Raw genomic sequence first — 144,179 nt, 5'->3', positions numbered from 1 at the left:
GCTCTGTACACACCGCAGAATAATTAACCTCCCTCTCTAGAAGTGAAGATGTTTCAAAGGAGCCCAGCTCTTTGCAGTCATGTGGCTACTGAAAGTTCAGGTGGAACAGCAGTCCTCAGGTCTGCAGGCTGCAGAAATTTTGCAGTATGAATGCAAGCACTCAGTGACTGAACACTGAACCCAATCCAATTCATGGCCCTGGAGCCCTTCTCAATCGCACCATGTTACTGAGCTTAGATAGAGATGTAGACATTTGGGAAATTTTGTTCAAATAACTGGTTGGCATGGAGGTTGACATGAGGCTTCGAAATACTGACGATTTTGTGTTCTGGTGTTTTTGTGTTCTGACGGTTTGTGTTCTGGTGAGGTTTCAAACTTAGTCCTGTCACTACCTAAGCTGAGTATTTGTTACTACACCTCCTCAAGCTAATATCCTTGTTGCCCCATTGTTGAAGTGAATAAAAAGCAAAATTTTAAAATACTATTTAAAATTATGATTATGAATAATTATGAAGTAAGGTTGTTAAATCACATTTGGGAACTGATGTGTGAACTTGATTTACAGTGCAGGCTGGTCATCTCTTGGCTCTGGCATTATCTGACATTGTGTGCCCACACTGTTGGCACCTTTGACATAAGAAAAGATGATAGAAAGTCCCAGAGAGACCCTGAAATTTATCTTCTTTCATGCTTTAAGCTGGAAGGAGGGAAGAGAAGAAGAAGGACAGCTCCTTGTGTTGAGGTCAGCCTCCCAACCTGTGAGAACTCAAGCCTGAGGTTGTTCCCAGTGTAGCAGCGAGGCTACCACCAACAAACAGGGTAGCTCTGAACATGTCACTGCAGGGCACCAAGGCAGATGGGTGCTTCCAGGCCTGCCACTGTGTCCTGTTATATTAATGGATTTGTAAAAAGAATAAGGCATACAGGTGCTGTGTAATCCCCAAGGCCCAGGAGGAGGAGTGGGGAAGAACGGTCTGGCTTTCTGATGGTAGCAAGCTTCAGGGACTGATGGCATCTTCCTTGGTTCTTGTGATAAAGGAATTCTCCCCAAAAGCCAAATCCATGCCTTTTTAAATACACATTACTTTAAATATGGCCACTTTACCTAGCCTGCAGGTTCTGGGCCTGGAGCTGAAACACAGCACTGAAGACTTTCACTCCCTGACACATTCCTCTCTCAGGTTATTTAGTGTCTAAAAGGTGACAGTACAGGTCTATTGGTGAACAAGCATTGTTAAATATGCTGTTCAAAAGCATGCATCTGGAACAAGGCATTTCAGCATCTCTCTCCCCTGGAGGGTCGAGCAGAAGCCAGAGTTGTGCATATGTGTGTGAAAAACAAAGGCACATAGCAGCAGCATGAGACGAGAAAGGGATCTTCCACAGTTACACTTGCCAACAAGAATGACACTGGCATTTGGCACTTCTCTGATGCCTTTCAGCTCAGTATATTAAAGAACTGTGCAAGGATAAAATCTCTTGGTGAGGGTTATACTGAGAGAAGGAAATTGGCTGGCAGGTTAACATCATGCAGACACATGCTCTTCCTAAGCATTCCTGGTTGGGGGTGAGGGGTGGGTGTCTGCATTGTAAGCTTGGGGTCTTTCTCTTTATGTATTTACTTAAGGATTTTTTCAAATTTAAAGTAGCCTGTTTTTTTTTTCTTTTTTGTTTTTTCTCACTGACCAGAAAATATCAGCCTAGAAACACTGATTAGAGTTAGATAAAAAATTCCAAATAATTTAGCCTGTAGGTGTCTCTTTATGCGGACTATGGATGAATAAAAAACTGTCCCTCTCCTTGTTTCTCAGTTACTTCTGTCTTTTCCTTTTCTTTTTTCCTTCCTTCCCAAGGCACATGCATGTATAGTCACAGTGGGTAAAACTGCAAAAGGTACAAGTGCTGTTGAAGTACAAACCTCAGTGATTTTTGCTTTTGAGATCTTTCTGTACGTCAAGATCTTTCTGCTTCAGAGATAAATAAGGATCTTCTGGGAGAAAGTAGGTAGCATCAGAGAGCTGGACCAAGTAAACTCCAACTCTCCTTTGCTGACATGCCCCATTGCAGTACGCCTCTCCTGGCTAAAAACAGAGCGGACCATATACATAGGCACCTAGCTGTACAATTTCAGTTTTACAAAACCACTTTGCACTGATTTTTCATCTCCTATGCCTAACAGTTGCAAGTACAAGCTGCAAACCAGTGAGCAATGATAGCTGGTAGCATGTACTTCAGCATCGTGCAAGTAGGGCTGGCACAGGATACCTTCTCAGGGGACTGAAGGGGCTGCCACAAACTGGCATTCACTCCACCTGCTATGAGACAAATATCCATTTGAATTTGTAAAAATGAGTTTCTTTGTGTTCTTGTGCCAATATAGTTTCAATGTGGTGAAATATGTTGAAGGACATTAAGTGACCTTTTGAACTTGCATTTATAGAAACTCGGTTTATTCATAAGAAAATGAATAACATAATTTCACATACAAAAATATTTCCTGCAAACAAATATAAAGCACTTTTATTACCTGAAAGATCTGAAGTCACTTCTCCCCATCCCTCCCCCTGCAAAGACTACCGATGCCTGTGAGCAGGATTGCAGCTAGCAGTGCTGGGTGTGAGGAGGCTACACAAGCACACAGAGCAGGCAGTGTGTCCTTAAGGCACAGATCACTCAGGTAGCCTCTCTGCAAGCTGGCCCAGTCACTTCACATCATACCTGTGCTGAGGCCACTGCTATTCAGGCTTTGCTTGTCCCTGGTGGGCACTGGGGAGTGATGCTAGAGTTTGGTGCAGTGCTAGTACCTGAGTGGGCTACCCGGGGCCATTTATTGAGTCAGAAGATAGAGAGTAGATAGAAAACAGTGGTCCTGATCTAGTCACCAGCACTACCTTTTTTACTCACGATAGCTGCCACGGATTTCTCCTTCAGTGCCACCTACATGGTGTTTTGAAGAAATTGAAACAGCCTTTCATAGACATTTTACAGCCTTTTCAGAGAACTCTGTTTACTACCTGTGTAACTAGATGTTGAGAAACTACATTTTAGTTGCCACATCTCCTAGTGTTTCTGCTTATTTTCTGCCACTCTTCCTGATAGCAAAAATTTTATTTATACCACTGTTTAGAAGAAAATTCTCCATATCAGTATTTTTGCTGCCTTCTCCAGGATGCTCCCTTTTGGGCAATACTATTCTTGTAGTGACATTCTGGCCACTATGTCACTGGATCTCTCTCTTTCCCAGATCCAGCTTTGTTCTGTTTCAGCAGGGCAAATGCCTATATTTTTAATTTCCTGCTCCAAGTGCTGCTATATGCTCCTAGACTTCCCTGGTGACATTGTTGCTTGACATTTCTAAAAGTTGGCTTAATGTGTTGCTGCTCTCTAATGAATCGAGTTCCAAGAACATTCATAAGTATATTCTAAATGTACATCTGAACTTTGAGATTATTTTCCCCATTGCCCAACAATTCACATTTTAAGTACCCAGCTGAAGACTTCAGTTCTTACTTTACTTTTTTGGGCATCAGCACTGTGCATGAGTGGCAGTGAGGTGAAATCTATATCGATACAGAGGGATTGCACAAAGGCAGTGTCAGAAGACTGAACCCCCTGAGCTTTCACAGGACCACAGTTTCATCTAGGGGAGTTAAAGGTGCTAGGGCAATGAGACTCTCAGACCTGGCATGAATTTTATCTACGGTGGTTAGGGAAAACATATCATTTGGGCTATTTTGGCACATTAGGCACTGTTTAAAGCTAAATGAATCTCTTATCCTCATATAGCTCCACTCTGTCTGTGAATCTGCTCTGACCAGCTGCTTGTACTTATTGCCATGCAGTCTGCCCTATTTATGCTTCAGTGTGCTCTGTTCTATGTAGATTATTTCTCTTCCACGTTACAGACTTTTTTGCTTCAGAGATCTCATTAATATATTGGCTCTTGACACACACACACACACAAACCCCAGCAAAGTATGCAAACCTAATTCCTCCAGTGACAAAGCCCAAAATTAAAATGAAAGCAGCTTTATATTTATTGTAAAATGTACAGGGATGTAATGTAACAGATTAGGTGATGACATGTGAAACAAATGGGCTAATTAATATCTCATAATTCAGGGGACTATGCCAGCAGATATAGTTCTTTTCTGTGGCATTTATTAATGAATTTGCTGGTGGCATCTACAAAATGTCTTGAACAATGAACATTTTACTTTTTAATTGAATTGCCATATGGGACTTAAAGGCAGGTATCAAAGGGACCTAACTATACTAACACAGAAGAAATGCTGTAGATTTTAGAGGAGTCCAATGCAACTCTGAAAATCAGGCTGTCTCCTTATGGACCACAATATGATTTTTTTTTCTCTTAATTTTCATTAATTCTGGGTTAGGCACCTGGCCTTCCTTGGAAAAGAATAAGACTTCATTTCTTCAATAGCATTATTTATTTATTTATTTATTTTTAAATGAAGGGCTTAGGGGCATTCCTTTGGCACCCATATCTGTTGTCCTCTTTCATTCTGTGTCTCATTCTGATCATTGCTTCATATGCTGTCCAGTGTAAGAAGAACAGCCTGCATGTGGGTCTCACCTTCTCCTTCACCTCACACTAGTTTCCCGCACAAGCATTGTATTGGTCCTCCAAAAATTCCCTGCAATTCCCCACACGAGGAACTGTGGTCATGCCCAAGAGTTCTTTAGCCCTACGGGGATTCTGGGACATGTTCTTTCTATTCAGTTTGTGATATTTCTCTTCCTGCCTCTGGCTGTGGAGAGCAAATTGTGGCTTAGCACTGTCCAGCCAGGGTGAAAGACAGTCTCTTGTGAATGCATAGGGTGCTTAATGAAGTTTTTTATAATGTTAACAGGCTATTACTGGGATATCCAGTAAGGGTTATACTGAGCCCCCATTATATTTTAAGGGTGTGTACTGAATTCTATTTATCCTCCTTTAAAAACAAAGCCTAAACCAATGAGGTCAGAATACATCCCAACACAAATAATTCCTGTTCCTAACCCTTATAAGGACAAGGAAGTTGCAAAGGAAGGAGGAGAGAGAGAATTTGTTCAGTTTTCTGGAGCCTAAAGCTGCAGATTCAATTTCTCATTTGAAATTAAAGGTGATTAGGTGCATCAGCATTTTTAGAAATCTTTCTGGGATCAGATTCTCAAGACCACACTGGTATGTAATTCCAGCTAAAGTCAATGAGAATGGAACATCAGTTTGAAGAACCTTAGGGGGATTTTCAAAATTGCCCAAGGTACCAATTTCCTGTTAACACAGAATATTGTCTGGATGAGCTCTGCAGAACAGGATCCATTCTTTGCTACCCATTGCCACAAAACACAGCGGGCAAGTCTTTTGACACAGGCTGAATACATCCTTTAAACTTGCACTCTCATGATGTTTCTTTAACTGGTTATCCATGTGCCTAACTTAGTGCTCCCAAGTGCTCCCAATGAAGTTACTGAGTATATTTGTAACAGTGCATGAAAGTCTTCATGGAAGCAGGAGGGATCTCTCAGAAGTTTCTTCAGACTTCACTGTTCCAAAGTCATGAGGTTATCCAGGATCTGGTCCAGGATCTCTTTTTTTTTTTTTTTTTTTTAAGTTAAAGGACTGTAGTCAGCAGTGAACTCAGAAAACCTATTTCTGACATGAATACCAGCACAGAGAGATGAAAACTAGCTCAACACCAGCTTTAAAAAAAAGGAACATGACTTAACAGGAACACATTCTTATTAGCAACCAGTTGTCTGTCCTACAGAAAGCAGAACATGCTAATATATGTAACTATAAAGACAGACTCCAAAATATTTAAGTTCTTGAACAGAGGTGTTGACAGTTAAATTGAACTTCTGGCAGGCATTTCCAGCTTGTGGGGGAGCAAACAGCAACTCTACAGCTTTCAAAACATTTACCAAAGATAATAATTACAAAGCCACATAGTTTCAGAATGACTTTCATTTGTCAGGACAGCTAACAGCAGTGAGAACCAAAGCCAAGAGAAAAGCCAAATGCTAACAGGAAAATACTGACAAATCACTTGATATAAAGTTGGGCTGTGTAGTATTATAGGAAAGCATGGGACCTGCCACCTAGTCACAGCAGACCCACACTGAATCTGGTATGGTGGCCCAGTCTGAGAAGGAACCAGGCTGTGTTGGGTTTGTAACAAGGAGTATGGTGCAGTCCTGACGAAGGATTTCCAGTCTGGTAATACCCGTTTCCCCCTTCATCCAAGTCTGAGCAGATATGGATGGGACTGTGTCTTTGTCAACAGACTCAGAACATGTGGGCCACAATGCCAGGGAAAAAAGGCAAGAGGAAGAAGGTATCTAATAGTAGGACAACAAGGATAACCACCCTGTGGGATGGGAATTTTCTGGGATATTATCTTTTTCTGCTTGATGGGGGCAGTAAGTGTACTGATCAGTGTTTTGATTTATGTTAAATAACCCCTTGCAATCCAAACTGGTTTCAGATACAGCTTATTCAGGTGTTCAGGTTCAGGTATTTTGCCTGATGAGTTTTGTTTTTATTTTTATGTTTATTATTTATTTTTTATTATTTATTATTATTATTTAGTTAGTTAGTTATTATTATTTTTTAATTATTTATTTATTGCTTTTTATCTCTGCTATATGCAGAGCACTGTTGGTGCTCTTCTGCTTTCTGTCTTGGAACAGGTCCACAAATAGCAAAATGCTGTAGAAGAGGCTGTTCGCAGAGGAGGTTTGGGAGTACAGAAGCAGGAGAGAGGGAAATTTTATGAGTAAATCTGTTCATATTTATTTGCTGTCCTGATTATGCAGATTAAGAATGTTTCGGTAAGTCTGTATTATTTGCTGTGCAGAAAGAAGAAAGCTGGGATGCAGACCCCCTTGAGCTCTGCCTATCCATACACTTAACAACACAGGCTACCCCCAAGATGTTACTCTTGGGAGTAACTCACAGCTACAGCAGCTGCCACCAACTACAGTAGCTGGAAGCAGAGATTTCTGAGCATTGGCTAAGTGTAGCAGTTTGTGCAACATATCACAGCCTGGCCGAGATTTGGCTGTAATAGCAGAAGGATGTTGAGGTGTTAGCATAGTACTTTCTCTTTCATACTTCAGGAAATTCAAAGGAACGTTAAACCATCTGATTTCCTATTCCTTTACAATAGTTCTGGATGTGAATATTACAGTTTCCAGTGTTGTGCTGCTGTGAGGTTGAAACTGTTCTGGTAAGAGCCGTTCCTCCCAAAAAATAAAAAATAAAAATGTTTCAGCTTGCAGATAATACACAGCTTCAATACAAGTGTAAATGAAGTTGGAAACTTGGTTCATTGAACAGATGTTAAGGAACATAAGGCAATTACAGTTCTGCTAACTCAGCCTTTTTGAGTTGAAAACATTGTGCCATCTACAGAATTATTTATCATGGTGTTCTGTGGGTGCAATTCAGTCTGTACTTCTGTTACCATTGAGAGTCTCTTATGCCATCATAAGTACACGCTGGCAGATAGATAAACATATCAGACATGGTCAGATCAAATCCCCTAGTGTAGTTCCTAAATTCAAGACATTTTGTAAGATCTTTCTATTCACAAGTGCTGTGTTTCTAAATAAGGTTTCATAGATCTCATTTTATCTGTACAGCACCAGAATTACAGTCAGACCCATCATGGATTTGGGAAAGGAGAAGAAGGAAAAAAATAAATAAATAAATCTATTTTTTCCCCCAGTCATGGATTTATGGGTATTTATAGAGGCCCTTGATGATTCTGGTACTCATCAAATGTGATGATGACAAAGTTGACATTTTTCTGGAAAAGCAAACTTTCATTTGTGATGGGGACTTGAGATTTACCTGTCTTATTATACAAATACGTGCTTTCAGACGTCAAATTGTGTATGGCAGCAGAGTAGGCAACAGTCATCAGCAACATCGGCAAAATTAATACTTTTCTGTAGCATAGTACTAGCTAGATGAATTTGCAATGACCAAAGTCCAAAGAGGTTGACTCAAAGGCTGAAGCACTTTTTGAGTTTACCACATTTAAACATTATTTATGTTTTACATTGTGCAGAGCTTTTGCAAAAGGAGTGGAGCATATCACCACAAAGACATGTGGACACAAGCTCTGTACACTAAAATCGTACCCTTGGCACAGCATGGAAATATACATTTTAGATACTGTACTCAGTCTCATCTTCCATGTACTTGTATTGTTTCCATCTGCTCCCACAGTGACCACTCCCCTCCTTAAATAACCTCACCAAGCTCTTGCCTTTGGTACTAATCTCACTGTCTTCACTCACCCAGATAGTAATAACCCATCAGTGAATGATCAACCACCTCCCAGGCTCATTCACAGAGACCCTGTGGCTTTCTCTCCCGCACTGGGAAATAATGGGTTTTAGGGCAGACATGAACAATGTGGGCTTTGCTACCTCTTGCCAACCAAGTGATCATCCAGACAACTTGCATTCAGGCAACGTCCAAGGAGTGAAATGTCCCTCTGTACATGTGCTGATAGGTCCGATGTCAGATATGCTCCACAGGGCACATTCTAGCTGCATCTGAACTCCCTTTCACGGGTTTGCTGTCTGCATGACTGATCAGTTTGGTACCAAGGCAGCTTTGGAGCTGCCCCTAGCACACAGTGGGGATCCAACCCCTGGGCATGGTGATCCTTCTCTTTCAATTATCTCTAGAGAATTACAGAGATTAAATGTACAGATGTGATTAGATTTTTAGGTTTAAGGGGTACTTACATGTTGCATGGTGCGCTGCAAACTTCAGCTGTGGAAAACTCTTTAAAATTCTCTTTAAAATATATGTTGCAAGAATGGATCCTTTCCCTGTAGGAATCTAAAACCACCCCTATTACTATCACCTAGTTGTGTAAATCCTCTGCATATTGGTTCAGAGGACTGTGTACAAGGAAGGCTCTCAGGACTGGGGTTAACATGGACAAAGCCATATGGTGACCATAATATATGACCTATGAATTCTATTTGTTGTCCCACATCACTGTAATTAAAAGTGTTTTGTCCCTTTCTCTCTTTCCCTTTCTCCTTTAATTCTCACATTATCCTTGCATCTCCATACATGCAGGCTCTTCTTTTAAATTCATATCATGATGATATCGGGATTGGGACTCCACATGCTCACAAGGAAATAATTGATGCCATTTGCATTTCACATTTTAACAGCTTCATAACAAGATCTCTATAGACTTATACTGAAATTGTTTTCCCACTGAAGTCTTACAACACAGCAGCAATATAATGACATTTTAATGGGATCCCTATAGACTTGCCATGAAATTGTCAAGGGAAAATAGTGGTGATGTTAATTGAATTGGGAGCTAACATTGTTAAAATAAAATGTGAATAGTAATTTCTCTGCAAGAAGAAACACAAAAATTCAGGTGCTGATCCTGTGAAGACACATGCATGTGAGTAATTTTGCTCATAGAAGCAATCCCCTTGAAATCTACTTCTCTGGGGAACAAAGTTAGGACCTAGAAAAATCAAATTAATTTTATCTTCTGCATTCATTTACAAAATAGCTAACTAAAATGAAACAATCAAAGATTGTGCTTCAACTGTGACATTTCCTATACACATCTGTGCAGATGTTAAACAGAAATTACCCGAAGAGCTTGGCACTTGACATCATACATCCTTTAACTCTACATAAATACAGTAACAGTTGCGCAGTTGGTAGAGCCCTTGGGTAAAAACATATTCATAATGAAGTTGCTGAGAATTCTGTCTCTGGCTTTAGCCAGAGCTAGCATGCCATTCCCAGTATCCCTTCATAGGGATACCAGGCACAAAGCTCAAACACACACCTGTTTTGGAGGCTAAATCTACAGAGAAGAAGCCTGTTCTTTTTAATCTTTGTGTTTTCTGAGACATAAGAACGTATTTGAATGAAGGTTTTCTCTTTTATTTCTAGGGTGATGAGAGAGAGAAAATGAACCTTGCAATTCTAATGCCATCATGAGAGTCTCAGGCTTTCAAGTTCAGTTATTTCAGATTTCAAGAGACTGCTGGAGTAGGCAATACAAGCTGACTGTGGAAAATGGGGTGAATGTTCTGACCTTACTGCTTTGCCTATAAGACTGTATAAAAGAATTACACCAACATCTACTGACAATTTTTAAGTTGGTCAGAAAACAGTCAAAACACAGCCAAGGACCAAAAATTATAATGTGCAACATACATCTGTCTGGAAATAGCTTTTTTAAATTATTATTATTATTATTATTTTTTAATCAGGAGTATTTCGGAGACTATTTCTTCATAAGCAAAGCTGCTTGTCAGGAGGAGGTAAGAAGATCGATACAGAAAACAAACCATTAGCAATGATAAATTATTCCTTTTCTCTCAAGAGAAGCCTAGAGTCATTGATCTGGCATGGAATCCATGCAGACCTACTCCTCAAATGAACAAAAGGCTGAACAGTAGTGTCCTGATAGGTGGCCTGATAACACAGAAGATTAGTACAGGGCTGCTGGATGACCTCTGTACCAATGGTTCAATCCTGCCTTCATGAAAATCAGATCAGAACTTTCACCATCAATCTCAGCAGAAACATGAGACATTTTTATGTCAAGTAAAACCCAAACTAGGAACTGGAGCTATTAGGAAAAAGAACATAGAGAGAAAAAAACCAGAAAATATCATTGTGTCTGGGTTTGAATTCATGATTCACCTGTGTCTCAAATATTGCATGCATTTCTTACACTTTTTCATACAAAAAACAAACAAACAAACAAAACAAATCAAAAGAATATAGTTTAACGGAAAAAAAAAAAAGCACAGAGAAAAAAGATGGTAAAAAGGGAAAGAGAAAGAAGGCTGATGGGAAGGAGGAAACGTCTTTTTTCTAAGGAGAAGCTGAAAGGACTCTTTAGTTTGCATTAGGAACTATAAAATGATGGAGAGCGTGGTGAAGATGAAAAATATGTATGTATTCATTACTTCTAACATAACAGGGACATGAAGACACACAATGAAAATAGTTGCCAAATATAAAACCAAGTGAAGGAAGTCCTGTTTTTTCTCACAACGTATTTCTCACAACCTCATTGCTGCAAGATATAGTAGATGGCAAAACCACAAAGCGAGTCTAAAAAAGATTATATGCCCTCATGGAGGATAAGTCCACTGGAAGGTTTTAAAAATGCTGATCTAGATGCAACATTGAGCTCACGAATTCTCTTGTCCAGAGGTCAGTAAGTGTACAATGGCAAAGAACAATATATACCTACCTTAACCCCTACACTCTTAAGCATTCATTGGAGTTCACTGCCGGGGTCTTAACTAGATGCATTTGGCTGTCGTGAACTGAATGCAGCTGATCTCAAGTCTTAGGAACTGTTGAGTGAAATGAGTCAGCAGTCACTCAGCAGCGGACAAGTTGTCTCCTTTTCAAACATCCACTCCTGCACCTGTCAATTCTATCTGAATAGTGATGACTTCAGAAACTGGAAAGACTGATTGACATATGGACTCTTTAGAATGGTCTGAGTGCACCCCAGTGTGGTAGGGAGATGCTCCCAATGATGTTTCCTCTGGGACCAAACTGAGAATTTCAAGCAGAAGGTTTATTCAGCCTATTGCTCTTTCCCAGTGACTATGTTCCTAACAGACCAGACATTCAAATGCACAGTGCCAGCACTTACCTAACGGATTCTGAATTGCCATTTTACTTTTCCAAAATCGTATAATGCTATTTAGGAAAACTATTTTCCTTTTGGCTTTGCTTTACAGCTAGGAACAAAACCAGACAATGAAGCCAGCCATGGCTCCCCTCAGACTGCTCCTGAAATGCCTGAAGATGAGCACATCTGACTAACTCAGCTGTGCTGGAACTCCTGGCCAAGGAGATCTATTTATTATGGGGTGTGATTGTCAAGTTACTCATTTCGGTGGCTCCACTGCTGCAGTGCAGAAACCCTGGGTGGTCCATGAGACCATCGTGAGTGCTCTGCACCTGGGGCTGCAGAAAATATTAAGAAGTAAAATGTACACATGGCTGGCTTGGTGGACTGTGACCAGTTGGTCCAAAGTTGCGCAAACCACCAAGCTAGCTGTAATCCTTAAGGGGCCAGAGTCCATTCTCATGTATTCAGAGGGAGACCCATAATTATTTCAGCTGAAACCAGATCAGGCATCAGAGCTGGACAAGGGACAAAACATTAGGTTGTTTCATTTCATTCTGACCTCTTTTTATGGCAATAACTGCTAAAAGGAAAACAAATGTTCGTAGGGATCTGCTTTGTTCTGCCTTTACATGTGGAGCACACAAGGGGCCTTTTCATGCAGAAAAATGCATAAATCACTCCTCTAGTTTTACTTATGGGAATGTAGCATTTTCATATTAGAGAAATACAGCCAGTAACGAGATGCACAGACATTCAACTCAGAAGAGTAGGGATTTCAGGAAAAAAAAAAAAAAAAAAAGAAAAAAGAGAGAGAGAGAGAGAGAGAGAGATTATTTAGATACTAGCCAAAATGAAGCAGGAACCTCATGAGGAAATGTGATTATAGGAATTATGCAGGGAAGGCATTTCACTTATATATAATGGGCCAGATTCTCAGCAGCTATAAATAGTTGGAACTTTACTCACTCACTTTCAGGGAGATATACTACAAGAAGTGAGTTCTGTGATCATCTTGGGATCATTTAATTGTAGGCTTCTTCTTTGCTGTTCTTTCTTTCCTTTTTTTTTTTTTTTAATCTTATTAGTTTTACTGATCATGAAGATATATTAAACAGAAGAATAATTGTTTTGTTGTTGTTGTTTGTCTGTTTGTTTGTTTGTTTTAGGGCGATTTTCAGTTGGATCAGTGAGCCATCAGATGCACTAGATGATGTAAAACCACTAATGCTGATGCAGGGAGGTGGGTGGAACACCTACAAAGTGAGAGAAGGTAGAAGCAGCCAGCTAAGCTGATAATATAGTGACCTTTCAGTATTCACCACCTGAAGGCACAGCGTTGTAGATATATCTGTTTGAAAAAGAAAACTGGAACAGTGAAAGATCAAACCACATGATATAAAGTACAAAGGAACTTGATAATCTCACATTATTTTTGCATCATCCCAACTGAGAGAACTATGTGCTTGTTTCTGATCTCAGATTAGCTACATCAGACATTGTAGGATTGAAGTGAATGACACTTCAAATCTTCATGTATATTATTTTTAATTCAAACATTTTGAAAACATTTATTTTTATATTTATGGTTGATCAAAACTTGTAACTTATTTTTATAGAAGTTATTTGCGGTTATTTCAAACTGGAATTAGATATTTTTCAGAATTGGTTAATGAAATGCCAGTATATGAGAAATAACAATGTTTTTAGTAAGTTTACAATTATAGTTTTATTAAAAAATAAAATGTGACTGTATAATGAGAAATTATATATGTATGAAGCTGTAGAAAAAAATGGCTTTTAAACCAGCTCTTGTTTCACTAAACAGTTGCTGCAAATGCTAGACTCATTAGAAATGGTTCTAGCTCCCCTAGTCAATGAGGCTAAACAAATGCTTATTTGTAGCAGCCTGCACTCACTGCAGTTGTTTCCCAGCACTCTCTTGTCTGCAGTTTGAAGCCTCTGACTGTTTCTTGTAAACCCTTTGGCTGCATTTGTAGCTCATCTAAACAGGATGGTCCAGATCTATGATAAGGATGTTTAGAAGCTACTGTGCTGCTAACAGTTAGCACTTGAAATGCAATCATGGGAATCTTAACAGGATTTAAATAAGTGTGTTAAAAAGTAATTTTACATCTTTTGTTCACAGAGATGTTGTTTTCCCTCATTAAGGCTCATACAGCACATTAGATTTTAAAATAAGAGAAACATAAAAAAAAAAGAAAAAATAAAAAAAAGGATGTCAGATTGGTCATGTGTAGGTAAAGTGTTTATAAGTGTGAAATTTTGATATGGATATTTTCACCACAGACACCGACTGGGAAAACTTTCCAGGAACACTTGTGCATACCCTTGCTCCAAAGCTGGACATCTAGGTCCTGCCTGTTCTACACCTTCTCACTACTTGATGTCAACTCTAAGCTGTGGTCTGCAATATTCTCAGATACTCCAGTCAAGACTCCTGAAATAACTACATCAGACAGTCATATTTTGCCTCTGCCAAAGACCCGAAGTGGTACTTTGATGACTTCCCTTAGGCAAACTTGTAACCCTTATTCCCTCACGTGGAAGAATCTATTCATTGCATCTATTCTGTAAACATTTTGACTGTTGCATCTGTTCAAGATGCAGTAAAACACCCCTGCTGAAAAACTTTTTGTAAATGGAGTGTACAGATATCCTCTGGAGAAGAGTACAGAGGGAGTTATCCAGACTTCACCAGAAGGTCCTGATAGAAACATAGGAAGGGTGTAGAGCTGCATTGACTCCCTTCTACACTATAGTTTATTTTGTTGTGTTGTGAAAAAGGCCAGTATAAAAAAACAGAGATGACATCCTTGCCCATGCCATTGGGCTTCTCAATCAGCTGCTTAGATACAGGCGCTATATATGCTCTATACGTCAGGTATGTAGTCCCATAAATATTCTGAATTAAATAGTGTTTCTGAGACCTAACTTCATGTCCATACAAGTGCTATATGGAGCATGTGCTCAGGTGCCTCCAAATCCTATCTGTCCCCTAGACAGCGGGCTGTCTTTGGGGAATGCTGACTTTCTTTGTCTGTTCATTTTCTATCACATAATATTTCCAAAAGGCCTTGGAGGTAACTAGACCAATGTCCCTTGAGTATGTAGAGCAAACCCATGCTGTAAACTAAGCTATGCTTACTTATTTCTTAGAGGAGAATGGGACGTTACTTTCAGGAGTAAGGATATTAGTTTCACTTGAGAATATCAGCTAGTTGCTCATAAACCCTATCTTCTCCTGAAAATAAACCATGTAGATGGGCTATTTATCTGATCAGAAGCCCTGCCAGAAAACCACTTGTGAGATGGTGTAAACATACTCAGGGAGGCTATTGTGTAAGGAGAGGAAAGTGAGGAAAAGGTTCATGGTTTGGCCTTAATTTTGTTGGGAGTGGGACATATATGACTGCAATGAATTGACTAGAAAATATTGTTGTGTGAGCGAGCCCTAAAGTAAAACAAACACATTCCACATGCACAGGGGAGGAGAGGAAAGCATTGCTATACAAAGGATGGTTTGCATTCAGATTCAATCACTATTCTAACCAGGATGTGGCATCCCACCTCATAATGGCAGTCCTGAAGATTTAGAATAAGTTTAGCATCAAATAATACATCAAAGCTTTAATGCAAACCTGTATTTGATTCAAATTACTCATGCTGTGGTAGTTTAAACATGCATCCTTTTTTATATGGGCTTGATCAAAACTGGCAGGCAAAATACAAAGAGCAATGTCAATTAAACTCTATGGGTGGAGAGGAATGTATGAAATATAAACGAGAAGTAGCAGGATGTCAGAGATTCTATTGTCAGAGAGTCATCTATTGTTTGTAGTGGTTGATGTCTAGTTCATATGGACACTTTGTCAATGAAGTGATTCTATAATCAGATTCACACAGGAAATGCATCATTTTTCAGGTATCGTGTATCTGCTCTCCCTCAGGATAAAGCACTTTGGGAAAGCATAGTTTGAATATTGATATATGTCACTTGCTGAAGCTAAATCTTAATATTTGAAGCCTTCTCCATTCCTAGGAAAGGAAAACCACTGCAAGTGCCACAGGCACATGCCACAGTGAGGCAAATACTGTGATTTTAATGCTATCTACAGGAATGTTGGCTCACCACAGTATTTCCAGGGCTCAGTTTGCCAAGAAGCTGTGATTTTTATTTTTATTTTTTAAATTTTTTTCATCTACCTGGTGGGATGTAAGAAAGTTGTCATCTGGAAAGCTGTTCATATGTGTTTTTAAATTATCTTTGAGCAAGTAATTAGGAAGCCACACACCCAGTGGGTTTGGAGCCAAGAACCTAGAGCCACAGTTGTAGCAGAGTTAAACTGTTGTTCTCCAACAGAGGTTGGGGGCCTCTGGCTTCTCTAGTGACACCTGCTCAGGCCTCCTATGCAATTAAAAATAGCATCCACCTCTCTTCCTGAATAAGGGAGAATGTGCTGCAGACTTTGATATATAGCAAATCTCTTTGCACAAATATATAGATTTATATGCATAGATATATGCATACACATGTGGTTTTCTACGAGGAAAGCAACCAACTGCTTTAATAAACTGCTTTCATTCTGAGATCATAATCACTCTTGCATGCATATGTGCACACACACAAAGAGATGGAGACAGCTAGATCTCTAAATAGAGACGTACACATTCTGGCTGTTTTTGGCTTTGCTTTTCTCTCCAAGGCTCCCAGGCAAATGGCAGCACGACTCTTGACTCTTTCCAAGTGAACCTCCAGAGGCTTGTTTTTTCCGAGTTCAGGCCTCTCTCAGGGAGCACACTGAGCTGAGCTACCTAAAAATCTGCCCTGCATCCTTTCTGGCGGCAGTGTTGGGTATGTGAACAAGATTGTGTTACCTTTTTGAGGCTGGCTGAAGAGTTATGTCACGTATTTAAGGGATATCAATAGTGCATGTGAAGTGTGCACACTCCTGAAAGCAAAAGGATTGCATTGTGACATGAAAAGTGATAGGAAGCACCAGCCTCAGGTTTCCCCAGCCCCAGTGAGCAGTTTAACAAGGCTTCATGATGCATGTCACCTCTCCTGCCATGCCCATAGGACATACTGCATGTCTTTATTCCTTGTGCATACTATACCGCCTCATCTGTAATTATAAATATATATTTAGTGTCACTTCAAAGCCTTCTCTTGGCAGGGGTGTTCCCTTTTCAGGGATTTTGAATCTCTGACATTCCTTCTTCAGAAACTCTGGAGGAGGGTGTGATAGCCTCCTGCTGACAGTTACCTTTGTTCAAAGGGACTGCCGGAGAAAACCCATAGCAATGTAGGGGGAAAATTGACTTTTGTGTCTCCCATTGGACATGCATTGGCTTCTATAACAGGAGACCATTTTCTATGCTTGGCTGTTTTTACCTGGAAGATATTTAATGATGGGTACAGATCATGGATTTGGAAGACATGAAAAGGTTAGCAGTAGTTTAGACTTTTCACCACATAAGTCTGCTGAACTAAACGCCTTCTGGCTGTGGTTGTTCATTGTATATATTTCATACAGGTCAGCTACAGAAGCTGGAACTTTGTTAACCAAGTAATTCTTTTTTAAAATTATTTTATTTTAGTGTGTATGTGAGTGTGTGTGTGTGTGTGTGTGTATGGCATTTTCCTGCAAACTGGCCAGTTTTTTATAAGTATCCATCTGTCGGTTTATTTTATTATTACATTACAGTACCATCTAGAGGTCCCAAATGGGATCAGGGTTCTGCACAGCAGGTGTAGTATATAGTTGTCTTCTGGGAGACAAAGCACATAACCTGAGTAGATGAGACAAAAGAAGGATTATTGTCCCTATTTTATATATTTCATAAATGTTCTCGATTTATAAATTTTGCATACCGTACAATGTATATTCAGACAAGAAATCTGTCATTTTGGATGGGACTATGCTACTTTTAAAGATAGCCTGCTGTTCTATATGTATTCCACTAGGAATCCACCAGATTTCTGGACGTCCAGCAACCATCAAGAATTCTCAGACAAAAGGACTGTTGTGCAGATCAGCACATCGCAGACACATCCACTTACTTCCTTTGGACTGACTGAGAGGTATGGAAATAAAAGACAGAGCTGAGAAGTGAACAAGGTCTGCTGAGTGTTAATCACAAGGCTATCCTGCCTCTTTACTGTTCATTGGTCATAGTCACCCAAAAATGAGAAAAACATTGTCTGGCAAACTTTCATCTTCTTTGTAAGAGGCTCATATTTCTGAAAGACTTTTCATCATGTAGGATTTATGAAGATATTTCTGAGAGGGCAAGTTTCCAGACCTTTAGCCCTTGACCTAAGGAAAGCATTTTCATAGACTTCCTATGAAAATATCACAGTGTAATGTCACTGAAGACAGCAGTACTACAAACTTGAATTCATGGCAAATTTGGGCCATGATTGAGAATTACTATAGGGAGCTAGAATCCATAAGCAATTTGAAACATCTTTACTCAGACTGGTTATGCATTATCCTCCAGGAAAAAGGCAAGGCAGTAGTTGATCCTAATGGAGGTAAACTAATAAAATAAGTTTTTACAAATGACCAGATCCTAGTTGCCTAATTTAGGCAGAACAGCACTTAACTACAGGCCACTTCTTCTCCAGCAGGATGACCCAGTGCATCTAAATGATTCAAATAGACCAAATGTACAGTTAATAGGAGTCTCTGAATGACAATTCAGAAAGCTAGTGTGGTCATAGTGTGGGTGGTCATTTCCAAGAGCCAAACTTTGAAACATGCTAAATGCATGGGGGAAAATATCTTCCTGCTTCACGACATCAGATGCATTCATTTACTTGGGAAGCAGAATGTTTCGCTGAGGTTATAGGTAAAGATGGATGTCAGCACCAATAATAATAATAATAATAATAATAATAATAATAATAATAATAATAATAAAATAGATAAAAGGCTAGATCTTAACTTTAAGGTATGTGCAAAACATCCCAAGGATATTACCAAGTTGAGGAGGTGTGAGTCTACATCCCAGAATCTACCTCCAGTTTACCAAGCATCCATACCAATGACATATTCCCCCCTCCTGTTGAAGCTGGCTTGCTGCATAACTGGGGCTGCAAAAGTCACAAGGCAAGGAAGGACAGCAAGAGCAAGAGTGGTCCTGCACTAAAGGCAGAACACTCACCTAGGAAGTACTCAGCCTTTGCTTGCCCTTTGCTCCTGTGTGTTCCTGTCCTTCTTGCCCTTTTTCTACTCTGCTGGCATACTCAGAGACTGACAGGGTGCTTTGATGCACAGCACAGAGGTGCTCTGAGGGTCTAGTGGTGCTGAAAAGTTGGCAACCTGGACTTTTTCTGGGACTTAAATACATCCATGACCTAGATTGTCAGGATCTAGTTCAAAGAATCTAGACTTGCATTTTTGAAGTAGTCAGAATAGCAGAAACATTTATACTGCAGTAGGATTTAGCTGTCCCAGGGTTAAATGTCTTAGGTTTCCTGAATCCCCTCTCAGCTCCATGTCACTGTCAGTAATGTTGTCACCTGATATCTCCATCCTGGATTTAGGTTGGCATTGAATTACAAAGCTCACCCCATTTCCTAGTGAAATGCTTCAATAACTAATGCATGATGTAACATAGGCATCAGCTCTACAGAGACTCATCCTCCCAGCTTTAATGAAGATACAAAACTGTTGTCCACACAATGAAGGAACAACATGAACTACTGAAAGGGAGACAGTAAATATTTATCTCAGGCTGTACCCCTCTTCAGGCTGCAAAGGTGTGCAGGAGAAAACACCTCTTGGAGACATCAGCTTCACATGGTCTTTTGGTCTGGTGGCAAGAGATGTTCAAGAATTTGCAGTCCAGCATCCTGCACATTCATCAGCTGAGACTACAAAATTTCTGAGATTTCACATTGGGACACTTTCTCTTACCTGCCTTTATTCTGCTGCCAGATCCAAGGTCTTACATACCCACCCTGCTGAACTGTGTCTTGACCAATAGACTGTATTCTTGTTGTTCGTTTTTGTTGTTTTGTTTTGTTTTGTTTTGTTTTGTTTTGTTTTGGTTTGGTTTGGTTTGGTTTGGTTTGGTTTGGTTTGGTTTGGTTTGGTTTGGTTTGGTTGTGTGTGTGTGTGTGACCTGCTATAGTTTCAATGATTAATCTCTTTTCTACATATCTACCAAGAATGTCCAAGAGCTCTTACATGTATTTCATTAGCCCTTGTTGTCTCTGGATATTTCATCAGCCTTTGTTGTCTAGGATACTAAGTCAAATTTTGAGCATGAAGAGGAAATCTGTTCTTCCTGTTATTGTGTATCATGGAATTTGGCACCATTTGCTAACACTGACTACACTGGCATATATGTAAGGAATGTAGTATAGCTACATGACCACTCTTCCCTGTGGGCTAAAAGTATGTGGTGTGAGGAGGGTAGGGGGTGCCAGTGTGCAAAGCAAGAAAGAACAACAGATCCTCCATGCTGGACCTAATCCTGATCTCATAAAAATCTACATGAAGCTTGGACTAATTTTTTTGTTTAAACGTTGTTTTTTCTGTAAAAGGGACAGGGAACTCACCCCTGAGGTGAAATCTCAAAAGATGCTGACAGCTGCAATTTAAGCTTTGAGAAAGGAGTTACAAAGAAAATGACATGTTACAACCGATTTTTATAGGAAATGAGACTGATCCTGAAGAAAGCAATTGCTTAAAATTCCTACTGCCCAACACCATGGGTATACATTTGGAGGTGTTTGTCTTTAATGAAAGAAGGATGGTGCTGGACACTTGTCACCATTGTAACTCCTGAGCTAAGGTCCCAAGACTTCTGGATAGCTGGGCTGCAGGGCACATAGCTCTGTTCAAATGGCTTGTAAGAGCAAACTCCAGTGGCTGGCTTCATGCCATCGTACCTGTCCCAGTGGAGGCTAAATACTGTGTTATAAGACTGACCTACATATCACTACAGAAGAGAAATGTTCCTGCTCAGTTTCTGCCAAGTGCTATAGAGCTCTGATTGGGCAGATGAATGATGGCAAATGCACTCCTAATAAAGCCAATGTCATTAAGTTAGAAAATGAGGCTGCTGTCATGTACAAGTGGTGGCAGAAGCATTTCTAGCTTAACAAGGTCTGACAAGACCCCCTCAACATGCTCAAGTGAAATCAATGTCAACACCTAATCAGTTAAGCAGGTAATGGATTATTTTTTAAAAAATCAAACCATAGCTGCATTAGTTCATTTGGAAAGAAGGAACATGTGTCTTCTACAGATATCTGAAATATTTTAATGTTGTCACATTTACCAGGTTCAGGCAGAAGCCGCTCTGACCTGAACAGCTGAGATGTGTGCTCCAGCATAGTGGCAGAATGTAGGGCACACCATGAATCCATGGACAAAGGAATTTGCAAGCATTATCAGTCACTGCCTGGGTTTACATAACAGGTCAGCTCAACTAAATATATATGAATAGCATCTGTTTCTGCTTTTAAGACCACAGTGTGCAATGTGAACCATCACTCACTGGATGGAAACTGGATGGTAGGATGAGAATCTGGCACTTCAATGAGCAAGAGAGAAAGTATTTGTGATCATGACTGGGAAGCTAGTGAAACAGGCTGAGAAGAGTGTGGACAAATGGCCAACCTTTAGGTTTCTTAGCCTCTTAAAAGTAATCTAGAGAAGCTAGAACCATAGCTATCAATCGGAGGTAGGGATTAGACAGTGATATAACTCTTCTCCATAGACGTGGTTACATTATTGGACTAGATTAAATCCCTTGCCAGTCAGTGTCTAATACAGGATACTGGGCTGGGTGGATGATATGTCTGATAAAGTGGGCCTATTCCTGTGTTCCTAAGAAAAAACTTGCCTGATAAAACAGCTCTGCGTGTCACTACCTAGCTAGCCTGGAGGTGCTGACTGTGTGGCAGTGATCTGCCTTGTGCTGCCACAAATTTCTCATTCTTCCATGTGCCAAGGCTGCCCCTATGTCTGTGGATTATTCCCCAGCACTCCCTGTCCCATCTATTTCGATGGGTTTAGGACTCACTTGCGGGACAGTTCTGGGCACCACAGTACAAAAAGGACATTAAACTGTTGGAGAGTGTCCAGAGGAGGGCGACGAAGATGGTGAAGGGCCTAGAGGGGAAGACATATGAAGAGTGGCTGAGGTCACTGGGCCTGTTCAGCCTGGAGGAGACTGAGGGGGGACCTCATCGCAGTCTACAACTTCCTCGCGACGGGGAGTGGAGAGGCAGGTGACCTATTCTTCGTAAACACCAGTGATAGGACCCACGGGAACGGTGTTAAGCTGAGGCAGGGGAAGTTTAGGCTGGGCATCAGGAAGAGGTTCTTCACCGAGAGGGTGGTTGCACACTGGAACAGGCTCCCCAGGGAAGTAGTCACTGCACCAAGCCTGTGTGAATTTAAGAAGCGATTGGTCTGTGCGCTTAGTCACATGGTCTAAACTTTTGGGTAGACCTGTGCGGTGCCAGGAGTTGGACTTGATGATCCTTATGGGTCCCTTCCAGCTCAGGATATTCTGTGATTCTATGACTCTATGATTCTGTGACAGAGAAGCTGCATTTAAAATAATCTGGTTTACACGAGGAGTCACTCCACTGAAGTTCAGATGGCCAACAACCACAGAAAAGGAGGAGGTGAAATGGGAGCCAGGGCCCTTTCGTCTTGTGTTTGCTTCCTAGTGCTGCTCCCGAGAGGCAGGGGCACGCAGTGTGAGAGTGGGTTGCTGCGGGAGGCCCCCCTGCAGCTCCCGCTCCACTGTGACGCAGGGACACAGTGCTGTGCCCCACTGTCACCGCGTATTGCTGTGCCATAAGCGGTGGCCTTCACTAACAGACAAGGACAAGGGGAAGTTTTTCTCCTTTAGGACTAGTGATCAGCTCCCAGCCAGCTGCACCATTAGCTTATTAGGGCCTTTTTCCACAGTGCGGCCTCCCAGCGCCTGCCGTGTAACGCCGCCAGCAGGTGGCGCCGCGGGCCCAGGCTGAGGTGGCGGCGGCCCCGCAGGTGCCTGCCCGAAGCCCGCCCGCCTGGCGGGGCCGAGCCCGCTGTCGGTACCGGGGCCCCGCTCTCCGCCCGCCGCGTGAGGGCGAAGCCACGGTGCGGGTGTCCTAGGGCACCCCCGTGGCCGACTTCCCGAGCCGGGGCCGCCTCGGAGGAGGCTGAGGGAGAGGCCGTACCGGGAGAGGCGGCTGGAGGCGGGGGGGACACGCTGGATGCAGGGGCTGGAGCCAGCTGGGAAAACGGGGAGTGTGGAGGAATGGATTTAACCGTGACGTGTGGGGAACGGGAGGATTAGGGGAGGGTTTGCTTCGTGGGAGCAGGTGGGCGAAGTGACAAATATTTGCATTATGCCTTTTTTTATGAATGCTCCTCACGCTGTTTTGTTTCACGTGTCTTGGAAGCAGTTGTAAGGGGAACAAAACAGGAAAAGGAGCACAGTGACACGGACAGGTGTCCTGCAGGAGACAATGCGAAAGCCGCCGAGCGATCAACGTGCTCCAGTCAGAATGAGGAAGCTAAGAATAGAATGAGTCACAGCTCACTGTTCCCAGACCTGTGACCAGAAGCTATGGACAGCAGCAAGCACCTGGGACCCCCGCCTTGAAAAGGCTAGCGTGAATCACCTGGGGCTGCCCTGCAAGAAAAGAGACTGGGGAGCACCTCCACAGCTGCAAGATTCAATCCTAAAATGGATTTAGACACTCATCCATATCACCCCTGTTGGCATGCTTGGAGAAGTGGAGAATGGGGTCCAAAGTCCAGTGTTAGGTGGCGTGGGTCCCCTCACAGCAGGGTGTGGAAGTTAGGCCAGCTACACAAACTGTGAACAGAAGAGACACTGAAAGGGGGACACTGACCAGTCTGGCCTGTAACCATGGCAAGGGGATTGCTATTTTTCATAGAAGCTGAAGAAGTGAAATTGTGTTTGGGTAGACTGGTAGCAAGAGAGTGAAGAAAGAACTGGTGTTAATAGAGAGCAGACTAGTTCTTGGTGCAAGTGAATTTTGTTGTAATATGTTGATCAGAGTTGAAGTCTCCTCTGCAATACCATTTGAACCCCCCAAAATGATTTGGTTTATTTTGCTCTGCATGCCTAGATTTCATAACCCCGGAGCTCCATCCAGATTCTGCCATCAACACTTCTCCCTTTTTTCTAGCCTGTGATTTCTGGTTACACCAGATGGAGTCAGACTTTGAAGTGAGGGGAGGGGTACTCTTCTCCTGATGAGTACTGAACTCCTCAGAATTCACACCTTATTTTTTGAGATGTCCAAAATGCCACGTTGACCACTTCATGCTTTTCAGATGGTGCTGGCTGTACTTCTGAAGTTAGTTCGTGTAGGCAGGAGAGAAACTGGTGAGTCTTGCTCTGCCCACTCCTTGCTGTCTTTATGTTGTGTGACTAACCAGGGAACACTCCATTCATATCTTACCAACCCAGAACCTTCTGTATAATTTTAGAGTGTTAAGGTGGTTTTTTTTTTTTTTTTTTTTGAGCTTCCCTTTCTCAAGAATGTTGCCCACTTCCTGCCTGCAGGATGATGACTGTAGGGTTTCTCCCAGCCTGCTCTAAATTGGATAGTAAATAAACACTTAATTTTGAGATAAGTACATTCAAGAGAGAAACCACTGATGTTGGTAGGAATGGCTGAGATACTTACCACAAAATAATAATAGTAATAATAATAAAATATATTGATCTCATTTGGGATTTGTTTCCTTACTTTCCCTGGGGAGTTGGTCTTTTGGTTAGATAATTCTTTACTTTCAGATGGAAAATGATGGTTATTGTGATTTCCTCTTATATTTGACCACAGCAGGATTGTTCCACCTGTAGCTTGTCTTGCTGGCTGTATGTAACCTGCTGTGAATGTGTATACAGCTCAGAACTTGTTCTAGAAGCTCCAAGGGTCTTCTCTCTAATATGACATCAGTCATGTGAGGGGGAAATGCTGTGGTCCTCTAGGAAAGTTACCAGGAGTGGTCCCTGGCAAATCAATTCATTTAGCCAAGAGGCTACTCATTGCCTGAATCAAAGTTGCCCCAAGGGGGAAAAAAATAGTGACTAGGTGTGCAGTAAATGAATTATCCCACACAAGAACATTCCTTCACTGCCATCATCCTTCTTGACTGCTCCTTACACCTGAGGCTATAAACAGGTTCTTATTTTGTACCACATGCGATAATAAACTCATCACTTCAGGGAAACATTGGACCTATTTTGCGTGTGCAAACTGATGGCAACAGGGCTGTCAAGAAAGAATCTTGACATGGAAAATTAATCATTCATTTTCCTATGTGATCACAAAACTAGATGATGAAAGAGAGGCACTAACCATATGTGGATTGTATTAAATTATTTCATATTGCAATCTTACCTGGAAATTAATTTTAAATTCCTGAGAGCATGCACGAAGTTGGAAAGGTGCCTCAATGTCTCTGAAAAAACAGAACACCATATTTAATGATAGGATATCAAATCAAAAGAATATTGAGAGCAGTATTTGACATCTTCATTTCCAATCAGAAAGAGGAAATATGATATATATCACCGACAATTCCAAATGAATCTGGGCTTGGAAATATTGCTGAACTGAGAATGAAGTGAAGGAATCCAGATTAAAATGTGGTTAGAAATGAACAACTTGAGATTTGTTTGAGGAAAAACATACAACGTAAGGGTATCTATGAAAAAATACTTAATGGAAGTTAAAATAGGGAAACCTAGTGAAAGCCAGGGTGTGTATGCCCCTCTGCTACATTGCTAAGCCAGTCCAAGGTGTGATAACTGGTCTATATATTCGTTTTTGTCATAGAGTAGAGGTACGACAGCTCTCATTGTGATCCTACTCCACTGCCATGTTATGTTAAATTCAGGACAGTATTATTTGAACAGTAGAGACAAACTGGAGAAATTTCAGGAAAGATCAACAGCAGCAGTATGAGATTTAACAGCAAAGAGAGAGCTATGTATATATAAAACACTGCATAAAGCGTAAGATGTATTTAAGGGGATTTATCCTTTGGCTGGAACACGTCAGGATGTGTGTCTTTTCCCTAGTAAAGACAGAAAACTGTAAAATATCATCCCATATGCATAGAACAGACACCTAAATGGCTCTCAAGACAGTGCCAGCAAGGCATGAGTGGTAGTTCTGAGCGAACAGGCTCTGCCGAGATGTTTACCATAGGCTACATTATGCCCTATCAGATTACAAAACCTGCACTATTACTGTACTACGATAGAGAATCTTGATAATAGTGAAAGGTAAAATGCAGGTTTATGGCTTTTTTGTTTGAGAAAACAAAATGGTTCAATCAATAGCAACATTCTTCAGAGATCATGAGCAATGCCAGCCTTAATGGAGGAGTTCACACTTCACAGGTAAAGGAGGTTAGACTTGGTCCAGAACAAAATAAAATACCTTTGTGATAGTTTCACTTGTCTTTTCTGGATGATCAGGAAACTTATAAAGTGCCATTGCTTGCAAGGTTTGATCTACAAATGAGTTTTAAAAAGAGTTTGCATTAATATTGGGTTATCAACAGTTCCAATAGTTTGGACATCCAAACTTGTTAGTCAGTCCCTTGCCTGGGGTTGCTCAGTTGTAAAATGCCGAAGTGGCTTTTGCTTACAGGTTACTTACTTACCAGAAGGCTGAAACATGCAAATCACACTGGGTGCTCTTCCTACTGATGTTCACCGTATGCCAGGCAGCCAAATTGGCACAGCCACCTGTTGTGTGGAGTTGGTTGTGCGATCCCTGCAATACATTACTTTCCCTCTCCCCTTTTAAAGCATTTTTGTTTAGATCCCCAGATTTGGTAAAAGAGCACTGCATTGGAAAATCCAGCATTTCAGTGCAACCACAGACAAAAAAATAAAAAAAAAAAAAATAAAAAATTGCCTTCTGCCACTTATTTTAATTGAATAAAAGTTATTAACTTGTAAATGACAGAAGAATATTGATTAGATAAATATCACTGTCAGTGATCTGCATATATGCAAAGCTGCAATTGGCTTTTTGGCCTAATGTACCCTTAGACTGGATGCCATTGCCATAGAGTCAAAAGACAAAACTAATTTCTTTATATTATAAATATCTGCTGCGCTATTTTACAGCTCTCTCCAGCTTCTGTCCTCACTGTTCCTCCTCTGGCCTCCCTCACCAAGCACTGCTGCTGTAGTTGGGGACTGCACTCTGGGACTTTGCACCTGAGCAGGGAGCACTGGGACCAGCGACCACAGGTTTCCACGTCCCTACTGCAGAAACGCACACAAACGTCGCACAAACTCTTCTGACCTACCCAAGAGTCAACATTATTCACTCCTTAGGGAGCAGGAGTTTTCAAGAAAAGAGGAAACATTAGTTATGCAAATGTGTCTTCTTGACACACATGAACAGGAGCAGATTTCGCAGATGAAATGTCAGTGAGCCCTGGTGGGAGTGGGTCTATGATGGATAGCACTCGGCCACCCATTTGCAGCTCCACGTTGCCCCATCTCAGCTCCATGCTGGGGGCTGCCCACCATAGCTCTGCCCATCCTGGTCTCCTCCGCTGCTTGCTGGGTCATGAGCTGTGCAGCAGTGCTGACTCGCTGACACAATTTCATTTCTGCATGACATAACAGAACAGGCCTCGGAGATTCCTTTATAATGCCACAGATAGACATAAACAGATGCTCCAAACAGATGTAATCAAACACAGATGTGATCTGAAGATTCCCAGGCGGGCTCTGGGGTCCAGCCAAACTGCACGTATTGCAGAGCGAAGGCAGGCTGGAAATGCTGCGGGGGACTCACCTTTTCACTCTCCTGGTCCTGGCTGAGCAGGGCAGACTAGGCACAGCAGACGCAGCCGTGGGCCAGCTGCTTGCTGGGGGCACCTGGGGGCCACCAGGCTGCAGGATGGGCCTGGCCCCCCCTGCAGTGCCCTCTGCCCCTTGCTGGCTGCGCAGCTGCAGACACTGCTGTCCTTGGAGGATCCTTCTTGTAGCAGATGACCCTGTCAGGGCCAGCTGGTTTTTGTTTTTCGTTTTTTGTTGTTGTTGTTGTTACCAGAAGAGTGGGCTGTTTGGTTAGCAAGCAGGCTGCTTTTCCTCAGGAACTGTGGCCCTTTCACTCTGGTGGGTGGTGAGTGACAAGGCGAGTTTTCTGTAGCTAGCAGAGAGGGCAGTGAAGCCACTCCTGCCTGTATAAAAACACCTCTCCTGGGGCAGGTCTGCTGGAAAGTGCGGGACCCAGTGCTAAAAATTAAAGGTGGGAGGAAAGGGACTTTGTTTCCATGTCATCCCTGTGTGTGGTGCTGCCATTGAGTTTCCACCATTTCCCAGTGTCTCCTTTTCCCAAACCTCCTGGTTCTGCTGTCCAGGTGTCTCACAGAAGAGGACACGTGCTGGAGGATTGTGGGGAAGGCAGGTCAGAAGGTAAACAGGGACAAAAAGCAGAATAGTTTTGCAAGAAAGAACACAGACATTTGTTTGCTCTTAGTGCCACCCAGAGCAAGTCCCAAACTGGAGGTGTGTGGTTGGTGGACCAGGGAGAGTTGGACTCGTTTCAAGGAATTTTTGACTATAAAGAATTTCCTCATTTAAGATCCTGAAATACGGGGGTGGAAAAATCCTCGAGATGTACTTATCTAAGCAAATGCAATGTGCATTTCTATGACAGAGAAATAATCACTTCTTAAATTGACTCATGCTATGGGCTTGATCCAAAGTCCATGGAAAAACTCTGACTGACTTCACACACAGATCCTTAGGGTGTAGGTGGGAACTTTGCCATTGTCTTCAAAAGGAACGGGTCCAGGCTTTTGCTCTTGGCAAAAAAAAAAAAAAAAAAAAGCACTTTTCAAAAGCTTTATAAATAATTTATTTGATTTTCTGTAGCTATGCTATTGCTAATAACCTTAAATACCCGTGAGCTTTAAAGCATTTTATACATAAATAGAAATTTTACACATATCTGCTTACATGATGTAAAAAAGTCACATAATAGAAAAAGTAATCATATGAAGATTGTATAGACTGAAGGCAACTTGCTAAAGCACACCTTCGAGTTCTTTATAATTAAGATCAACTGTTTTCTGGTTTGTGCACACAAACACTCTGCTTTTCGGTACAGCTCTTTTATTTAGCTTTTCTTACAGAAGTGAGCTAGGGAACTGTAGGCAGGATTTCATCAAACATAGCAGGTAGGGATTTTTTCAGTTGCTAAATAATTTGAAGACAACATGAAAAATATTGATATGCCAACATAAAATACTCATTTGCCAGAGTCTATATTGTCTGCAGAAAATACAAGTTTCAACAACGTTTCTATGTAAAAGCATTGTAAGACCTTGTAGTTTTTGAAGAGTTTTGAAGAGATCATTTGAAACAGAGAAGTCCTTTTAAATTTATATTGATATCCTCTATATATACAGTAATAGTTTTAGGAGGAGGGTGAGGATGAAAAAAATCCCATAATAGTATGAACAAAACTGTTGAATTGTTCTAAGACCAAAAGGAAAAAAAAAAGATTGAGATTCAGAACGCTGTCTGAGAATTTTTTTGACGTCCCGTTTCTTTAACTTCATTTAGATTTTCCATCTCTCTATAAATAGGTAACGCCAAACTAAACTGATTTTGACCTGAGCTGCCCTTGTCCCCCAGAGCCGTCCTCGGGAAGCACAACTTTCCACTGACTCCAGCTTCATGTATGGATGACTCGAGCATGTGGTTTGCGTTCAAGAATGCCCCGTAAATATAAACAACTATTACAGCTCGAGTACATTTAATGACAAAAATGTGCTAATGCTGTGCTGCCTGCTCTCGCTCTCCGCATTGCAGCGCATTGCATTCCTTATACGGGTGATGCCGCTCGCCGTGCCCAGCCCTGCGGGGCCCCCCCGGCCCCCAGCCTTACCCACGGCCCCGGGCCGGGGGGTGGCACACCCACAATGACCCCCGCTCCTCGCAGTTTCGGAATAGGAAGGTTTCGCCCGGAGAGGGGACAGGCGCGGGTGAGCCTGCCCCCGACGGTCTCCGAAAACGCCTGGTAAAACTAAACGCCCTGGAAAAGCAATAGCAAAAATCCACCTAAGAGGATGGCTGCTGGCAAACCAAAAAGAAAAAATCCCCAAACCATCCCAAATTCAAAAAACACCCAGCCCCGCGGCACGGACATGGAGAGGAGCCGGGCACCGCTTCTCCCTGCCGGGCCGGGAGCAGAAGGAGTCAGCGGCCCCCGAGGCCCGGGAGGGGCTGGCGGGGGCCGGGGGCACCTGCCCCGTCGAGGAAGGGCTTTTAATTAAGCGCCGTAATGACCTCGGCCGGGGAGAGCCGAGACAAGTGCTTTCGCAAACCTAGTCGAGATCTTTCCTTTACCCGAGCCGTCAAAGCCCGTGTAAAGTTACGGCCCTCGGAGGGTTAAAAAAGCATCTCGCAGCCCCGGCTGCCGAAGGAACCCCTGGCCCCTTTTCCCCCTCCCTCCATCTCTACACCCCCCCATCCTTGCCCCGCTCTTCAGAGCATCCAGGAGGGGCAGAGTCTTGGCTCTCCCGACGGCGCGTTTCGGGGGCGAGCAGCCTGTGCCGCTGCTCCGCCGCCTCGGGGGGTGCCAGGGACATGGGGACGGGAAAGGGAGGGACGGGGGAGGGGGGGGAGCCCTCCCCAAGGGGCTGGGGGACGCCTCTGGGTGCCCCCTGCCCCGCCGCCCCCAGATGACACGCGGGGCTCTGGCCCCTCGGAGGCGGCATCCTTCGAGGGCTGCAAAGCAAATAGTGCCTTGCAGTCGCTGTAATCCACGGTTTTCATTTACTATTATTCAATCAGGATTTATCTCTGTTTTTTTAGTAGGCTACTTTTCCAGAACTGTTACTCGATACTGATCCATTAAATCATTCCAGCTGAGAGATTAAATGTATGATTTGCAACCAGCTGGATTTCTCAAATGGTGTCTTCGCCTCCCTTCAGAGTATGAGCAGACCCGACGAGCAAACACTTTGCTTTGGCATCGAAACCCTTCCATTTGCCCGAAGATTACCACACGGAGTTCATTCAACGCCAACAGTATTCTCTTCCTTTCTCTTCACTGGATTAGATTTCCCCCGGCCATAAAATGACTCCAAAAGCGAGATACCATCGAAATGGCACGGCACACAGCCCGGGCGGGTCGGCAGCAGGCTCAGACCTCGCCTCGCACTAACGCCGGAGCCCCTCGCAGCCCCTCGCAGAGCCGCCCCGGCTGCCCCCCCTTCGTGTGCCTCGACGTGCGTGGGGCTCGACGGCAGGCCCCGTCCTTCCCCCCTCCCCTGCCCAGATCGGGAGGGGTGTTTAAAATTAATGGCGAGGGAAGAAGTGCCCGGGTGAATATCTTCAAGGCGGCTCTAGCTGCGATCGGCCGGCACCGGTCGATGTAATGAATGCACCCGATTTAGAGTAATTAGGGTAAAGAGACAGAAAAAAAAAAAGTTAATAATAATAAAAAATGGAAAACAAAAGCCCCTGAAGACTGGAAAGGATCCGGGGACTTTCCCTGCCCCGCCTCAGAGCTTTGGCGCGGGGGGATTTGTCGCACCTATGGAGGAGAAAGCAGCGACATTTTCGGGGCTCCCGTGGGGGGGGGCGGTGCCGGTGGCCTCCTCGGTTGTCGTTCAAACCCCGCGGGTGGTGGGGCGGCTTCCGTCCGCCCCCCGAAGTCCGGGAGCGGCGCGGGCCGGAGCCTGCCTGCGCCCTCGGGAGGTTTGAATCTGGGAGGTTTCCCAACCCTGCTGCTGCAGCAGCTGTCCCCCGCCCGCCGTGCGCGCCCCAAAAGCGGCGAGCAGCCGGCTTCCGACGGCGGGGGGTCCGGGTGCCGCGCACACACAGCCCCAGGCCGCGGGATTCACGGTGTCAGGAGAAAACGGACGGGAGGGCCCGGCTGTGGGGTCGGGCCTCTCCCGGGGGTGCCGCCGGCTCGGGCAGCTCTCCGGTGACAGCGGGGACGGTAATGAGCCGCGTTAATTAACCGCACCCCGCCGGAGCGGGCGGCTTCGGACACCCGGGCACTGCCGGCAGCGCGTAGGTGGAGATGTCCCCCCACGCGTGACTTGCCACGCACCCTCGCGGCTCCCAGAGCCTGCGTGTCCCCGGGTCTCCCCCCCCCAAGGCCAGGGGGCCGCCCCGGGCACCTGCTGTCGGGGCTCAGGCAGCCCCGGCCGAAAGCGGGGCTCTGCGGAGGGACCCAGCAAGCGGGCGCTGAACGAGGGGGGGTCTCCGCGGTGGAAAGCGGGGAGGGGGCCAAAAGGTCCCGTCCCGTCCCCCCCCCCCCGCGGTCCGTGCAGCGGGGTCCCGGAGTTTGAGGCGCTGCCGTCTTGCCTCTGCTTCTCAGGTGCACCGGGACCGAGTCCCCGCTCTCCCCGCCCCGACCCCAGTCCGGCCGCCTCTCAAAGCGTCTTTCGGAAAGGTGGGATGGGGGGGGGGGGGGGGGGGCATCTCGGAGGGGTCCCATCCCATCCAGCGGCTCTGCCCGGCCCCGAACCAAAAATCGCCCTTCCAACAGGAACCACTGGACTCCGTCCAACTCCGCAGCATACCCTGGGCTTTATAAAGTTGCACTTCTTTACTCTTCGCCCCAACAACCCTCGTGTTTTTTTTTTTTTTTTTTTTTCTTACTCGCTGTTGCCAGCCAGTCTTGCCCATGTTGACACCCAGGCGAGCTACTGACAGTCGCTTTTCAGCCTCAGATGCCCGGCTCACACGCGGTAATTTTAACGACTGCCCCGGTTTTCACGCTGCAGCCTATTTTTGGAGAGCGGAGGAGCGCAAATGAATATTCCTGATGAAGGCAGCTTTCATCGGGTTCTTTACAAAATCTATGTCCCCTTTTCTCCCTCCCGCCCCCTAAATACACACGAACCATACCGAGGTTTGCATTTTTCATGGCGGGACAAGCAAGTCTATAAAAGGCATGTTTGTTTTTCCTGGCTGTTTCAAATATGTATTTCCTGGAGGACTTCGCATCTAATGGGGTCATCAGAAGCACATGTGCGATTTTCGTCTTTCCGAGTATTTTCTCCTCTCCCCCTTCTCCCGAGCACTACTGTGTGCTGATATAACGCTTTACCTGCCTGCTCACCTTAGCTCCCACTAACTTTCCTCGTTTCCCTATGAGTCACAGGCTTTTGGTAAAGCCTGTTTGTTTCCGTGTGTCTGTCTGCTTTTTTTTTTTTTTTTTTTTTGAAGACACGTGTTGGGTGGAAGGTAGGGACGGAGACAAAAAAAAAAAAGAGTAAAATAAAATAAAATAAAATAAAATAAAATAAAATAAAATAAAATAAAATAAAATAAAATAAAATAATGAAAACCTTCACGGGGAACGACGCGAGCTGTCCCCGGCAAGGAACCGCCTCCCCGGCAGTGCCTCGGAGTCCCGCTCCCGCGGCACAGCGGGACGAACCGCTTCGCCCATCCGTGCTCGGCAGTTTAAGGACGTGTTTTTCCAAACCCCAGAGCCACTCTCCTTTAGACAAAACCCTCACCTTTTCCTTGTGTGCTGAAGCACTGAAAGTTCCCTTCAGTGTGTTTTTCTTGGCTGCCGGAGCCGCAGCGTTTTGATTCACTGAGCAGAGGAAGTTAAGGAGTTCTGCAGCACGGGGCAGTGGCCAGCGTTTTCATCGCGATCCCCCTACATTATTTGTCATGCTCAAGTGAGGGTTTGCTGAAGGCAAGAGCCTGCTCGCTCCGGGCTTCATTTGTTTCTCCTAAAGAAGGCAGGAGATTTTATTTCCGGCGCTGGTAACAGGAGCCCGAGCGCCTTCCACAAGCCCCCCTGGGCAGGCAGTGGGATTCGCTCGTCTTTTGGGGCCGAAATCCCCCCTCATCCTCACGTTGGGATGCTCTTGGGCCCGAGCTGCCTAGCCTGGGGTTGGGAGGAGAGGAGGGAAAATAGCTTTACCCGGGGCAGCCCTCCAGAAATGTGCCAAGCAGGCGATTTTTCTCCTATACGACGTGCGAATGTCTGCAAAACTGGCTCGTACCGTCGAAGGAAAACGCAGCCCCCATGGCAGCCGAGATGCGGCTGAGCTGTCCGGGGGTTGCTGCTCGCCCCAAGCTCCTGCGAGGGCTTGCAGGAGGAAGGGCTGTCACGACATGGGCAGCAAACCCCCACCTCCAGCAGCCTGTCGGGATGCTCTCCCGCGACCGGCAGGGCTGTCCCGGCAGGGCGGCAGGACAGACGGAATGGCTTTCTGTCCCGGGTCCTCTCCTCGGCCCCTCTCCAGCCCAACACTGGGACAGCTAACAGTCACGTAATGAAGCCCAGGGCTGCCCAGCAGAACAAATCTGCTCGAGCACACCGTGAATATTCAGCGCCCTGCTCTCTAAAGGAGTGACTCCAGTTACCATTCTGGGGGCCGTAAATGCTGCATTCCTTATGTAAATTGGTTAAGGTCTGGGTTTGAGGGCAAATATAATGCACACACATTTCTAATCTATCTATCTATCTATCTATCTATCTATCTGTCTATCTATCTATCCAACCATCCATCCATCCATCCATTTAACCATCTATTTATCCATCTATCTATCCCTCTACCTAGCTATCTATATGTTTGTGTATGCACTTATACGAGAGACCGAGAGCGGTTTACCTCCTCCCCCAACAAATGCCATGCCCCGGGAGGACCGTCCTGAGGGGCTGGAGGTGCCCCGTCTGCCCCGCTTGTTGTCGCAGGGTGGTGACACCCCCGTGGCCACGCTGCCAAGGGCGACCCCTGCCCTCCCACCCCCCCAATGCCCCCCACCTGCCCCCTGCCCTCCCACCCCCCCACTACCCCCCTGTGCGGTCGGGGAGCAGCCCCCGGTGAAGGGGAGCGGGGTTTCGGCGGCTTCTCAGGGGCGGCCCGATATTCCCATTGCTCTTGAGAATGGGCTCCAAAAGAAGTCACAGAATCAGGGAATCGGAGAATATCCCGAGCTGGAAGGGAGCTGCAGGGATCACCGAGTCCAGCTCCTACGCGAAGGAGGGCTTCAGCCAGTCAGGCTGCGCTACGGGGGCTCGGCGGTGGGGTTTACCGGACCCCTTCCAAATTAGCCAGGGGGAATTTCATGGCTAAAGCCTGCCAGATCCGGAGCGACTTCTTATTTATGCCCCGAAACCTGCGGGTGCACCCTGCAAACAAACAACGCGGAGATGAAATCTGTCCCGTGTAACATAACGCTAGTGAATCATAACTAATCTGTTTAAAACCGAGGATTAGTCACGTCGGTTTCGGCATATTCCTCTATCGGGAACTTTTTTTTTTTGTGCGTGGAAAATCGGGGGGATTTGGGCTAATTTACCAAACATCATTACTAAGGCAAGTACGGTCCGATAAAATGAGTCTTAACATGTACGGCTTTTCAGGTTGCATTATACACCTCCCATCAGCTTGGCTTTAAGCTGTGTGCGCCCTTAATGCTAGATTGACCTCCAGATTTCTTTCTTTTTTTTTTTTTTTTACTGCATGATTTCGGTTTCTGGCTGCCTTTAATTGACTTCAGCGAGTTGCGTTCTCTTCCTCTCTCCATTTATAAGTGATCCTCTGCAATTTACAGTTTTCATCGCTCCTAGCTTTCAAAGGGCCGTCTCACCCTGTCAGCCCTTCATTTGCTTTCCCCGATCGAATTCTGCCTCCTCTGTGCAATATGACCTTTTATTAACCACCTACACCCCATCCTGTTTTCATACTGCCTCTTTAAATGTTCCCCATCTTGGCTTTAGTCTTTCTCTAATCGTGTTTTTTTTTTTTTTTTTTTTTTTTCCTTTTTCTCCAGCGGGCAAAGCCTTAAGGCTTCATTTCGGTTTCGAGGCCATGTTTTATTAACCCAGACGTTCTGCTTTTCTTCGCAGATCCCAAACTTTACTTCTATCTCTAAAAATACTAAATAATTAACTAGCCAATTAATTCATTCTTCGTAATATTGCACCACTGCATGTGTTATCTTATAGGGAGCAGGGAACTTCTGTAGCCCTAGGAAGCAGTGATTCCTATACAAGCGAAATGTTTATTTTCAAAGGATTAAAATTCATAGCTAAAATTATTAAATGTCCCTCAACCGAAATAACAGAATCTGCCCCTTAGACTCGTGTGCATGCACGAACACACTCGTACGCTCCCGCAGCAGAGGCAGCAGGCGCATCTTCTCCGCTGCTGGAAAATGACCCCAAAGGGCCGAAATGGGAGAAGCATCACCCTGAATATACCAAGTAGCCCAGGTACCCTCTCTTCTGTAATGATGCAATATCTTGCTTACCCCAATGAACCACAGCATAACGAGGACACTGGATTTATAACCAGGGGCGAAAGGGGTCTTTTTCGAGAACGATCTTCCCCCTTACTGAACTTCACACCCTCACTGCTAGAGACTTTACCGGGGCTCTCAGAGAACAGTGCTTTTATCGGACACCCACAAAAGCAGAAGGTGCTAATCCAGCCCCCGATTATATCAAATTAGGACATTGCCCACACCAAACTCTAGCTGACTGGAACTGCAGCCAGCGTCTGAAACCTGGGCACGATCTTTGCTGATCCACGCATATTTCTATCCCGCTTGAAACCATATCGTTTTCTCGGCTTATTTTTCACAAGAAACTCATTTTAGGGGAGGAAATAAGCATAAAAAAAAATCGGAGGAAAGTTTCAATCGGATGATATATTGCATTGGGGTTCTAGCAAAGAGCTGCTGGCGAGGATGACGCACTGTGGGTGAAACGCAGCGCAGCCCCACACCGGGCGGCCAAAGGGCTCTGCCTCGCTTGGCTTCCAACCCTGCCCATCACCGTAAAGAAGCCAGTCTTAGCTCCTATCCCTTAATAAAGCAAAATTGCAAGCAACGTGCCTGCCTCTTTTGCCACCCCGTGCTTACGAAAAATAGCATAAACTACAAAATAATAAGAAAAAAAGAGAAGAGCAGAGCATTCCCGTTGTCACAAACTCCCGCACAGGCTCTGGAGGAGGCATCTTCAGGCCCTTGCCTCTCCACCACTGCCCACCCCGGTGCACCGGGGTCGGGACGGACCCACGGCCGCAGTGGACCGGCTCCCGTCCCGGTGAGGCGGCGGGCTGGAGGAGAGCCCCGAACCGGGGGGGCTCCGGGGTTGGCCACCACCCGTGGGGAACACCGAACCACCGAGCTGCCCTAGCCCCGCGGGTCTGCTGCCAGCCGGGCTGAGCCCAAACGCATCCCACAGGCGAGTGATGCAAGTGCACGCCGAGCTAGATTTCTAAATTTTATTATAAAATAAAAGCAGAAATATTTTCCAAAGAATGTATTCACATAATATAAACAATAAACAAAACTAAGGTCGGGTGACTTGCTGTTGATACTGTCGTTTAAGTCTAAACTCGAGCAGCAGATCCTCTTCTCTCAAAGCCCGCTCCTGCCCCCGGTGAATGCCGCGGGCAGCATCTGCCCCCCCCCCCCCCCCCCCCTTCTGCTGGGGCCGGGCTCGGGCCATTGCTTCCTTTCCCACACAGCAAATGGCGAAAGCACCACATGGACAAGGCCGAAGAAGCCGCCTCTCTGCATAGCATCAGCTACAAGAAAGTTACAGAGTCTGCCTAGAGCGTGTCGCTGCTATAACTTGACTACAGCTTTTGTATTCTTAGTTGAAATTGTACATCGTACACCTGCCACGGATACATAACTACAATAGGATAGCGGGAGCGATGCGAAACTTCCCAACAGGCATGTAAACAGTGGCCTTGCGCTCTCCCGTCCTCCCCACCCCCCCAAAAAAAATTACAATGTGCGTCTTCACCCACAGGCTGGGCGACAAAGCAACACCACCGGGAGATTTGGGAAATCAAGGCTGGGAAGAGCTGCCCCACCGCACCGCGTTACGGCCTGGCATGAAAGCCACAGGCCCTGTCCGACAGCCCGTCCCTGTCTGAGACCAGCTTTAAGCAACCCTCCAGGCTTTTTACACCATTATTGCCCACAGACGAGTCCAACGCCTTCCAAACCTGCAGCCAGCCTGCTGCCAAAGGGCACACAACACTTCCACTAAGGAGTTTGTCATCGCTTTCAAAAAGTCTCTGGTAAGATTAAGGAAAAAAAAATACATGAGTAAAGGAGGCGCGAAGGAGGGAGCGTGTACACGGTTTTAAGAGCCCAGATCGACCAGGTTGGATGACATGGGGTTGAGGATGGAGTCCTGCAAGCTGTGGTGGTGCATGGGGTCGGCGCTGGGCACGGGGATGGCGCTGGGGCCCTGGGGGTGGCCCAGGCCGTGCAGGGGCTGCAGCCCGGGGTTGGAGCTGAGAAGCAGCGCGGGGCTGGAGGAGTTGTGATCCGGGGTCCCTGACGGCGTCTTCTCGTCCTCTGAGCTCCCCAAAACTGTCTTATTCCCGTTCATTGACGCCGAGAGCGGGTTGTGGCTGTTGGAGTTGGAATTCTCGTTGTTTTCCCTATAGGAAACACAAAAGAGGGAGGGAAGTCACCGGAGGGATGCAGGACCGGCGGCTTCCCAAACTCTGCAAACCTCCCGGGCCTCTTCGTCTGGCACAAAGGGCCAAGGGCCGCCGAGCTTGTAAACAAGAGTCTCCCACTAGCCCGGCGGAAAGTGTCACTTTGCCAAAACGTCATTTTCTGCCTCCGTCTATCGCAAAGCGTTTACACGGCGTGGGGAGGGAGGAAGGGGGGGAGGAAGGGAAGAGGAAGGCATTAAAAAAAAAAAAAAAGGCTTTCACACTTGAAAACTGCTCCCCGTGCTGAAGAGAAGCAAGGCCAAGGCGAGGCGGCTGCACGCAAGATTGCTCCGTGCTGCGGCCCAGCACCAGCCTGCCTTTCACTTAAGTAACCAGACATTTCCACCCCCTCGCCCCAAGCTCAAAGCATAGCCCGATATGGAAGATAAGGCGAGCAAACAGAGTTAACTCGCTTATTTCCCGAGCCCTGGCTGCTCTCCCCCACTCGAGCCGCCGTTCCCGGCGCGGAGGGCGCAGCCCGGGGGGGCCCCGCTCCCTGTGGGGGGAGCCCCGAGCCCAAGCCGCCTACCTGGCTGGGCAAGGCGGCACAGTGTGCCGGGAGGCACCCCCGGGTAAACACCGAGAAATCGCTGGAGGCTTGCCAAGCCCGTTCAAAAAAGGGAATTAACAAAAAAAAAAAAATTTTTTTAATAAGAAGGGTAAGATGGAGAGGGGGCGACCATCCCGTCAAGGCTAACTCGGCTTTTAGACGTAGCAGCCTTGTAGACACAGCCCTGCCTGAAATACTGAAGGCGTTTTAAGTGGATTCAAAAGCTTCTGCGGAAGCCTTGAAAACGCTGTCTGGCAGAGGGGCCCGATTCCGCAGGATTTGCTCGAGGGAAGGGGTGGCCATTGCGCCGACATTTTTTGCTCGGTAAGGGCCGCAGGATGTGGCTTGAGCCACACTACGGCAAAAAAAAATAAAAAGAAAGTAAAAATTGAAAAGAAAGCTCTGCTTGAACAAGTTGCTTGGGTGAATGGCAATCCCAGGAACAGTCTGTTTTCCAACGCCTTGAGTGTAATATTAGTTTGAGTGTATTTTTCAATGTCAAAAATCTTATTCGTCTCTGGAGACCTTTAAAATTTGATTCCTCGGGAAAAAAAAAAAAAGAATGGAATAAGTGTAACCTTCATTTCCTTTGGATATGCGAAGGTGAGTCCCTGCTATCAGCAATAAAAAGGATCTCTAACATCTCGTAAAACCAACACTTGCGGGGATTTGAAAGAAAATTAAAGCGCTAGCACCGTTTGGGGAAATGCGTGGAGCAAATCTGTGCGGAGCCCGAACCTGCCGGGCTGCACAGCTGCGCGGCCGCGGCGCTCGCCTTTTCCAAACCTCGATAGGCAGAAAAGCAAAATGCCGTGTCCTTCGTGGCACGGAGGTGCGGGAGATTTCTAATAATCTGTTAATTAACCGCGCAGGCCATACGAGCAGATCGAGCGAGCTGGGAAGGAGGCGCAGCGCAGCTGGGACACGCTTTTCGCTTCCTCGGCCCGTCCTTTAGACACTGGGCCGGCTGACGGCAAAGTCCTCCCGAGTACGTAGGCATTAACTTCTGCCGGCAATTAACGGCCCCTTCCCTCAATTCAACGAGAAAAGCACAGTCTCGGAGCCACGGTCGGTATGAGGAGATATTATATATAAATATGCATGCGTGAGCACCGCGCTGGGTAGTGAAGCCGAGGCGAGATTTCACGAGCAAGGGCAGAGAGCTCTGCCTTCTCTCCCCGTCCGCCCGTGAGCGGGCCGAGCTGCAGGGCGCACATTCTGGGGGCGCCCTTCGCAGCGCTCCCCCCGCCTTATTCCCTCGCCCCGCCGCTCCCTTTCGACAGCGGGCAGCCCGCAAGGACGCGCCCCGACGGCACGGGCCCCGCCGCCCCCCCGGCCACCCCTCGGCTGGTCAAGGGGCTCGGCCGCCTCTCCGGGAGCTTCCTTCCCCTCTGCTGATCCCGGACACGCGTGGAGCACCCACGGCCCTGGCCCGTCTGTCTCCCGGCTCCTCCACCCCGGAGGCCCCGGGCGCGCCGTCGGGGCGGCCTCCGCGGAGCTGGGGGCGAGCAGCGGGGCCGGGGGCCCGCGGGCGCGGGCGGGAGCCGTACCTTTCCTTGGCCTCGGCCGCTCGGTCCCGCTGCCGGCGGTTCTTGAACCAGTTGCTGACCTGGGTGGTGGTGAGGCCGGTGGCCTCGGCCAGCTCCCGCTTCTCGCGGGGGGACGGGTAGGGGTTGTGGGCGTACCACTCGCGGAGGACGCTGCGGCTCTTCTCCTTGAAGCAGTAGCTGGTCTCCTCGCCGTCCCAGATGGAGCGGGGCAGCGGGAACTTGCGGCGCACCCGGTACTTGCCCACCGCCCCTAGGGGTCGCCCCCGCAGCTTCTCCGCCTCGATGTAGTGCGCCTTGAGCCAGAGCTGCTGCAGCTTGGGGTGGTTGTGCGCCGAGAACTGGTGGCTCTCCAGGATCTTGTAGAGCTCGCGGAAGTTGCCCCGGTGGAAGGCCACCACGGCCTTGGCCTTCAGGACGCTCTCGTTTTTGTGGAGGTGCTCGCACGCAGGGAGGGACCAGAGGAACCGCCCCAGCCGCTCGATGTTGCCGCCTTGCTGGAGCACCTCGCAGACGCAGGCCACTTGCTCTTGGGTGAAGCCAAAAGTCGGGAGCATCGACATGGTGAGCCCTGCCCCGCCGCGCACCCTACGGCCGCATAGAGGGGAGCGGCGCGGGGCGGCGGGCAGCGCCCGGCATGCGGGGCCGGCCCCGGGGCGGCGGCGCCCGGCGGGGCCCGGCGGGGGTCACGGCCGGGCGCGGGGGGCCGCGGCCATCGGCGGCGCCCGGCCCCGGCGAGGCAACGGCTTAAAAAAGGCGAGGAGCGAGGAGAAAGCCTCGGGAGCCCGAGCGCGGAGGGCGTTTTCCCCCGGCCGCCTCCTTTTTGTAAGTCCGAGTTGCGAGAGGAACTTTGTGCCTCTTTTGTCTCCTATCTGCAGCGCTCGCAGCGGCCGCGGCTCTCCCACCCCCACCCCCCTCGGCCGCCGGTTTGGGATCTCCCTGCTTCCCCCCCACCCCCCTCCGCCGAAAGATCCCACATAATATAGTGGTAAAGTCCCGCTCCCTCTCTCCTCTCCCTCTCGGAGTTTTTCCCCCCTTTCTTTCTCTCTCTCTCTCCCCCTTTTTTTTAATAATATTATTCTAAGCTGGCATGAAAAGTGATTATCCGCGCTGTGATTGGTCCGGTTATCTGACCCGGGGACTGCCAGGAGAAGACAATAGTTTTAGTCAAATTATTTGCCATGGTGACGCTGTCAATCAGGGGTAACCCGATCTGTTTTGAGGTGGCTCCCCGGCTGGCTTGACAGATTGCTCAGATCCACTCAGAGGCGGCCCTGCGAGCTGAGATATTAGCTAGCGAGGGAGAAATTGTCGCCGTGATTGACGCTGCGGGCACCCACCGGCAGCGGGGGAGCGGGGAGCCGCCGCCCCGTCGGGGCCCCGCCGGTCCCGTCGGGGGGAACCCCCCAGCCCCGGCCCTCGCGGCGAGTTCCCTGCTACAGGCGCTGCCTCGCCCCCTCCCCAGCGCCCAGCAGCAACTGGCGGCGAGCTTTCTGGGGAAGGGGCCTCCCACGTACAATAGGGACCCTGTTCCCACCTGGGATCCCGTTACAGGCCGGCCGTACCTGCCCGGAGCGGGGACCGGCTGCCGGTAGGGCCCGAGCCGTGCCCGCCTGGCCCCGCCGCTCGCCTCTCCCCGCCGGACCCCGGCGTCGGTTTTTGCTCCGCTTCCAGCCCCGTGCTGGGGTGCTGCGCCCCGGGGGACACGCGTAAAAGTCGGGGACACTCGGCGTGACCGCGCGGCCCCTTGTCACCCCCTGTTCTTTCCCGTCCCCTCGGTGTGGACGAAGCGAGAGCCGGCTTCCCCTGGGGAAGCGCCCTCGGGGGTCGGCTGCAGGCGCCGGGGGGAGCCCAGGTGAAAGCGCTCGGGGGTGCCCCTCGGATGCTCCCCGCCGCCGTGCGTGGCCCCAGGGCTGATTTCACGGTCCGAAATGTTCTGTTTTGGGGGAGAAATAACACAACCGCCAGCAAGCTCTTCCGACGCCATTTGCAGCCCCACCAGCACGGCTCTGCCGTCGTGCGCTCCCACCTTTCTGACAGCCCGCCAGCTGCTCTCCTGCGCCTCCGGGGCTCGGTGAGGCCTCGAAAGCCCCGGCCACGACTCCCCGCCCCGCAGCCCGGCCCTCCGGAGCCCCCGGGCCCTGCGGAGCGGCCGGGCCGGGGGCTGGCAAGGCCGAGGGGCGGCGGGCGAAGCCCCCCGGAGGAGGCAGCCGGGGCCGAAGGGGGGCAGCGGCTCCGCCGCGGCCAGAGCCCGGCCCGTCGGGGCGCCTGTGCGCACCCACCGGCTGCGTGCGGAGTTTTTCGGGTGAGCTCCGTTTCGGAAGCCCGGTGCCTGCCTACCTGTGCGAGCCTCTTTGCAGCCGTGCAGAAGCCGTGGGAAGCGGGCGGCCACCGCCTCGGCTCGCCCGGGGGCGCAGAGCAAAGCGGGGGCTTCCTCTGCAGGGCATTCGTTTCCAACGAATTTGGGAACGTCGGTGGCGGGTCCGTAAAGCCCCCGTGCTCCAGGCTCCCTCCCCTCCGAGCAGAATTAGCACTCGGCCGCTCAGCGCCTTGCCGCTGGCCGATTCCTGCGGGATTCAAAGCGTGCTTGTTTGGAAACGATCGCGTCCCACTCTCCGCGCTTCCCGCTCAGCCGCAGCGGAGGAAGGGGCGCAGCTGGGGCCGCAGCGGACGGCCGCGGGGTGGGAGAGAGGATCCGCTTTAAAAATGTTCCTCCGAACAGACACGGCGAGGGAAGCACAGATCCCGTCTCCTACCCCCGGGAAGCACGGATCCCCTCTCCCATCCCCGACCTCTGCGCTCACTCCGGGCGTCTTTCGGAAGGGAGAATCCGGCTCCGTCCCGCTCCCCTCGGCGGCCGGGGCCGTGGCAAAAGACAAAAGAGCTGCTGGGGTCTGGGCTCCCCTCCCGCCTCCGTGCTACCGCGCTCTGTCGCTGCACGTTTATCGGGGATCTACCTGACTCCGCTTCCTCTCCTTCTATCTCAGAACCACAGCGGCGGAGGCTGGATGGGAGCAGCTGTTCGCCCTAGCCGGAAAGGAGATGTCAAAACCTGTTGCGTGGACGGAGCTCTGAGAAAGTCTCTTCTTAGCTCCCTAAAATGTGAGTACGGACCCTACACGCAAGCCCCTCCGCAGACGCTTTCACTTTGGGCGGCGGTGGCCGGGCGGCGTGTGTCGCCGCTTCCCAGAGCGACTGCAAATTAGGGGCAGCTGGATCCCAATGCTCTGTAACTGCTTTTAACTTTGGGGCAAGAAAAGTCTTCCTATTAGTGCTATAAGAGGGAGCAGATAGTGGCTGCGGAGCCCCGGCACGGGGCGAGTCAAGTTGCGGGGGAATCAAACGATCAGGCGAGGAGCTTTTCTGGCATGTGCAAAAGAGCTCGTTCACTGCAGTTATGTTTCAGAGCAAGAGGCAATCGTCTGGTAACGTTTGCCCCGGGTCCGACGGGAACGTTTTGCGGGGTGTCTTCGTGCAGCCGCAGCCAAAGGCTTTTCTGGGCTGCCCCAAACTTGCGCCCGGCGCTGCTGGCGCCCGGCCCCGCCGTGCCCGGCGCAGGAGCCCCGGGTTCATCCCAGTCCCGGCCGGGGAAGCGGTGTGACTGTCCGCAGGGCACCCTCAGCAGAGGTCTGGCCCCTCCGGGAAGTCGCTGCCGAGCACCAGGCAACGTGCGGGACCGGCAGCGTCACCGCAAAAGGCTGTGAAATAGGAGGAAAATAAAAAAGTCGTTTTTTCTCTCGTAACGCTCCCGTTATTAACCAGGGCGAGGACTTGCTGAGGGAAGGGGGGGCTGAGCGTGTCGCTTCCTGGGAACTTTTCATTGCACGTTACTGCCTTGTGTCCATAAATGAGTGCCAGGACAACGCTGCGGTTATCTGAGAATCTCCCTCTCGGCGGTGCCTCCACCGTCTCCTTCGAGACAGCAGCCTGCACGGGAGGCTGCGGGCCCGCACCGCTTCCGTGACACAGCAACTGAGCCTCCCAGCCTCCTGCCTGCAGCCTTCCCCGCGTCCCCCCGACTGCGGCCCCTGTGCCCCCCTCCCATGCCCCGCAGCTTATCCCTTTTACACAGGCATAAACACCTCCGGCTGTGCTTGGGGGGCACCGGGGGAGGCAGGAGGCAGAGCGGTGGCTGTGGCGATGGCAAGCCCCCACGACACGCATGACACTCACGCTCCTGCCGTCGGCCTCAGCTCCCTGCGTGGGGACGGAGGGAGGGAGACGGAGGCTGTCGGTGAGACGCTTTTCTCGGCGCTGGTAGCGAGCAAATGACAAACCCCACAATCCCCACCTCTTGCCCACACGTGCCCACTACCGCGGCAGGGACTGTAGGGAGAGCAAGCGACAAACAAGTCCAAGTTTTCGTTTATTTCCTTTTTTCCTTTTTTCTTTTTTTTTTTTTTTTTTGGAGGGGGGGGAAAGGGAGTTGAACACAATATGCCTTCCCTTTAAAACCAGGCGACTTTGACGTGGACGAAACCCTCCAGCAGTTGACCTGCTCTTCCTGCTATCTTTTTTATAAATCGTAAAGACCCTTGCCAGGATCCCAGGCCTGAGTGTCGTGTCCGTTCCCCCTCCTCTTTCACCCCCTCCCTTCCCGGGCACCCCATCGCACACGTTTCGGGCCCCACGGCGGCAGTTTGCAGCCCCCCTCCCCACCCCCGTGCGCTTTATTCCCGCGTGTATTGAATTCAGCGTTTTGTTTCAAAACAAAACGAGCTCTGGCCCATCGCAGATGGCACGTAGAGAGCCCGAGATCCTGCCCCGACTGAAAATGAAAACATGACCGGGATCACCGCGAATAACGAAATTAAGACAAACAACAATAGCTTGTTGTTCCGTGATTTGGGGCGAGAGGAGTAACTGGAAGCTTTTTGCAGCGAGCTGCGCGCTGTTCCTCGGGGGGAGCCGCCGAGGATGCCAGCTATGTAGCGGGTAACTCGATTATGCTAAGAGAGGGGCCGGGCGGGGCGGGGGCGCCGGGGTGCCCGGGCGGGGGGTCCCGAGCAGCGGCTGCGCATTTTTCAGGGAGATGGACGGCTTCGGAGGGCTGTCCGAGGGAGTCTCGGGGGACCTTGCGGCTCCGTGCCCCCCTCTCAAGGCTCTGCAGCCTCCCGTGCTCCCCACAAACCCTACAGCCGCCCCCCCCGCCGGCCCGCTACCTTCGCATTACCCCTTTTCGATCTCGGGCGCGGGGCTCAGGGTTTAGCTTCCTTCACCCTCACCCCCAGCACCAACATTAATTTGGGGTTCTCCCCCCACCCCACAGCCAGGCTCCGGTCCCGCGGCGGTGGGACACCCGTCGGGGGGCGGCCGGAGCCCAGCCAGCCGTCGCCCCGCTGCCGGCCGCGGGCAGCGCCTCGGATGCTCCGCGGCACGGGGGGACTGAGCGGAGAGCTTTACAGACAAGACAACAACAACAACAAAAGGCACATATGGTTAAAATAAGGAGAGGGAGCTTTCCGCCTTAGGGGATTGGCAATAACTAGCCAGAAATGCAGGGCACTGCGTCCAAAGTTCTGGTGGGCTTCTGCAGGATTGACAATTTAAATCACACTACAAGCATCAATTTGACAATATTTGTAAACTTCTTGTTTCCAGGGATCTTCTTGATCAGAGATAGACCAGGTTGGTATGAGCTCGAGCCACGAAGGTCTTTTTTTTTTTTTTCCTCCTCCTTTCCCCTCTTCCGAGTTGATGAATAGCGATCAGGTTTCTTTTAATGGCTGCCCCCTATTCTCACAGCCTCCCACAACTAACCCAAGAGCCTGTTTCCTCGACCTCAGTTAATTCCACTGATTATTCCAAGATGATGAGGAAAAGCACGAAGATTGTTCGCTGCTCCTACTGATTCAAGGCATTTTTGTTACCATCTCCATCCCTGGCTCACGGGGATGTAACCGGGGAGTATTTTTAGGAACAGGCCGCCCTTCCTATCCTTCTCCCCTCCCTCCCCAAGCAGCTGACATCTTCAGGGCCTTGGCCGTGCCTGTCCCCCGCTTGGTGGCCGTGCGACCCCCGCCCTCGGGCTGGGGGACCCCTGGGGCTTGGGGAGGGTCGGGGCACTTCTGGGCGGGGGTCGGGGCGCCGGGAGGGCGTCGCCCCGAGGGAAACAGACCCCGAGCCGCCTCCTGCCATGCCAGTGGGATTTTCGGCTCCCCTATCCGAGGCAAACCGGCCCCCGAACCCGGGCGGCGTCGAGGCCGGCCCCGGAGGGCCGGAGGGGGAGATCCGCTCCGAGAAATCTCACTAGAGGGCTCTAAGGCTCAGCTCCCAGCCCTGCCGAGAGGAAGCAGGGCTTCGTCCTTGCTGTCCCGCCGGCTTCCGGACGAGCGGCTGCAGGAGCCTAAAACCGCCCCCGCGCCGTCCCCCAGGTGGCTCACGCACGTCGTGGCCACGGCCAGAAATCCTCCGTGGTCTTCTCCTCCTGCCCTGCCCCACCACGGGCCGGTGTCCCCCCCATCGAGCACAGCGGTCCCAGGAGGTCCCAGGGGGTCCCACCCTCTCCCGCACCTCTCGCACGGCAAAAGCGAGACGAGCAGTCCCCAGAGCATCCCCCACTCCCATCTTACAGTTGCCCCCCGACACAGGTATCCTCGGCAAGGATCGGGGAGCTAGCAGTATTTATGGACCTGTGGGATTTTATTTTCACCGCAGGAAGACCTTGCGTGAGTCTTCTTGCGTGCCTTCTTCCGTAGTCTACTGAGCAGTGTGCCCATAAACACACCTACCGGTCAGATACTGCAGCACTGGGACAAGCTGAAATGTAAGGTAGTGATAGCAAGTAATGCCCACAGATATATTAGTGTCAAAGAACACTAACTGACTTACCTGAAATCTGTTTTCGCTGGGGATTTCTTTCCCATTTTAAATAATTTCTATAATTTGCCGTTGTGAATAAATAAAACCAAATAAGACTCTATCAGTTAAAACCAGAATAATTATTATGTGCAAGGGAAAAACTTCATAAAATGTCATGTGTTCAATTTGTTTTAACACCCCAAAATTTTTTAAGGAGTAAGAACATGCATTATTTACAGAAATTAGGAAGTGCAATTTAGTTCGTTTTTCATGTTTTGCAGTTCTCTCAGAAGCTTTGTACACAGATCAAAACTACAAGGAAAAGCTTTGTGGGAAGTTAGATGGATTAGATAACTTAACAGCATTTTAAAGCCGATCCACTTTCCAGTGGAAAATTTGCTACTTCTGAACTTGTGAAAATGTTCTGCATTTTCCTCCTGGATTGACTAAGCCTCCTCTTTCTTGGATTAATTCTGTCTCTGCCCTTTATTGTCTTCTCCCCTTTATTTCATAGGTTCTTGAACCAGTTCAAGTGCACCGTGGACCTTTTAATTCCCAGAAATGTTATGTAATTTAAACAGACCTGGTGTCCTATTTCATTCCATCTTTTTATAGTGTGTTTTTTTTTTTTTTTTTTTTTTGTCATCAGTTTTATCTTTGTTCTAAACAGAGACTTTAAGACTAGTCTTGTATTGACTTGGTTGATTATTTAACATGCAGAAAAGACCAGTCCAGTGAATGCTGAATTGTTTTCAGGCAGTTAAGCTACTAAAGCAGGAAAGGCTAAGGCTCTGTAACTTGCTGGTTAAGAAATCATCTTCTGCTCAGCTGCTATACCCTTTTCTATTTTCTTCAACAGCCTAGTCGTTTGTGCATGGTCGGGTGTGTGATGGTACAGCCTCTCCCCTGGAAGCAGATACCAGCAGCAGTGGACACCACCACTGCATACTGCATGGAGGGGCATAAGCTTGAGTGTCACGTTTGACTGCCAGCATGCTCCCAGGCACGGCGTTGGCTGTGATCTCTCTACAGCAGTGGCTGGGGGTGCCGTGCCCATCACTGATTGTTTCCAAGCTGCTGTCTGCACTAGATTGTACCTGGTTTGGCTCCCTCTATCCCATGCTATTCCAGTCCTCCAACACTATCCCAAGAATCTCTGCAGTCCCAAGTACTCCTCCATGCCCTCAGTCCACACTCTAACAGTGCTTCATGCTATTAAAATATCACTTGAACAATTTACATTGCACCATTTATATTATCTCTAATACTCAGAACTAAAACCCCACAGGAAATAATATATATTTTTCAAACCACAGAGGCACTACTTGGAATTCAAATACCAAGTGACCTGGTCTGAGGGCCAGAGAATTGTTCCTAGCCATGTTTCACTTATCAATAGGGATACATTTTAACCATCTTTGCAAGAAGGGACTTATTGAGTCCCACTTTCTTAAGACTCCTTATTTTTTCATTCTTCTAACAGAGTTTAATTAGTGCTTAAGTCATTTCCAGTAGTTTCATTCTCTCCATAAGTTGCAGAGGAAGACCAGATATTTAATGTAGGGCTAAAGATTTCACCGAGTGACAGAGAGTTGCAAAGCATGGGATTCTTGTATAATTACCTCTTAATTTTTGTATATCTGCTACCTTCTACAGCCAGAAAACAATCAGAAAAATATTTGTTACAGTGTGTGTATATATATATATATATACATATATGTGTATGTTTATGTGTATTTATATATGTCTAACTGTTTTAATTAAGATTTGTTTAATTTTACTTCAGGGAAAAACTGAGATTGTCATTTTAAAAAATTCTAAACAGTAGAATAACCACATCATAGTAATTTAACCTGATAAACATTTCCTTAATTATGAGGTCCTGTTGGTTTCAGTCACATAAGAGATCTGGTGGAAGAAAGGAATAGAACATGAGATAAACTGGACAAATCCCAGGAAGAATTTTACAGACTAAAAGGATTTTTCTTTCCTCTTTTTTATTTTATTTATTTATTTCTTTTCTCTCTGATCAGCATTCTGAAACAAATACACTTTTGGATGAGGGTGTTATGTTCATGTTTATTTTCAAGTGGAAGAAGGTTGGCAGCAGCATTTGGCATGCATGGAAGGAGTCTGGGACCTGGGCCTTATAGTCATCGTAAAGAAGTGAACTTCAGCTTCCAAGAAGAGAAGAAAGTAAAGAGGTATAATTGGGTGAGTTACTTGAGTTATGATGTGGAAGCTAGAGTGTAATAAGCATGTTTAATGTACATAAGGGAAGGAAAAGTGCTCCGTGCCAAATTGGATGCCAGACTTCTGGCTGGCAGAGGTGAACAAGCAGTATGAATTCAATAAGGAGAGGGCTGTGCCTGAAGATGGTTCTCCTAACTCATCGAACTGCTCTTTGAGACATTTGACTAGAGAGAACAGAAATGGGACCATTAGTGTAATGGGTCAGAACAAAAAGAATAAACAGACTGCAAAACAAAAGAAGCAAACACAGTCCCAGTGACATCCCAGAGGAGGCTGTAGATACCACAAATGATCCTGGGACTGCTGGAGGCCAGCCCAGGCTGGCTGCAGTGGTCTCTGGCCTTAAATGGGATGAAGTCTTCAGCTGGGTGAGAGACTCCTGGAGGGATGGGAGAGGATGAATTCAGTCCATAAAACATCTCTTTTCTCTACAGCTGCAGAAAGTATGAGGAAGCTACATCATGGGGGAAAGTTTCAGCTAGGGAGAGTTCAAGGAGAAAGAGTGTGCCTGTGATCACCTCAAAATCCTCTGTGGCCAGGAGCTACAAACAGGGAGGGAGGAGTCAGGAGCATTTTTATTTTCACAGATTAATTTTTAAAGGCAATAGTCATGGTTTTTTTCCTCTAGCTGAAAAAGGATCTGCACATCTCTATTGGATCAATAAGCCATGGCCAACTCCAAGACAGAAGTGTGCAATATAAATGTAAAGCACTATAATTATTTTCAAGTAATTAGAGAGCTTGTACTTTGCTTCACATTCTCGGGAAATTTGTCTAGGTGTTTCAAACTCAATTGACCAAAGCCTTTATGCTGATTCAGTAATCTACCTCTCAAAGAAATCTGAGACCATCGATGGACCCCATTTCCATCCTGTTAAAGATGCTTTGTATTTACCGTCATTAATTGTGCAATTTGTATTTGCGTAAAAAGTAATAGGGGAAATATCCCAAGTGTACAAAAGTTAATGGAAAGCACCACAACAGATCTGTGAGCTCTGGACTGAGATTCTGAAGAACTTGAAAGGGTAGGTGGAAAAAGAGGTTTTGGCATGAAAGAACTAGTAGAAGGGGGCTTACAAGAGAGAAAGTTTGAAATCTTCCAGTGGTGTTGAAGAACTTCCCTTGGGCATCTTCCAATTAGGCAACTGGCACACTGACTGACCATTTAGGATGGCACAAATCTTGGCAATATTGCAAGAGTAATATTTTCACGAGGAGGAACTGTTACAGAACAATGCAAAGTCACTTTGGTCTTCAACGTCAGGCAGGCATCTTAGGAAGATGAGTCACTTTATTATTAATTATGACTCTTTAAAAATGTTTCTCTTCCTTTGGGACAAGATGATGAACATTTATCTCTCTGGCTATGTCTCTTAGAGTAATCTGAAAGCATCAAAGAAATGCAAGATCTTGTTCCTGGTGTGTATTTCCTTTGGGCTAGTCTTTCAGGACTCCAAAAGGTGTTGAGATATGGTCGATATTATGCAACCTTCAACAATAAAGCAGATGTGCATTGTTCTTCTTCTTTTGAGAAGTCTTATTTTGATCTCTGGAGACCCATAATGTCATCCTCACTCAATCATTTTGAGCAGAAAGGGAACTTTTCCAAGGCACTATAGAAGCAGCAATGTTTAGATGATCATTATATGTAGAGTTTGATGAAGCAGGCACTTTCCTGCCATATGTTAAATAAACAACTGGTTGCTGTGTACTGTGTGGTGATGCAGGTTGATACTCTGCTGCTGAATAATATGATGTCATGTTAAGACTTCAACTATTTCCTTATATAGTCCTCAAGAAATAGGATTTTTTTTTTCCCCCATCTGAAAATTCACAGGCAAATATGCAACTGATCAAATCTTGCACAGATGCTAACACCCAGATGCGTGTGTTTCTGCGTGGAAGCAATCTATAGCTAGCAGAACTCTTGGATAGAGAAATCCAGTAAAAATACAGATTAGGCACACATAAGTTAAATATGTCTAACTAGTGTGCCAAGAATTTATAGTTTTATGAAATCTGTATTATGTACAGATCTCTCAATATTTTCTTCTAAAAAGTTTTCATTAGTGTACAAAAGGGAGGATATAGATTTCTGTAATAATCAGAAGAACCATCTTATTTCATGTACAACAAACCCAAATAACCACATGACCTTGTTTCCTTGGCCTCCCCGTCTGTCCAAACTTCTATTAGAAGTTAGCACTTGAGTAATCCTATCTTTTAATAATAAACTATACAATAAAGCCAGCAATTTAACAATAATAATGAATAGTAAGTTGCATGCTGGGTGAAACTTTTTGAGTGAGACTGTCCAATATTTCCTGTGCTAAAATGCTTATATTCATAACAGATATAGGAAGAAATGCAAACACAGGTATGTGTTTTCTTTTTTAAGTGAGAAAATACATGCATGTGAGTAGACTCTTGTCTTGTTCAGCTTGATAGACCTAATATCCTCAGTAAATTAGGAGGAACTATTTTAAAATAAAGGAACAACAGAAGATATCAGAGCAAATTCAGAGCTGAAACCCAGGGTTAATACTTGCAGGAATTCAAGCCTGCATTCCTTACAAAACTTCCATTTAACTTATCAGCCAGGGGAAAGAAAAGGAAAAATTTCTTTGTGTGTGCCTATGTATGTTGTATGCATATATACATTAAATATACATATGCACAAACGCATATATATGGTCTTAATCTTTTTATAAATAAGGCCTAGTCTTTGCATCTTCTCATTAAATTAATGGGATTTTTGCTAAAGTAAGAGTTCTGAATACGGTTGCATCAGACATATTTCTTTAACAAACAATGAAACATGCAGTAGAGTTGACAAAACACATTCTGTTGTTGTGGAGCTACTGAGCAATTGGAGCCAGCAAACAGGTACTGGAGGAAGGTGTCTGTTAATACATAATATGTTCTTTATCTGTGTGTAAAGTATATATATATATATATATATTAATTGTCAACTTGTTTATTGAAAGGTTTGGTAGAAAGGTATATAAACGCAGATTGGATTTTCTACAATACCTTCACTGAGGGCTCAGATGAGTTTGGGTAATAGACCAAAGCCATACGATCATCTGAACTGATTTCTTATTAGAGAAAGGCCTTACAACCTTGCTCATGAAATCCCCCTTTGCTTGCTTCACTCCAACACGGTGTATTTTTCATGCACAGATGATCACTGACTGATCACATTACTTTCTGGGTATTTTCTGACTGTGGTTCAACCTCAGAAACAAAAAGGAGCAAAGGAAAGCTGACAAGTCCATTTGCTTTATGTGACTCCGCACTTCAGTCACACAAGAAAAAGCCTTGCCTTTTTAACCTGGGCAGCTGATGCCTGGATTTTCTCTTCATATGTATTCTCTAAAACTAAACTGTGGACTCGAGAGGAAACAAGCTTAATATACCATGTGCTTCCTATTTGTTGAAGGTATCAGTGCTAGAGCTCCCTTGGCATGCTAAAATGTGAACATTTTTACAGTGTAACAGATTATGGAAGCTGCTCTTGATAAATTCCAGTAACAGCATTTTACACTCCACGTGCTCCTTTCTGTGAATGACAGATTGCCATATTAGGTCTCTAAAGAAGTTCCTGACAAGGGTGATTCAGCACATGAAGAAAGTCGACCATGTGTCTAGCTCAGTGTCTCTATATTCCTTAATATATTTACTTGGGACTGCAATGTTGTTCTCTCCAGTGTACCAGAGTGGAGAGTTCAGCGTGAGACACTCCTTCAAACCATTAGGTCCTCTGCTGAAATAAATCTAAAAACAAGCATATGGATGTATTTACCTCTCCTCTGCCCCTGACTGATTCTAAAAATGTAAAGAAAAGATAAAGGTCACTGCATTTTTTCCTTTTGGCTGGGCAGTAGGAAAAGGGACTATGGCAGATAGCCTTGGGTAGATGATGTGCTTGGTGGGAAGAAGGTTCTAGAGATTAAGCAACCTGCCTAGTAACTACTAGAAACCTTTATGTTGCAAATAGAACAACCAGGGCAACGTATCAACTGATGCTGTATTCTGAAGGTGGTTTTAGTAAAAGTCAGTTCAAAACCTTGCCCAGTAGGATTCTGCTGGGCATGGAAATCACCGCTGGTTTTCAGCGGATATTCAGTTTATTTTTCAATGGATATTCAGTGGAACTGATGGGAACAAAGTTTGAAGACATAAATATATAATTGTTTGTGATTAACTAAATACTTAAAACATGTATCATTAGATGTTAAGTGCTCTTTAAATACAGCACATAGATTTAGTTGTAAATACTGGAAGCATTGTGCCTGATTTAGAAACATTAAGAATAACCCAAGCATTTCTCTAATGCCCATTTATAACTTTGCTCAGATCTCTGTTTTGTGGTTTATTTTTCATCATTCAAGGTGAACGCATGAGATTCCATTTCAAGTTTTAACTTAATAGCTTCACTTAAGAAACAGGAGAAAAAGAATGTTGTATGAATTAAATGTCACATATGATTTGGCAAATCACTTTCAGGAATTCCATAAGGAAGAGCAGAAAAAAAATACACAGTTGCAGAGTTAGAAGCAACAATGAATAGTGTCGTTACCGTCTAAAAGCACACACTTTTCAGTCAGACTTGGCTGGTGAAATGTAGAAGCTTAATGTGGATTACACTTTTTAAATCTTTCAACATCAAAAAATAGAAGAGATGTAGTGTGTTTTTATTTCAGGGCACTTTGCATGCAATCTCAAGATAAATGGTAGAGACTGATTGTTTTTGTACCCGTGCCAAACATTGTCGTTAGGTATTGCTGTTTTGTTTCATCAGCCAGATGAACTTACACAGGGACATCGATCAGGTACCTACATTTAAAAGAACACACTGTCAAATTAGTGGATAGAAAGAGCACATTAGGAGAGAGAAATTATCTGGTGAAAGATTTAAAGACTGACTCACTTGTGTTTTGTTTCATTAAATGTGGGGTAGTCCCCTTTCATTTTCCATTTAGCACAAACATTCGCAGACTCCATTAAAATATCAGTTTTGTAACAAACTAGCTGGCTCAGGACACACATAAGCCTCCTTGGAAAAAGCACAGCTCCCCTTACAGATTCTAGATGACTTTAAAATTTGGGGCCCTGAGCTGGGCAACCCCACTGGCTGTCTTGGAGTTCACCTGTGTACTCCTGCAGTTCACAGTGCTGCAAGGCCACCCGATGCGCTGCAGGGGGCTGGTGGCTGCTTCTCCAAATGGTTGGCATGAGGAGGGGGTGCACAGCCCTTGAAAGGACACAGAATATATTGTAGGACAACAAGCATGCATGCACAAAAGTAGGAAGACTGTCCAGCTATTGTTTTCCCCTCTTTCCTCCGAGATGCTCTTGGAACATAATCTTGATTCTCACACTTAGGGTCAAGGGAGCAGCTTGTGGTTATAATGGAGGGATGAGTAGCAGGTTGGAGAGTGGGGGCACACAGGAGTTAGGGCAGATCCAAAGGAGTAGAGAAAAGAAGAACAGGGATTAAAAAAAAAATTAGAACATATTACTGAGACCATTTCATCTTTATTTTGGTAACACTGGATAATGTTGATATTTGTGTTGGCTAAAAGCCCTTGTTCTTCAAAAGAGTTTTTCAAAGATATTTTTTTGAAAAAGGCAGACAAAACAAACAAACAAAAAATCCCTAAGCCACTTGTATTCCATGTCTTTTAAGTCTTTGTCTTAGTGGCAATTTCTTAGTGTCTTTTTATCAAACACTTTTTTGTTATATACAGTTATTTCTAGACAGAAATAATTTCACTTTATCTTTCATAACTTTATGATATCTGTATTTTTCTGTGTATGCATTTATACATATGTCCAGAACCCGGTGGATTCTGGAGCCCACCTCCATCCTACACAAAAAGACCAGGCCACTGCAGGCTCAGGCAAGAACTACACAACTCAGGCACCTCTGTGCGTTGTCATCTTGGTAGCAAGTGCTGAAAGGCTCTTCCTTATTCTTGTGAGAATCCCCCACGGCACAGTGTGTTGGAAGAAGCATTTAGCTGTAAATAGGGTCTTTCCCCACATGTGCATGCCTGTTTGCTGCTGTCTGAGTAGCAAGACATTATTGTTTTGTTGCAAAGCCATAGTTAAGGAGCACAACAAATCTTTAAGTGCTTCTGTTGCACCCCAAAGCTTGGTAGTACCCAGACAGTTGCCTCCCCAAAGCCAGACTTTACGGCTCAAACACACACGTTGTACAGAAAGTGCTCTGTATAAACTGTCAGCTTTGAAACCAAACACTTCCACACCTAGCCTACACTGTAAATCAAGCTTTGGTGCTACTTTCCAGTCAGCTCCATTACACAAGTAGTTTGATTTAATTCAAATGTTTTATGGCAGAGATGTATTTTAGTTAAAATGGTATATTTGCATGGAGTGGGGGATAAAACAGGACAATTTTATTCATGAAGTGAAAGGCTACAAGATGGTAAGAGACAGGTATAGGAGTGCAGGTGCAGTACCAAATCCCTACCTGGCTGTCTCAGTACCTTGGCTTGGTGCCTCGATTCCCTCATGTTCAGCTCTGCAGCAGCCCCACAATGTATCAGAACTTCCTTTGAAGGCTTTCACTTTTCATATAAAAAAAAACCACAATTTCCATTAATGTATGCAAAATTTTGCCCTAGGTCTTCTGAGAGTGAAAAGAGCCAGCACCCAAGCCTACTGTGCCATCCTTGTTTCCCAGAAATAATCATTCGCCATTAAAATTATTAAAAAGAGTAAATGGCTGAGATGCATAACTTCAAAATTGAAGTATTTCCTTTGATTGTTTAAAAAACTCTGGTTTAATTTGAGTCATATATATTTTTTTCCTTTTACAATTTTGAATGCTGCATCTTACCATATGTGAAATGTTTCTTAAAGGTGTCAAAGTGACTTGTCATGGGTTTGGAATGAGAACTAAATTAAATGTCTATACTGTAGCATACTTATATAAATAATGAGATATTCCAGTATAAACCATTCATTTGGCAGTCATTTCTACATCAGCAACTACTAAGTGCTATAGAATTCCTGCCTAACTTTGACACATGCAAAGAAAATCAGGAAGGAAAATGTGTGTGTATGTGTGTATTTTATAGAAAAAGACAGCCTCTTGTATTCCATTGCCACAAAAGTATTTCTAACTTTTTTGGAAATAGTGCAAGAGGTTTAAGAAAATTCTCTGGATTCACAGCAGAATGCTGGAGCATTCAACTGCCTCAAACCACACTCCAAAATTTGTTTCCATAATTTAGAAACAGAGAGGGTGGAAATGGTTAACAAAGTCATTAATGAGTGCCAACAGTGATTTATTATGGGTGATATAGTTTCTTTGCTTTTAAGAAAAATATATTAAATAAAAATTCTTCATAAAATAAGAATTCTTTCCTATTGAATATTGCACAGAATTTGCTTTATTAGTGTATTATATCACCACATTGCCAGGTCTGGCATTTCTCATACAAATGATGTTTCAAAGTGCTAGCAAAGCTTGTGAACTGCAGTGCAAACCATGTTAGGAATAAAGCTTGTACAGAAAGACAACAGTAGCAAAGATCCTTTTTGCTGGTGTTCTGGAGATAGTTAACACCGTAGGACCCTTTTATTCTTCATAAGCTGCACAAGCTTGTGTCACTCTAGACTAACAATAATCAAAACTTGATACTGGATATTTAGATCCAATCCTTCCAACAGCCTAACTGCTTTAGGCCAGTTTTTAGGTTGCAAGTCTTTCTCATGCGGAGATACATGCAAACGTAATTTGAAAGAACTGATGGTCAGTGAACCTTGTCGTCTAGGTGGATTTTGTCTCAAGAAGCATCAGGTATCTGTTAAAATAGCATCCAGATTTGTCAGCAGCAGGCCTAGGGACTGACTCTGCACCTATTGAAGGGAGTGCTCCAGGTTCCCAGTCTGCCAGAGGCCCAAAGTGACCATGGACCTTTCTTACCAGTAGGGTTTGAAGGGTTTAAGTCTGTAACATGATGGTTGGGATGTGAGAGGGAACTTCTGCTGGCATCAGATATGGAGTAGCTGTCTATCTGTCTGTCCTTATATTTGCACATGATTCATCTTCAAAAACTCTCACCAATGCCTTGAATGATCCCTGAAATCTCTCAGGATTAAGAAATAAAAAACTCCAAACTATTCCAATATTTGTATATGCTGCGGTGACTTAGAAGATTAATATCATTTGGCAAATGATGGTGTCAAAGTTCATAAATGTAGCTAATGGGTATTCAGAATGTAGCTTTTCAAAGGCTGCTCCATGTTAATACAGAAGTGTTTCTAAGTAATTTATGGGCACAATACTGTTAGCTTCAAAACTATATTTAGTTATTTGAAATCACAGACTTTCAACAGATAACTTGATCTAGCATCGATCTTCATTTAATCATGCAAAATAAGACTGTTTTACATTTTTGTTGCAACCAATAGCTGAAGCTTACAGGCAGAAAGCAAAAGTTGTGCTACACTCTTTACAACCCCATTCTCAGTTTGTCATGAAGAGAAAAAGTCTGTCTATTTGTGGTGGAGTATGAGGAAAAGCAGAGCCCCAGCAAGGGTAACGGTGTGCCTCCACCACCCACTCATGATCTGGGTTACACCTATAGCATACAGAACTACATGATGGCAATGAACTTCCTTAGCAAAATATATGTCTGTCCTGTAATTCAATATTTTTAAAGGTGTTTAGGCATCTTATTCTGTGTAATAGTATACAGGAAATTCAGGCTTCCCAAGATGAATCTAAAACATTAGTTACTGTTTCTTGCAGCCACATTGTTAGCCAGGCACCCCAGACCATTTGAGAGAGTAAGAACATGGAATTTGACTAGTTGTTAATCTGGACTCTAGAGGTATATTGGCAAAGAAAATATTCACTTCTTACATGCTCTTCAGCACCCTTCCAATAACAGCAGGATTTTTTTCCTTCCATCTGCTAGGGATAATTTACTGACAGCTTATTGCTCACTTGGCCATGGGTTGTGTAGATTTCATTAATTAAACATCTATTTCTGTAAAGATTTTAAACTTGTATGAGGCAACAAAATTGCTCTGAGCTTTTTGCTTAAAATCCTCTCTGACAAGCAGTCTCACTAAGTATTTCCTGAGCTAAACTCTGCTCATCTGGCTTAAGAATATGTATCAATAACTCAAGGGTACAAATGTGCCAAGGGGTTGCAATTATCCTCAAAACAAACACTGCAAAAAAAAAAAAAAGACTCAAGTTAAGTCATAGAAAAACATGATTAAGGCACTCCAATTTACCTTGTCCAATAGTGACTCTATTGAATAATGATATATTTATGATGAATGAATAGCAGAATTCGAAGCCTAATTTTTTAAAACTGCTTAGATTTTTTTTTTTTCCTTAACAGTGTCATGACTCAGGGTGGAATTAAAACACAGCTAGAGCTATGTTGCACAATCATGTTTTAAGCAGATTCATCTCAGAGCATGATACATCCCACAGCCTCAGAGAAAAAGCCTTCTGAGCTCCTGCTGCCTATGCCTCACTAAATAAAATGCATGAACACAGCTAGTGCGACAGCTGTGGGAAGGACTGTTTCGGGGTACTGAAGTGCTCAGAACCTCTGCTCCACCTTCACTTCTTCTGAAAATAGGCCAGATGGTTCCTGTTTCTGAGACTTTTGGGGTGAGAGATGAATGGGGAAAAGATGGATTATGTATTGGCTACTGGTTCCAGCACTGCAGAGGTGAAAGTCAATTAAAATTTGTTAGTTTATTACATAGTCATAGTATTTTTAATGTATTACACTCTGAAGACTTTTTCAAGTCCCAGAGCAATATTTTGATTTGTTCATTTGAAAAAAATGCAATCTAAGAATGTTCATGGAGATCTCATATTTTCTAGTGTTAGCATTTTTATTTTTATGCAGCCCTGCTTTCCCCCAACATTTTATTTCTCCATTATTTTTAACTAAGTTCTCACTGTATTTCAAGTACACTTAAAGTATAGAAATGGCAAAAACTGCTTGCCAAGACTGGTCAAGATGTCACAGAGATACGAAGTCCCACATCCTCCCACACTCCATGTCTAAACTATTGTATTTTCCATCCAACACATGCAGACGCACACACACATTCAAACACTCATGAAATATGTAACATGCTGACAAGTTCTTAAATTAATAAAACAGATATTTAGAATAGAATAGAATAGAATAGAATAGAATAGAATAGAATAGAATAGAATAGAATAGAATAGAATAGAATAGAATAGAATAGAATAGAATAGAATAGAATAGAATGGCGTGGCATTGCGTGGTGTCACGTGGCATGGCTTGATGTGGTGTGGCATAGCATAGACTAGTTGAGTTAGAAAGGATCTGATCTCATTGAGTCCAACTGCCTGGCAAACTTCAGGGCTAAGCAAAAGTTAAAGCATGTTATTAAGGGCATTATCCAAATCTCTCTTGAACACTGACAACACTTATTAAACAGCAACAGTTACCCTGGTTTCCCCTTGGCTCTTAATATATTTCATAGTGCCACTTAGAAAATAGTGATGGTGTCAGATTTTCAGTGCCAGAAGAACAGAAAAAGAGGCTCAGAGTAAAAAGAAATGTGGCTGGGGTTGCAGAGCTGGCTTGGACAGTGGGCAAAACTTTCTGTACTGGACACTATATGGTGATGATATCCCCTTTGGGAGATTTTTTTTTGTTTGTTTTTCATACTACAGAAGTACTCTAAGCCCTTGCCTCAGATGCTGAGAGCTTTCTGAGTCCTCTCAGGATCATCCCTCACCTCTTAGGTAGACCTTAGAGAAGTTTACCATACAGAAATGCAAACTTACATCCCCACCACTCAAAACTCCTTGAATGGGAGCCAAATGATGTGCGATCATGAGAAAGAGAAACTGATCCATAGCTATAGTCAGCGTATGCTCCAAGATCACTTCTACACACAAATATTTACTTCTAAGAGACGCGGAGATATACATTCTGCAAGACATCAAATTACTTTCCAGTACTTGTAATCACCCGATCAGTGTTGTTGATCTGATAGCTGCCTGAAGTATAGGTTACAAAGAGTTATCACACTTTTCTGGCAGCACTGAGTGGAGGGAAAAAGCAGTAAGAGAAATGATCTATAGTCCTCAATTGCACGAACTTGGAATGGTAGATAAGAGGCAGATCCATTATTTCCATCTGCAGAAGGCAGCCATCTTATATCTCCATGATCTTTACTGCAGATAAAGGTGAAGTAAATCTCTTGCCTTACAGAAAGCTCTCTGTCCCCTTGGTTCTGAGCATAAGCTCCCCTGGCAGCGTAACAGGCACTATATTGAAAAAGCAGACTTTTATTAATGCCTCCCAAAGAGAATATGCATTTAATCATATGCTTCATTTTAAGTTTGTGCCTGAACTTCAATCACTTTCTAAGTTTGAATGTTAATGAAAATGCTTTGTGGGACCAAGCCAGTAATTCATAAGCATATTTATAGCTATTATTTCCCAATTCACTCAATTTCCAACCAATTCTTATTGGCAAAGAGAGGCACAGGGTTTTCTGTCACAGCTAGATTTACACAACAACAAAGGTCTCCCTTCAGTTCCTCTCCAATAGGTTTGGATTGATTAACTATGCTACTATTTATATTTCCTTACCTGCCAAGTATATGGCAATGCAGAAATAGGAAAAATTATCTCGATGTGAACATGCGGACAGCAAAGAATGCCAGAACAAATATCATCCCTGAATATGTAATAATTCCCATTTCATTTTGTTTCAGGACACTAGAATTTAAGATGCATCTCCCAGACAAACAAAGAAAACGCCAGTTTCTAGTTCAAATTGGCTATTTCTTAAGAAAATACTTTGAACACATTTACCAGAAAATAGTTTTGCTTGAAAAGTAAATTACACCATTTTATTTTTTCCCCCAGCAGGGTCAGATTTGACCAAGGGGAAACGAACAGTGCATTTTCAGAAAGGTAAGTAAGGCCAGCTGAAGACAGGATATTTTGGGGGACCTTAGGATCTTGTTTTAGAATTAGGATTCCAAACTAAAAGTGCAAACTTTTACTTGTGTTATGAACATAACAGAGTTGAGGAACACAGGCTACTGCAACACAATGCATATTATTTTTGGCTTCTTTTCAGTTTGATACTGCATGTGGAGAAATGCTGAAGAGTGCCAGCGAAGGAGGGAAAAGAAGATGATACTCTGTGTTGGAAAGCCAATGTTCTTCTCACTTTTCCCATCCCTCACTCTAATTTTACATTCCCATCATTGATGCTCTAGATATGCACCTGGGAACTTTATGTATGAACTTGTTATCATATATGGATGTCTTTCAATTACAGTGAAACTTTGCTATGGATGTACACAAGGAATTGAGGCAAGCAATGACAGAAAATTGAAAGTTCCATAGCCATTTCCGTTGAGATTTAACGGAGATCATTTAAATAGCAAGTAAATATGTTTCTCTGCTAATTGCAATATCAGTAGCATCCTCAGAAACTGGGACTGAGATTAGAGCTGAGGTTTCAGATGTATATTGCAGAGGGAACATGATTACCTATTTGCTATATATCCCAATCTCATGCAAAAAATCTGAACATAGTTAATACTGAAAAAATTGTAGATAAGAGTTCAAACCAAATCCTAAGAGCAAACACTGGACTTTGAATGGTTTGGAGCAGAGCTTGGAGCAATATTTCATACTCACATCTTATACCCATGGAGGATGAAATCAAAAACCTGTTTCATATTTTCTTTGAATTATGAGAGTTCAAAATCCCGATCATAACTTTGCTGTTCAGTAGATATATATTCATTGGCATTAGCATTTCTGAATGGATTAACTCAGCCATTGTGAAAAACAGATTCTGCAGTTTACTTAAAGATAAGCATGAGCAGTGTCAGGTCAAACATTTTGAAAATTTTCCAACAGAAAAGGCTCGCTCATGGAAACTAAATGTTCTGTAGAAAAGCTGTGAATTTGATGAGTCTATTGAAAGGAAGCCAGCAGGCATCTGACCAAAACCTGACAATTTTTCTGTCAGTTCACCTATCTTTCTTTTCCCTCCCAGGCAATACCAGCCTCCACAGCCTCACATGGCTCTGCAGAAGGACTGAGACAAAGCAGAGAGTTTTGGACTTCTGGGGAGTCCAAAATTTTTTTCTATTGCTCCAGAAACTCACACTGATGGTACTTGACTGTCCCTCAGGTGAAGAACTGTAGAAGTCTTGCACGTGTTTTCAACAAGAAACATGAAATTCTCCTTTCAAAATATTCTCTGTTCTCCCATGAGGAGATATTCATTTGTAACAGGTATCTTTGCTTTGCCAAAGCTCTACGTCAGAGGTCACTTAGTGATGCAAAAAGTGCAGTCTGGAGGTCGCCGAGGTCTGTGAGCGTACTGCCAGGATCAGACCCACTGGAGAAGGTGAGCTCAGTGTCTACTCCAGCTTCTCACTACATGTGGGGATGGGGCAGGCAGGTCCTTGGTCTGGGGCCAGTTCCTGTCCTGCCAAAGAGGCTTTGAGGGCAGAGCCATGGGGTTTATTTGTGTACCAGAGAGAACTGCTCAGCAGAGGCTACCAACTGTTTCACAGGCCTCCCGGAAATAAGCGGCAGTATTTACTGAGCTATGCTAGGTATGACCTCGTGACCTAGCAGTGGAAGGCTTTCTATATAAACCATTTACTCAAGCAAAATTATGCCACAAGAAGGAATAGGCTGATTTTTCACCACCTCTATTTATTATAACCATTATTAACTTGTTCCTTGATAACTTGATTTATGAAGTTTGTGACAAATTGCTTGCTTAATTGAAATATGTCAGGTTTCTAAATATTGAAGTTAATTATTCCTCCTTTTCTAGTGGAAATTGACCTTTAATTGTGCAATATTAATCCACATATTGTATGAATTATGTGAAATACCATTTTCATTGTACAGAGAAGCATGTATGTGTTATTGTAGTGGAGTACAGTTACATAATTATTTTTAATTTAGGATATCAGTTTAATTAAATACTTGCAGAAACCAAGCTTTTTCAGGAAATTTGCAATTACAATCAATTTGAACGTACAGCTACATTAATATGGTGACAAGCCCAATAATAAAAACTAAGAAATTATGGGCAGGTGCTGAACAGATGTGTAAATAGAAGGTCTCTGCATGGAACTTTGTTATATATCATTTTGAAAAGAAAAGGAAAAAAAAAACAAAAAACACCCCACCCTGTTATCCATAGCCAGTCATATATGCAGTTATAATCAGTCAGAAAAAAAGTTAGTTTGAGTTTAGATAAATCATTTAAAAATGTATATGGCACTTATGCTTTCATTTTCTGTTTCTGGAGAGAAAGTCTAGTTGATTGAAGACTGCTGCTCTACTGTACTCAAAGGGTCTGCCGCACTATTGAAATATATTCTTCTTTCAACACATTTATGATGAGTGGGTTTCGAGTTTGGAGTGGTTTAACAGTCAAAACAATTCACATTCCATATTACAAGCTGAGCTTTATTTAAAGAGGGGGGGGGAAGCTAAGACTAGTTTAGAGTTGTTTGCTCAAGTTATCAGGTTGCCAAAAGCCCAATTCAATCTCCAAATAGTTGGAAAACAATGAACTTGCATTACTACTGTGAATTGCTTTTAGGTGGATTTACAGTGTGTTTTTTTTTTTTTTTTTTTTTTTAAACCAGTATATTAAAATGCACTTTTTCAGCTCTTCTGTTTTTCTGTGTGATCTCTTCTTGTGCAGTATTAGAAACAATCATATCTGTCAAGTTAAACTGAAGAAATTTCTATAACATTCATACAGAAATCTCAAGGCAAGACTGTCACCTAAGGCAAGATGCACTTGAACCATCTCCCTGGTTGGAAAGGAATCCTCTAAGCCTTTTAGGGGGATTAAACAATGGCTAAAGTAGCGATGTCTAAACTAGAAGTATGTCTAAACCAGGCTTCTACAGGAATTAGATGTTTTATTCAAGGCCACAGAGGTGTGCCTTCCTCTCTGCAAGGTTCACAGCTCTAAAAGGAATCCCAGTGACCAAGATGGGCCCTTCTCAAGCAATACAGGAGAAGAAAAGTGCTTTTTCCTATCCAGGAGCTCAGTGCTCAGGGTAGTAACTCCAGCTGTTGGCTGCAGGAGGCAGCTGGAGCTGTGCACCAGTCACTTTCTTATCCCACCATGTGCAGGGCCACTGTGTTATCTGGAAAGGGGGTACCAATTGCCACAGCTGGGGAGAGATTAATAATGAAGCAATTCTAGTGCTGCTCTAATAAAAACCGTCTTGACACATTCCACTCTGCTATTTTATTTGTAAAAGGTCAGGTTTTAAAAGTGCAAACTTGTATTCCAAATGCACTATGAAATTTTTCAGGTGGAGAAGAATTAGGGATTAGACCCTTGCATCCCGCTTACCTCTGTCACTGAATAGTCCCTCTGCGTCATGTACACGGCAGTGAATTTTGTACTGTGTGCTGGTATAGTACTCTTCTATACTACCACACGGCAACAGTCAGCCTGCAGCTAGCATTAGAGCAGAAAGGTAACACCTCTAGGTATAACAACATTGACCTTTCCTTCAGCTCCAAACCCTGAGATACTCCAAGCAGTCTGTAGGAAATGAAAAAGGGAGCAGTATTTGCTTCCCAGGAAGAATGAACATGAAATTCAAACAAGTAGGGAGGACAGAACCACCTCAGTTTTACTGCTGAAATCCTCAGGAAGCTTGTTGCCACCCTCCATCCCTGACACAGGAGCATGGCTGAAAGCAAGGACAGGCTCTTTACATGCAACATGCTTCAGCTATTGGATAGGAGAGGTTTATTTTAATGAAAGTCAACTTCAGAAAGATTCAAACACAATGATTTTGTCTTTGTCAGGGGAGCATCTAATGGTTAGTCAAACTTTAAATAGGACTTGTGAGAAAATGATAACTGAAGGAGTTGGTCTTGTATGAGGTCTGGATTTCTTTTAATACATAAAGCACAAGAATACAGGATATAAAACAAACCTTATGTTTCCACATGGAGAGATTTTACTTGTCGTTCTCCTTAACTTTTCCCCTTCCCACCAAAAAAAGCTGGAATTCCCTGCTCCCCCATATCCAGTCATGTATGCTTTCTCCTAGCTGAGCTTGGATCCCCTTTGCAGCTGCTCCCATAACCTCCCAGTTCTTCCATGCTCCATGTCTGAAGAGGCAAAAAAGGAGATTTCAGGAGAAAGGTTCATGCCACAGGTGTAAAGAAACATGAGCCAGGTCACCCCCAGTGGCAGTGCAGAGATGGCCTTCATGACCCACATGCGTTAGTACCAGCACCAGAAGTAGGACTGGCACTTCAGAGACATACTGAGCTGACCTGGCAATATCCCTGCCAGACTGCATCTGCAAATGTGCACGACTCCAAGGCACACCGTGTCAATGTTAGGACAGGATTTTTTGCAACTCAATCTTTGCAACACAGGCTGGCACAGATCTGACAGTAGGTGCTGAAGTTGCTTTGGCCCCTCCGAAAGTCTGTAAGTGACAAGAGTGCTTGTGTCCTCTGTTGCCTCAGCAGGGAATCCACTGCCTCCAGCTGCATTTTTGCTGTGTGGGAATTGTTTCCACAGCTGCTAAAGGAAAACCTGTAGCTAAAGATGAGGGTAAGCACACTTTATAGATATGGGCATATGGCAGTCAAGCTGCTACCCAGCAGCTTCCATAGTTATGTGGCACCTTATGTTATCCAAAGCACTTGGAATATTTTAGATAACAAAAGCTAACGAAGATAGCTATTATAGCTTTGTGCTGCACTTGCTTCCTGATAGAGTTGCCAATCCAGCCCTTTGAATTCTGTGCCAGCAGCTTTGACACAAGTGAAAGAGCAAGCTGTACTTTTAACAGATGCAAATGCTTTGGTTGCAGTGATCACTGCTTTTTCAAAATCATTATCACATATGCAGGATTTCAGATGCGTACTTTTTTGAAGCAACAATGTTCAGCCGACAGGAGCAATTTTTCATAGTGACAGCAAATTTTTAAGGGGCAAAAGCAACTGGCATTATCTAGCAACTATTTAGCTCTCCTGCAAGTGTTTGTACTGAACAGACACACAGCATGTGTTTGGCACTGTTGGAAATCTCCCATACTGCAGCCACCATGCTACACCACCACAAAGCCATGTTGTTGAATTTCGGGGAACTGCAGTCTTCTCTGGTTACAGGGGAATAAAGACAAACAAAACAGTGTTGTACATAAAATTACTGGCTTAGATATTCTAGTTTTGAGAACAGTTCATCATTTAGCCTTTCTTACTCTATTTTTCCATGTTTTCCATGACTTTTAGTCTAGAGTACAGCTTCTTAAAATAGTGTGAAGTTTCTTGCTTTGCTTGAACAAAGTTATCACAATAGTACAAGAATTTGATACCCTTTATTTGGTTCTTTTAATGGCAATTTCAGCAGCAGCAGGTGCATGGAAAAGTCATTACATCTGTGAGATGATACTGATACTGTTGTGCATGAGACTCTCTTCCAACAAAAGATCATGTCAGTTTTCTTTTCTCATCAAATATGTACAATGTTAATTCTAAGTCTTTGTTTTGCACAGACAGAATCTGGCAAATCTTGGCACCATATGCTTTTCACCAAAGAAAGTAGTCCAGACTTTGTAAGGCCTTGACTCTAGAAGTGTGTGTGCTAGGCTTTAAATTACATATAGCATGGCATCCAATGCAAGTGAAAGTTATTCTGAGAAATCAGGGAGGCTCTATGCAGAGTCCTCCACTGAATAGGAGCAGGTTCCAGAGTAATTCCTTAATTACACACACATCCATGTTTAAAACCAACCATGAATGAATTGGGAAAAGCTATGCAAAAAAACTGTTTTTGTTGTTGTTAGTGGTGGTGGTTTTTTTTTTTTGGTTGGTTGACTGGGAATGGGAAAAATATTTTTCTGTCATGTTTTTGAAACTTTTTTAAAAATGAAAAAAAATTGTTTTAGGGTAAACGAACAAACAAAAACAACCCCTCCCCCCAAACAAACAAACCCAAACCCAAAAAACAAATTAGTTGCTTTAATTTCAGTTAACCATTTCTCAGCCTTCCTCCTTCCCACAATCTTTGCCTTATTTCCTGCAGCAAATGCAATGTAATGAAATAAATACAGATTCTTCAGAACATACTTTGTGGTAGGAAAAGAAAAAGGGGGATCAGGAAAATTTTACTGTGTTGTTGGAGAAAATCCATATAATAGAATACAAAGACTGAGTCTTTGTCAGAGATTTTTCAGCTTCACTTTCAAGATGCCATCTCCAAATGTGGCACTTGCAGACTAATGCATAAAGCTATAAAAATGTGTCCCCATAATTTATTTCTCTCTCTATGATCAGGACACTGTCAGCTCCTTAGTGACTCTTCTGGTTCAGGTCTCTAGCAGAGCAAAGAAACATTTCCCTCTCCTTAATTTCTTGCTACAAAAAAACCCCCACAAAGTTTAGACTGCACATATGAGGTGCAAAATAACTGACAGAAGTGGAGGATTTGTCCCTAGGAAAAAAAAAAAAAAAAGACATTATTTCTGGGTATAAATTCTCCCTGAGCATTATGCTTTTATGCCATCCACTGAAGTTGGACTTGATCTTTGGTGGTCTCTTCCGACTGAACTATTCTATTCTAGAAGCAGAGGAGGATCTTTGCAGGATTCTTTTGTTCAATCATATCACCAAGTAATTTAATGGTTTTTGTCATTTTCTTACTCACTACAGAGCCCATTGACTAATCTGCTATCAAAATCTATAGCAGCAGCATATGGGCTCTTTCACTGTATATGCACTCTGTCATTGTGAACCCTCCTTAGCTGTGTCTTGTGTCATTCTTATACCACATCTCAGAGGAGGTGACAACATACTGAGTGTAGGTGATGAGCAGGAGGCTGGCTCAGGAGCCATCATGCTTGTTCCTCTGCTAGCAGAGATATCTATGGGTGCACAGTAGCCAAGACAGCCTCACATTTTAAGCCACACAGAGCTCAAAACAAGCTTGTAATCAGAGGACTCACATTTAACTTCAGAAGAATCCATCATATCACATCTCTGCTGAAAAGAAAAGAAAGGAAAAGAAAAGAAAGGAAAAGAAAAGAAAGGAAAAGAAAGGAAGAGAAAAGAAAGGAAGAGAAAAGAAAGGAAGAGAAAAGAAAGGAAGAGAAAAGAAAGGAAAAGAAAGGAAGAGAAAAGAAAGGAAGAGAAAAGAAAAGAAAAGAAAAGAAAAGAAAAGAAAAGAAAAGAAAAGAAAAGAAAAGAAAAGAAAAGAAAAGAAAAGAAAAGAAAAGAAAAGAAAAGAAAAGAAAAGAAAAGAAAAGAAAAGAAAAGAAAAGAAAAGAAAAGAAAAGAAAAGAAAAGAAAAGAAAAGAAAAGAAAAGAAAAGAAAAGAAAAGAAAATGGAAAGGAAAAGAAAATGGAAAGAAAAGAAAAGAAAAGAAAAGAAAAGAAAAGAAAAGAAAAGAAAAGAAAAGAAAAGAAAAGAAAAGAAAAGAAAAGAAAAGAAAAGAAAAGAAAAGAAAAGAAAAGAAAAGAAAAGAAAAGAAAAGAAAAGAAAAGAAAAGAAAAGAAAATGGAAAGGAAAAGAAAATGGAAAGGAAAAGAAAATGGAAAGGAAAGGAAAGGAAAGGAAAGGAAAGGAAAGGAAAGGAAAGGAAAGGAAAGGAAAGGAAAGGAAAGGAAAGGAAAGGAAAGGAAAGGAAAGGAAAGGAAAGGAAAGGAAAGGAAAGGAAAGGAAAGGAAAGGAAAGGAAAGGAAAGGAAAGGAAAGGAAAGGAAAGGAAAGGAAAGGAAAGGAAAGGAAAGGAAAGGAAAAGAGAAAAGAAAAGAAAAGAAAAGAAAAGAAAAGAAAAGAAAAGAAAAGAAAAGAAAAGAAAAGAAAAGAAAAGAAAAGAAAAGAAAAGAAAAGAAAAGAAAAGAAAAGAAAAGAAAAGAAAAGAAAAGAAAAAAAAGAAAAAAAGAAAAGAAAAAAAAGAAAAGAAAAGAAAAGAAAAGAAAAGAAAAGAAAAGAAAAGAAAAGAAAAGAAAAGAAAAGAAAAGAAAAGAAAAGAAAAGAAAAGAAAAGAAAAGAAAAGAAAAGAAAAGAAAAGAAAAGAAAAGAAAAGAAAAGAAAAGAAAAGAAAAGAAAAGAAAAGAAAAGAAAAGAAAAGAAAAGAAAAGAAAAGAAAAGAAAAGAAAAGAAAAGAAAAGAAAAGAAAAGAAAAGAAAAGAAAAGAAAAGAAAAGAAAAGAAAAGAAAAGAAAAGAAAAGAAAAGAAAAGAAAAGAAAAGAAAAGAAAAGAAAAGAAAAGAAAAGAAAAGAAAAGAAAAGAAAAGAAAAGAAAAGAAAAGAAAAGAAAAGAAAAGAAAAGAAAAGAAAAGAAAAGAAAAGAAAAGAAAAGAAAAGAAAAGAAAAGAAAAGAAAAGAAAAGAAAAGAAAAGAAAAGAAAAGAAAAGAAAAGAAAAGAAAAGAAAAGAAAAGAAAAGAAAAGAAAGAAAAGACTCCAACTGAGTCTTTTTGGGGCTCCAACAGAACTTGTTCCCCAACCTCCTCCTAGGATATTCGCCTATAAGTCAAGACAAGCATCTAAATCAGCTTCTGATCCTCTAAAATGGTCAGTATGTATTGTAACATGAGGGTATCTGGCTTACAAAAATGTATTAGGTAGGGCTTTCAAGCTCCAGAGGACGGACAAAGTCCATTACTAGATTATTTCTATCATTAGACCAACATCTGGCTTTCAGCTTCTCTCATGACAGCACTGTGTTTGGGGTGCTACCTCAGCTTGCATTTTCATATGCTACACTGTTCAGTGATTTATATCAATCTGCTTTTAATCACATTGTGCCAAAATTAACCAACTGTAATTGCCACCCAGGGCAGGCCGTCTTCTGAAAAGGACATAAATGAGATTAGTTATCGGGGCAGGATGCAGCTGCATGGCTATGAAGTGGAAGAGCAATCTGTGCACTAACTTGGCTTCTTCCCCATTATGCAAGGGGCATGGCAGTAATGACTGCCATGAAGGGGAAACTGAAGCATCCAGGACTTCATCCTTTCCCCTCAACCCCTCTTGATTTTCACTCTGTATATTTTCAGCTGCAAAGAAATGAAAACATTTTTATTTTTGTTTCACTTCTCAAGTACTCTATTAACAGTTCAAAATGCAACTTCAAATCTCAAACAAAGCACTTCCTCTCTCTTCCTCACATAATTTCAGTTTGTCAGCAAAAATACACCCATAAACCCATCATGTTCACATATGTGCATACAGCATCCAAACCACACTGCACTCTGTGATGCGGTGAGAGCTTTTGCAAAGCTGGAGGGAGAAGAGGAATGGGATCTGAAAGGTGGGAAACCTTCCGAGCATACCATTTCCCTTTCTACGTTTCAGATCCCAAACCGACTGAATTCAGAAAGCAAGTTTCTAGCAGCCTCACTAGATTATGGAACAGGCTCTAATGATGGGGCTAGCAGAAGATATTTAGTTACATCAGCTTCATAATAATTGCCAATATTTTTTTTTTAACTAGGAAATATTAGCAAATGCGATAACACAGTGAAATGTGGTGACAATAGGAATACTGTTCATATCTTGTTCATTCAAGTTATGACACAAAGCAGAAAATACTATTAAAACCATGTGGTGATCTTTAAAATATCTGGCTTTGTTTAAAGCTACTCTTGTTTTGTAAGATCAAAGGTAAAACAAAATCTTTACAAATCATTTTGTTAATCAGACAATGATGATACAGAGATCACTGTAAGTATGAAGAGGAGAAGAAGCCTGGCTTTCATTCTGGTGCTGCAGAAGTGGAAGAGAAGGGGATTGGGATGGGGAAAAGGGCAGAAGAAGAGACTCTGAACACACTTTAGTGTTCTTCTCTGCATAGACGAGTCACAAGAGTGGACTCTTGGAGGTCCTCCCTGGAGGAAAAGAATGAGGTTATCACACAGCAAGTTGGCTTCAGAGCTAAAAAGAAAACTGCCACATGAGCCCAGCCCTGAAATACAACTACCATAGTCAGTAATCAGTAACAGCTTTCTCCTTCAGTGGAAGATGCAAGAAACCCACAGCACGTTCTCAGTAATAGTTTCGATGCATGCCTTGTTATCAAGCTGTTCAAAGAGAAACTGAGGGCCCAAAGCTGTATGGCAGTACACTATGCCGCACAGAGATAGATCCTATAATCCCATTGATGTAGCTTCCTTTTCATATGGTCAAAGGTATACCAGATAAAGCCCGATTTATTGTTTATGCTTCCATAATTACCTCATGGAATTCAAGCCCTTAGATCTAGCAAACACCTCCTCTTGTAACATCACACCTATTCTTTCCTCTTTCTCTTTTTCCCTCTGCCCACATCTTTAGTTCTCGTACCTCCATTCTTTGATGTTCAAACCACTGTCATAATTAACGTGCCTGACATGAGCAGGAAGGCAGGGAAGTGACACCCCCTCACTGTGCTCTCCCCACTTGTGCCTTTTCTCCTCTGCATGCAGAAAGGGAGTGAGCGGCAGCCAACCCAGGGTTCTGCTTGTACATGTCTACTGATGAATGGGAATGCTCAGCAAAGGCCAGATTGAATGAAGAGTCCCCCCCAAAAATCACTGTAGCCCAATAGAGCATCTATTAGCCTCAGGTCAGTCAAAAAAAGACACCAGTGGAAAAGGTGTGGTTTACCTTGACCTCAGTAAGGCTTTTGACACCGTTCCCCACAACATTCTCCTCAAGAAACTGGCTGCTCGGGGCTTGGACTGGCGTACGCTTCGCTGGGTTAGAAACTGGCTGGATAGCCGGGCCCAGAGAGTTGTGGTGAATGGAGTCAAATCTGGTTGGAGGCTGGTCACTAGTGGTGTCCCCCAGGGCTCGGTACTGGGGCCGGTCCTCTTTAATATCTTTATCGATGATCTGGATGAGGGCATCCAGTGCACCCTCAGTAAGTTTGCAGATAACACCAAGCTAAGTGCGTGTGTCGATCTGCTCGAGGGCAGGAAGGCTCTGCAGGAGGATCTGGATAGGCTGGAGCGATGGGCTGAGGTCAACTGTATGAAGTTCAACAAGGCCAAGTGCCGGGTCCTGCACCTGGGGCGCAACAACCCCAAGCAGCACTACAGGCTGGGAGATGAGTGGCTGGAAAGCTGCCTGGCCGAGAAGGACCTGGGAGTGTTGGTTGATAGTCGGCTGGATATGAGCCAGCAGTGTGCTCAGGTGGCCAAGAAGGCCAACAGCATCCTGGCTTGTATAAGAAGCAGTGTGGCCAGCAGGTCTAGGGAAGTGATTGTGCCCCTGTACTCGGCTCTGGTGAGGCCGCACCTCGAGTACTGTGTTCAGTTTTGGGCCCCTCGCTACAGGAAGGACATGGACATGCTTGAGCGAGTCCAGAGAAGGGCGACCAAGCTGGTGAGGGGTCTGGAGAACAAGTCTTATGAGGAGAGGCTGAGGGAGCTGGGCTTGTTCAGCCTGGAGAAGAGGAGGCTCAGGGGCGACCTTATCGCTCTCTACAGTTACCTTAAAGGAGGCTGTAGAGAGGTGGGGGTTGGTCTGTTCTCCCACGTGCATGGTGACAGGACGAGGGGGAATGGGCTAAAGTTGCGACAGGGGAGTTTTGGTTTGGATGTTAGGAAGTACTTCTTTACCGAAAGGGTTATTAAGCATTGGAACGGGCTGCCCAGGGAGGTGGTGGAGTCACCATCCCTGGAGGTCTTTAAAAGACGTTTAGATGTAGAGCTTAGCGATATGGTTTAGTGGAGGACTTAGTGTTAGGTCGGAGGTTGGACTCGATGATCTTGAGGTCTCTTCCAACCTAGAAATCTGTGATACTGTGATACTGTGATACAATCTTCCCCAAGACATTAATGCCTCTTTAAGACACAACAATAGCAGAATAGACTGATGAGGTTAATAGTAATAACATGCCTGCTATCTCGGAAGTATCCTTCATGTTCATTATCTAAGGGATCCTTAGATGTTATTTTACAAGATCAGCAAATGAGACTTTTAAGGAGCTTCCTCTTTTGGTGGGAGGATAGATTAAATGAAGTGACATTTGGCAGATAAATATGTAAGCTGAAGCTCTGACTGAGTAGAATTGAAAACTAATCTCCAGAACAAAGAGAAAATTTCATTTAGACCTAAACCAGCTATGAACAATCTGCAGATTGGATGACCTAATACTTGCCAAAAATGCAATTACTAATTTTGTAGGCATGATGTCGGACCTGGTTTAGAAAAGTATTCTATAAACAAAGACATCACACCCATACACACGAGAAGGTCTGTCAATGAAGCTCTCCAGCCACACACAATTACCAATGAATACAGAGGACAAATTTTCAAGGACACAGAATCAGCTCATCTCTGCTTCCTGGGAGCCAGGGGTGCAATTCCTGCTGACTGACTTCTACTGGAATAGAAGTAAGTCAATGCCAATCAATTTTTATAAGACTTCACATACCTTCAAGGAGTCTTTCTGGCTTTATCCAGTGAAAATTGCCAGTGGGACACATTCTGCAACATGGAAGCTGAGAAATTTTGGAAAACACAGCAAGTTCATGCGCGAATGGGCTGTCACACATAAATTAAGAGTTGTATATTTCGCCCTGAAATGATTGGTGTGTCTTCATAATTAGACAGCTTAAGTCTGTAGCTCAGGAGATACGCATCCTCAGGACTTGCCTATATGACTGAGTTGTTTCAGACTAACTTAAAGTCACTGAATCATAATATCTGACTCTCTGCTTCAAGCCACAGTAGATAAGAAGTGTTTTGTCTTAGTTTAGCCCATAGTGAAGGATGGCACATATACAGACAATTACTAAAGCTTTTCTGACCCAAAAAGACATGCATATTTGCATTGTGTATTTGGCATATACTTGACAAACGCCTTATATATTCTCATCAAAATACCACTTGAAATTCGTCTTAATTCCACGTACATGGGCAGGAGTCCTTATACCACGTGAGAAGCACATTTTACCGCATGGCACTCAGGACTTTTCTCAGTGCCTATTGCATTTAAACACAACTTCAGACATATATCTAGAGGGAAAAGTGCATCAGTCACTTTAGTCCATTTGTTTCATTAAGATTGTCTTTCATAGGTAAATAATTCATATAGGGAACCCCTTATTTCCCAACACTTTGCTAATACTTTTAGAGTGCTTAAAATATGTATATAAAGTCCTCATCTTTATTATAGACTCAGTTGTCAATTGAAAAGCCTTGTTTTACATGTGAAAGTGCTGCTTATTAGGACACTGAAAATCTACCATAGAGTTTGTCTAAGAGGTTTGAGAATTGGTACAAATCAGTACAGAGCTGCTGGATGAAAATCAACTACAAGTCCTCTAAGCTCTGGCACAGCTCTTCAGCTAAACTAATTTTCTCAGCTGAGAATTACTCCCAGATCAAAAATCCAGGCTTTGGAGCAAGCACAGCAAAAATAGTACTAGCAGAGAGATAACATCTAAATCAATGATGAGTGCCCAGCATACATGACCACCTTATAGTTAAAATATGAAAGAAGGACTTTTATTAGTTTTACAATCGTGACTAATATTTTCAAGTAATGCCAAATGTTTTACAGATGTTGATATGAACAAACGCTGACTACAGCGTGCTGCAACCCAGAACTGAACCAAACACTCTGCAGAAATCCAGATCAGAACTTTGCAGCCAGCCTTCCTGTAAACCTAATCACAAACAGCAAAACATTGTAAATAATACTGAGGCAATACAAAATCCTACATACAATTCGAGGTTTGGGGGAAATTGCTAACTTTGCTGATGGCTTCCTGTGAAGGGCTGAACCAACATTTTGCATCTTAAAGCAACACACGGTGAAAGTCCTGTCCTGGAGCTGAATACAGAAAAGGGAATCTTGTTAAAGTGCTGGCAGGGTATTGATGTGATGTAATAGATGTTATGTGCTGCATTAAATTATTTTGCACATCACATATCTACTCTGCAGAAAAGAAGACACATCACATGCCAGTGTCTGATGAAGATGATGTCTTAAATGCCAGGATATGGAGGCAGGACACAAGATCAAAACTGACCTTGTGTTCCTAAGCTAAACTGAGAGAGACTAACTTGTACTGCTTGTCAGCTGAGAACAGTAAATGTGAGGCTCATGGAAGACCAATACAACAGAGCACAGACTGACACTCATTTGACTTCCATAAATAAGATATAAGCAGGAGATATTTCCAAGTGTTTTGAGTAGTCTTACTCTCACCGTCCTGTCCAGGATGCATCTCACCAGTTCCGCTTGGGACAAGATTCCACAGACCAGCAGAGTTTACTGTAAGGAAATAATTTTGAATATGAAGTCCAAAATTTCCGTCTTTCCTTCTTCAAAACTGACTTCTTAAAATCCAGTGTTGCTTTATGTCACATGCAAGAATTATAAGCCATTTTTTGAAGTAATACATTTCTGACTGTGGAAGTAACTCGTGAAGTATATGAGAGAAACATGATCAAAAACAAACCAAACCAAAACAACAACAACAACAAACTAATCCATCACCCATGTTGCACTCTTTTATGCCATTTACACATCTGCTTTTATAGATCTATAGTTCCGTACTGATTTTCAGCTTATAAAAAAGGCTGGCTCAAGAAGTTTTTTGTTTCAGGATGGAAAGATTGCAATGGGCAGTGGAAGCCCTTGCTTCAAGTGACATCTGCATAGCTCTATTTCTTGACCCAGAGTTTGGGATGTAGAAGTCTTCACTCAGCAATATATTGTACATTTTGATTTCTACACATCTTGACTTTATCAATAGTAACATTTGTGACAATTCATATGAGCTGGGTTTACTCTTAAGCTCAGAGCTGTAATATCAGATGCATTCATGCTTTCCATTACACAATGGAAATACCAGCTGATAATTGGAAAAGCCTAGCTAAATGCCTTGCTAGTACATCAAACTGTGACAATCCCCTTTTCCAGGCGAGTTCAGGAATGATCAAGGGCACAGCAGGATTCAAAAAGGATTAGAAATACATAAGGATAATAACACAATTATATTAGACAGGAAGAAAAAACAGACATAGGAGCAGTCATGTATAAACCAAAGAACTGTTTGGGCCTGTAGTCCCTCATACCATTCTGTGGCTTAATGATGCTCCAGGTGTCACTGGATGGCTCAGGCCATGCAGGACACACTACAGAGCTGAGATTTTGGTTAGAAAAGAACCTTCTGTCTGGAATTATTTTTCTATACCCACCCATTATGAGCATTACTGTGCTTAGGACATCTTGTCACTCCCAGAAACAAGGTCCTGGAGGCAGCACTACACTAGGTCATAAACAAGCTGAAAGGCAACAGCCTGTAAAAAGAAGCAACAAATCATCTATTTGCCTGTGCATGGGGAGGAGGAGATTAGCTGTTAGCTTGCACAGCTAACTCTGTTCTTCTGGGGAAAGGACAAGATTTTAAATACACAGGTTGCTAGATAGGGGCAGAGGCATTAACCTCCTCATGCCTCCCATCTGTAAATTCACCTTCCAACACAGGAATGATTGACTTTCAAAACAAAATTTTCCTCTAGGATTAGTAAAATTCTGCTTTGCTGATAGGGCTGAGAAACTTTAAACTGGCTCTCTCTCTGGACAAGAAAAAATCATAAAATTCACCCAAAGTTTGTGTACTGCATGTTCCTAAGCAAACCAACAATGGTCTCTCTGCCTGCTAACATGAAGGAGGGCTTTCTTTTCTCACAGAAACTGCAGGATTCATTTACCTGATATATAAAAGCATCTACAATAATAATAATAATAAAAAGAAATACTAAATCATCTTCATTCATCCTTTTTCCCAGTTCATAAGTTCTGGGATGAAAAATCCATGAGTCCTTGCAGAAATCAAAAGTTTTTGTTGCTTTTTACAAGAACTCAGTCATTCAGTGCAATTTTGCTGCTGGATAAAAACATTTTACAAATCTGAAATCTGAAGTCCTAAATTGCAGCAGTTCAGAGTTTATATGCTATTGTTTTACTGTAAGCTCTTATTTATGATAGTGAAAAGGAGATGGATAAATGGGCATTTTATCCCATGTTCACATAATTAATATTTAGGTATATTAAACAAAATAAGGGAACCTAATAGCATGGCAGAGAATATGGAATTACATAGCAATTTGGAACCCTATAACACTGTATTTTATTATGTTCTAAAGAATATGTAGGGTTTGTTGATACTGCTGAAGATGACAGGCTTTATTTATCTTAGGAAAAGTACAGTACATCCTGGTACCATCTGCTAGGTCATCTTGTTCACTTTGTGCTTCTCCATTAACATGGCCTCAGCCTGTTTGGGGAGACACAGGAAGAGGCATTTAAGACTCTGCGCCCTTATTCTCATTTTTTAAGGTTGCTAGCTGTGCCAGAGGCACCTGTCTTCTAAAACCAGGAATAACTGTCATGTGCATACACTTGTGTGCACACCCACATGTTTAATTTATCAAATGCATATCCTACTTCCATCTCCTCAACTAAATATTACAGGCACACTGAAATAATTCTGCTAGATAACAGAACCACTATGCTGCCAGTGATCTAAGTAATGTAAGTGTGTGTATATATATATGTGTATATATATATGTATCAGACAGAAAAGAACCTTGAATGTAGGACTCTACCATACAAGGTGAGCTATAAGGACGTGGCTCTGCTGACTCACAAAGTAGCAGTGTCTTTTGCAGACATATAAGCAAATTTGGTTTTCAGGGAAAGAGAGCAAAAAAACACTAAGAATGGTTTCCACAATCTGGAAATCCACTTTTATGTCTGCTCCGGCAAATGCTTGGTAAACCTGTAATATCTGTTCATTCCAAAGATATTTTGGTGGCTATGGATAACGAAAAGATAATGAGATAGATGAGATTCCAGTAGAAAAATGGACAGAGATGCATTTGCATAATTTGTTTTCCTTCTGGAAATATTTATTTCTAAACGAGGAAAAAAGTCTCACTGGGATTATTATGTGGCCATTTCCATAGTGTTACACACCACACGTACACTTGTCTTTCCAAACAAACAATAAGGTGCAGTATTGCAACTTCAGAGTTGATAATTTACTTTTTAGTCAAAATTTTAACCCCCTTTTTTCTTTCCCATTGATCAATCCCACTGAAGCTTTATACAGCTATAATAATTTCTCAGTACCATTTAATAAATATATGAAAGAAGTAGGCCTGAGATCCTCAGGAAGACTCGTTTACTATAAAGTCTTGAATGACTGTGCTGTCACAAGTGACCTCAACAGACTGTAGTTCACTGTGAAGTTTGGATTTGGACTCAGAAAGAAGCACAACCCTCTCCTGCTCCCCCGTGGGCACCTTGCTCTCATCTCCAGAGAACAGTCACCTCTGCCACTCTTCCCCCACACTTTTGTTCATCACCTGGCCCCCACCCACGTTTATCCTGCTTTTAATCTCCTCAGGCAGAAGGCCGGATAAGAGAACATGATGGATACTGTTACTGTGGCCATTAGCATTGCCCACAAGTGACTGTCCATAACTGCATTTGCAACATCATGGTATATTTACTCTTCCTTTTGCAGTCTTTCTGCCTCAAACCCTATGTAGTAACCCTATGTAGCATTCCTGATTGGATGAAACTGACTTCAGCTGTTCCCTAAATAAAGATTCTTATTGTGGAAGACAATAGCCTTTAAAAGGACCAGAAGAGAGCCTGCTGCACACAGCAAGTCCTTACACCAAGCAGGGAAGGTATGGCAGAGTTTTAGGTAAGTGGGATATAATTAGCCTTGTTGGAATTTGACCAGGATATCAGGGTTAACACCCCTGCTCCTTTGAGAAGTGCCCTGGGAGCTCCTCAGCAGCAAGCAGTCAGGACCTCTTGTTTTCATCACATTCCAGGCACAATGTGACAGCTACCCAAATACGTTTGGCTTTTACAAGACAGAAATGCATAAATGATACTTACAATTTATAACAAGGTGTGGGCCTAATCCTAGAATATACGAATTTAAATATCCAGGATGATAGAGGAGTTCTGAATTCTGGTTCAGGACCTCAGCTACTAGAATGCAGTGACAACAAAATCAGTCCCTAGAAAATCTGTGGAGCCCATAAGTTTCCTGAACAACTCAATCTACTTGTAGTTGGTTGGCAAGTCTATAGTTTGGCATTTCTTGTATGTGACTTTTATGTATTACCTGCACCATTCCCTTTGGAAAGAGCTTTTCTCACCACCATTGTGCAGCACTCCAGACCACATGAGAAGATGGCTGTGCAAACAGGAGTTCCAGTAATTACGGCATCCAGGAGGGCTCACTCAGATGCTTCGCCTTGATGTGTCTTCCAGCTCCTTATGTTCTGATCTTACATGAACTACTCTAGCACTTCCAGTATCAGCTTGTTGCCTTCCTGAGGTCTCTTCTAGCCCCAAGTTTTCATTACTTTCCTATGAGTCATACATACCAAGGATCGGTGCAGCTCTGCCCTACGCAGGAAGGCTGCAGGGCTGAACAGCTGCTGTTGGTGGGAGAAATGAAGCCTCTTTAATTCCTCCAGTAAATCTCTGCTTGCTACCAGCAACTACTGGAGGGTTATGGAAAAGTGACCAAGAATTTTGCATGGATTAATGAATGGATGGAGAGATTTGTTTTATACCCATATTTTCTGTAACCAAGACTGATTAAATTGGGTGAACTGTATTCACCTAAATTCAAATTAGTACGTTTCTTTCCAGAAATTTCCAAACAACTCAATTAGTCCTCCATCAACGATAGATTGTGAGCACTGGTAGAGTTTAGACCTTCCTCTTTTTCACATATACCCATATGTTGAGCACAGAAAAGAAATGGATCATTTACCTCCCAGGAGTATTCCCTCCTGTGTAACATGAATGCATTACATGTAATCATATTCCAGGGCAATACGATTAGACAAATTACTGCACTCTAAAAAGTTACTTTAAAAAATTACTTCCCTATTTTTATTAGCTCACTTTTTCTCAGTCAAATATGTTTGTCTTACAAGAAAAATGATGCTTTTCTTTTTGACCTCAGGCTTCCCAAATTCAACCAGAGCTATGGGTCAATAGCTGAATAAAAAAAGGATTGACAGAATGATTCACATCCTTTGTGACGCCTCAGCATCTTCAACTTATTGCTCAAGTCAAGTATTGGTAATGCCTGGCTGTGAAAGACTGGGAACAAGCACGTGGTTCAGATGATGATCCATTTACAGGAATGCAGGTAATGTTCTGCTAGCTCCACATACAGTAAAAAAGGAACACACTTTTACCACTGAAGTTAACAGAAAAATAAGACTAAGTCGGTTAATGTAATGAGTCAGACATGCCTTCTATTTGTTTTACATAGCAGAGTGAAGGTGAAACTTTTTTTTTTTGGTGTTTTGTGTTGAGAAGTGTTTTGGAAACTAACTAATATGCCAGGACAATTGATCTTGCTGCAAGATTATTAGAAAACAATACTGCCATGACTACCAGCCTAGAAACAGCTATGCAGAAGCCATCTTCTCACTGATGGCTTTGGGCAGCAGGAAAGGCCAGGAACCCCATGTGGGATAATACCCACTTTCCCCTTCCCAGTGGAATAATCAGTCAGTTTGCACCATGCTAGGAAAATGGAGAAATGCTTCCAGAGTATAATGACATTTCTTCCTTGGAAAACCACAGAATGATACATTTAAAAATGACAGCATATCAGGAAAAAAATAACTTTTGATTTTATATCCTAGATATGCTGTAACAGGAGGCTTCACCATTGACACATTAGTACTATCACAGCTCAGGTAACTGGCCCAGCAGAAGGCAAATTGGTAAAACATAAAGGGTGGGGTGTTTTGATTCTCAAGTAAAGTGGAGTACCTTTGTACACGGGACTTGTTTTTTTCTCCATGAGGAATACGTGACAGGGGAGTTTGGTCTCAGAGTTTTCTATGTAAAACATTTTTTGAAAATTCAAATAACTAATTTGATATAGGTCGTAGACCACCTGTGCAAGTAAGTGAATTGCATTTTAACAAAGCATAATTACATATATTCACAGATGGTATTCTGGCTTTTGGAAAGCTAGTTCTGCTTTAAGGTTTAGTGCTTGGGATTAAAGACAGTACTGTATAACTTAAAAAGATTTAAGAATTATACTGTAGGAAGTGAGGCTATAATAAGCTTTAGATCAACAGTTCATATAGCATCATGGGATTCTCAGCCGCCCAAGAGAGAGACCTAATACACTGTAACCTACAACTTTCCCCTTGAAATGTCTTAGTTCTACAAAGCAATAAACCAGTCTGGACTAAGTTACTGAGGTCTTTGAAGTACTGGAAAGACCCATAAATAAGGTGAGTACTTTGGAAGGGGGGGGCTCATTTTGTGGTATACATATACAACTATTTCATAGTCAAGTTGATTTGTAGTTGCCTGTAAGTAAGTTTCCTGGGAGCAATAAATCTTCATTCAAGTAAAACTAAAATGTCACCAGTATTTATTTCGTGCATTTTTTACTCCATCAGGGAAAAAAAAAAAAGTCAGCATTCATGTAAACTGTTCTATGCCCAACTTGCAGCTCTGCACTAAAATTAGGGTTTGTAGTATGAAATTTTTATAAATCTCAATTGTAAACATTAGATAACAGATGTACCATTGCAAGGCCAAAAAAGAGTGGTAACTGTCACTGGAGAAATAAAACTGAGTTATTGTTTCCAGTTTCAAAAGAACAGCAACAAGTCTAAAAAACTATATGTGATCTTTGTCCTTTTTTCCCCTCAGACACCTGCACTCATCTAATGTTTCACTGAGCCCTGAAAAATAAATGCATAGCTTCAGTCTCCTAATCCATGTGGCTCCAGAGACCACTGTTACATGAGAACTTAAACTGATGATGCTGAGCGTCCTAGGGGCAGCTTAATCTTTTTTAATTCAAATCAACTGAGTCCCATGTGGCGCTAGGATGATACTCTATATGCTGCAATCAGACTGACCTAGACTTCTTGTGCTCTAAATGATTAATGAAACTGCCTCCTAGTTTGTTTCTATGGTGATCTGAAACTTGACACGATGTAGGAATCTGCCATTCACGCTGAATGAATTGAGGAGGAGGTAGCCCAGGAACAAAACTCCATCAGTTGAACACAGGAGACTGAATTTTAAGTCATTAGTCTCCTTGTACTTGGATTGTTGACTCTTGAAAATAAGAGTGAGATAAAATATCCCAGTTAATATAGCCTTAATTGGGTAGTTTACTGGTCAATTGTTTCAATATTAGCAAAATGAGTTACTCTGAAAACAGTTTTGTATGTTCTCTTCTGATGGGCAAATGCAGGATAATGAAAGATCAGTAGTGACAGCAGGCTTGAAGCTCTCTATAAAGAAGCCAAGTGACCTGTCAAACCTCTGCGATACCTTTAAATACTGTAAATGATGATCTAAGATTAAAAAAAATAGTAAAAATCTATTTTCAGTTTTTATCGAGTCTATGAAATTGACTTTAAGATTCCTGTGTCTTTGCATTTTGATACTGCCATTTCAAATAAGGAGGGATTTACTTTAAAAATTTTGAGGCTTTCAGAGTCAATGAATGCTTTTTACTTTAATTTCCAGAGGGAGCACATTGCCAAATGTTTAAATAGTTGAGATAGTCCTTGAACCACTGATGAGTATCTGCAGTCATGCTTAGGCCTATCTATATTGTTAGGATACAAATGACTTGGGAGAGCATTGGTGAATTAGCTTAGCTACTGCACTAGCCATAACACCATGAACCCTGGCTCAAGCCAGCTGCCTGTATTTTTACTTGATGTCTAGACCCAGTATTACAGCCCATGCTGGGTGCCAGGAGACTATTGCTGTACTGTAGGCAGTGCTGGGTTCAGCCAGTTATTAAAGCTGACTCAGTTGTGCTACTGCTGTAACTAGGCTGCCTTTAGAGCCAATCTCATCCTTCATCCAGTTCCCAGACAAATACACTCAAGCAGTCAATGAGTCAAACCTCAGTGACCACCTAAAGAGGTGTAAAAGCAAGTACACATAGGGGTTTTCTGAAGATGCTGAAAGCCGCGGATACCTACAAGCTCTAATTTAACTTACTGGTGTTCTTTCTGTCTCTGTGTCTTAGCATTGCCTTTACTGCCTCCCTTCCAAACTCCTGACTACTGAACACACCACTGTTTTTTTCACCAAAGGCTGCTTTTCGTCAACACAGGGTGTGATGCTGTTGCTTTCTTCCTTCCCATGTCTGTTTAAAGAGAAGTCTGTTGCACCATGTATTTGTGTCTTGTGAAGCAATCCCAGCACTGATCTTGCAGCATCTCTCAACAGCCTTTCAGGAGGGCATAACGTACCCAAATCATCTCATCACTTCATCTGGAATCAATCACTGTAGGTCCACCAATGTCAAGAAAACTATGCTCATTTCCATCAGCATGTGACCTAGTCCTATCTTTCTATCATCTTTAGATCAACAATGCTCCTATCGGGATTCATGGTCTCAGAGGAGTCTAAATCCACTTTCTAACATATCGAACAAGTGTCTGCCATTTTTCTTTCCAGTCATAGAATACATTGTGACTACTAACTCAAATTCATAACAACTCAAATTCTTTTGATATTGATCTGGGGCATTTTTCTTACTATTGCACCCTGCATTCAGAGATTTTGCAGACTTTATAATTGGTATTATACTTCTTAGTAAATCAGTTAACTTTGTAGATGTAAAATATTCCACATCCAGGATTTTGAAAGGAATCTAAGGTACTTAACTTTTTCATGTGTGACTCAATAAACATTGTCCCCTGTATTTCTTCAAACCTCTTTGAAAATCCTAGTTTGTAATATTGCCAGATGAAAATATTATGGCACAATGGTTTACATTTTTTCCAAGCTCTACTTCCTGGGATCACATGGTACTGTAAGTACTTCAATTTCCATTTTTAGAAGAAAAGGCAGAGAGAAACAAAGATCCTTTAGGTCTAAACAACAAAATCTAATGTGCTACATCCAAATTCCATTTTTAAGACAAACCCTTATTTGGGGGATGAATTTGAACTATTTCTGAATATCTTTAATTAGCTAAACAACGCTATGTGTACACATGACACAGAAGTTTTCAGAATGACTTTTAGAAAAATAAGTCATTTTCATTAAATCTTTCTTTTTCATAAAAACCAGGGAGAAAAGGAGTTAAAACAAAATAAAAATATCTTGCTGGCTAAGCAGAACTCCTCTGAGGTGTGTGAGACCATGTTCCTGTGAGGTCTGCTCAGTAAAAGGCTCCCTTCTTGAGTTTCTCATATCCTAGGCCTGTAGATTAAGTTTACTTTGTTGGAGCTTCTTTGCTTTTATAGAAATAACTAAATGTTTATCAGATCAGTGTGAAAGAGACAATAAGAGCCTTCTATTCAAGGTGCTCACCTGGGATGCAGGAGACCCAAGTTCAAGTCATTACCTCAAGGCATATGGGCCAAATTCCAGAAAACCATGTCTGTAGATTATCCCACTTCAGGTGCAGGTACAGTGACCAAAGTGGCCGCAACTCTTTTACTTTTGATGTATAAAACCACACAAGAAGAAGGCTAGGAACTGAACAGCAGGGAGACCAATTACTTCTCTTTATCTCATTTTTGGAGGTGAGCCTATATGAGAGACCTTAGCGTCCCTCTAACACCAACACTTCCGTAGATCCAGGGAAACAGTAACCTGCCTGGAAAGGTGAACTAAGCATGATCATAATCTGTGTGTTTGTGTGTGTCCTTTCCAAGCAAGGAAGTTAAAACTGAGCCTTTAGTGTGAAAATTCAAGTCTTTTTTACTTGGTTGTGGGGTAGAGTAGCCTCACCAAGGATCCTGCCAATGCAGCCATATGGGTTTAAAGCCACCCATCAAAAGCCATATGGATAGAAAAACTGTCATTCTCTGAACTCAAGCCCTGGGATCATTTGGGGAAAAAAAAGATCTGTGCACAGATCACCATATCTTGTGGACACTTACTCTCCTGTTGAACACAGAAGAGTGAAAACCATGAGCCTTCTGCTCCCATCTAAAGACTTTTCTAGGAGGCATATAGCAAAAATCTGTGCCTGCTATTAAAGAAAAATATGTTCTGTGATGCATAATATGATATATAAAATACCTATCACCAGTTCAGGAAAAGAATGCCTGAATCCAGGCATGAAGAAGGAGGTCCAAACAGAGTTATAGTGATGGTGCCAATGACCCCATGAGTCTTCAGGAGAGAGAACCTCTCCCCAATGTCCAATATGACCATAGTTCTTGCATTCACATTTTCTGCAATTGCACTGCTCATGGCCTTGGTTAGGGCTGTGAGACACAGCTGGAATGACAGTAGAAATTAATATTTTATTATTGCTACAATTACTCCAGTAATATTTGTCTCAGGACAAGGACAATTTCCATTGTTTTAATGCTTCTTACTACATCTTCTGGAGGCTATGCATGTGGAAAGGAAGGGCGAATCCTTATTTTTGGAAGATAGACGTGACAAATGATGAGGTATTATACACTGGAGACAGCAGTCTGAAATCACTTACAATTGGGATGTACTTATAATACCGTAAATCTTCTGCAAAAACAGTAATCACAGATGAGTACAGAGCTCAGCAGTCTGGTTAGGAAGAGACATTACCTATCTCTTTTTTGTACAGTGCCCAGCACCCGCATTGCAGCTCCTGTGTGCTCCTGTTGGCAGCTGTGGGATAGCCTGTATTAGCACACAGGCCTACAGAGCAGTATGGGGATTTAGAGTGACTAATTATTTGAATATGAATCAACAATGCAGCGCTGTGGCAAAACAAGGCAAATGCTCTGTATTGAGTCACATTAATAAGAATGTCACGCGTAAAAGAAATGAGGTAATTATTCTGTTCTACTTCACTTGATAAGCCTCAGTTGGAGCACTGCATGCTGTTACGAACACCACATTAAAAAAAGAAATACATACTAATTGGAGAACTCAGAAGGGAACAACAAAAATAAGCAATGATTTGGAAAATAACTCTTGTGTGCATGATTGTTCATAAACACATGAAGTGTTATTAAAAAAGGAGCAATTATTCTTATTCTCTCAATTCTGTACTAATATGTGGATCGAGCTCAGAAGAAATTGAAGTGGGCAATGCCAGGGACAACATAGGTTACTGACTAAAGCACAATATAGAAACAACAATACTTTCAGAGCAAGAAGCTGAAGAACCTCTCGGCATCACCATCTGTGGGAATGGTCCAGACAAGTCTGGACAGTAAAACTGACTGGAGGATAATTTGTTTCATTCCCCAATACTTCTGAAGTTTCCAAATTTATCTTCATGTGAAACCAGAAAATGTCTAAATTTCTGTAAAGGAAAATGCTATGAAAACTGCACACTGACTAAATGTTTAACATTTAACAGTTTAACAAAATGTATTTACAATGAAATTATTTCTTATTGCATGCTATAATTATAAAATATTCAAAATGAAAAGTGATTTGAAATGGAAAAAATCAAAACACTTTATCCTAAAGGTGACAAAATGCAATATATCAACAGTATCTTCAAATGTGAAAAGAAGTTGTAAAGAGAAATTAAAAGAAATCAACATGATTTTATAAAATCATTTTAAATTTCAGTAGAATTGAAAAAATTTCAAAGTAATTGTATTATTTTGTTATTATTACTGTTACTGTTACTATTGCTATTATTGTCATTATTATTAATTTTATTTTTTTAAAACAGCTTTATAATTCATGTGTTCAGCTGGGAAGATTTAGGAAAAGTACCTCCCATATTCAGACTTGCAAAGTTACAGAACAGTAAGGGAAACAAAGGAAGGTCTCCAAGTGCTGCTCCACAAATGAGAAGATACTGTTTATTCCTTTCAGTATTTAATAACTAATTTCTAGTGGGTGTAAAATACCTGAGGAGCCATGCAGATATAAAGTTCGTGCAGTACTATTGATCGAATAACCATAGTTTAACAGAAAAGAGTGTTCTCGGCAGTAGAACTTTCCATTTTAAAATCTCATTATGGCTTTTTTACATTTGTGTGTACAAAACGGTTTTTTACAAATATCCACTGTATGATACTAGAACAACCAATGAGGAGGAAAATATGTCTATATGATACACATATTGTGTATTGCTTTTTGGCCCACACATTTATGCTACCTCTGCTTGTGTTCAGATTGCTGCATTAGCAAATTGCCCATCAGCTTTCCAAGCATGGCACTCAGACTTTGCAGCCCTGGGGATATCGGTAACACAAAGATTGCCCCTTGCAAGCTGCAATGACCTGCGCCCTACAGCTCTATCTATCACATAAAAATGTACTGCTCCACTGTTGTCACTTTTCACAGCTCAATCTCAATATCTCTTTTCAGGTTTCCTGCTGACTGACAATGTCAGTTACAACATTTCACACAATTTTTCTTCTCTAAGTGTGAAATTACATATCCAAGAACTGTGAAAAGAGAATCAGCAGGTTCCCGGTGCTGTTTCTCTGTGAAGAAGGAGAGTTAACCACCATCTAGGAAAGCAGGACTAGGCAACTGTTCCAGAAAAAAAGAAAAAAAAGTTGTCTATGAATATTTGTTCACATTTTTAAACACTTCTGCTATGATTTTGTTCAAACTATTTTGTGTTCTCAGAAAAGACAAACACTACTTAAGTTAAGCAAATTTTGAAAGACATTATCAGAGACCATTTCCTGAACTCCTAATTTTAAACATTTTTATCAGGAGGATGATTCTAAGAATTGCTCTAATCAATTTCAAATTTTGATTACTAGCACTGAACCGCCTACTGACAACCTACAGTTTGTCTGGGTAGTTGTACTGTTAACCTATTTTCTGGGTAGTTGTTTGTCAACTTACTAGTTATCTGATAATTTCACAGAACTACCAAAGAATATATGACAAGTTTATAAACAAATCACAAAATAAAGACATCAATTTTCTTATTCCTTTGGCTCAGCAGGATTAAAGCAGGATACATACTCTAGCCTCAAGTCTGTAGCTTTCTATTCTAAATGTCACTACCTTAGGAAAAAGGTAGGAAAATTTATTCACCAAAATACAACTCACCCATTTTCAATCAGGTAAGTGACAACTTTGCACAGTTATTTCTCCTGCCATGTATGAGAACAATCAGATGAGTATGCTAAGTGTAGTGAAGTTACCAGGACCCCCTTGTGGTGTTCCACACCTCCATTTTCTTTTAATTTTTGCTTTCAAACAGGAAAGTGATACAGGAAGTTAAGAGTCAACTGGTCCTCATATGAATACGCAAAAGCGGAGTACACGAGGTTAAGCCCTTTGTGCCAAAGCAGCATCTCAGCTAACAGCAGTGGAGCAACATAGACATGTCAGCTGAGGCATGCAGTCTATACATACCTCTTCTCTCACACAGCCCCTTTACAAATAAACAAACAAGCAAACAAAAGTAAATAAATGTGAATCAACATAAGTCCAATTTACATCTAAGAAGAGAGATGAAGCAAGGAGTCACTCAAATACCTTCTCTTCTGCTTACAAAGCAACAACTGTCCATGTTAGACAATGATATAGATCTCTTCCCCAAGTATGCTTAAAAAATAAGTCATTCGTCTCTGGTAACCCCCAACAAAACAGGCAGTATTGTGATGGGTATTTTCACACTTTGAGCAGCCTCTCCAGAACTAGTCTGAAGGACACACCCTGCCGTTCAAAACGGGATGTAGACTGCTTTTTCTCTCACCTACGAGAGCATTCTTTTGGATATTTTGGATCCATTCTTTTGGATATTTTCTTTCAGCATTTACCCCAAATGCTTACTCAGAAGGTATCTTGCATGTTCTTTTGCTCCCCTTGGTGCAACTGACCAACAGGGAAACAAGGACAAGAAGCAGCTTCTTATTGATGGCAAGCAATTATTCTGGGACCTGTTGTCTGAATATCTGAAGAAAGAAAACTTTTTTCTGCAAAGAAGTACAGTGGAATTGGGAATGCATGTGCCCTGGTGAAATCCTATCCCTGCTCTATCAAGAAAATGAGGCCTTTGAAAAAGTCTAGTGCCACATGGCTAAGATTTCTCCCACCCTTTTAAAATTTTGGAATAATTATTTTGGAATAATTAATTGCTATTAACGGACATTTGATTTTGTAAAAGTACTAAAATTATAGTTCTAATTCAGATTAGCGCCCCCAAGCCTTAACCCCTGCCCCTTTTCCCATTCCCTTAGCAGTCCCTTTCAGGATATTATAACTAGTCACTAAAACGATGTTTTAATGACTAAATTGTGTTCTACTTGGCATCGAATTTCACGCAGCTTTTAATTAAAAAAAATTATGTATGTAACTTATAGCTTCCCCAAGCAACTCTTAGCATATGTGACCAGGACTTACTCACCAGATCAACATAGGTCTTGCTGTCCTTGGCAGCAATCTGTGGGCTATATTTTTACATGGATAAACTGTTCTTGTACAGTTTCTTCAGTTCACCAAAGTGAACAATCTTTCCTTTAATATTAGAACACAAAAATCCTCTCTGACTCTATGTGATCTTCAGCAAAGGTTTGGCAGTTAGGGATTTAATATATTATGTTCTTTGTAGCAATATATGTCCAAATCTTAGAAACCGGTCAAGAGGGTTTTTATTTAAATTCATTATTTTTCTACATGTTAAGAAACATGTTCAATGAGGACTTCATATATACTTTTTTTTTTCCCTGCATCTAGCTGAGCAGTAAAGCAGAACTGCAGGAAGATGGCTCCCCTTACTAAACATACATAGAGAAAACAAGAGTCATGTAAGTCAGTGCCCTGGTGATTCTAAGTTTTCAGATGTCATAAGCAGCACTTGAATACTTCTCAAATCAAAGTGGTATTTTAAACTCCTGGAGCCCATTTAGATTACAGACTACCTGACACATTGTGACGGTAGATTTCTGTGATGGGTTCCTTTACTCTAAAATTGGGGCTCCCAAACTTTAGCCAGGGCTTGTATCTAAAAGCCAGTCCAAAACTGAAAGGTGTATCTCAGTCCTACTCTCTGGTACATCCTGGCAACTGTCGTATTGTCCTTTTGTTCTTTGAACACAATGAGACTATTGTAAGTTTTCGTTTTGTATTCATTCACCTTTATACATGGGTGTCCAGCATTAAAGGGCCATTCTGTTAAACCGCCAACATTTCATCTTTTAAATGTAAGCTCTTGCTTGCCAGCTGCCTTGTTCTATGCTATGTAGGATCAAACTACTTGGCAGGGTAACAAATTTGATTTGCATTAGGAAGGGATATTAGACATATAGGATTTCACAGTTCATTTTATATCCTAATCATCAGAAGCCCGTATTTGGGGTCTGAACCAGAGGGATTTGCTGCTCTCAAAATCAGTGTATCCAATATCAAAATATTTCAAAAAGTTCACTTTATTTCATCTCTCCAAAGTCAGTTAATGAAAGGTGCAATTCCAGTGAACAGCTCTTGGGCACAAACCTCTCTAAGCCCTCTTTAGTTTCATTAAGAGTGAATAAAGTAATGTTAGACGGTGACATTTAAGGGTCACTGCACTCCTATACATTGCAGCAGAATGGATACCCATTAAAAATATTATAAGACTAATTCCGCAAAGGGTGAATCAGAAGCTGAGGATGCTCAGTACTCCTTAGGGGCTACAGATCTCTAACAAGACAGCTCTGCTATTCTGGTGTTGATGCTAACCTTGCTGTTGTGACAGCTCCTTGTTCCTGGCTCACAGGGAGCTTCAGAGGGAGATACCACGCCTCCAGGGAAGCACCTGAACCCATACTAATTTCTACTGAAGAAAAGAAGATTACTGAAGGGAAAAAAAAAAAGTCACTCAAACGAAGTGAGGGAATGTCCTCTCTTTCCCTTGTTGAGGGAGTTCAGAAGGGAGGTGGTTTGTAAACTCTGTGAGAGAGAACTGCTGGCATTTTTCCTCATGGTTACAAAAAGCTAGGGAAAAAACAAGCAAAGAGTTACTTGGATGAGATTAGTCTGTCATGGTAACAGTGTTTATTTTACTGACCTAAATCTTAATTCTCCCACCTCTTCTCTCTGCAGCTGTGGACCATTATTGGCATCTCTTTCTTTGTTAATATTATTCCAAAGTCAAATAGCTTTAATGTCGCTAATTTTTGCAACTGGGTGTATCTAAGCCAGAGATGCTGTACTACCAGCAGACCACAGTTTGATCTTCAGTTGCAATGCACACAACTCTTGGCTCAGTAAAAGCTTTAACTGCTGCACCTCCACATAGGGTCTGAGGTACTGGAGGTTTTAAGATGGTGCAGAGGATGACAGTTACATTGCCCCAGGCCCACTCTTCTACCCATATTATTGTTTTTCCTCTGTGGCTGTTGAACCCATTCAGTCCTCAGAGTCCCTGAATATCCCACTGTGAGGTATGTAGAAGTCACTGGAAAGTATGCTTTATTTTCATAAAAAAAAAAAGCAAGAGCTTCAATCATATGTGCTGGTGTTCTGCTCATCTATTACTCACTGAGAGCAGGACTTGGTATTTCAGGGTGCTCGGGCTGACTGTGGCCACAGGCCTCTTGCTTGTTCCTAGTGTTCAGACCTCCCCACTTGGACCTGCGAAACTGAACCTCTGGGCCCAATGATTAGTTTCCTGTTAGACCATGCAAGATCACACAACCAGCAAGGAGGATCTGTAAGTTGGACATTGACCAGAAAGTAAAGTGAAGCCATGAACAAGTCTCTTCAATGTTCAGTTTTTCTGTCTGTGCTGATTTCCTTCTGAGTGTTGAAGACCGTGACTGAGAAATGAACAAAACACGAGACCTAAGTATCACCCTCAATAAAATCCTAACTCAGAAGGAAATCATTAAGATTTAACTAATATCCATATTTTGGCACATGCCTATGGAAAATTATTTGCATTTTAATTATAATAAGCCTGATTTGTGCTTTAAAATAACAAAATAATAAAATTTAATTGTTATGACTCATTCAGTTGTTAAATCACAATCCAGTTGTGATTAATTTTAACCACGCACAAGTCTTGATATGGCTATTTAATAGGACAGGATAGTATTAATAACAAATAATGAATATGTTTTAAACAGCAAGCTACAGAAGTTTTCATGTTTTATTATCATAGTTGTTTCCAAAGAACATGGTGTAGTAGAAAACGTTTGTCTGCTTTTATATATAATTTTTTGATAGTTTTCAGATAGTTTGCTATACCTTTGGCATAGTTAAAGTCTCTACACTGCTCTAGACATTTTGGTGTGCATGTACAGGCAGATGAAGAGACATGAGTCCATGAATCCAAAATGAACCCATCTACCAGTTTCCAAATGATGCTTGTTCTGGAAGCCACAGTGCCTTGGGGCCCCTTAGCATCTACAGTACCATTTGATAAGCTCCAAATTTTAAAAGAAATATCTGCACATCTTGATTCAAAGCACATTTTAGCACAAGAGTCAGAAGTCACTGCTAAAAATCCGGTCTCCAACCATGAGCTCACAGTTCTATACCACTGGTTACATGGGGCTGCAATAGAATACATCAGACTCCTGGTCTTAATCAGTACCTTTTCCTTGACACTCTCAGTTCAATCCCCTCCTCTTACAAGGATGCAAGTTGCAGCAAAGATTTGTTCAGGCAGACTGTTACCCCTTCCAGTCATTCCTAGCCTCTGAAACTGCATCAGTGGAATAAACTGAGGACAGATACTGCACATTTAGACAACAAACCAAGAAGCTCTATGAGCAGCCTAGAAGACTCTGCCTACACCAACCCAGAAGCTTTTCTGTATCCTACTATTCCACACTGATATATTTTTAAATCTAGAAGAGAGTAGCAGAGAATGTTATGAAATACAATCCATCAAGACACATAGAAGAGCTTCAATATTTCATTACCACAGCCTGTGTTCAACTAATTTTCCCAGATTTCAACCAGTACTTGTAATGAGTTAGTGACAACTGGAAGAGGAAGTGCATATCAGCCACAGTCCTATCAAGGATTTTGGGTATGTGCGCACACGTAAGAAATCCTTTTAATCTGTGGACAAGTACTAACACACTGGAAGTGCAGTCTATGCCTCCTTGGTTTGCTAGGTAAGAGAGGGGAAATGTCTTTTTCTGCTGCTGCAGCCATACAGAGGCAGTAGTATCCTCTTTGTCAGAGAACTTGGCATTTCCTTCTTGCATCCTCATCCCTGTTCCTCAGTAAATCTTATGGTACAAGGAGCATTTCCACAGGACTCTGCAGAGTAGCAGTAGCAGAGTTTATATATTATAAGATGAAAGACTGGAATGGAGAGCCATTGGACCAACCGAGATGACTCTCTACAGCCCATGGACATCAAGACTCTTTCTGAGCCCTTTTGCAAACTACATACAGGAGAGTTTGCTCAGAGCTGGTATCCTCACAAGTTCAAACATATATCTACACAGAGAAAACATTCATCTTTTTGTTGTTGTTGTTGCAGATACCCAATTAGATATGCCATGTTCTTTCAACTGCTTGATTGCAATTTGGCAGAAGTTTCTGAGCAATTTGCAAATTTAATAGTCGTGTGTAACAAAAAAGTGCCTGCAGTAAAGCAGACTCAAAGAACATGCATATTGTCTGTTTAGGTCTAAAATTAATAACTTCTGTTAGCATAAATAAGGAAAAGAAGTAGTATGTCATCACTGTGCTTTTGTTTAGACTAATTTGTGTGATGTCTGCTCTACAACATACTATACAAACATTCTTTCCCCAATATTATGGACAAAAATTTAGGATGAAAATAATATAAGAGAAAATATAACCTACTACTCTTTTGATTAAAATGCTTTTCAGGGAAAAGTCAATCTATTTAAGGTAGTAAAGAAACACTATAGAAATGTATATATATATAAAAATTATAAATATAAATATATATAAAATCTATATATAAATATATAGATTTATATAAAATATATTATATAGAAACACTATAGAATTTTTTACCTCAAGCACTTCACATGATCTCTTCTGAAGTCCTGAGGATTTGAGAATAGTCTAGATTAATTCACAGATAGGATTTAGTGCAGAAACTACTCACTTAAGTTGAAACACTGCATGAGGTACACACATACATATGCTGTATATGTATGATGTGTATATATGATGTATGTGAAACAGCCTGTAAAGGCTTATGTGTTAGTTGGTAACTGACACCAACCAGTGGCTTGCAGGCCGAGACAAGAGATGGACTTATGTGTCAGTAGCAAGGACATCTAAACTGCTGCTGCAGTATTTACTGGTGCAGGAGTGGTCCTTGCAAGCCACACACCTCCAAGGCTGGCTGCTGCCGTGAAGCTAGAAGGTGGCTGAGTAAGGAGGAGATTCTGCTTCAGAGAATGACTGGTCCCAGGGCATCATGTGTGCCAGGGACCATTCCCCAGAGACAATGTGGTTGTGGGCAGCCTTTTCTGGGAAATAAGAGCCTTTGTGTGTATGGATGTGCTGACCAGCCACAGATATAGGAAACATCTCCCTCTTTTACTTTCTAATTTTGGCAAAGCCAAAGATGGCCAGTGAGCTCATGGCTCCCAGATGTTGCTGAGCAGGTTTGCTAAGGGCTATGCATGTGCCTTTTATCCCAAATCTTTCCAGAGTCTTTAGGAGCTAGAGAGAGAAGGGAGTTACTGGGGTGGGGGGGGAGAAACAACTGATGTGATGAGATTGTGTATCACCAATCAACTTGGAATGAGGATGAAACTTCAAAAGGACAAAAAAATTCCCTACTTGGGCTGTATCAAAATCTCTAGGTCACAGTCTTCTTGGCTCCCAAGTTAGTCAACTGCATTATGGATCATGAGCCACAGTGAAAATATTTAATGGGAGATGATTGCAAAATGGTGCCTTGAAGCATAAAGGTTATTCCCTGTCAGAGTCAATGATCGCAGGGACTTTGCTGAACCATTTTTAAGTGTCTACTGCAGGAAGAAATAACTCCCAAAGCACAGCTAGGAAGTTAGCCAAACAGTGTGAACCAGAATACCTGAACTTTCTTATGGTTTCTAAGACCCCCAAAATTAAGAGTTGTTAATTCAACTGTTCAGCTATTGGTACTGAACTATTCCATTTTGATGAAACCAAGTGCGAGAGGAGATGATAACCCATGTCTTTGAGAAGGGACATTTGCTTTTGCAGCAGCCTGATGAATGTGGGAAATTCACAAGGGAAAACTTTATATATCATGCAGCACTCTCCATAGGTCTTCAGAGAACCTGATTGTACACCATTTCCTAAGAAAGCCCTTCAGAAACACTACAGGTATCCTTGCAGGATAATTATACAGCTAGGTCTGTGGCACAAGACTGAAGTTTTAGTTTCCATAAATGACTGTTTCCTGGAAGAACTGGCAGGCTAAGCCACGAGGGGAGAAGTGATTTTTTATATTTATGCCTAAACAATACATGGGACCTGCTTCAAAATGAAGGACTACTTTAAGAATGATCATAAAGCACTTAAAATCAACATTCCTACAGGAGCAAACAGCCAAAATTGTAACTTCAGAAAGGGGAAATACATAAAAATGAGAAATCTTGTTAAAGTGGAATTTAAAAGGAGCAACCAAAAGAATAAAAATTTGCAGATACCATGTTTATACACACTATTAAAGTCTCAGAGTAATTGTACATTACGTATCCAAAGAAACCTCAGAAACCAAGCCTTAAAGGACCACACAAAAAAAAGGCAGCATAACTGTACAATACTGTAAGGACAGCTAATTGGGGTAAAAAGAAATCCTTCAAATTGTGGAGCTTATGTGGATCAGTGAGGAAAATAGAAGAGAACATAAACTTTAGCAAATCAAATGGTAACTCACACTAAAGCAGACCAAAAAGATTGTAAGGAACAACACACTAAAGATATAAAAAAACAGTAATAAATTCCTTTTTTTTTCTGAACATGTTAGTGTTAGATGCAGATATTCTGCCAGAGAATTTGTAGGGTTGATAGATGGTCGTGGTGTAATAAGACTGCCTATGAAAGACGAATACAAAGTAATATGCATGGGAGAAGGAATCCTAAATGCTCACACTCACTTTTGAGCTCTAGATTAGCTATTACCACTCAAAAAGAGTCCTGGTAGTTCTTGTGGGTAGTTCAATGGAAATGAAAATGTCAGCTCAGTGTTTAGCAGCAGTAGTGAAATGAGTAGAATCTTTGCAATTATAGAGAAAGGAATAGAAAACGAAGTATAAAATGCTGAATACAAATACATAAAAAAGCCTAAATCTTCAGTCCTAAATTCTATGTTTCTCTAGCGTGGGGGAGAGCTGTCTGTGTGAGCATGAAATCTGAGGTCCTTCTTCCCATGACATGTTATTAGGGAAGATCAGGGAAAGCAAAAATATTTCCACTACACTTAAAAAAAAAAAAAAAAAAAGTACAACACACAGTTAACCTGTGGAACTTTTTTCCACAGGATACTGAAGAACTGAAAGTGGGACTGCATGTCAGTGGCATAAACTAGATTTTTTTTTTGTTGTTTAAAAATTGTTGCTTGTGCAATAAAATCTGTTAAAAAATGGTTTCACCAGGAAAAGTTAATCTCTGGTACTTTTTTTCTTGCTCAGGTGCTTTGAACCCATGTCTGGATTAATTACTGTTTATACTAGAAAAGTGAAAAAAAAGTCAATGGAAGGAGACCTTGAATCCCAGAACAACTTCTTCCCTAGTGCTTGAGAAACTTCTCTACAACATATGAGTTCAAAACACCAGAGAAAATATTTGAATTCTCAATCTACTCCTTCTTGGGTGAAATGACTACATGGTTCAGTATTCCAGATGCCTATTTGAAAGAATCTTTCAGGTGAGGATAATTTGTATTCAGTACTGCAAATATTGAAGATGCTTAGGGATGGGAGAGGTGTAAAAATGCTAAGTGCCATCAAGATTTGGATTGTTCTGGGCCAACCTTTCTGTGGTATAGGAGGTCTCATTTTGGAAATACAGGCATCTGCGGATTCATGGATGTTGAGGACATAGGTACCCCCAACAGCAAGAGGGTCCCAAAGTTGTTTCATTGATTTATTATTTATTACTCTATTTTTTATCTGCTTCCATCAGTTGAAGTGAAGATACTGTTTATGGGACCACCATTTTTGTGCAAATGAAATTGGCAGGACCCAGCTGCTTTCAGCAGACTCATTAGATCTTCATTCTTTTTTTTTGTTTATTTAACTAATTTTTGACTGGATCCAAAAGAAGCTACAGAAGAATTAAAGTATCAGTGGGAGACAGATCTTTTTGGAAAACAGTGTAAGACTCAAAGGAAAGACTGTTACAACAGAAACATCTACATACCTCTTTAGCTTCTCTTCCAAGTTCAAAAGAAAATTTCCCAACGCTGCTTCTCTTCTGAACACATAAGAAAACATCAAAAAATCTTTTTGCACAAATCTGTGCATGACTTCTTCCTAGGGAGAGAAAGATGGTAAGAATCACACATGACACATTGATTTAACATGTTATTGGATAGCAATCTGATGCTGGTAGTGAAAGGTGTGTCAGAAGAGCCAGAAAAGAAGACATCAGCTTTTGCATTAACTTTTTTGCCTTTAAAGAAAGACCAAAAGCAAGTCAGGAAGTTCAGATGAAGAGGTCTTCTTTTGGTTCATGCCTTAGACTTCCTTTTGAAAGCAATAATTTATTTGCTTCCAAGAACTGACCTTTGGGATAGTTTTCTTGTTGCAAGTTGCAGTTTCTCTTCCTCATTTTTTTCTTGTCCATGAGTCAGCCATCAATATTATCACCTCTGAAATACGGAAATCTTTGTCATAAGGAGGTGGTTATTGTATAAATCTACTGTAATAGGTCAGAATCTCAGCTGGTGTGAGTTGCTGTAGCTTCATAAGAGCTTTGCCAATTCACACTAGCAAAGAATATGTGTCTGTTGCTCTAGTTGCCAGAATTCATACTTACTTCAGTAGAAATACATGTTCCCATTAAAATCCCTCAGTTGGTTTCTGCTGGACAAGCAGAAGCTCTGTTTCTCTGCTCCAATATATAATTGCCATCTGGAACCAGTAGCAACCACATAAGAATGTTAAACTGTGATATTGACAAGGCTGCCTCTGCTTGGGTTTTATACACCACTGTTACCCACATCTGTATAACTTCGAAGAGTTGAGTGGAGTTCTCCACTGTGAGAGTGGAGAGTGGGCACTCAGTGCCCTGTTATTGCCTAATCACTTTCTTTACAACTACAATTCTTTCTGCTACTCCTAAACACTTTCCGTGTTTTGAGGGAAGAATAGGCTGCAAAGGAGGAAAAAGAATATTCTGTGTCCTCCATGCAAGACTAACCGTTCCATCCTCCACTTACAAACCTAATGTAAAATCTGCCTGCATCACATTTCTGACCTCCTGCGCACATCTCACCAGTCAGTCATCCTAACTCTGTTTTTTCATTTTTCCTGTGAGCTACCATTTTCCTGAATTCACATTTAGATTCTTCCTCTTTCAATTGTGACTGACCCCACATATTGCTTTGTGATAAACACAAGAAACGTTAGTAAATTTTAACGTCTGAAAGGAGCATTAGGATGAGTTAGCTTTGCCTATGGAATAGGGCAGGACAGAAAAATTTCCCCAGTCTTCATTTTGTCAGTTCTTTCAAAAGCTTTTGCCCATGTGGTTGTCTGAGGAAGATACCTAGACTGTAAAGGTTTCAATGTGAAACTCCCTCTTTGTAAACCATTCAAAGTCTTTCATAAACAACAATGATACATAGCATCTTTTTCAAAAAGTAAACCATTTATCCAGTGACATCATTTGAATGATATGATGCAAAGGTCCTCTATAAATCTGCCCACTGTTGCTCACTCCATGAACCACCATTTCCTTGCCATGGAAAGTGCACATCTCATAAACACATGGAAGCCACAGCATCTGCAATGCCAGCATAAAAATTTAGCATGTCCCATAAGCAAGTGTGGTTATTATATCAGGCAGTAAGGACAAAATCTTAAATCCTCCTGACTTTTTGAGACAGAATATCTCAGGATTGGGGCAAAAAGTAAATAGAACATATAGATATTAGTGTGAAATATTTGTATTATCAGTCCTTAGGTATTATGTGGTGTGAAGTATTTTTAAAAGTTGCAGATTAAGACAAGAAGTAAAGATTTTGGAAGCAGTAAAAGAATTTTTTTTTTTTTTTCAAGTACAAATAAAGATGTCCTCATAGAGAGCAGAGAACAGGCAATGATTTAAGGACTCATGGTGTGAGATGTCACCATCCTCCACAGATGTGAAAGAAGCTGAGAAGGAATATTCCACTCACTGAACATGGGAATAAATGAATGAACTGCAGTAGTTTTCTAAGAAGGGAATAGTATGTATGTCAATCCTTCAAATACCATAAAACCAGTGCCACTATGGGTACTAATGGCTCTAGGGTTTCTTTATCAGTCAGTCAAGTAGTTCATATCATAAGATATTGCTCATTCACATCTTGTATCTTTCTTGGTCATGTCACTGTTTGAATTATTACGATTGTTCAGATACTGTGTAGCTTTTTTTTTTTAATAATTCATTGGAGGATAACAGCTTTGCTGCAGAATGAGGATGAAACAGCATTGATCTGCAGTAGACATGAGAATATTCTTCTTTACCATTATATAGGCTGCATCTTGCAAATACTAATTTCTGCTCTTGTATGCTTAATAGCTGTGCCTTCAGAAGTTAATGTGACAACAAGAAGTAACAGCAAAATGGAAGCAGTATTGTAAAATGAGTTACCTCACTAAGTTTTCCCATCACTGTTTTCCATGCTTATTATGTAGCAGCAGCTAATTAGTGCTGTGCATGTCATATTTGAGACCTACACCACTTGGACAAACACAGCTCCAGAGCACATCTGAGAGGTCTGACCCATAACCTGAAAAGTTTGCATGAAATTAATTACATGATTACTCTGTTCTTTGTTAGGCTTATGTAAATCCTAGCAAGGGCCTGATCCTGCACTACAAAAGCTAGCAGAACAAGTTCATACTGTCTATTCAAGCTATTATGTGTTACAACCAGAAATTGCTGCAAGGTCACAGATGTGGCTTCCCATAGCACAAGAGACAATAAAAACAGAGTACAGCCAGTACAGTGAGTACTCCACCAGGTCTCTTCTCTTCCTGCCATGGGAGCACTAGGAACAGGAGCAATGTGAGAAGGCACAAGCAAAAATGAAACGACCCAAAATTCAGTATGTCTCGAGTTCAGCCCTACTACCCCAACCAGCTACTGCACAGAAATTTAGTTGACAGGTTGCAATGCCATCCCCAAACCAATCCTAAGTGAAGTGAGTAGATTTCCTGATGCGCCAGTGACTCTCTTTAAAACAGTCTTGCTGACCTGTTTAAGAAAGGAGTCGGTAATTCCAGCCAAGCCTCCTACTCAGGGAACTGAATCAACAAATTGTAACAGTCTGTTAGATCCAATCTAATGTTGGTTACACATCTTTCTTCTTCCACTGTTATTTTGTATGTGTATTTTAAGAAGATATTTTACCTCTTTGTATACTGTTTACTTTCAACCTATTAATATGAATACAATATAATCCTGTCTGCCCTAAGACCATGAGAAGAATAACATAGAAGATACCCAGAGAAATATTAAAGAAATATGCTTTCTACATGGGTGTTTTATTTGGGTTTTATTTGCACATATTCAGTATAATTATAGTTTAAATAGGCTATTTTCCATACCCACATAGGCAGTATTTTCCACATAAAGGTTCACATTGGCTTTAGACCCACCCACAAGCTATTTACTTGCATGGTATACTTATAATGATCAAACTTGTAGCTACTTCAGCCAAACCTAAATATTTTCACTTCTGCTTCTTTTGCAAGCCATTTTCTCCTGAATAAGTTGTTTCAGGTTTATATAATCACTTTTATGAAGTTTATGGTGCAACAGGTTTGCTCCTTCACTCAGATATTGGCTGTAGCTTCGAATTCAAATACAGGTTTCAAGCACTCAAAACGTTAGAAAAGTTTACAGAAAGATTTTATATTGGCTGTTTTCCAAAGTATGGACTATTTGCTGAAACTGGATTTCACTTTCAATTTATTTACCTATTTATTTATTTTCTTTTTCACCCCAAAGTTCAGCAGTTATATGAAATTTCATTTAAATAGTTCGTCTATTGGACATCAATTTGTTTCTAATTGCCAGACAGGGTTTGAAAGACATCTTCAAATACGTGAACAGGCAAAATATTAAGCAACACAAGACAGAAACCCATTTCCCACTTATTTTGTACCTCTGACACTAAACACATTCTCAAGCTATTCCTAATGGAACAATTGTAAACACACTCTTCTTCAGATGGAAAATATGACGATATTTTAAACCACAAAACAGCACAGAGTGAGCGAGGACATCTATGCAACGGGCAGATTCCCAAAGAAATGTCATCTGCATGTATGCCCCACAATCTCAGGGAAATGTCTTCCCAGGCTTGAGAAACTTTTTGGTTTGGAGGCAACCCCCCGATGTTATCAACATCTTCAAAGTGGAGCATCAGTGTAAAATGAGCATTTTCTCAAAGGAACACCTCCTAAGAACAGGAAGTTTTTCTAGGTAGGGATATTCCCAAACAATATAAAAATCTTCAAAGGGGAAACACCATGTGATATGAACTCTAGAGAAAAAGGAGGCGATATAAACATACATGCACACAATGTGAAAGCTTTCAGGAAAAACATGCTGTCCTAAGTAATGTGAAGGGTTTTGTTTTGAAGAAGCCACCCCCTGCTGTGGTAGTAAGTATGCATGTATGATTACTAAGATGTCTAATTAAATTATCCTTATCTGAATGCCATCTGAACTTAACAAAGCAGATAATAAGTTCCAGAAACAGATACCATGTGGGGGGCCAAATTATTTTACTTCCAAAAATTGGAGCTTGAAATTAGAGATGTGTAGGTAATAGAGAACATGATTTTGTTCTACCCCCACTGTCTGCACCTGAACTGTTCTTTCCATCAGACAAATCATGGAGCTAAAGTGAAGATAAATGCCTGCAGGATCACTTCACTTCTATGAAGAAACTGCAAAATACCTTCTAACTCAAATAAGTGGATTTCCTCCAGATTTATACATGTACAAGTGGGAGTAGTAGAGTAGTACTGTCTTATATTCCTGCAGTGATTAAACATCAATTGCAAAGAATCAGAGTATGATCAACTCTTGATTATTTTTCATAGATTTATCCAGGCTGCAGATTAACTGCAATATAGCCTCTATAGTTTCACTGAAGTATAGACTGAAGATTGAACTGTTGAGTCCTGGAGCCTCAAAGTAACTCTGTGCAGAAGCCATCAAGATTTTCACAAAATATCCCTGGATCTCAAAGGTCTGGAGAATACTGTGCTTTCTACATTTCTGAATACATTCAGCACATGACTGTGTTAATTTAACCCATCACTGCCTCTGCTGGATCAAAATCTGGATTCCAGGGGTGTGGGTGTCCTCACGTTATTCAAATATTTATAGTTATATTAATTTCCTTATTGTGTACTCTCAGTAAGTACATTAGTCTGTAAAGAGTTACTGAAAATATATCTCTGTGTTACCTCAGTGTACATTTGGATTCAGCAAAATAATGCAAGGCAACATATTTTTCAGTGCATTGTGATAGCTATAATCAATACTAGACACATTACGGAATGTGAGTGAAACAAGTTCATGGTACCCATAGAAATTATCTACTGACTGATTCAATGTGAAATTTGCTGATTCAGGGAGTTTTAAGTTGGCTTGGTTAATATCAGAATGTAAGAATAGGGACCAGATGTCGGCCTACAGATTAGCCTGAAATTTCGGAACTGGAGCTGAGTGTCTGGAGGACCTTCCTAGGGACAAGCACAGCTCATGAAAGCATCAGGGCCATGAGGGTTGAGCCCATGCAGAAAAACAATCCCCTGACCCCGTCAATGGACCGTGTCAAAACAGCTGTACACTTCCTGTACCAAAACATCTTGTCCCATGTAAGCTAAGCACTTCTGACTTCATGCCTACATGTATATCAGTAGCTGAACAACTCTGTGAAGACCTCACTAGTCTTACAAAATCTATGCAGAAGCTTCTGCACTTACCAGACCTACCAGATCAAAGCTGGGTCAAGAAAATTTCTCAAGCTTCAGACACACTATGGACAGCAACATTGACATATCATTGGAGAAAAAAATAGTGCTAATATTTTATGTTATATGTGTATAAAATACATTTTATATATTTGCATATGTAATATCATATGACATAAGTTGCATATAATATATATATCATAGATATAGATAGTTTATATATTATGATATAAACAACAAAAAAAGTATCAGTAATTTGCTTCTGAACCAGCAATTAACACTTTCTCCATTTCTATGTTGCAATAGTAAATGTAAATGAATAATACTCTAAGACACGTAATATCATTCAAGTTTAAGCAATGTGAAGGTGTTATTATGCTGAGAGCATGGAGCAATATACCTCAGGAAAACAATTTTCTATGAAACTTAATTTTGTCTGTGAAGGCTAGTATAACAAATCACATAAAGTACATTGCTTCCTTGTAACTCTAATAATACTGTGGAAGGTTATAAAGAATAGATTTAACCAGAAGAAATTTCTATGGTGAAGGTGAAATCCTAAGAAACCAAGTTTTGTTTCCTCTTGCTGCAGGCACAACCACAGTGAAAAATCTTAGTCAAGAACGGTTCATCATTTTTTACAGGTTTCCTTTGTAATATTGCCAAAGTCAGCTTCAAAGATTTCATAGAAACTATGGTAGGAAGAGACTTTCAGATCATTCAGTCGAACTTCCTGGTACACCAATAGCCAGGGAGCAGTAACCAAATTCTTCATAACCACCTAAAGAATTTGGATGCAGCAAGTGCTTCAGAAGTCCAGAAGACTAGAAATATTCAATATTAGAACAATTTAAATATTATAACAACTGCAGACAGATGCCTTTAGGCCAGAGTTATCATTAATAAAGGAGAGGAATGGTCTGCTATGGTTCGATAAAGAATTAAGGACAAAAATAAATCTACCATTACTTATTATTACGGTCTCATGGAAATTTGGCCCCATCATATGAAGTTATTTTTTTTTCTTTTCGTCACAGATTTACTTCTACTTAAGTAGAATTGTTACAATTATTTTGACTTCTCCATGGCATTCAATTTAGAGTCATGTTACATCAGGATTTAAAAGCACAGATTAAAAAAGGATTGTGGATATAGCTGAAGTGTGGCTGATAAGGAAATGTCAGACAATACTGCCAGTGAGATTTCATTTGGGCCAATGCTATTTGGTGTCTATATTAAAAGTTTGAACACTGTCATAGGTGGTAAAACCTGCACAGAGTTTCAATACCTATGAGGCAAAAATACTGAGAAAGAGAAATTTCTGTTGCAGAGTGATATAGATCTTTTGATTAAATGGTCATGATCTGAAAAGCTGTGTTTTAGTAACTCTAAATAGCAGGTATTAAATGGGAGGATGAGGAATATGGTCCCTTCTTAGGGGACAAGACATTTTATCTTGGAAAGCAACAACTCCGCGAAAGGTTCTGGAGTTATGGTGAACAATTGCCTCAACAGGCAGCCTAAGGGCAAACTGTGGCAAAAAAGCTAATGTGATCCTTGAGCATGTAAAAGAAAACTATCAAGGAGAAATACAAAAGGCTTCTTCAACAAGTGGAAGGGCTTCTAGGGAGATGTTAATCTCTAATTCCACTGCAAGGTGAGAGAAAGTTTTGCAGTCCCAGTGTTCCTCCTGACTCTGGGTGCATATTCCTGTTGGTGGGATGGAGGATGCTGCAGCTCATTTCAGAGCATCTTCCCTCAAAAAGGCAACCCCGAGTCCAGGCTGTATTGTGGGATTGCCCTTGGGGCTGGTACAACACACCTACCTGCACCACTCTGGGACCCTGGGTGTACCCACAGACCTACCCATGTGACCCATGCAGACTGAGAAAGGTTTCCCACCTAAGATAATATTTTTAATTCATGCCACAACATCATAAACACCAACTGCAAGAGCAGCTATAATTTACAAATGTAGAATGAATTTTTCTGGTCTTTTTTTGCTGACAGAAAATTATAATTAGTTTCCTTAACAGAAACATGTGACTGACCTTATGTTTATTCTCAGCACAAGAACTAGTTATAAGTTCAGTACATTTCTTTTTTTCTTTTTTCTTTTTTTTTTCCACTTTTATTTATTTATTTATTTTAATGGGAATGAGAACTACAATACCTGTTAGGAATTAAAAGTAATATCATAACAAATCAGCATCTGTGGGAAAAGAAGACTTATAAATCATTAGAGACGTGTGCAATCCAGGCCTCTTTGCTCTCAAGGCTTCATTGGAACAACATGTAGAAAGAAAGAGCCAATATTTTAAAAGCATCAGGAAAAAATTCTGTACATCATTTGATTTCTTTCTGTAACAGCATCTTTACTTCCATGTGACCAGATTATTAATCAAAAAATCTGGCAATGTATAGCTTTAAAAACTGGCTTTTCAAGAATTCATCGCTTTGTCATGCACACAAAGAGATGTTCATTTTACGTGTTGGAAAAATGCCCTCTGCTGCAGCAAACAACAGTTATAAAAACCCTGGAAAGCCAGAACTCCATATCTAGTGCTAATGATGTTTAGCATCTAACAGAAAGCCTAAGAAGGAACTTTAACATGTACTATTAATACCATGCATTTTAGGTAGATATTGAGCACCCAGCTCCAGTGTGATGAATGTACACATAAACCTCAAAATTAGTCTTAAAAGCATATAAACCACTTCAGTTGTTAAGATTTTCTGAAACCCACGTGTGTGGGTAATATCACTAAAAGCAGGTATGTTGGATAAAAATGAATGATGTCCCTTTTCCAGTATAAACCCAGGAGTTCATCTTCCAGTGTTGTTTATAAATAGAAGAGAGTCAATTTGCTTAGGATCTGCAGGACGTTTTGGTACTCCATTTAGATAATGACAACATTTTTAACACAGCTATCACTCATTAGGTCAAGAGGTTGTGATTAATCAAGAACTGTTTTGGTTTAGTCTGATAGACATCTAGTCTCTTTAGTTTACAGTTGAATGAAGATGGCTTCAACAGTTTACAGAATGAGCTGCAATGATACATTAGAACAAAATTGAGATGGAAGAGAGACGTGTGATCTATTTTAACCATTCCATTTGCATTACAATGTGCTGTGTGTGAATTAGTCTAGGCATTACTAGAGTAAATTAAAATCCACTGGGAATGTGTGAATGCATTACACAACAGGAATGCACTGCCAGGTTATGGCTAGAAGTCTGCTGAATGTTACCAGGCAATATTGTTGGTGTTTGGACTAAAAGAAGAAAGGTTTTTTTTTTTGTTTGTTTTAATAACTGACTGGCTGGTTAATGGCTGACTAGAAGATGAGAGAACTCTAGGCAGAATGGGTTATAACAAAAGTCTCATGAGAAGGTCTGTTTCCATGAAACTTGGAGACCAATGCCCAGACAAAGAAGGTATAGGTCTGCCCACACAAATTACAGAATGAGCATTCACACTTTGGGTGACTAACGAAAATGAAATAAACTCTTAAGCAATTTTGCTTTTGCAAATGTCTTACAGTACTGAAAAATCTGAAGATTGTTTTCTAAGATTATCTATCAGCATTTTCCCATCACCAAGTGCTGATGCTTTTTACTGTGCAATCACAGGGGTCCTTCCTCTAGAGAAACCTCTCAGACAGCCAAAGGAATATATCCCAGGGAGGCAGTGGACACTCGGTAGGAAATGAGAATGTATACTCAGCGACTCACTTTATCCGTGAGTACATATTTTGCACCCACACCCCACAATCATGTTTGCAATCAACAGTCAGCACTTCTTTCGAATAACTCCTTCAGAAATCTTGTTGCCACAGCTCACATTGCATGGAGGTTTTTTATTATCCATCCTTGCATAATCAAGTACATTAACCTATATTAAGTGCAAATGTAGTGTAAAGGTCTTAAAAATATTATATAGTACTATATAGTTTTCAGCTTCTATTCACAATATTATTGCATTGCTGTATTTCTTTCTAATAAAGTGTGTGAAGTTTCTGAAGTAATTTTTCTTCTGTAATGCATCCACTTTGGTGGCCCAGTGAGGTACTGCCATCTTCCTGTTTCTTTTCTCCTGATCACATATGTAGGCAGACACATATGCATGCATGCTTATGCACCTTCTTTCAAATGATGTTGATAGGTCTAAAGCAAAGTAGCACCAGGTGAACAAACAGAAATCTATTCAAAAGTTTCTATAAAAACAAATCCCATTAATTTCACTCTTCCTCTTTCTCTCCAGATCATCTAATAATTCTGTGCTAAGTACTGCACATATGCTTTCCTTAATACTACAAGCCAACAAAAAATATGAATGATTACAAAATACACACTCTGGAATCTTCGGCACCTCTGATATAGTTATTGATTGGATACATCTGAAAAAATACAGTAATGATATGTTGTTGTAACTAGCATTACAAATTTCACTGGTTTAAATTAGAGAACATGCATTAGAAGGTCCAGAAGCTGGATATATACAGCTTTATGGTTATGTGATGATTTAATGACTACTTTCATGCTTGCCAAAATTAGCATTGATGAAGAAAATCCAGTTGGCTCTGGTGATCTATCACTACCCATAGCCCCCTCCAGAATGAAACACCTACCCAAAGCAGGGAATTCCTCTTTGCAACATTCCCCCTCTCACTCTCACTCACACTGTCACAGGGGACACACTTGTCCTGCTTTTGGCATGACTCAACTTCTTGTTGAGTCGACCTTTGCCCTTTTAAATGAAAGGGTTTCATGCCCTGGAAACCGGCTCTTTCAGTGACTTCCACTGAACTAGAACATTATTCTCCTACAGTAACACTGAAGAAATGCAGCAAAATAGCTGCTTTAATTATTGGAAAAATAATATACTTTGAGAAAAGGAAATGCTGGACAGACCTAGAGCTCCTAAGCAGGGTACATCAAAGGGTGCATTATACATAGCTGGAGGATTAATGTCCATTTATCTAATGATCTAATTAATGTTTTTATAATTTAGCATGCTATTAGAGAGATTTTAGAGAGAACAATGCCTTCAGATAAAGCCACAAATTCTAATCACTAGGAAGCTGCCTCTCCTGATCCTATTAATAAAAAGCATATCCTAAGTAATCTCTGAAAAGTCAGTGCTTTCAGAATACACCAGGAAGGCAGGAGATTATTTTCCTCCTTATTTTCAAAAGAAACCTCTGGAGACAAAAAAAAAAAAACAGCACAGTCTATCAAGAACTGCAATGTTTCCTGAATGAATGCACAAAGAAAAAAAACACCACCACCACCACCAACAAAAAAATAATAAGTGAAATGCTTTAAACAACTCAAGTGAAGGATTTGCACAGGAAAGAGGAACTTCAGTACAAAAAGTGAATCAAAGAAAAACAAGCTGCTAAGACAAAACAGCTTAGGCAATGAAATTCTTCCTGACTTGTTTTTTTTCTAACACTGATAAAATCTGACAATTGATGTTGTGACAAAACCTCTGACAATCTCACCATCTCCCAGCTAATATTGACACCAATATTTTGGAAAATAAGTCATTTCCACACATATATTAAAAGGATGTGACAGTGGAATACTGAGGAACAAATACAGGCTTGAAAGAAACAACAGATAGATAAAACAGATATAAGCCCTTACATTCCCAAATTTGCAGTGGAGTCAGGCTCTCTCCTCATAAAGTTTCACCTGCCAAGCAGGTATGGGATGCTGTAGATCACATGAAACAGCAGTCGCCTCACTGGGTCTCCACCAGACCATGACAACCTCCCCTTTGCTTATGGCTAGTAGGAAGGAGGGCTACAAATTCCTCTTTGTCATATAATGTCTCACAGTATGGAAAAGGATCTGTAGTACTGGGAAAACATCTGGGGACAGATTTTTAAAAATGTACAAGCATCTTATTCCCCAGTGAGCTAATGACAACGCACCTTCAAACTCTGACCCTAGGCCCTACTGCACAACATATCTGGCTTTTGCTACTGATATCATCTGACCATGTACTTCTCACTAATAAAAGTGTCATGATTTTTGAGCTGATGTCAAGGCTTTCAAGGCCCAAACTAACTTATTTCAGGTAATACACTATGAATAAAAATGCAGGCTCCTTTTCTTAAAGTAGCTTGGTGTCAAGGTTTGGTCCTTTGGTGATGAGGAGGCACTGACCTTCAGGCATTGCCTGAAGCCATGCTGCTCTCTAGAGCTTTCCAGGGGCCGGGAGAAAGGCTGGAGGCAAAGGGTGTTTGTGGAGACTGAAGGTGGAGGTAGTGGTGTCGCCACACTCCCATGGTGGCCTTTGTGGCTTGTCTTTCAAGGACAACAGGGTATCTATTGCAGGAGGAGTGACATGGTATCTGCATATCAAAATACAAACATACATCTCAAGGGAGTGTATAAAAAACCCTGACATGGCCTTGAAAGTCTTGAGAACAGCTCTAAAGCAATGAGATTTTTATTTTAAAATTCATGTTCTTTTTCCTTAAGATGCTGTTTGTACCTAGGAAGATACAAGAAAGAAAAAAAATTCCTCTAGCTTACAAGCACAGGACTGAAGTAAAACAACTGCAGCATCCCTAAAACCTTTTAAATGAGGCTCTGAAAGCCCTTTGCAGGTATTAGGGAATTAACCTTCATATCAACAACAGTATGGTGGGTATCTTATTCCCATTTTGTGGAGGGTGTAATTAAATTAAAAAGATGCTCTCTTTAATTAATGCTATGTTTCTGCCTGGCATTAGAGAGAAGTTTCCCCACTTGTTTGATGGATGATGATACATCACATTCAGCCCATCACATGGCTTCCGCAGTCATAGTCTCCTGCCTTCCTGGCAACCAAAGAAGTAATAAACGCACACTCACAAGCTCTTGTGACCACTCTATGAGGTGTGACCTTTATCCCTCTGCAGCAGCTCATTAAAGTCAAAAGGGCACAGGCAGGGCAGTCCAGAGAGAGTAATTTGCGGAAGATGGCATTGAGGGTACCATGAGAATTATCAGGAGACTCGGCAGTTAGGATAGCAGCTAAAAAAGCTGTGATTGCAAACCTGCATACATGGGGAACCAAGCCAAAAAGGTCACATAATCTGCAGGTCTAGGTCTTAGGTGCCTGAAAAAAACAAAAAGAACTACTAGCAACACCATTTCTCACAACAGCACTCATTTATGTCTTTGCATCCATCTGGGAAGTAATGAGCTTGTCTTTGCATAGCCCTTGGGAAGTGCTAGGGACCTGTAGCTTCTCTCCCCCATTCCTTTCTGCTTCTCCATTGTATTTTAGCAGCGCAAGCTCAGGGCAAAATGTTATCTGGAGAGTTTCTGGACTTCATTTTCCAGAACAGGCATTGCACAGCCAAGTTAGGATTCTGCCTGCATAACAGAAAAATAAACTGGGTTAAGGTTTCTTCAGTTCAGCAGTAATGGAGTGGGATTTCATTTAATTTAGTTAAATACTGTCGCTTGACAGAAAGAAATATGATCTCTAAGGCGGAGATTAAAACTAGTGGATCTAGTGCAAATTATTTGGGGTTTTTAATTAGTCTTCTGGTGAATTATCCAAATTAAATTTGTCAGACAATCATAGAATATACCACTTGTGTAGAAACTGGTAATAGCTGGCCATTCATCTCTCTGTCTACTAGCTGTTATATTCTCCAGATAAAAATCATCCACCAATGGAAAAAAGCAGCATTCAAAACTTTGAATTTAGTGTACATCACCTAATTAACTTTTTCTTGAGCTTGGAGAAAGATTGAGTAAGTGGAGAAACATCTGTAATTCACAGAGCTCATGCCAAATTATGCTCTTGGTCACACCCAGGGTTGTACATAAATGTATTTAGCTGGAGGGAGGACCTGGCAAAAAACATTATTTGGGAAGGGAAAGGAAGGTAAGAGGAGAGAGAAGAGAAGGGAAAGGAAGGCAAGGCGAGGCAAGGACAAACAAAGAAAAGATGTTTCTAACTCTATTTTTTTCAGTCTGTGCTAGCATAATTGGCCATCTATGGATAAAATATTATTTCACAATCTTAATAACTTGGCTGCACATAAAAAATCTTTTCATGCTTCAGCTTGGCTTTGAACCATTAAGCTTTTTTTCTTATTAACAGCAATAAAATGAAAATCAACCCACCATAATTCCTCTCATCAGACCTCAGTGACCTAAAATATGTAGCCTGCTTTGGAATTCTGGTAACCTCATTGGCTTCTCATGGATATTATTTGTGCTTCCAAATAGGCAAACATGATCTACACATCTATATGGAAAATTTTTGATAGACATTATTAGAATTTTATATTGTTCATCTCTAAACTTACATTTCAGATCTCTGCATTGATATTGAAGAAAAAACTTTTGACCTTATAAACTGTCAATTGCAATTTCGTACATGGTCTTGTGTTAGCAACAACAACTCCCAGTCGAATTTCAAGGATATATTCTTTCTTTCTTTCTTTCTTTCTTTTCCTTCCTTCCTTCCTTCCTTCCTTCCTTCCTTCCTTCCTTCCTTCCTTCCTTCCTTCCTTCCTTCCTTCCTTCCTTCCTTCCTTCCTTCCTTCCTTCCCTCCTTCCTTCCTTCCCTCCTTCCTTCCTTCCTTCCTTCCTTCCTTCCTTCCTTTCTTTCTTTCTTTCTTTCTTTCTTTCTTTCTTCCTTTCTTCCTTTCTTCCTTTCTTCCTTTCTTCCTTTCTTCCTTTCTTCCTTTCTTCCTTTCTTCCTTTCTTCCTTTCTATCTTCCTTTCTATCTTCCTTTCTTCCTTTCTTCCTTTCTTCCTTTCTTCCTTTCTTTCTTCCTTTCTATCTTCCTTTCTTCCTTTCTTCCTTTCTTTCTTCCTTTCTTTCTTCCTTTCTTTCTTCCTTTCTTTCTTCCTTTCTTTCTTCCTTTCTTTCTTCCTTTTCTTTCTGCATAATACCCAAATATCTGCTACTGGTAGAGATACATACATCAGAAAGTAAGAAGCAAGACTAGATTAAAAGTATTGACCGGCTTTTTTCTCTTTTTGGTTCTTTGACAGAACAGTTTTGAAAAACAAACATTTTAAAACTTACTGTAGCACAAAAGATTGAGAACTGCTTTTTTTTCCCCATGCAGGATACTAAGGACTGTGCCTTGACCCTTGAGGCAGCTCCCTACTGTTGCACCAAGCCTTAGAGCTTCCTTTGCACTCAGGAGGGTTCTGTGTGTCTCTTTAGGAGAGCAAATGAGTAACTGGAGGGACATAGGGTAAGGGAGATGGGAATGTGGGTTGTGTCATGCATGTTATCCTGATGCATCTGTCTTCTACTGAGAGTCATTAAATTAGACCAGAGAGTCTCAAAACGTTTATCAACAGGTACAAACTGATGAGCCATTTTAGACGTAGTTTTCCCAAGAGGTACAGGTTTCAATGTTCACTCAATTTAAATGCTTTTTCTACCATTTTTGGATGAAACAAATGTTATTGGAGGGTGGAAGGGAGCAGTCTTGAATTTTTATTTCTGCTAGTAGGATTGGTCCCCTTGCTCTTGATGTTTCATCAGATCATCAATGTGAAATGCAACTCAGCCTTGGCGTGGGTACCAGGAGCGGGGATGCCTTGTTGGTGCTCAGGGTCATCCTCATGCCCCCACTCTGAAATGCAGCTGAACAAGGGGTGTGTGGGGTGGCCTGTGCCCTTGGCCCAAAGGGAAGGTCCTGAGGCAGAAGGTCTGACCTCCTCTGGCAGAGCTGCATATGTCTTATGTCTTGCTGGTGACTGCTTGGATCAGGTGGGTACCTTCTGCAAGGAGAGTGGCCACGCCTCTTCCCACCAGTCTGCAAAAATCACCAAGCTGAGGATTGTGCCTTTGCTTTCTAGGGGTCAGATTCTGCAGGTCCTGCCAGACCTTCCCATAGCATGGGGGTCTGCAGGCTCCCAGTCAGAGCAGGAAGCTGGCTAAGGACACAGAGACAACATCTGTTGATTTTCTGATTTTCAGGCAGTGAGGCACCTTGTGGCTCACATCAGGGCAGTTCTGCGCACAAGGAGAAGGTAAACTGCAGCCTCCTGCAAACATTTCAGATCAAATGCAGAGGTACTTGGTGCCACCACTCTTAGGAAAGTGCTCAGTGCAGTGGGCGTTTTTATTACATTTCTGCCCATAGACATTCTACGTCACCCAGCACTCTCCTCCTTCCTCAGCTCTCCCTGGTTTTCCATTTCTTCCCAGTGAGCTGAGACACTGGTCTTGGTGTGGTCAGGGTCACATCAGGAAGGAGGATGACCTTCATGTTCCCAGATGTGCCTCTATGTGTACAGCACAACTGCACTGGCTGGTCATGCTGTCGTATCATATTGCAAATTCATGTCTAATTTGACCCCGAGGTCTCTGTCAGCATTGCTGCTTTCTAGGATTCTCCCTCCCTTTGAATGTCTGTGTTTCAAATTACGTTTCCCTGGGTGTACTGGGTTACATTTTCCCATGAATGTCACTGTTATTCTCCAGCTCCATATTTTTAATCACCCTACTTCCACTTTTATTACCTCTGTCTTTGGTGTTGCAGCTCCTTCAAATGAATGTGAATAAGGGTTCTGAAAATAGGACTGTCAGTGACTTTCCTCTTTGTTACTAAAATTGCCCAGCACCCTTTCTCTTCCTCTGTGCTTTATTGAAAACATTCAACAAAAAAACAGGAAATATCCTGTATGTGACACACACTGCCAGTTCGTCCATTTCCCAGTCACCATTAGTATCTTTTTAGTGTCCCTTAGTTTTTAGTCACTTTAAAAAAAAATCAATAAAGCCAATTTGATAGTGTTTGAAGAAAAAGTTCTCCAAAGATAATTCGTCGATACCTCAGTGGATTTTATATACCGAAAATTGCATTAATTTCTTAGGCTACTGATTTGGGGATATTTAATAAAGGAAATCTCTCATGTGATGAGTCATCTGGTTTCCGCACATTCCCAGCTCATCCCCTGGGGCCTGAAGCCTGATGCAGCAATCAGTTACAGAAGCAACAACCACCTTAACCTGGACAGAACTGGGCACAGGTTTTAGGGAAGTAAAAGTCTAGCTTGCTGTTAGCTTTGATGGCCATTGCCTTGACTGCAACTAATTTGTCATTGGGCTTTCTCCTACAGTTTTCTTTACAATTCTGATTTCATTTAATACTTTTATTTTAGTAATAGTCCATCAACCAAGTCAATAAAACCACACTCTGTTTACTCTAAACAGAAAATCCCCCAATATTTTTTCCCTGACTAATTAGAAGAGGACCTCAATCTTCCTTTCCCCAAACTTTTAAATGCTCAAAATGTTAGTTACTGAAACTCAAGGTCATGGTATATCAATTTCCCAGTCATTCCTAATAAAGAAATTCTGAACACAAAAAAAGTTTGTATTTTTAAAACAGAACCATTAAGGTGGATTTACAGAACAAACCAAAAAGTTGGGAAAACCTAAGATATGTTTAACACACCATACAAATAAGCACTAGATGGAAAATTATATCAACGCTATGCAAGTAGTGCTAACGAGAGGGATAAGACCTGAACTACGTTTTCTCTGTGCTGGGATAACTACAGCAGCCTACATCAGCCATTCCATCATCCACAACAATTAGCTTGGTTTGGATTTGCTGTTTATGAACAGACCACAAACAAAACCCTTGCATCCTGGACAAGCTTCTTCTGAATTTTGCAGAGCTTTTGAGAGAAGCAAAGTTACACAGAAAACAGAATCAGATAATGCATTGATTTCACTGCTTCAAGATGCTTTCAGATCTTATCCCAACTTTTCCCAGTGCCTTCAATTTGATCTAGGTGAACTGCTCCTTTGTATAATTTTCAGTGAAATATTTCCATCAATATTTCAGCCTGACAGAAAGTAAACAAAAGTGGATTAGTATTGAAAAACAAACATAAATATTAATTTCTCAGCAGCAGCTTGTGTGCACCAAACTCCCATCATTAAAATCGTTTAAAAAGTCTTTCTCTTGTTATGTGAGTCCCAAAAAGCTCTGCTGACCCCTTGCCCATGGCACTGCTCAGCCTGGTCCTATCATAAGGACCTTTTAAACCCCAGGGCTGGCTTCAGGACACTGCTGTGCTCTTGCTGCCCTGCCCATTTTGCAACAGCCAGCAGCTAGAAACCATGTCAGGCTTTCCTCGGTGTTGAACGTAACGAGGATGACCAGCAGTATAATCAGAGTACCGGCAGCCTTATTTATTAACGTATGGTCATCTGCTGGCAACACCAGATATAGTAGTGTAGAAACATAACAGCATCAGAGGCCACTGTTTTTTTGGTCATTTGAGTTTCTCAAGAATAAAATGCTTCCCCCCCCCCCCCCCCAAAAAACAATAAAACAAACAAAATAATAATAATAGTAATAACAGTCCCACAGCCCCATTCTGAGAAGTCAGATTTTATTCTCATTTGCTCTAAACCCAAGAAAGTCAGTGAAGTGGCACCAGCAGGATCGTGCCTAGAATCACAGCTGTAATGCTGTGTTTTAAAGTAGCTCCCAAAGTTGAAACAACACAGTGGTCACATCCTGTCCCTCCCAGTTTCAGCAGTGCTGGGACTCCACCCAGCATATTTTGCTTTCTTTGAAGGAAGAATTTATATTCACTCATTTGAAGAAAAGTACACTGACTTGTTGAAATTGTTGCCTGTACAGAATGTGGAAATATCTAGAAGATACCATTTGCTGTATTAATACTCACTGGTGTTTTTTGAAATAAAATTATGGATATATTTTTTTCTCCATGTTTATTTCTCATCTCTGCAACAACCTAAATGAGCTTTAAACATAATCCTTGTGCAGAACAGGGTTAAAATATAAAATATCACAAATCCAAATCCCTACGCCAAGGGACCCAGGGAGAGAAACTGCTAAATGCTTCTTGTCAGTCTAGAAACTACGTGACTTCTAAACCCACTCATTTCAGAGATTTATTTTGCTAGAAAGGATTTTAATCTTCACATTTCAGTTCCACAGAGGAGGCAAAATCTTCCAAGTGCGGAGTCTACAGCAGTGGTGAATCAACTATTGTAATACGCTGCCTCTTAAAATACTTCAGGGTAGTCAGGCATTAGGAAGGCTCCTATTTTGTGTGAACTGATCAAATACAGATGTTGCCAAAGAGTTGACCTTATTGACCGTGACTTAACTAGAGATTGAATGGCAGACAGACGGTCAGTAGTAGGGTGAAACCATGTTTTGGCGGTAGGGTGTAAATGTATATACAGTTTACAGGATGTGAATGACACCGAGCAAACATCTGTTCTATTGATAAATACTTGTTTTACTTCCAAAAATTTTTATCCCAGGGAAACCCGGTAAGAATAAATACTGCCCAATATTGTCAGGCGTTATGTGTGCACTTCATGCTCTTGGAAAACTTGAAATAGAAAAATATTAAAAATGGTACTAACTTTTCTCTTTTCCTGCAATATCAGATTTCATATAAAACTCATCAGCTGAGCTGAGTATTAGTCTTGATCAATGGCAGGAAACTAGGGGATCAAATGTTAATAAATCAGAAACAGATACCTCCACTTGAGCAGAAATATATCACTAACCTGAAAAATAGGGCAAATTATTTGACAACTTTTACATGTATATGCCTGGAAAAAAAATCAAGACACATAAACAAACAAAGAAAAAAAAACTTTTCATTAGGTTCCTTCAAAGCTGAAAAAAAAAGGACAAATATGGTAGGAAAAAAAAAAAACACGACACAAATTAATGATGTAATGAACATAGAACATGCAATCAAATGGTCCTAGGAACACCTTTGTTTTCTCTTGGATTGACATAATGAAACAAGATTAAACGAAAAGGCTTTAGCTAACACAACACCAATATATTTCTATGGAAAATTAGCTTTGTCATACTGATACTTGGTCTTTCAGTGAGGGTAATGAAATAACAGAGTAGGCCTGTTTTAATGTGCCATTGCCTTTACTCAAGCAATAAAAAGCAGCATCACAATTCCAACACAACAGCTACAGTCTGAAGCTCGCAGAAACATGATGTGTGAAAGCACATAAAGGCACAATGGCCAGCTTTAACTTTTCTATTTTTACTTTATGGTACCTAGTTATTTTAGTTCAAAGCTCCTTACGTTCATGTCAGATAAGCACCCTTGCAGTGTGGTCTTCTCTTTAAATTGAAACTATTTGCTCTTGTGCATAGCCTGCTAAATTTAATTAGAAAATCCTGGTAGACCAGCAGGACAAAATTTCCCTTCCTTCCTATTTTCTCATTCCACAATCTATCACCTAGAGTAATTAGGACCAGCGAGGGATCATCTTCACTGGATTAACCTTAACTAAATTGTATGCATTCAACATGTGCTCTTTTGATTAACCTGAGCCTGGACTGCTGCCTGTGGTACACCCACCTTGTAATTCTACACACTTAATTAATTTCAGATGAACAGCTAGAGGGATAAGTTAAATTCTCCAATTAATAAACCAATATTAGTTAATGTATTTTAGCTTAACTTTTCATCTTCTTCCTGTACAGATATAGGAAAAACAGAAAATAAGGAGGTGGAAGTGAGCAAGCTTTGCCAATAAGCTTGCAATGACTTTTCAGGGCCTGATCCTGTGGCAGTCTGGCAGATAATTTCCCCCCTGACAAGGAGAGGAATTTTGGCCACAGAATCAGTCCCTACATTTAAAGTATTAAATGCAATAGGCAGGAACAGAACTTTTTTTTTCTTTCAAAATGATAAATAAGCATTATTTAAAACCTCCTCACCTTAACTCAGTTTTCCATATGGTTTCACTCATGCGTGGGTTTTCCTTGTTATTAAAAAAAAATATTATAATGTCACTGGCTATGGGCCCAATCCTTCAGGCCTTAGTCCCACAAGCATATTTTTCTCTTCTCTATTGTCATGGGGAGCTGCCTAACAGCCTTGTCTTGCATACATTTGCCCAGATAAGTAACTCTGCTTTTGAATATAGCCCTAGTGAATTCAATAGTATTTATCAGAGGAGGAGAATTACTCATGTAGAAAAATATTTGCAAAATTAGGCCCTAAATGTTGTATTAGAAATGCAAAGAAACATGCAATGAAAGACAGGAGGAAAATACTATTCTTTAGTTCTTTTTGACTGGAATTAACTCAGATGCTAACTGTAAAGCAGGGCACTTACTCTCCTCTGAGTAAATTGCAATGAACACTGAGTTTCTTGCTTCTAAAATACAGCTCTGCTGAATTTTCTTTCTGACATCAGTAAATTTGTGATTTCAGTAAAACCGATAGGATTAAAGTTAAATGTGCATTTAACCATTGTGCTGAAATGGGGACTGGCTGTTCAGCATCTTGCAGGATTGACTACCTAGTGAAAGCAAAATCAACCCCACAGAAAAACAAATATTTTCATGCAGATATGTTTTTAAAATTAACTCTGTTCTTGTAAAATCATTCACTGTTTTTCCTCTACAGAAAGCAATACTCTAACAAATGCAGCCAGAAAGAAATGTTACGTACATAATTCTATTTATGGCATCTTTAAGTTAGCTATCAACACTTTTGTTTGTGCACAGTTTATATTAACTTCCAGTACTTGACTTTCCACTAGGAAGAATAGCAACAAACGGCTTCAGGCAATGAGATGGCCTAGTAAGAATTTTCTTCCTAATTAACATTTGACTGCTGCATCAGATCATCAAACAGTATTTTTTTTATACATAGACATTTATTGTAAATAAGCTGCTGATTTGATTTATAGCCTTTCTAAAATCATAGGGAAATTTATTGGGTAAGTGCATAAGATAAAATTTTCAAAACATCAAAATAATTTACATGACTTTGTCCCTCTGACAAAGGTACTTTGGCAACTTAATCAGTTTGGTAATCTCCCAAGTCACGTGGATATCTTTGACAATTTTATCTCCTACAAGTAATTCTTTACAAAAAATCAGACAAAACAGTTTGCATAGTAAAATCCCTTATGAGAAGGGAGGAAGTAATGATATATAGTCTTCAAGTAAAATTGTCAGCATTTTGGGTCATTTTAAAACCACAGAACATGAATGCATGCAATTCTTGCCAAAATTCCACTCTATTTCCTTCTATTGTATTCATTTCAAGCAAAGAATATAATAAGCTTACATTTTTAAGGGTCTGTTTACAAATGATTGGAAAGATGCAAAGAATACTTATGATATAGAACAAACAACAGAGAAAACAGAAAATAAAGACTTATTTAATACCGACTTACCCTGCAGCCAGTCAGTATGCAACATCTTATGGCCGAATACATTGTTTTTATTAGTGTCAAGTACTTGATTTAAAGTAAGACCTAGTCACCTTACTGAGAGATATTTTTCCTGGGGTATATGCACGTATCTATTTATCTATTGAGTGTGAGTATGTATATACACACACCTAGCAGTAGGCCTGGTTAGTGTCGGCTTGACTGGGAGAGGATGTTAGTAATTACTATTTCTCTAAACACTACTTTAGCATAGTTTAGCGTATCAGCTGGCTTCTGCTGCCAGAAGGACCTGTGCTGCCTACTGGAAGTGGCTGCAAAGCCAATAGCCATGGTAAAGACTGTTCCCATTCCTGTTCCCATTCCCGTTCCCATTCTTGTTGAATTCAGTAGTGTTTTGCTGATAATTCAATAGCAAGGGTTTTTGCTCAGCTCTTTTGGGGAAAATATCTCTGGGCACTCTGGGCATAGGCAGTGGTCCTCAGGGCTGCTGTGTACCAGTGGGGAGAAGCCAGGGCAGCAGAATTGTGCCTGCACTGTTAGCACATATCTGGCCAGCTCTGTTGGACATGGAGGAGAGCTTTGGCTGATGCTGAAAACGGCAGCACTGGTGATTTGGCGGGAGGTGGAACTGTCTACCAACCTACGCAATGGTGCTTTCAAAACGGACTTTCTCTGTTTCCCCCATTGCTTTCTTCCAAATGCATTTTCAGGGGATCACCCCGAGGAAAACAAACACAAGCTGAGAGCTGTTAATCCAGGAATCGATGTTTCAGCCTTTTATACAATTGTTTTTCCCTTTTGCAGGCAGCATTTATACTGTTTTACAAATGGACTGAGTGAGGTTCTTGTGCATTGACAAGAAGACAAAAAGCAGCCTGCATGTGTTAGTGGTAGAATGAGTCCATATTAAGAATAGCTTCTGGTCTTACATTTTATGAGCCCAGTAAATCAAGAGCATGAAAGAAAAATATGACATTGCTGTGTCATGCAGTGTCTGCAACAGAGAAATTTTCATGTGCAAGATTAACTGAGAAAAAAAAAAAGTGAAACATATCTTCTCCTTTTTCTCTTCTCCTTCTCACCACATTTCTTGTTTTCTGGTTAGGTCACTTTTTGGTCTCTTTTTAAACTCTGAGGTGTTCCCCGAAAGAAACATTTTTTTTTGTGTGTGTGTCTATAGTACCTTTCCCACGGAAAGAAAAAGCTTTCATGGTGATATACTTCACAACATACACCCTTCACACCTTCTCTATATATGGTGCTTTTCTAAAACAGTTCTTGAACTTTTTGTTACATGCTTGAGAGCTTTTCACAGTGTATCACCAACTGGAAATTTATACACATTTAGTTTTTACCTTGAAGTATTCTTACATCAAATCATTAATCTCTATTGTTCAGTTTTGACTAGAGTATTATTAAACAGTCTATTAACTAAAAAGAAATGTAGAGAATGCATAAAAGGCACGGTATTATTCTGATGACAGCTTCCTGGTGGTCCATCATATATAAAACTAGCTATTAGGAATATGTTTCAAACTGGCACCATAACACATATTTCATAGTTGTTAAATTTAATTGTATAAATAGTTACTGACTGCATTTGGACTGTTTTAAAAAAGTGAATGTGTAATAAATCACCTCATGAAAAAACTTCATGGAACATCCTCAGCTACCATGCTAAGAGACAACCTCCAGTTTTTGTCAATAGTATCTACAGCAATTAGCTCTGATATTGAGCAAAATTAGAACCTGATCCTTCAAGCGTTTATACACATGAGCAGTCCCACTGGGACCAATCAATATCTTCTGTAGTCATGGAAATACTCGCATGCATATGGTCAATCATAAGTATGTGTTTTTGAGGAAAGGGGGATATTTTTCTAACAGCAAGTCATTTTTAGGGTTCAATCCTGCTTTCCCTAAATTCTGGCAAAACAACCCATGCTTGTAAGAGTAGGCTTTTGGGCAAATGCAAAATAAGTTCTGATGGCAGTAAACATATTTTTCCTTTTAGTCCAGTGACTGCTCTTAATATTAAACCCTATACTTGACATGAATAACCACCCAGCAGGGTGATACAGAATACAGGATAACTCAGGCATTAAGTGATTTTTCTGCAGTCTACATGGTGCTTTCAATATTGACACGCACTCTGCATACTTCCAGTTGTTTTCTTAAAAGCAAATGTAATGTCTTGGTTCAGTACAGAGTATTCTTGCATTGAATGAGGGCTAGTAAATGCAGTGCCTTTTACATCAGACCATTTCTAAGCTGTAGTGTAATTGGTACTATTTATTGAATGACTTCCACCAAAGGCAGAGGAAAGATAAAGCTGCTGCTTTCAATTATGCAATCATGAATGTAAGAAAGCAAAGCTGTAGAACTGGGATGGAAATCATTACATCTGATATGCCATGTCAAACAACAATAGTATTTGTGCTAATCGCATTTTAGAACACTGCTATCATAGCTGATTTTGCTATAAAATAGAAAACAATAAACAATAAATTCTGCTGACCCATCCCAAACTGTGCTGTTTAATCACCTCGGTTTGAAATCAGTGTTGGCTCAGACAGTAATCTAATAGGCTAATTCCAACAGCTTCTCTACCATTACTATTTGAGAAATCAATATTGAAGCTAAATCAGGGTCTGACCAAGAACTCTGCAGTAATGACAACCTGATATCCACCCAGCCATCAAACATTGTGTCTTGCTTAAATTAACCTGTTGCATTCGCAGATATATAGGTCAAAGCTACAGCTTTTGGACTTCTAAGAGCTCAGCGCTGGGGACTCCCAGCAAGTAGCTGCTTCAGCTCTTGGTGATCTGCTAGGGGCTGAGACCTTTGGCTCTGGGTTTTGCTGGGGACAGCACTCTGAAAATCTGTCTGAGACGTATGAGAACCTCTGAGATCATGTCCTCCTGAGCATCCCCTGAACAGTATTGAGTTCTATTTCTAGGGCACCCCAGTGCTGGTTATCCATCACTTGATATGTTCCCTTCCCAATTCACCTGGGAGACTTCCCTCCCTGGCACTGCTCTCCCCCAGAGGATATCCCCATCCCTGCTTGCCCACCCCAGAGGGCACCACTCTTCCTGCCTACCCCGTACGGCTCAGACTGTGCTGTTGCCAGCTCAGGCAGTAAATGTACAAATACCATTAATAGTCAGTGTGATGCAGGCTCCAAATCCTTTGCAAATGTCACCCATAATCTCCGGATAAGGGCAGCATAGAAAGCAGTCTGACTACAAAGCCAGCAAGGAGCAAACTAGTGTGTAAATATCAGTAAAAAAACATGCTGTATGGTTGCTCATGAAAATTGGCAGCTAGTGAATTAATCAAAGCAAATCCATTGAGCAAGAGGTAGGAATCAGATGATCTTTAGAAATGATTAGAACCAGAAGAGGTTTAGCTCTGAAGATCATAACTTCTACTTCATAACTGAAGAATGGCTTGTGAGACAACCTAAGCCTATTTGTCTGTTTTCCTAATTAGATCCCCCAATCTTATAAAAGATTCTATCTCCGACAGAAAACATTGTATATAAAATTAAAAAATGCATTTTGTTCCTGCACAGATAATCTCCAAAGTGATTAAACCTTTGTGAAGTTAATAACACCATTAATACAAGATTAAGTTTCTAAGACCTTAATTATTCAAGATACCAAAATATCATGCACTTTGTTAGCTCTTATAGCAAACATACAACTGCAGTATCTCAGCATAATGACTTTATTTGGAATTCTTATTTTCCAGAAGATTTTTTTTTTTTCATGGCCATTTCCTATAAACAGATATATTATAAGTAACATACTTACACTTCAGGAATGTCTTCATTTTTATCCTGGCATTCACATCTGTCCTTGTTTAATGCTCTGCTGGTGGTCTGGCTCCATGGTATGCCCACTGCAATGTTCATCTTAAACAATATTTACATTGATTAGGGTTCCCAGTGCACTAGAGACACTTATTAGAAAATGAATACAATATCCTGGGATAACAGTGAACATATCTAAGTGGTTTCTTTCTGAACCTCTATTAATATATTAAGTGTATAAACAATTGACTGCCAAAATGATAATCTGACAGAGAAAAACACTGTGCAAATATATAACATAAAAACTTCTGTGTGTAAAGTATGCAGCTGATAAACATGCAAGGAAAGGGCACACTGACACATTTTTTTTCTGATTGTAGTAGTATCTGCTGCAATTCTGAACACTTTCTTTTATGCATATGCACAATAAGACCCTGTTCTGCCACTGAAACTTTGTAAGCTTAATAAATAAAATGTAACATTGGAGTAGGAAAGCATATTCGTACAGACAAAACTACATCAGGATTAAATGTTTTGCCTTCATCACCTAATATGCTGGTGGTAAAACCAAATTTGAACCCTTACTCTTCAATGGTGAGGAGTCATTAACATCACTCACCTAAATAAAATAAATAGCGCTGATTACAAATTAGTCATGTGAACAAAATTATGTCTGTGCTATTGCTTTCCTCAATGTGGGCACCGTACACTAGCTCTGAGTACTTTATATCTGACGTAAATAGCCATAGAGGGGAGTCTACACTGTGATAACCATTTTCTCTTTGTGTCTGGTTACTAAAAGTGATCAGCTAGTGGCTAATCACTTCTTAAACTGCTATACCTGCCTGGGCTGTGACCCCATTGTCTTCTGTGCATTGGCAACACGTGCTTCTCAATTTATTCAGCTACCTTAAGTCAATTAACATGAGTCCAAGTTCTAACTGTGAAGGTGGTTTGAAATATTTGCTGAAATTAGACATCAAAACCCATGCTTAATTACTCCATTGTTGTTAACTTGTCATGAATAAGTATGAGGGCTACAGAGTGTCCTGACTCCAGTAGTTTGTTAACACAAGTGAAGAAAATATCCTTTCCTAGAGAAGACGCACCAGCGATGGTCTGCTGCTTTGGGCAGGGAAAACATAAACACACTATAGAGAACGTCTGTGAAGATGTATGTCCACCCTTAGCTCTGACATCTCCTTAATATTCAAGATATAATACCCTTGCTTTTTCTTCTAAAGACATTAAGGTTTGGACTTAATTCTATTAAACAGTTTGAAGGACGAGAAGAGCCTGAAGCATGTTGTCTCTGTGGGATGGCTGAGTCCAATCTGGGTACTGCATTTTGTTCTGGATGGGAAAATGTCTGTAGAAGTCTAATGGTCTTTTCTGTTTGCAAGGGCCTCAGCTACTAAATTTGGTAATATTCCAGCTAAGTGGTGCTATGTAGGGTTATGAAAGCAGGCTAAGACAAGGCATAGGGTAGCTTGGGCAAATTGCTTGAAGAGTTTCACTATGGGACACCAGGCCTTCAGTTTGGGATGGCATTCACCACTAGACAATAGAGAGCACAGAAGCAGTAAGGGGAATAGCACAGATAGGAAGGATGTTTAAGCCTGAACAACTGCTTTTTTTGCTCTCCTGAAATAGAGCATTTTCATATCTACCAACAAAAATGTCTTAAAAGTCCAAAGTTTTGATTATTAGTAGTAAGTCTATATTTACCAGAAAGGTAGGGTGCTCTCTGTAAATGTTAAGAAACATTTGTTGTGAGACATATTTGGATGTTCAGGAATACTCAGAACACAAGAAGAGCAGCAAGCTGTGAGGAATCAGGAAGAAGGGAAGGCAAATAAGAGGGTATTATAAAGCTTGGCATTTATCAGTGAGTTTTCTCTCGTAGCATCAGCTTCTGTCTCCAGCTGCAGTCTCCAACCAGCAAGACAGCTGGAGGACAGCATGACAAGGACCACCTGTGTCTTGCTGATATTCCACGTAGCAAAGGGACTTCGTGTCCATGCTTAACTGGGCAGCCCAAAGAGCAGACACCTCCTTGGTATGAATTCACAGCCATGCATTGTGCAGGGTCTAAGAGGAAAGGCCGAAACCATGCAGTCTGACCCCTCACTCCAACCCTCTCTCAAGTTACACACATGTCCCCAGTGCTCCTTGCCATAGATGCCAAAGAGCTCCGATAGCTTTAAAATGGACGTAGAGGAAGGAGCTAAGCCATTAGTGCAACTTAGGAATCATTTGGGAGAAATGCTGGCTGGCCTTATCTAGAAGTGGTGATAAGTGGTGGCAATCTTTTATCACCTTTCTCCAGCTTGGAATAGTAGTTTATGTCTTTTTATGAAAATTTACTGGTGGAGATATTCCATAGGATCTTACTCCCTTTAAAAGAGAGATTTTCTTTCCATCTTTCTCCCTGGTTTAAAAATGACTTGGGGTGCTCAGAAAAGGTATTGTGGTTAATGTTAGCTGAGATTCATGACAACAGAAAACACAGAATCTTAATTCCTTTATAAGTGCTTACAAATTTGGGCATTTTATACATGCAGTCTTTGTGTATATATGCATATACCTGTTCAAGCCCACACACAAACATATCAATATATAATTCTCTTAGCAAAAGCCTTATGCTGATTTATTAGCTGAGGAGTAACAGACATTTCTTAAAATATTATTAATACTGATGGAAAGGAAGGCACTTCTTTTTCAGAAAAAAATATTAATAAATAATAATAATAATAATAAACTGAAAAAATACCTGAAGAAAAAAAAGCCCCCCTTTGGAATTAAATGGCTTTCAAGTATTTTGTAAAACAGAACACTCTCAATTTCTGAATCATGTATTTATCACCTGAATATTCCCAAAAACCTGGGGATGGGAAAGAGCAGTCATTAAATGCTGTGAACCAAAAGAAAGTTTACATGTACAAAATGTCACTTTACTGCAGTGTATGAGTAAGAAAACATCTGTCTAAATAAGTGATTGATTCTGACATATGTGAAGTAGGTATAAGCAAATAAAAAGTGATCCCTCTAAATCTTGTTTTGCAACATTGGTTAAATGTGTAAAATAATGCAAGCTATATATTTAAGATGGAACCCAAAATAAAATATGGTTATGTTCAATCCATCTGTGAAATATGAGATCTACTGCCACTTTTTTTTGTATCCTAGAAGTTCCCCAGGACTGTTTTATGAACTCTTACCAGTTTATTTTTTAATATTAGAAGATGGAAAAAGGCCTCCTTCTGTTTCACTGTTCTCTACCAGTGAATCATGGGTCCCTTGTTACTCTGTGAGGAAAGTTATTTTAGTAATTCTGGAAATAAACCTACTGCTGAGTCAGCATCACAGCTGAAAATGACAAGTTTCATATTAAGAAACACATTAGAAATAATAACTAATGGTGTATCTCTTAGCCTCCCCCGTTAAAATTAGCTGGTGTGTCAGGAGCTGATTTAGCAAGTGCCATACATACTGTACATGAGAAATACATCTTGTGCATTGTCGGCATGAAAAATCAGGTTCGTTTAATAAGAAAGAGGATAAAAGAAATAGAGCTAAAATGCAGAGTTCTAATGGAAGCAGCGCTAAATATTTTACTCACAAAGGCACTCTGCTATGAAATGTTGAAATGTGACCCTAAAGCAGACCAATATGAAAAGACTGTTGTTTTCAGTCTTCACTGTTAGGTGATTTTCAAATAAGCAGTTTTAATAGCATTTCTAAATCAGTGTATTCTTACAGATAAACCAGTGGGATTTGGTTACTCTGTTTATCTGGAATTCTAGCTTTTATGGAGAAAATAATTGGAGACAAAACATTTGCCAGCAATCAATCTTTTCTTTCTGATTTGTTAAACATGTCCATATGTAGTTATTGCTTGTATTCAGAAGATTGGTAGCAGTTTTAGAGTAGAAATATGTTACTATTGCAAATTCAGGTAGTCCTCTGGCAGTTGTACGGGGAAGCCTTTGCAATTTTTTTTTTTTTTTTGTAAAGGGAGCTCAGTAAATTACTGCTACTTATACTTTAATATTGAACAACATTTTATGGCATATTTTTTAGTCTGTCAGGGAAATGCAGTCAATTTTTCAAACAGTACCCACTACCTTGCCGCAGACAAAAAAGCTGCCCTGCCCTTTCCCTCTCTATCCTGGGGCCTGATTCTCTTAGGCAGGCTGTCCATAACTCACCTCCACAGCCACAACAGCATCTCCCCTTTGTTTGCTTTGAAATATGAAACAATTTTTGCCAGTGCTTTGTCCTCAGAAGACCCAAAGTCGTTTGAAATAAATGGGATTCCTAAGATTGATTTCAGTTAAATTTGAGCGTGGGTCTGCTCAGAAAGAAAAAAGCAGTCTCTGACAGGCAGAATTTCTTAAAATATTGCAGTTCTCTGTCAATAACTTAGGAAAATGCTCCATGCTTGCATGAAGTCTCTCCTGACTGTGCAGAAGCTAATCCCTGAAGTTTTTCACTGTATTTTTTGTCTGTTTTCTACATTTGAACACCTCCCTGAAAACTGGACTCAAGGCTTACTGAAGCCTTCTACAAATCCATAAATATTTCCCGCTAGTAATAACACAGTACTAAATAGGGTAATAATTCTACATTGAAAAGTGTCATTCTGACATTACGCACATTTTAAAATACGAATTTTTTGCAGAGAAGAAGAAACCATTAGTATTAATATGATGTTCTTGTTAAATAATTTTACACAGGAATATCAAGAACCACAGTTTTATAAACCTTAATATTAATATTCCCTAGGACTTGTTACTAGCAAGTGTTGCTAAAAAAGATAATGAAAAAACTTACTGTAAAACTCTGAGTTCTTTTTCTTTTCTTCCCCTCTCTCACTGTAGCATAAATACACAGTGAAAAGTCAGAATCGTACAGAAGAAAAATATTCCAAGACACTGTAAAAGTGCCTTTCCCTTCCCCACAGCCCAAGGGAACACTGACTATTTCAATAATCAGTGCAAACTTTTTGGTTATGATTTCTGTTTCCTTTCCCTGTCTCTCCCTCCCTCTCAATTTTTTTTCCACCATCATATGGGTATTACTGTTTTCTCAATAAAGGAAGTAGAAGAGCTGCATGACAGCATTTATTTTAAGAAAACACAAAGCATGTATTAAAATGAGAGGTAATTTAAAAAGAAAATATTGAGCAGGAATTATAATCTTAAGAGAGTGGTAGAACGATGACAAATAATACAGGAGAACAAATTTTAAATACTGCATTTTTGCTCAGCATGAAATCAGCACCTATAGAGAACAAATTCCATGCATTTTACCTTCATCCCAGCTTCACTGGGGATCAGTGTTCAGACACGAATAACCATGGATTATCATCAGTATAATGGAATCCTGCAATTTACCAAAAGGAGCAGAAAAAATGGACTTTCGCTAGAACTTTCATACTTTTCAGTCAGCCTTCACTAATCAGACATATGGACTATGTTAGCACTTCAGGTTACTGGCCCAAAGTCAATCCTGAAAATTAATTTCCCAGAAATATAGAAATTGCCATTTTTCACACCTTGGGTAGGGAAGGCCAAAACAAGTAAAACTAAAAGTATCTAAATACTAGTTTTGAATTCATTGATTTCCTCTAGAAAAGCAGCTGAATAAGGACGACAAAATTTTGTACACCGAGGCATGTCACCTATCACAAATCTGGTTATAATTATGGATTTCAAAACAGTGTCTAATAAGCTAAGGTCCAGACAGCAGCACACAGTAGTGGAACATGTCCAATATTCATTAAAGATGCACAATATAGAAGTCCAGAGTTTAAAGACAGTTTCAGACACAATTTTCCCACTTGTCTCAGGACTAAGGTAGAATAGCAAAAACAGAGGTAATAAAACGTGGTCAACCTCAATCACTTGGCGTGAATTCTTGGCAATAGTAAAATAAAGAGACCACAGCTTAGCTCTGAGAATGAACTTGCAACACCCTGAATTTTGCATCCTTTTCTTTCTGTGACTGTTTTTGTTGGATCAAAGAAATCATCCATTTGCCCATATTTTTGAAGATGACACACCAAAACCTTCTCCACCATATAAATATACTTAAATACACTGCAATCTCTGGGAAATAGAAAAATTCTGCTTGTTAATAATTTAGATTCGCTAATTATCACAACAACTAGAAAGAGATACTGATATTCAGTAAAGATGGAAGAAGAATTACCACACTGAAGAACAAAACTATGATTCTTGGCTTTTCTGCTACCGGTTTTGGGCTCATATGAGAACACCTCTGGCTAGGCTGACTACAAGGTCTGGACCTGAAAACCCTGGATTTAAAATCAAGATCCTCAGCTACTTGAGGCAAAAGGTGAAGCCCATTAATAAAGAGACAGAGCAGACTCGTAAAACTCCATATGTGCTATTGCCATAAGGGGGGGAATGTGTCCCAGTGCCAGGGTTGGAAATATCCAGGTTAACTGTCCAGCCTGTATTTGCCAAAATGAGAACTGAAAGTACAGTGTATAAATACATGTATACCTAATAATCCAAACAAGCTTTTACCTTCAGATTGCATATTTGCAATAACTCACACAAATGACAGTTTAATTTACAGTAATAAAGTCATATGAATTTGCTATTACATAGTCTTTCTCAAAAAGAAAAAAAAAAGGCATCTTGGACTTGGTAAACATTTCCACCAAATGTTGCTTTTGCATAGGGAAACAACAACAAAACAATAGCAAAAAGCACACAAAACCCCTTGTTTTAACAGTCATTTTCTGGCAAAAAGTTCTTCTGCAAAAGTATCTCTCATTGGAAAATGCCGCATTTAATGCCTAAGAAAAAAAAGGAAGAAAAAAAAAGGTGACTGTTAAGGAAACTGATGTCCTTCTATTAAGCTATTACAAATCTATGTTCCAAATAACAGTAAGGAGATTGTGGCTTTAAAAGAACAAGTTTCATTGTTTGGCTTCAGCACAACAATGAAAGGGATGCAGAGGGCAAAATCTCTGGATCATATACCAAAATAAATACTTTAAATCTACTACACACACACAGAGGATAGTTAAAGCATAACACTGCCTAACCTAATATAAAATTTTTGCTACAGCTGAATCTGTTGGAAATAAAAATATAATCACCATGCTTATAATAAGTATTTTAAATTTAGTCAGAAATATTTATCCTATTTTGGGCTTCTAAAGGTGCACAGGCACTCTGCATTTTTGCTCAAAATGCTCAAAAGCAGGACAGTATGTCAATATGTAAACAGTCCTGTGACATGATGGTACTACTCTTGAACTTAAACACCAAAGGCCTTATCCATAAAGCACCACACAAGGCTGAGCACAGAGGCGATGCTGATGGCAAGGTGCTGAGAGAATCACTCAGCGCCTCGAGGGATCAGATTGCGATACAGTGCAACGGGCACAGCGGGGCAGAAGGCAGTGAGAATTAGATTTGCCACCAAAAAAAAAAAAAAGAGAGAGAGAGAGAGAGCTAGACGTGACCCACTTTGCCTGAGGTTTAGAAATATTTCAAGGAAATAAAGCCATTTGGGTCCTCAGTAAGCTAGTTTAGGCAACTAAAATATTGCTACCATGGCAATATCTTGAGCTTTTTCTCTCAAAAACAGATCAGAATTTTGGTCAGTTTTCTGGAGCAAAGCATAAAATCTGTCCAAGTAGATTATTTCCCCTGTCCTCTCTGTTGCACAACAACTTCCTTCTTCATGCACTCAGACATGCCAGGGTCCTGGGCTTGCAGGGATGACTGGAGCCACCAGCCTCCCGCTGTGCGCCTGGCCGGCTCAGCCCTCGCGTGACAAGGGTGCATGGGGATTTGCCAATTTGCTCGCTTTGACCAGATGAATATCTCAATTGGTAATTCTCACTGAACAGTTAGAGAAACATGTACCCACAGCTGAGAACAGATTTTTTTTTTTTTTCCTTTGGGTCGGGGAGGCTAAAACAAAGGAGAGAGAGAGAGATGGAGAAGCAGCTCAGTGTTTGCAATTACCATCATGCGGGGACTTATTGCTAGCATAACTCCCAATTGTAAAATGCATAGCTTGTTTTTTAACTGCTAGTGAGGTTTTCCTCAAACTGAAAGGAAAATTCATGGTTCTCTTCCAGTAAAAACTGCTTCTTCTGTCCCTTACCCCTGCTCTCTGGAGGTGTCTCTGGTCTGAGGTGGCAGCAGCCTGTCCTTTCTGTGCATGCAGATCCTCGGGCATCTGCTCCTCTCTCCTACCACTGACACACAAGACTGAACTACTGTATGGGAAGGCAGGGTGTTCGCTTTCAAACAGGAAGAAAATAGGACAGAGTCCGCCTGGGGTGCAAATTTAACTACTACTAATCGTACTCTTGTATGATTGAGCATGACTATGTACCATCCTCATTTTCCCTCAATAATATGACACAGGAGAAGGATGGTGAATACATTCATGCCTGGAATAAATATAAGCAGCACTGTGCTAAAGGGCAAAGAGTGCTTCGTTTCAGAGGGAGGTCAGACTATGGCTACCCCAAGAAGTCACAAGGAACGACTAAAAATAACTGCCAGAAGTGGATTCCTCGTTTGCTGTATACCAATTAAGTGAGACCCAGCATGGCCTAGGTCATGTATAGATGGTGGTGAATGTAAACGCAGCCTGGCTCTCGCATTACCCCCTTCTAAACTAGCTGAGAAGATAGGCAGACCCTCCCAGCTGTTTCCGTGCATATGCCTCGGTTCACTCTTGCTGCTACAGATTGATGCTTCCAGCAAGTGCTGGTACGGGGATGGATGGCATCCAGAATGACTAATAACAAATAGCATATGGCAGAACTAGGCTTAGCGATCGAACATCTGTTGCACTGCCTGTTATTAAAACTTCTCTCATCTATGTGGCTAGTAACCCAAACCAATAAATACCATCTTCATAGGTTCTACCTGAGGATATCCCATATCCTCTTGGTTTTGTCACAACTAATTTTGTTCAGTGCAAAAGATGAGAATAAATTTCATCTTGAGGCATTTAAAAACATCAAAAAAATCTCTCTCAGAGCTGTTTGAAAAAACTATAGCGAACAAAAACTTTTCTTTAAACTTATTGCTGTCTAAAAGGTTTAAATGACTGTCCTCTTCCACACCCCAAGAGCCAAAGTTTTGTGGTCATCACAGTAAGGAGATAGACATAAACTAAAAATTAACTCATATTCTGAAAAAATTAATACATGTTCATCTCATTGTACAGCCTCCCTTACAGTATGGTAGAGGTCACTGCAACTGTACCTAACAAAGGAACTGTATCTGAAAGAAGCAAGAAGCATTACATCTATTGAATGTTAAAGATTTCTTTTTTTTTTTTTCTCAGATCATTTTTCTTCAGACAGAAGTGGAACTGCAAGTGCAGATGTGTAAAACTAGAAAATCAGCTGATGAAGCAGAATGTCCACTTTGTGAAAGATTCACTGGGTGAGGACATGAAATATAGTGGGTGGCCCCATGCAAGTGGAGATTAAACCATGTATCACAACTAACACGTTGACCATCAAAAGGTATCCAAAGAACGGCATTGTGACTGGATGATCTAAGTTACTCCCTTTCAGCCGAGAGATGCAAATAGTTGCCAACAAAAATGTTAGGATTTGACAAGACTTGGCAAATTGCTTGGATATAAATTCATGTTTTGTGAGTTATAAGGCCTTCCAGGAGATGTGACAAATCCTGAAAAAGGATGGAAAAGCATGCACAGCCCACAGAAACTTACTCCCTTTTCATGGACCTGCCAAAAGAAAGGAAATGTGAAAAAAAAAGTGCACAAGAGACTTGCCAGTGCCAGACTTACCATTTCATTTAATAAGAACACCTCATAAAAAGTTGAAAAAAAAATAATGATTGTAATATAGTGTATGCATATTATAAATAGTGACTAGTTCAGAAAGCAAAAGCATTAAGTTTTTGCACCAGGGACAGAGAAGCTATTGAGACTGGGATCAAATGTCCTAACCCAAGGAGCCATACCCAACAAAAATAACATTTCTAGTACCGGTTATCTGTAGCGTGTATGATTTTTTAACTTCACTATCTTTTGAAACACTGACAATTGTTCATATTCCAAATGTTACAGGTAATGGTAGAAGCCATTGACTGCCACTGTCTTGACTCCTCCCAAAGTGAATGAAAGCTGGAGGTATGTATACAAAGAAGAATTAGACTCTTTCCAAGAAAGGAGGAGCAAAAAAATTACACTCAGGTATGTCAGGTGATAGGTATTTTCTTTCATCTGATCAGCCATGCTTCAAAACAAGCAGGGGTGGGAAAGCAGGAAGCAATCCTTTGCAAAACATGACCCAGCAGAGAAAGCAGCTATTCGTGGAGGCTGCCTGTGACCTGCCTGAAGCTTTAAAGCACAACTAAACCCTTAGAAGCTCTTCCAGACTCCCTTTGTGGGTCTTACACTAGTGGCTTTTACAGGACTTCACCCTCTGGTGGTGGTGTCAATGATGAAGCAGGCGGGTGACAAGGGTTACAAAAAGACACTTTTGAAGAGCTGTCCAAGAAAAAGGGAAAGATGGCATTAATGTATGGATGTGGGAGTAGCGAGACAGCCCTAAGGGCTGAATGCCCCAATAAGATGTGTCTGAACACATTCAGAAAAACTTTGGGTGGGCTGAGCTCACTTATTAGGCTATGGAAAAGGCTCACAACACAAACAGGGCACAGCTTGCTCACTGGAAATTTAAATCTGAGAATATGCAGCATGGTGCAATTCTTCCATGGCAAGATGTAGGGGATTGTAGGGGATGTAGTATTGGATTAAAAACATTTCTAGCAGCCTCCGCCACACTAAGCAAAATTTCTTTGGGGCTAAACTGCAGAGGAATGTGTCTTAAATGATAAACAAATGCAAAGAAACCCTTCAAAACTGATCACGTGCAATATTTATTAGCAGAGATTCTGCATTTTAAAAGATCTTAGGTAAAATGGAACTAATTGCTCCAAAACTTTTCCTTCCTTTGCTTTTTTAAATGTGTCTCCTTTAATTTCCTGGGATAAAATGGGATGTTTAGAATATAAGGTTGCTCATAATTAAGCATTCTAGCATACAAAGTGATGGAATTTGTTTTAAAATATTGCCCTCTGTGGCTGCCTCATGGGATACACATCTTGTCTTCCAGAAGGTAAGAGAATGTAGCAGTTGTGCAGATATGATTGGATTAGTGGATTTTATTATGTGGATGTCTGTACTAATTTTCCATTTTGATATGCATCATTTCTCTGCTCTCTGATGACTGAGACCTTTAATAATATTTTCTGGAATGCAGTGACATCTGAATGGGCCCCCAAGCAGAAGTTTAAATTGGTCATTTCAAGCACACAATCTTTCACACAGTTAAATCTTCTTGTAACACAGCCAAAACATTCATGGCACCGCCTTCACCCAATGCCATCCATCCTCACCCAGTTACATCATTTGCTAACAACTCTTACTTATTCTTCTTAGCCCAGGTGTGTAGCTTAACATCTCCCTTCCTTTTGATGCTGCCTTTCCAAAGATGTTCTTCACATTTCAGGGTGACACATGAGAATGTCAGTGTCCAAAGTAACCACATACAATCATCCTAAAATCTGTTCAGCCTTTTCTTTATTCACCACTGCAGAACTAGATCCAAATAAACAAAAAACTCTCCATAAATTAAGTTTTCAAAAATCCTCACAAAAATATATCAGATTCCCTTCAGTTTGCCAAGACTGAATTTCCTATACCAAATGCAGTCACTCCCTGCTTACTCTCTAAAAACATAAATACTCACCATCACTCAGCTCACAGCTTACTATGCCCAGTTGCATGGAACAGTTGCCCTCTCATGTCCTCCACTCTTCTCCCCCAAAAGTGCTGTACATATTTTTATATATAAATATATGCATATGTGTAATAAATATGCACATATATATACAGAGAGAAAAATCTTGAAAATTACCTACTTGCTAATGTAACTGTAGATTTACTAGCAGAGATACAGAACTAACATTTGAGAATCTTTCCCTTGATTTGTTATTAGCACAAACTGGTTTGCTGTACTTTTAAGAAATATGCAGTGCCCTCACTTGCTGTCCTAACACCTTCATTTACACTTTGCATTTTCTGAGCAAGACATATTTTTGCTTAAAGAATGTGTTCTTTCCTGCCCAAATATGCATCAACATTCACTTGTACAGTCACACATAAACAGCTCACAAGGATATTTGATCCAAGTATAAGCTCCAGAGTAATTGTCTTCTGGCGTTAATTTGTTTTTTGGTCAATAATCAGTAAAACACAAATAGTGATAGATGTCATCAGAGTTCAAAAAATGTCACCCCTTCAGCTGATATGTCAGTAGTATTGAGAGTCATGCTTCGTGCTGGTTGCCAGTCTTATCATCAGTGATTTTCCATACCCTTCTTTTGATCTGCTCTACTCACAGAACAGAGTATAGAATATACCAAGGTAACAAAAACATGGCATATAATCAGTTCTACTGTGTAAAGACTTAGCAATTTGAGAACCAGCACTTAGACTTATTTTGGTTACTTCTGTTTCTTTCTATTCTGTCTCCAGGGTTTTAAATAATGTACGCGTGGACTGCAGAAGAATCTGACTTCTCTCTCTCCTAAATCATATCCTGTCTTAGAGCTGGCAGGAAACCTCTCAGAGAAAAAAAAAACAAAGTACAAATTTTTAATCTTAGCCCAGTACAATTCAGTACACAGCGGCACAGTTCTCATACTGTTCTCCAAAATGCAATTTTCTCATTATTTTCAAAGTGAAAATAAAAATTTTTATTAAGTTCTTCTCAGAAGCATAACTGAGATGAAAATGTGCCATTAACCTTTCAAAGTATAGTCTCTTTTTATTGTTGAGATAGGCTCAAACCATAGCATGTATTGCCAATCCCAAAACTGTCGATATTCCCATTTTAGAAAATTTAGTTCCAAGCAATAGTCCAAGTCAATATGGACAATCTAATCATTTTGTTTCAATCTGAACTCCAATATTGGATGTTCTGATGAGCACATCAGACATAATTTTAATATTAGAACTGACCCTTTCCTGAAAACAAAAAGACATTTTTATTGTTAAGTCTGTAAAACTGCTATGTATAAAACAGCATAAGAAATTTCCCATTACTCTGTGGAAGGGGCTATAGCAGTCTATAGTCTACTGGCTAGAAATTGTCAGCTGTGGATTTTGGACAGGTGATGAATTGCTAATGGGGACAGAACTGCTGCTGGGAGAGCTTCAAAGGAAATTTATCATTTGATATGGTGAAAAAGGTGTCGTTTGAGCATGACTCCTAGGTGATCCACCTCAGAACTGGATTACATCACCCTCTTTGCTTTTTATTCCACATATGGTGATGAAGAGGAAAGGAAGAAAGGAAGAAAACAGGAGGAAAAAGTTGTTGATGTCATGTAGACTTTTCAGTCTGATTCTCAAAAATACTTAAAATTGTCATTGATTTGCTTAATTCTATACAGCTAAACAGTGAAATTTGGTGAAACCAACAAGCTATCTGCACAGTTTTCTTTAACCCTTCCCAAGATATGTGAATCATTTCATGCTTTTGTTCTCAAATGTACCACTTAACTTGTCTAAATAAACAGGATTTCTCATGGTTCTGGCTACGGCATGGTTAGATAAAATGAAGGGATATTATCCTCATGAGCAGCATTCAGTTTCTTCAAATAATATCAGTGAAGACGGTAGCGCTCAAACTGCAAACAGGAATAGTCCTGAGAGACAGACCTATTTCAGGCAGGGCTTTGCCTGCAAAACTCCCACCCTGGCATATTTTCCAAAGTTCTAGTTCAATTGATCCAAAGTAAAGCTACTCTGCTGCACCATCTAGTGACAATGAGAACTGCACTTCAGACAGTTGATCTAATTAAAATACCCCACCCACCCTTTCCTCCAATCTTATCTCTCATTAATCACAAAGAATAAAACCCCAGTGACTTTGAAACCACAAGGGATTTTCTGTTGTCTTCAGTAGGGTGAGGATCTCCTAAGTACTCCCAAAACACTTCCAGTAACACAGGGGGAATAAAAAAACTATCCTAATTCTGGTTATTCTTATGTACATTCTTTCTGGTCAGAGTATGACAGTTTTGCATAGAAATAAGGCTGAACAACAAAGCCACAGTTAAAATGCAAACCTTCTTAAAATACTGGTTACCTGGTTCCTGGGTTTTTCTTTGGGAGACTCCAAGTCTCATTAGCAGCTGTTCATTTTATCCTGCCTGTTATATTACACTTGCTTTAAATTTAAACTAGGAAGTTTGCATCTTTTATTGAGCTCGCTTTACTGTCAAACTAAGATGCACAAAGTACTTTTGCTTGAATGGAGGTCTGCATATTCCTAACTTTGACCTGCAGCTTACTCAGAAGGTATAGTGCCCCTAGTTAGAGATAACCACTTTTTTGCTATTTAGTATTTGGCTTAGTGCAATTGAAAGTCCTTGAAAATCTATTTTTTTTGCCTCTGAAAGTTATTCCGCAGACAGTTGGCTTCTCTAATTTTCTCTGGACATCACACCAGGACAGCTTTGATGATGACAGGGCCATTGGGTAAACAGCTGTGTATGATTTATATGGCCAACATAATAACATTTAATTAATGTATTTCACTACTACTTTTTCTCAGTTTATTAATTATGTTAGGCTTTCCATAAACATAACATTGCTTTAATAATTTGTTCTACAAATTTCTCCAGGCATGTAAAACATTATCGTAGAAATGATGGTCTCGACGTTTGCCTAACACTCGAAGTGACATATACGGGGCATTGGCTAGGTGGCACTAGTGCATACCTATGCGTTACCACACAGATGTGATTGTTTGTAACACACTTGTTGGTTGAATTTCCTGGGATGTGATTGTTCAGCTGGAGCTTGATGGTGCTATTGCTCTGTACTAATTATTGCACTGTATTGTTAAGGAGGAGGGACACTCATGCTTAATTCTCCTTTAGTGTTTCACCCTTTGTTCCCATGTCTACAAGCTGGATGTTTGTTACAGGAGGAAAGAAATCCATTACACAGACATTGTAAACCCACTGCTGGTGGTTTCTATGATTTTTATACATTTCAAAATAACTGGGACACTCTGAAAGTTTTGGCTCTGTGTCATTTTTCCACACCCATAGTAAACCTGAGTAGAAAGAGTAGCACTGTTGGCTCTGAGGTGTTCTATGCATATCTGAATGAAATAGAGTGTCCAAAATATTTCCTTTTTTTTTTTTTTTTCCCCCATAGGAGTCTCATCTCAGTGTTATCTAAAAGATATTATCTCTCTTTACAACCCAAGTCTTTCCCATAGTAGAAAGGAACAGATTTCCCCAATTCAAATAGAGATAATGAATCTATTAGGTGAAATTTTACTGTGCCACTTTACAGGAGTTTGTAATGATGTCTTAAGGGACTGATTAGAATAGTTGGCACTAACTTCATATATCTGTCATTCGTCAGGGAAAATATGAAATCTGTATAACATCTGTATGCAATGGCAAATTGTAGTACCTATGCTGGGTGTCCCTCACTTTTCCCTTCTCTGTCATTTCTGTGACCTGGAAGAAAGGATTGCCTTTGTATGCTCTTGTACAGCATTTGGTAAACTTTGTCCTGACAAGGGCCTCTGGGAACCAGAGGAATATACATAAGTATATGATAACAATGTCATCATTCAAATTTAACATGTGGAGAAAATAGTTATAACATAGCCTACTTGAGTGATTACTGCTGAGTGCAGATCTAACTGCATGGAAAACTATATTCAAGAGGAATCCTTACACAGGCCTGCAAAATAATTCACTTTCTAGTCCCCAAAATAGCATTTGCATAGTTCCCATACACCAGAACTAAACTGAATTTTAAGGAGGTTGAAATTACAATTCTGTGGGATATACCCCAAAATGAATGGAGTGATTTTGCATTAAGAATATGTCTGAGTGGGAGATGGGAATGAAATAGGTTCAGCTGCCAGCGTCCTCCTGCCGAAAGGAAGCACAGCTGCTTGGTCTATTGAGCTACAATATTTGGGTAACAGCAGTTTAGAAGCAAGATGCTCATTGACAGTCTAGCAATTGCATATTCGGGTCTGAGTGGCTTCTACCCATGTGGTACCACTGATCCCCCCACCCCCCACCTCACACCCTCACATCAAGCCAGTCATGAAGCAGTGCTCTGAGGACACCAGAATGATGTGCCAACTATGGCATATAACATGAGATAGCAGTAAATTTATCCAAGTAAGTAACTTGACAACAACACAATCTGATCTCAAGATGAGCAGAGAAAGTGTTAGTAAGATGGCAGTAATTATTTGTATATTTTAATAAATGCACTGGGATGATATTCTCTGGGGTACATCCTTATATGGTGCACCCACACAGCTAAACTCCTTGTCCATGCCCCCAGGCTTTGTATTTTGAACATTGCAAAATCCTTTCCTTTAGCTTTGCCAAAGACTGGCTTACCTCATGAAGCTGTTATAAGGCTTTCACTAAGTATATAGTTTCTGTCTTTGCATTCCTCTTTGGGTTTCTCCAGCTGTATTCATTTTAAAGGCTGTATACAGTCTCCTCCCGTCCCTCTTTCATTCAATATCCAGCAGTCAATTCTTGCCTCTAGTCCATGAAAGCCAATTTAAATCTCCCGTTCTTTAGATTTCAAATAAGCATCTCTGCTTTTTCCCAATCTGACCCTAGAACTTGCAGGAGTCTGTCCATAAGCTTCTGCAGAGGTGCTTCTGCAAAGCTACCTCCTCTTGTGAATGAAAGACTTCATGTAGGTAACAAAATATGAGATAAACTATGAAAAATTTAATGATTTATGACAATGATAAAGAAGAATGTTAGCTTAAATTATATTGTATGTGTTTGTACTGCAACAAGAGATGAAGTCTAATCAACAAAATCAACATCTTAGGCAACACTGTTATGATGCTAGTCCATAAATTGCATTATTATGAAATAATGACATGCTTAGAAGCTGAAGGCAGATTCATTTGAAAAGCTAGCTGGAAACTTTTTAAAAGAGAGTATGTTTAGTCTGACAACTTACGTGTAGAAAACATGGGTGGCTTGTGCAACATTGTTTCTTACAGTGCTCTCACGGATATGACAAAAACCTACAACTTAAACTTTAATTGACTTTGTTGTTGAATCAACATCAGTTGATTCACCAGATTGTGTGAACGGAGAAAAGTTAAAAGAAAATGTATTCTCTCTGCAAAATGCAGATCTATTTCCCTCAATCATGAAATGATCAAGAGTTACCAAATAAGGTATCTGTAAAAAGAACAGTTATCTTCAAAGAGTTATCTTCAAACAGTTACTATAAGAAGGTGGAAGACGCACTGTTTGTACATACGCGGATTTTTGAGAGCCTAATTATGAAAATATAACGTTATTACATACGGAGAAAAAGTATGTGAAGCATGACTCTTCATAACCACAGATCCTTCAGTCCGTGTGTAAAAATCTCCAGAGTGTTAGACTTCTTGCAATCACTGGTAACACATTTTTCGTGTTAGGGACTTCTATTTTCTGATAGAAGATGATGTCATAAATCTGGAAAGTCAGTCCAAGATTCATTGATAATTGTAGTACTTTACAATACCCATGGGAGAGACACCAACCCAATATAAAGATTATTTAAGATGTCTGCTGTGGTACATGGATATGCCTGATACAAAACTAAACTTTGCCAAGGGCTATACTAGATGGACAAAATTTTCTTTTGGGGGGCCTGTGATCTTAAAGAGAGGCATAAACCCAGTCCAGATCACACTGCAGCACTCTCAGGCATGCATATCAGCAGATGTGATCGTTTTGTGTTCTTTACTGAGACTTACCTCAAGAAGTGCCAGACTTGTTCTAAGTTATGCAACAGTCATGGGACCCCTGCAGGCGTTATTACATAGTAACTTTAGTTTTCTCGGACAACTGTTTTTAAGTCTTGTTTTCAACCAGTTAAGGAGCTGGACTGTTAGAAATTAGCACTTCCTTTGCGCAACCCTCTTTGTAACTGTAGATGATTCAAACTGCGGCTTTGATACAGTGCTTAGATGCATGAAGTCTGAAAGAACAATCACATTAGTATCAAGGCCAGTAAAACAAAAGCTTTGTCATTAAAAATAAATCCTTTGCTTCTGTCTGGCCCACTGCAGATGTATTTTATTTCAAAATTCATTGTCTCTTAACGGCAGTATCATCAGCAATTCTCAATGTGTAGCACCTTGAAATATTGCTGTAGACCTCTTGTGCTTTTCTCATAATTGCTAACTCATAGGTAGATGGTTTTGAAACAATTGGTTGTATGAAAATTCTAAATTGTATATACCAAGAAGCTCAAAGTGGCTGTTGAGGTGCAATCTATGTTGCCAAGAATACACTCCTTCCTAAAAGCATCTGGGGATGTTGTTTTCTTTTATTTTATAACTTAACCAACCTGTATGCTCTGTGTAATTTGGTGTTGAGAGTAAACCTGACACTTGAAAGTTGCTATATTTCTACCACTAAAGTGACTCTTGAGCTAAAAGAAAAGAGAGACTGAGTCTTCCTTCATCATGGGCACAGAAGCCATTCTTCCTGGAAATGGTTTTCTCTGTGAAGAACCCCTAATTCCCTTCATATTCCCCTACCCACTTAGAGGTACTTCTCTGGCCTTCACTACTCCTCCCGTGCACCAAAGCAATGACTTGGCCCTGCTGACCTCCTTGTCCTTCACAACTCACTTATCTTTACCTGTACAATTTGCTGCTGGGTACCTGCTACATTCCTGTATGCTGATTTCTTCTGCTAGCTCTGGTGGAGTATGTACATCCCCTTTGTCCTCAGCTAACACCTCAGAGAGGTGTTTCTTCAGGGTCCCACTCAGTCCATAATATCCTTTGTGCTTGCACCAGACACAGCACACTTATTGTGATCACTGAGGGCATCCTGCCTTCTCTTGCTGTTGAGTAAGTGTCTCACATCCCCACTGGAGTCTGCAGTCTGATTGCTAAACTGCTTCTACAGCCCTCTAAATGTCCCCTCCTACAATTTATTCCACCTTAGAATATTGCTAATATAAGTAATGCAAAGAAATAAACACCAGTTGCCTCAATAATACCAGGAATTCAACTGCAGATTTACAAGTAGACTTTCTGTAATAAAAATGTTTAGAAATGTCAAGGCCTCTATTTGCTTATTCACAACAGGGTGAGGAATATACTTGCTGATGTGCAAAGTGAAAGGTATAGATTATTAATACCTAAAGTCTTCCCTCTTTTATTCCTTCACAAAACAGACTGTATATTCTGTATATTCCAAAACAGGCTATAATATTCTTCATAACAGCCATTCAACTTTGACCATTGCTACAGAGTTGGCAGCTCTTTTCAGAGCTACTCACAAACTGTGGATGTAATCCATGTATAACAGAACACCTGTGTGGCTTTTCCTGCTTTCCAATGGTGCTTTTTCTTCATACACAATTGCTCTGCAGGAGAGGAAATCATTTCATTTTTCTTTTACCTGTGTATCAACCCATCCTTTAGTAGCTAGAAATTAATTTTGAATTACCTTAGAATTCATCAGGTAACGAAGACGAGACATAGCAGTAAAAGGTGATCTCTTGATATACTTAAATGTCTGTTCTGTGTAGCCCTGCATTTAAGCTGAAGAGTCCAGCGTGAGTGCTGGTGGACCAGAAGCAATGAGCCTGCCTGAAGGACGCTCAGGAGGGCCATTTCAAAGTACCTCTGCCTTGGCTGCTCTTCCCACTCTGTAGATCAGAGGAGGCATTGGTAGGTGACACTGGGGACCTCATTCCATGGTAGTTGGTGCCTCGGTGTCTTCTCCACTGCAGCTAAAAACTTCAGAGTGAAAGAGATTTCTAACGGTTATTTTGCATAGTTCCTTGTACAAAGTACCCAACTGCCATAAAATACAAAACAATGAGCTGTTCTCCTTGCCACTTCCCCATCATACAGTGCAGATGCCATGTTGGAGACACAGGAATGAAAAAGGCCCCAAATAATCTTAATCCATTTAAATATTACCACTCTTTAAAAAGTAAAGATGCAGTAGGTTCTCATATTGGATGTTAACCTGGCTTTAGGGCTTGGCTAATGGGTTCTGACACTAACTCTAACTCTCAAATGAAAAAATTCTGTTTACTTAGTATGTATGGAAAAGCATCATGAGAATAATTATTACAAGCTATAACATCACCAATATTGCTTAATCCTCATCATTTCATCACACACTTCTCACTGCATGACATTTGGTTGGCCATGTCCCATCTTGTAGTGATCCATCCCCTGAGGTACAATTTCTTGCTGGATGGGAGAAGTCTGCTCCAGGACAATATTTCATCCTCCATTATTCTCTGCAATAAAAGGAACATTTTAGTTCATTTCAGTTCTCTTACTCCAAGCAGTGCACACAACAAAAGGACTGAAACGCTGAGCAGTGATCTGTCCTAGATGAAGGAGCACATGCTGAAGCAAACACTGTATCACTGTGATCCTGGATACTAACTGACTTGAGGCACACAGTGTTAAAGACGGTCCAGAGGTTTATTTGTTCTGGGCTACTTCTAGTACATTTTCCTCAGGGAATAAAAATAGCTCTACTATAACCATCCCCACTCCAATACCGCCCCAAATATAATCCTTTGGTACGTGGTTTTTTTTTTTTTTTTTTT

At 41.5% G+C, this 144,179-nt stretch overlaps 2 protein-coding genes and 4 long non-coding RNA genes across 37 annotated transcripts in view; 3 read left to right on the top strand and 3 right to left on the bottom strand.

Annotated features, from left to right (window-relative positions):
- The first annotated feature begins 21,832 nt into the window (after positions 1–21,832).
- On the top strand, positions 21,833–25,167 carry LOC310897959. Of its 2 annotated transcripts, none has more exons than XR_014582857.1 (2): positions 21,833–22,717; positions 23,119–25,167. It is a non-coding gene; the product is annotated as an uncharacterized lncRNA (long non-coding RNA). The 2 variants fall into 2 exon arrangements; XR_014582858.1 differs by having other exon boundaries at positions 23,116–25,167.
- Positions 25,168–36,935: 11,768 nt separating this feature from the next.
- SIX2 (SIX homeobox 2) lies at positions 36,936–40,855 on the bottom strand. Of its 2 annotated transcripts, none has more exons than XM_083832133.1 (2): positions 40,289–40,855; positions 36,936–38,128 (listed from the first exon to the last, which is right to left on the bottom strand). In XM_083832133.1, exons 1-2 carry the CDS (start codon positions 40,846–40,848, stop codon positions 37,825–37,827), a joined length of 864 nt encoding a protein of 287 aa, XP_083688259.1. In that variant the 5' UTR covers positions 40,849–40,855; the 3' UTR covers positions 36,936–37,824. The 2 variants fall into 2 exon arrangements, with proteins under 2 accessions (XP_083688259.1, XP_083688260.1); XM_083832134.1 differs by having other exon boundaries at positions 40,424–40,855.
- LOC310897954 (uncharacterized protein) lies at positions 40,710–68,934 on the top strand. 27 transcript variants are annotated; one of them, XR_014582824.1, is made up of 6 exons: positions 41,122–42,590; positions 43,008–43,177; positions 43,273–43,387; positions 49,177–49,300; positions 61,264–61,311; positions 62,414–68,934. XR_014582824.1 is itself a non-coding variant. In XM_083832139.1 (4 exons), the coding sequence occupies exons 1-3, from the start codon at positions 42,168–42,170 to the stop codon at positions 49,254–49,256; spliced, it is 618 nt and encodes a 205-aa protein (XP_083688265.1). In that variant the 5' UTR covers positions 41,117–42,167; the 3' UTR covers positions 49,257–49,300; positions 61,481–62,405. The 27 variants fall into 27 exon arrangements, 7 of the variants coding, with proteins under 7 accessions (XP_083688265.1, XP_083688264.1, XP_083688263.1 ...); XR_014582826.1 differs by having other exon boundaries at positions 41,123–42,590; positions 49,120–49,300; XR_014582834.1 differs by lacking the exon at positions 62,414–68,934 and adding an exon at positions 61,481–62,405 and having other exon boundaries at positions 41,123–42,590; positions 49,120–49,300; positions 61,267–61,311.
- Positions 68,935–73,798: 4,864 nt separating this feature from the next.
- On the bottom strand, positions 73,799–128,501 carry LOC310897958. 3 transcript variants are annotated; one of them, XR_014582855.1, is made up of 6 exons: positions 128,295–128,501; positions 123,460–123,560; positions 98,014–98,099; positions 97,649–97,761; positions 75,123–75,646; positions 73,799–75,035 (listed from the first exon to the last, which is right to left on the bottom strand). It is a non-coding gene; the product is annotated as an uncharacterized lncRNA (long non-coding RNA). The 3 variants fall into 3 exon arrangements; XR_014582856.1 differs by having other exon boundaries at positions 73,799–75,202; positions 75,581–75,646; XR_014582854.1 differs by having other exon boundaries at positions 73,799–75,646.
- Positions 75,669–101,708, top strand: LOC310897960. The gene is made up of 3 exons (XR_014582859.1): positions 75,669–80,573; positions 96,919–97,154; positions 99,511–101,708. It is a non-coding gene; the product is annotated as an uncharacterized lncRNA (long non-coding RNA).
- Positions 128,502–139,627: 11,126 nt separating the features above from the next.
- Positions 139,628–144,179, bottom strand: part of LOC310897748 — a 15,154-nt gene continuing 10,602 nt past the window's right edge. For both annotated transcript variants that reach the window (XR_014582531.1, XR_014582532.1), the window contains exon 4: positions 139,628–143,861. This is a non-coding gene — a long non-coding RNA (uncharacterized lncRNA). The remainder of the gene's footprint in view (positions 143,862–144,179) is intronic.

The sequence above is a fragment of the Anser anser genome (genome assembly GCF_964211835.1).
Source record: "Anser anser genome assembly, chromosome: 3".
Classification (NCBI taxonomy): Eukaryota; Metazoa; Chordata; class Aves; order Anseriformes; family Anatidae; genus Anser; species Anser anser.
The sequence above is the reverse complement of the archived record's forward strand: the minus strand, read 5'-3'. Positions and strand labels throughout refer to the sequence as shown.

Bases quoted from the DNA above. Each gene is read 5' to 3' on its own strand.
- SIX2 (XM_083832133.1), bottom strand. From the start codon at position 40,848: ATGTCGATGCTCCCGACTTTTGGCTTCACCCAAGAGCAAGTGGCCTGC. The intron at 38,129-40,288 runs GTACGGCTCCCG...TGTTTCCTATAG, and splicing joins GCGGCCGAGGCCAAGGAAAG to GGAAAACAACGAGAATTCCA.
- LOC310897954 (XM_083832135.1), top strand. From the start codon at position 42,168: ATGCTCCCCGCCGCCGTGCGTGGCCCCAGGGCTGATTTCACGGTCCGA. The intron at 42,591-43,272 runs GTGAGCTCCGTT...CTTCTATCTCAG, and splicing joins CTGCGTGCGGAGTTTTTCGG to AACCACAGCGGCGGAGGCTG. The intron at 43,390-43,728 runs GAGTACGGACCC...TTTGCCCCGGGT, and splicing joins TTCTTAGCTCCCTAAAATGT to CCGACGGGAACGTTTTGCGG.